This window comes from Thrips palmi, unplaced genomic scaffold, assembly GCF_012932325.1.
Source record: "Thrips palmi isolate BJ-2018 unplaced genomic scaffold, TpBJ-2018v1 HiC_scaffold_10, whole genome shotgun sequence".
In the NCBI taxonomy this organism is placed as follows: domain Eukaryota; kingdom Metazoa; phylum Arthropoda; class Insecta; order Thysanoptera; family Thripidae; genus Thrips; species Thrips palmi.
In genome coordinates this window covers 4,203,478-4,336,350 of record NW_023144621.1, presented here as the reverse complement: position 1 = coordinate 4,336,350, position 132,873 = coordinate 4,203,478, and the positions used below count along the sequence as shown (strand labels likewise).

General features: G+C 52.9%; 16 protein-coding genes across 23 annotated transcripts in view; 8 read left to right on the top strand and 8 right to left on the bottom strand.

Moving 5' to 3' along the window:
• LOC117653639 overlaps positions 1–323 on the top strand; it is a 1,250-nt gene extending 927 nt beyond the window's left edge. The window contains exon 5 of the mRNA XM_034399447.1: positions 43–323. Coding sequence (XP_034255338.1) covers positions 43–273 — 231 coding nt within the window. The 3' untranslated portion in view covers positions 274–323. The remainder of the gene's footprint in view (positions 1–42) is intronic.
• Positions 324–430: 107 nt separating this feature from the next.
• Positions 431–7,136, top strand: LOC117653631 (uncharacterized WD repeat-containing protein alr3466-like). 2 transcript variants are annotated; one of them, XM_034399434.1, is made up of 18 exons: positions 431–723; positions 999–1,122; positions 1,212–1,383; positions 1,464–1,609; positions 1,684–1,925; positions 2,018–2,430; positions 2,538–2,631; positions 2,718–2,848; positions 2,925–3,076; positions 3,158–3,335; positions 3,422–3,567; positions 3,658–3,857; positions 3,931–4,214; positions 4,296–4,386; positions 4,697–4,791; positions 4,868–5,018; positions 5,126–5,287; positions 5,368–7,136. In XM_034399434.1, exons 1-18 carry the CDS (start codon positions 708–710, stop codon positions 5,541–5,543), a joined length of 2,973 nt encoding a protein of 990 aa, XP_034255325.1. In that variant the 5' UTR covers positions 431–707; the 3' UTR covers positions 5,544–7,136. The 2 variants fall into 2 exon arrangements, 1 of the variants encoding a protein (XP_034255325.1); XR_004588243.1 differs by lacking the exons at positions 5,126–5,287; positions 5,368–7,136 and adding an exon at positions 4,481–4,547 and having other exon boundaries at positions 4,868–4,913.
• Positions 7,137–7,473: 337 nt separating this feature from the next.
• LOC117654441 lies at positions 7,474–9,389 on the top strand. The gene is made up of 3 exons (XM_034401072.1): positions 7,474–7,637; positions 7,768–8,436; positions 9,358–9,389. The coding sequence occupies exons 1-3, from the start codon at positions 7,616–7,618 to the stop codon at positions 9,387–9,389; spliced, it is 723 nt and encodes a 240-aa protein (XP_034256963.1). The 5' UTR covers positions 7,474–7,615.
• On the bottom strand, positions 9,202–13,906 carry LOC117654074 (juvenile hormone esterase-like). Its single transcript, XM_034400228.1, has 12 exons — positions 13,772–13,906; positions 13,205–13,267; positions 12,584–12,711; positions 12,420–12,503; positions 12,053–12,347; positions 11,681–11,866; positions 11,097–11,305; positions 10,855–11,026; positions 10,318–10,493; positions 10,084–10,234; positions 9,749–9,884; positions 9,202–9,668 (listed from the first exon to the last, which is right to left on the bottom strand). The coding sequence occupies exons 1-12, from the start codon at positions 13,800–13,802 to the stop codon at positions 9,506–9,508; spliced, it is 1,794 nt and encodes a 597-aa protein (XP_034256119.1). The 5' UTR covers positions 13,803–13,906; the 3' UTR covers positions 9,202–9,505.
• Positions 13,907–40,355: 26,449 nt separating this feature from the next.
• Positions 40,356–45,989, top strand: LOC117649329 (suppressor of hairless protein-like). Of its 2 annotated transcripts, XM_034391980.1 has the most exons (9): positions 40,356–40,406; positions 40,480–40,675; positions 42,027–42,327; positions 42,538–42,712; positions 42,797–42,934; positions 43,176–43,429; positions 43,733–43,888; positions 43,960–44,145; positions 44,216–45,989. In XM_034391980.1, exons 2-9 carry the CDS (start codon positions 40,518–40,520, stop codon positions 44,486–44,488), a joined length of 1,641 nt encoding a protein of 546 aa, XP_034247871.1. In that variant the 5' UTR covers positions 40,356–40,406; positions 40,480–40,517; the 3' UTR covers positions 44,489–45,989. The 2 variants fall into 2 exon arrangements, with proteins under 2 accessions (XP_034247871.1, XP_034247862.1); XM_034391971.1 differs by lacking the exons at positions 40,356–40,406; positions 40,480–40,675 and adding an exon at positions 41,741–41,840.
• Positions 45,980–52,247, bottom strand: LOC117649312 (DNA polymerase delta catalytic subunit). Of its 2 annotated transcripts, XM_034391952.1 has the most exons (19): positions 52,075–52,247; positions 51,556–51,655; positions 50,564–50,675; positions 50,306–50,478; positions 49,951–50,213; positions 49,646–49,872; positions 49,399–49,565; positions 49,166–49,315; positions 48,923–49,084; positions 48,462–48,841; positions 48,259–48,382; positions 48,019–48,189; positions 47,837–47,928; positions 47,548–47,757; positions 47,297–47,468; positions 46,995–47,210; positions 46,777–46,906; positions 46,425–46,698; positions 45,980–46,332 (listed from the first exon to the last, which is right to left on the bottom strand). In XM_034391952.1, exons 1-19 carry the CDS (start codon positions 52,128–52,130, stop codon positions 46,236–46,238), a joined length of 3,276 nt encoding a protein of 1,091 aa, XP_034247843.1. In that variant the 5' UTR covers positions 52,131–52,247; the 3' UTR covers positions 45,980–46,235. The 2 variants fall into 2 exon arrangements, with proteins under 2 accessions (XP_034247843.1, XP_034247850.1); XM_034391959.1 differs by lacking the exons at positions 51,556–51,655; positions 52,075–52,247 and adding an exon at positions 51,015–51,166.
• Positions 52,215–54,570, top strand: LOC117649338 (intraflagellar transport protein 57 homolog). The gene is made up of 9 exons (XM_034391994.1): positions 52,215–52,455; positions 52,582–52,748; positions 52,837–52,999; positions 53,079–53,197; positions 53,272–53,437; positions 53,501–53,615; positions 53,699–53,895; positions 53,992–54,136; positions 54,214–54,570. Exons 2-9 carry the CDS (start codon positions 52,582–52,584, stop codon positions 54,375–54,377), a joined length of 1,236 nt encoding a protein of 411 aa, XP_034247885.1. The 5' UTR covers positions 52,215–52,455; the 3' UTR covers positions 54,378–54,570.
• Positions 54,571–54,856: 286 nt separating this feature from the next.
• On the top strand, positions 54,857–57,825 carry LOC117648372 (pancreatic triacylglycerol lipase-like). Its single transcript, XM_034390879.1, has 9 exons — positions 54,857–55,093; positions 55,384–55,459; positions 55,543–55,681; positions 55,757–55,980; positions 56,133–56,275; positions 56,486–56,749; positions 56,848–57,036; positions 57,111–57,300; positions 57,375–57,825. The coding sequence occupies exons 1-9, from the start codon at positions 55,042–55,044 to the stop codon at positions 57,520–57,522; spliced, it is 1,425 nt and encodes a 474-aa protein (XP_034246770.1). The 5' UTR covers positions 54,857–55,041; the 3' UTR covers positions 57,523–57,825.
• On the bottom strand, positions 57,586–61,810 carry LOC117648378. Its single transcript, XM_034390889.1, has 6 exons — positions 61,671–61,810; positions 61,221–61,590; positions 60,929–61,144; positions 60,710–60,837; positions 60,311–60,617; positions 57,586–60,225 (listed from the first exon to the last, which is right to left on the bottom strand). Exons 2-6 carry the CDS (start codon positions 61,537–61,539, stop codon positions 59,999–60,001), a joined length of 1,197 nt encoding a protein of 398 aa, XP_034246780.1. The 5' UTR covers positions 61,540–61,590; positions 61,671–61,810; the 3' UTR covers positions 57,586–59,998.
• Positions 61,811–62,682: 872 nt separating this feature from the next.
• On the bottom strand, positions 62,683–63,836 carry LOC117648387 (genetic suppressor element 1-like). Of its 3 annotated transcripts, none has more exons than XM_034390911.1 (3): positions 63,737–63,836; positions 62,979–63,439; positions 62,683–62,841 (listed from the first exon to the last, which is right to left on the bottom strand). In XM_034390911.1, exons 1-3 carry the CDS (start codon positions 63,820–63,822, stop codon positions 62,828–62,830), a joined length of 561 nt encoding a protein of 186 aa, XP_034246802.1. In that variant the 5' UTR covers positions 63,823–63,836; the 3' UTR covers positions 62,683–62,827. The 3 variants fall into 3 exon arrangements, with proteins under 3 accessions (XP_034246802.1, XP_034246795.1, XP_034246789.1); XM_034390904.1 differs by having other exon boundaries at positions 62,701–62,841; positions 62,925–63,439; XM_034390898.1 differs by having other exon boundaries at positions 62,706–62,845; positions 62,925–63,439.
• A 397-nt stretch (positions 63,837–64,233) lies between these two features.
• LOC117654424 lies at positions 64,234–81,883 on the bottom strand. The gene is made up of 15 exons (XM_034401048.1): positions 81,731–81,883; positions 79,152–79,485; positions 78,706–79,028; positions 78,441–78,625; positions 78,063–78,334; positions 77,667–77,948; positions 77,312–77,578; positions 76,997–77,230; positions 76,780–76,910; positions 76,353–76,703; positions 76,134–76,266; positions 75,808–76,053; positions 75,490–75,643; positions 64,452–64,742; positions 64,234–64,247 (listed from the first exon to the last, which is right to left on the bottom strand). Exons 2-15 carry the CDS (start codon positions 79,440–79,442, stop codon positions 64,234–64,236), a joined length of 3,174 nt encoding a protein of 1,057 aa, XP_034256939.1. The 5' UTR covers positions 79,443–79,485; positions 81,731–81,883.
• A 615-nt stretch (positions 81,884–82,498) lies between these two features.
• Positions 82,499–86,229, top strand: LOC117654509 (GMP reductase 1-like). Its single transcript, XM_034401180.1, has 6 exons — positions 82,499–82,915; positions 83,109–83,228; positions 83,318–83,575; positions 83,649–83,837; positions 83,958–84,163; positions 84,235–86,229. Exons 1-6 carry the CDS (start codon positions 82,829–82,831, stop codon positions 84,422–84,424), a joined length of 1,050 nt encoding a protein of 349 aa, XP_034257071.1. The 5' UTR covers positions 82,499–82,828; the 3' UTR covers positions 84,425–86,229.
• Positions 86,230–86,371: 142 nt separating this feature from the next.
• LOC117654511 (chromobox protein homolog 1-like) lies at positions 86,372–87,407 on the bottom strand. Its single transcript, XM_034401183.1, has one exon. It carries the CDS (start codon positions 87,260–87,262, stop codon positions 86,618–86,620), a length of 645 nt encoding a protein of 214 aa, XP_034257074.1. The 5' UTR covers positions 87,263–87,407; the 3' UTR covers positions 86,372–86,617.
• Positions 87,408–88,080: 673 nt separating this feature from the next.
• Positions 88,081–97,425, bottom strand: LOC117654508 (galectin-9-like). 2 transcript variants are annotated; one of them, XM_034401177.1, is made up of 8 exons: positions 97,061–97,425; positions 92,054–92,563; positions 91,013–91,101; positions 90,509–90,716; positions 90,215–90,433; positions 90,040–90,128; positions 89,786–89,941; positions 88,081–89,705 (listed from the first exon to the last, which is right to left on the bottom strand). In XM_034401177.1, the coding sequence occupies exons 2-8, from the start codon at positions 92,546–92,548 to the stop codon at positions 89,075–89,077; spliced, it is 1,887 nt and encodes a 628-aa protein (XP_034257068.1). In that variant the 5' UTR covers positions 92,549–92,563; positions 97,061–97,425; the 3' UTR covers positions 88,081–89,074. The 2 variants fall into 2 exon arrangements, with proteins under 2 accessions (XP_034257068.1, XP_034257070.1); XM_034401179.1 differs by lacking the exons at positions 92,054–92,563; positions 97,061–97,425 and adding an exon at positions 91,176–92,037.
• A 142-nt stretch (positions 97,426–97,567) lies between these two features.
• LOC117654510 (START domain-containing protein 10-like) lies at positions 97,568–103,487 on the bottom strand. 2 transcript variants are annotated; one of them, XM_034401181.1, is made up of 7 exons: positions 103,346–103,487; positions 103,056–103,238; positions 102,828–102,975; positions 102,584–102,736; positions 102,135–102,256; positions 99,107–99,229; positions 97,568–99,022 (listed from the first exon to the last, which is right to left on the bottom strand). In XM_034401181.1, exons 1-7 carry the CDS (start codon positions 103,361–103,363, stop codon positions 98,942–98,944), a joined length of 828 nt encoding a protein of 275 aa, XP_034257072.1. In that variant the 5' UTR covers positions 103,364–103,487; the 3' UTR covers positions 97,568–98,941. The 2 variants fall into 2 exon arrangements, with proteins under 2 accessions (XP_034257072.1, XP_034257073.1); XM_034401182.1 differs by lacking the exon at positions 102,135–102,256 and adding an exon at positions 100,521–100,642.
• A 207-nt stretch (positions 103,488–103,694) lies between these two features.
• LOC117654512 (trafficking protein particle complex subunit 2-like protein) lies at positions 103,695–105,120 on the top strand. The gene is made up of 6 exons (XM_034401184.1): positions 103,695–103,828; positions 104,110–104,282; positions 104,412–104,499; positions 104,591–104,670; positions 104,828–104,896; positions 104,976–105,120. The coding sequence occupies exons 1-5, from the start codon at positions 103,769–103,771 to the stop codon at positions 104,871–104,873; spliced, it is 447 nt and encodes a 148-aa protein (XP_034257075.1). The 5' UTR covers positions 103,695–103,768; the 3' UTR covers positions 104,874–104,896; positions 104,976–105,120.
• Positions 105,121–132,873: the final 27,753 nt, after the last annotated feature.

Below are 132,873 nucleotides of genomic sequence, written 5' to 3'. Positions count from 1 at the left end.
GCAATTGCCTTCTTCTATATTGGTTTTCGTTTTCTGTTTTAGTTGGCTGATCTTCCAGCAACAAAATTGGGTCTCGTCATTGAGCTGCTACAGAGTGTCGCTCCCCCCGGTGTAACGTGCTCAGTACTGCAGCACTCTGAACAAATCGAGAAAGATAAATATATTCCAGACATGGGAATAAAGGCTTTACAGGAACAGTTGGACGAACTTGGAGGCCCCTCCAAACTGGCACTTCAAAGAGAAAGAGAAGCCAAATACAATAAATTAAAATAATGCTTGTATGTGGTGGCTTGGTAAAGTGTAATAAATGTTAATTATCTTTACCCTGTTTCCCATTTATTTCATTGAACGAACAATGCTTCGTTTTTCTTGAATAGGCACAAGCATGCCTGCAATGGGGATTTCTCCAATCCATTCTTTTTCCTCCGCAATGCAGACGACAATAGCAGACGACACGTACTGTACTCATCGCGCGATTTTTCATACGGGGTGCGCTGCCCGTCTAGCAGACGACGTCAGAACAAAACAACAGCACAGCAGAAGCCTCGCCTCGATCGCGCTCGCGCAGCACAGCAGCCATCACCCCGTGTCATCTCTGTTTTGATGCGGATAGCGTCACCAAATTATGTATTGATTCGGGCCATGGGGTAGAGCCGCACGCTATTCTCTCCTTCTCTTCATGTAACCTTCAAACCCCCATCCAGGCTATGAAGAGGTCAAAAGGTAGGCAGAGTTCCTCGCTGCGCTACTCGGTCCGGAGGGGCCTGCGCGAGATCAAAATACTGCTTCTGCTTGAACGGGTACTCGGGGCGATTCGAATGATGTGAAGGGATGACTCCTTCTTTCATGGCTTCGCAATAAGGGCTCAGTTTCGACAGTTGTTTCTCTCATGGAATTTTCGGTTTCTAATGTCATCACACTTTTCCATTGAACAAACCACTGGCCAATCGTCACTTTTTCAAAACCAACTTTTGTGTTTATTGTTGTTTTATTTTCAGATAGAGTTGCTATGCTCTCTCGCTGCGTTGGTGAAGCAGCACTCCTGCAAACTCTACCATGCAATTCAGATAGTGTCACTTGTTGTGACTTTGGTGTCAATTTCCTTTTTGCAGCTGGCTCGAGGTGAGACTTGTAATTTATAGTACGACTTGCTTCACACTGCTTAAAGTTTTAGTATCTTAGTGTAATACATGCATTTATTTGACACTCAGTGAGAAGATTGTACGAGTATGGGAATGGGTCAAAGGCTCTGGCTTTGTCGAAGCGTCTTTTTCCCATTTAGCTGGTCACCGATATGCCATTACAAGCGTGCGTTTTTCTCCTTTGGGAACTATGTTGGCAAGCTCCTCATCAGATGGAAGTACAATGTTGTGGAACACAAGGGTAAGCAGTGTTGGAAGGGAAAGAACGGTCATCTCGTCGATTTTTGGTGCACATAAATTAAATCTTTGTATTGGTTACAGACTGGCGTTCGTATTCATACATTTGTTCAAACCAATGGTTGTGCTGTACGCCTTAGTATTTTTGCTCCAAACTCATCATTCCTTGTAAGTGCTGGTGATGATGGTGGAATATGTGTTTGGGACATTTTGAGGCGTGCGTTAGTAAGGTAAGTTACATAGGTTGGAAATTTTTTTAAAAATCAAATTCAGAAAGAAAATTGTTTAAAATTCTTCTGTTTAGGTCTGTTCAAGCTCATGATGCTACTATTCAAGCTATGTCATTCAGTCCTGATTGTAAATATCTCTTAACATCTGACACTGTTGGTATCCTTAAGTTGTGGAAAGATTTGATTGAACCCACTAGTGATTTGGTTGAGGCTCCAAGTACATCAGACTCTACTGATACCCTAGTTTCTATTGTGGAGGATGCACATGATCTTGGAGTCACCGGGTCAGATTTTGCTTCAATTCAAGAAACGCCAGGTTGGCCTCTTGTTAAATTTACTTAATGCTTGTGCTGAATTTGGAACCTATCTTTTTGTCTAATATTAACTGTAAAAATTATCTTTTCTCAGCTGACAATGTCCTTGCGACCCGTTACACATTGGCAACTTGTGGGAACAATCATTTGGTAAAGGTATGGTCATTTGTCGTAGTGCATCCCTCTAAACAGTGGAACCCTCCGCACTCTCCAGCATCAGGATCTGGAAGGCAGAGTCTGGTTCCAACCCCCGAACTGGGAAGTCCAGTCAGCCCAAACAGCCTGGGTCCTCGAAGAGAGAATAGTTTTAGGATAAGGGATAAGCGAGAGAGCAACGAAAGTCTCCGGAGAAGAGGAAGCAGTATCAGGAGGCGACACAAGCATTGTCAAGTTTCTCTCAAACTGACTTTGGAGGGGCATGGATCTGATGTGACATGCGTCAGATTTAATGCAAGTGCCACTCGCCTTGCATCTTCTTCACTTGATAAAACCGTACGATTGTGGGAAGTAAGTGTCCCCTTTTCTTCGAACCATTTCGACAATTTTTCTACCCTGTACCTTCTTAGCTATGACACTGATGTTTACTGCTTTTTTACCCTCTCCTCTATCATCAGATTCCAAGTGGCACCTGTCTTCGGGTGTTGGAAGGTCATACAAGATATGTAGCTTGCTGTGCATTTTCCCGTGATGGATCTCTGCTTGCATCTGGTATAACAAAAAACATATAGAATGGATTTTTCAACTATTTTCAAATTATTGTTGTTTTTACATTTTAATGCTGTTTTTAATTACAGGCTCAAATGATAAAACTATCTTAATGTGGGATGTGAAAGGAAAACTGTCTTTGGAAACTGACCTGGCACCATCCTTGAGCGCTTTTCGTGATAAATTATCAGGATCTAGCTTTGACAGTACTTGCGGACCTGTAAGTTTTTTTTCAAGGGCACACTTTTTCTTTTACCATCTAGTTTTCCCAACATATTAATAATAAATATTTTCAGCCTGATGCGTCAGTTCTGGAGGGAGGTCCAAAATCCTCTGAGTCTCATGCCACACTCCGTGAAGTCCAACTCTTGCAACGAATTGAATGTCCACATGGAGCAGTCAACACTTGTGATTTCTTTGGCAATAACTTGTTGGCCTTCGGAGGAGGGTAAGTATACATAAAACTTTTTTCTACATACATATTAATTGTTCAATTACACTGGTTTTTGCATACTTTTGTTAAATACAGCGATAAAATGGTTCATATTTACTCCAAAATTGATGGAGGTCTGAGGTTTCAAGAAGCTGAAAATGCTTCTCCCATTGAAGCTCATGCCTTTGCTGTGAACCAGGTAGAGTTTTCTCCTTGTGGAAAATATGTAGCCTCATGCTCTGCTGATGGATGTGCAGTTCTCTGGGATACTGAGGTAAGTTTCACAAAATCAATTAGTCTGTGTTGTGACTCACATTAAAAATAGGCTGAGTTTCTAACTGTGCTTCTCAACATTTGCAGACTGGCAAACGGGTGCCTGGTAATTTTGGGACTGGTCGCAGTGCTATTAGAACTTGTCGATTTTCCCCTGATGGCAAACTTCTTATTTGTGCTGGTGATGATCAGACAACCAGTGCATGGCGAACGGACACTGGAGAACTTTTCATGTAGGTTTACATATCAAGTACAAGGTCACAAGACTAACCTAATCTGAAGTTTATTTTGATAATGTTTTTATTTATTCTTGTTATCTCCAGGTCTGTAGAAGGGCACAGTGAAGCTGTTACTGCTTTGGCCATCTCCCCAGACAGCCAGTTTTTAGCCACCGCCTGCAGTGCTGGGCATGTTCGAGGCTGGGCCATTGTGTCAATTTGGGACCAATGTTTAATGTTGCAGGAAGATGCCCATGATCTGGGCGTTCAAAGCTGTGATTTTTCTCCATCAGCTGGAATGTATGGTATGTATGGCCTGACATTTGACATTAAAGGTTTTTATCAAAGATCCCATCCAAATTGTTCTGAATTGCTCAGGTTCTGAGAGCTATTTGTTGGCAACTTGTGGCAATGATTCTATGGTAAAATTATGGAAAGTGCCCAAGGACATTTGTGCTCCACCCACACCAACTTCTCTGTTGCTGAGTGCACCGCCAGCCCCAGCCAGCCCGCTACGTTCTCCCAAACCCCCTCCAGGAGCAAAACTTGTGCGCACCTTTGTTGGTCATGGGGGAAACGTAATGTGTGTACGTTTCACTCCTGATTCTGGGGAATTTTTAGTTTCTACAGCCTCTGATTCTACAGCTCGCATATGGAGTGTTGTAAGTTTCTGAAGTAAATTCAAGACTCATATTTTTCATGATCTGTAAATGGACATTTTGTTAAAAAAAAATTTTCTTCAGCACTTGGGAGATTGTCTTTTTGTGCTGGAAGGACACAAAAAACATGTAACGTCATGCACATTTTCATCTGATTCTTCTCTTCTAGCTACAGGTATGTGAAGTCAGATATGTCCTATATATGCCCTTGCAATTTTGGTTTTTGTTTATTTAGTGAATTATGATTAATTTTAATTTATTTGCTTCAGTTGTTTTCTATTTGTTGGGCATGCTTTATCATCTTTTGCTTCAACCCTTTTTTTAAGAGACTTCTCGGTAAGTCTTTGTGATGTCATGCTATGTTAGTTTTTATTTATTTCCGTTTTCTTTTATGCACATGTAATATTATTTTCGGTTTGGCATTTCCCTTTTTACTTTGAATGCGTAACAGATAGATCCTAATCAACTTTTTTTTTAAATAACAGGATCTCTTGACAAATCTCTGATTTTGTGGCTCCTTCCTGATCATCTTGTGTACCAGAGTGTCGCTGCTTCTCGTTTACGTGGTCAACCACTTTATGTATGTAACCTAGTTTGTAGTCCATTACAACTCATTACTTCTGTTTTTTGCACTAATATTGTCTTGTCCTTCATAGGCTCTCGACTGGACTCCTGATGATGTAATATCGTGGCTAAAGCGTTCTCTCTCATTTCCTATTGATCCATCTATTTCTGTGGCAGAAAATTTAGATGGTTGTCAGATACTCACGCTACCAGAAACTGAAGTTGCTTCCATTTTGTCCATAGGTATAGCTTAATTTTGATTGTTCTTCCTGCTAGACATGTATTTTGGCAATGATCAGATAAGTCGTTTCTACAAAGAAATTTCATAAGGCATTTTTCCCCTTCTTTAGACAACCCAGACCAAATTCATGAATTGACATTGCAGCTGAAGTGGTTACGCCATGAAGAACTTAATATATGTCGACCAGAAATAGCGAGCAACTTTGATGTCCCACACGAGTTTCTATGCCCCATAACAAGGGAAGTTATGAGAGATCCTGTTGTGTGTGCAGGTACGTCGCTTGTAGGGAATTTTGTAACTTGTATTTATGTCACATTGCCACACTACACATTGTTTTGTTTATTTTCTTAGATGGTTTTACCTATGAACGAGCTGCTATTGAAGAATGGTTCCTGAGTGGAAAGTTGACGAGTCCCATGACCAACTCAACATTGGCAAGTCTTGCGTATCGGCGTCATTCCCAGCTGAAGCGTGCCATCTCTGAATTTTTATATGATGATTCCTCAGATCCTAATGACACTGAGTAGATTTTTTGGTGTTTGCCAACCAGAAAGAGGTGGTCAAAAATAGATCTATTCAATTGCAAGTCAATAATTTTAAATGGATTTTACATCAAATCTTTGTTGAAGTTACACCAAACCACCCTTTTGTGACTAGGTTTACCTAATGTTTTGGTTTCATGACATGTTGAAGTAAATTTGTAATCTTCTATCTAAACTGCTTAATATCAATGCAATGCAGTTTCATGTTTACTTTTTCATGTCTCAGCCAATGGGCTTAGAAAATAATCTATTTTTTGTTGAGCCTTCTTTATATTTGTGCCTGTGATAATGTGTGCCCTTTTTGTGTTTGAAAAATCCTATAATGTAAGCAAGTTTTCCGTAACTTGTTGGAAAATTTTAAAACCGTTTGCACCACCCCTCCAGTATTAGCCTACACTTACCCTTTCACATGTATTTGGTAACAGTACTAAGTATTTATATATGTACATTCGATGTGTTTCTTTGTTGCTCTTTTTTTCAATTGTTAATTGTGAGCATGGCCATTCGCTCAATTGTTTATGTGATATCCTAATTTAATGTTGATTCAGTCCTTGGATGGACACTATGTTGTAATAATGGTGCTCCCTAATTTTTTGTTAGTTGTTAAGTGCCTTTTTTTTTTTTTTTTTTGTTCATACCAATATCTCAAATTAGTGAATATTTAAAAATATTGACTGCCAATTGATGCTGCAGAGGGTGACCCGCTCGCGCCGGTAGATCGGAAAGTAGTCAACACTTGATGCACTTGCCAGCAGCGCGCCAGGGGCCGATGGGTGAAGCGGTGAGTGGTTCACTTTCAATCTACCGGCGGAGGCGGGCCACCGCACGGGCCTCCCTGTGCCGTTGCATTGCACTTACCAGCAAAATGACTATTATTTAAGTGTTCTCTACTTCTCATTGTCTATGTCATGTTACAAGTTTGATCAATTATATCTTCCTCACAAGTTTATGAGCGAGGGAGTTCTCCCTCCAAATATTAAAATTAACAATTCTAAATATCTTGCATATTAGTTGAAGTTTAATTCCCGCCTCTTTAAATTTTCATTCTATCTTCATCCATTGTGAATTTTGAAAACATTATTTAGAACCATAATTTATTCAACTAAATTGTCTTTTGAATTAATGCGCACCTTTTAATTACATAGTCTTTCACCTTTAAAAACAACCCTTGTCTATAAAAGGGCTTAAATAGCAAGTTGTGGATTATTACTACTGGTAAGTTAAGCTGCGGATGTCCAGTGCTGTTATACTTATTCTATTGATTTTATCTTTGTAATTTATCCCATATCTTGCAAATCCTAAATATTAAAAATATGACCATGTACAAGATTATCTTAAAAATGATAAATTACCGATTTTGTGCAGACTTTAGCGTTTTCTTCAGAGATTGTCGCGATTCTGTATTTCCGCAGGCAATCGGCGCATTGTGCAATCTATGCAACTAAAAAAATATAAACTGTGCACGCAAAAAAAAATCAAGGATGTAAACTTTTTGTGTTGTTGTTATAATTACTGACCGACCAAGGGACCATTGTTTTCTGAAAGTTAATTATTTGAAATACAGCTTAACGGAAAGGATGAGTCTTAATTGTTGCTCAGCGCGGGTTGCCTACCCCGTCCACTCAACTCTTGACCGTTGCCACTGGCAATGCCAGGACCCTCGACGACCACGACTCGAGTCCTCAAGCGGACGGTAATCCCGATCGTGAAGACTGATTCCGAGAGTCTTTTTCGTCGCTGTCTCTGTCGTGAGGCGCCCTTTATAGGTGCGAGAGAGACAGCGACGAAGATCACTCGGAATGAGTCTGCTGGTTCCGAAAAAAAGAATGGCCAGGTGCAGTGGCAGGCAGCGCGGCGTGAGCGACCTCACGTATACCCGTTTCTCCGCCTGCTTCACGGGATTCTCAAAGAGAGATAGCGGTAATTAAACATCGATAGCGGGGGCGGGGCACTCGTTGGATGTCCAACGGCGCTACTTGTCTTTGGCACGTAGCCCTCCCTCTTAACCGTCCTTGTGTTAACGCTCCAACGGTCTGTCGGGCTCCGTCTGCCGCACCATGAGGACGTCCCTAGTTGTTGGTGAGTGTCCGCACCCGAGTATAGCAGGAGCCACTCACTCAGGGACTTCCCCCAACAACTTCCACAAACCTTTGACTGGAGTTTGAGCCGCAAAAAGCCACCGACTGACCTAGGCTAGTGCGTGTTTCAGCCGTTTCAGCGGCCCTGGTGGCTTTGTGCGCGCTGGCGCTGCCCGTCCGGGCGAAGGCTGCCCTGGACGCCAAGGGCGCCGCCGAGCAGTGTGTCTGCCAGCTCTCCGACCCGCGCCGACCGCTCCAGCTGGTCCGAGGCGCGGACCAGGTGTCACGCTGCGAGAAGGGGGAGTACTGCAACTGCGCGGCCAAAACCGTCGCGATCTGCGACTTCAGTTTCATGGAGGAAACGTTCCGGTTCAACGAGGAAGAGCAGATGTGTGACTTCCGCGTGGACTGCCAGGCTTTCTTCGACCGGACGACCGTAAGCCCGGCGACTGCAGAGCCGACGCCGCCGACGTTGCCCCCGCTGCCCACCGAGCCAGAGGTGACCACGGCCGCGGCCCCGACCTCCCCGCCAGAGCCCTGTCGTTGCAGCGACGCCAGCCGGGCGCTGCAGCTGATCCGAGGCGCGGACCAGGAGTCACGGTGCCAGACGGGGGACTACTGCGACTGCCGCGCCAAAACCGTGCAGCACTGCGACGACTTCGAGGCCCTGGGCGAGCGGATGAGGTTCAACGAGCAGGACCAGGAGTGCGACTTGACGTTCGACTGCCAGGCGTTCTTCCGGGGCCCCACGGAGCGGCCGTCGACGGCCACACCGCGCACCGCGGCCCCCACAGCGGCGCCCGCCACCGCGCCGACGTCGCCGCCGCAGCAGTGCACCTGCGCCGACCCGGGGGACGCCAGCCGGGCGCTCCAGCTGGTCCGCGGGGCGCTGGGCGGCGCCAGCGAGCTCGCGCTGTGCCAGAGGGGCGACTACTGCCACTGCGCGTCCAGGACCCTCCAGCACTGCGACTTCACCTTCCTCGGCGAGACGGCCAAGTTCGACGAGGAGCAGCAGATGTGCGACTTCGACTTCGACTGCGAGGCGTTCCTCCGCGCCACCCCAGGACCGGCCGCCCCCACCCCCAGGACCTCCACGACGGGGACGTCGGGGACGTCGGGGACGTCGGGGACGTCGGGGGGCTGGGTGCCCTCGTCCGGCTCCACCAGGGTGGCCCTGTCCGCCACGCTCTTCTCCCTCACCGCCGTGCTCACCGTCGTCAACCTCCTGCTGCTGTACCGGCGGGCGTGCTGGCCGCGGTTGTGGGTCCCCCACCAGCGCCGCCCTGCTACCCGTCCCGGCCGGCGGGCGCGCCTGCAGTGCCTACAGTGTACTCCCCCGAATTCGAAAACTGCACTCGCAAGGTGCCGCTGCAGAGTGTAGCGTGAGTAGTGGACAATTACGTGCCACACGGGGATAACGTCAGGAAAAAAAGATTCCTTTCCTATTTGTCAGTGTTACGGTGGTTACGGTACTCCTGGCTTGACTGGACTGTTTGTATACCAAAGAAAACGAGTGGCGGTTTGCGTTTACTTCTGAATGGATGGAAGGGTTCAAGGCTTGTAAATATATTTTGCTTTTTTATATTTTAATACTATGTCATATAGAAACAAATACTTGCCCTGTCTCCTAAAAACCACTGGGCATTCCCTCTACACGCAACATTTATTTTACGTGAATGGGAGGCAAGTTTTTAAAGAGATTTAGTAATCTGAAATTGCAGCCCTGAGCTTATCATTGTGGAGCTACTTCTGATTGACTAGCTCTACTCTGCAACTACCCCCCACTACAAAAAGCAAGGCACCGGCAGAACAAAATGCGTCCTGAATTTAGTTTCGACTCACACCGCCGCTATTTCAAGTGGCAGTAAATCACATCTTGCCGGACGCTTCATCCCAGAACTGCATTCGCTCCGGAAACACGTTGCCGTCCTTCATGACCAGGTTGTCGCCGATCTCCAGGTAGCCGGGCTTGTCCAGCGTCGACGGCGCCCATTCTACGTTCAGCAGGTCGGTCTTAGCCGGAGTCGGGTTCCTGGAACGAAAACAGAAGCGGGTGAACGAAATCCTCGCGACAGGTACCAAAAAAAGGCGATGTTTGAAGGACTGGCCTACATTTGGCTCACGAAGTTGGCGATGAGGGTGGACATCCTGTTGACGGTCATGTCGTAGCGCTCCTTCTCCGTGGTGCCGGCGTCGCTCACCAGGTGGTTCTTGAACACGTAGCCCCAGTCGTCGCCGTGGCCAGCGCCTGCCAAACGTAACATGTCACACCGGCTGGCGAAACAGGAGCTCGAACCGAGCGTGCGACCCCACCAATGGATTCCTCGCTCGGAGAGCAATCCATTGGTGGGGTCACACGTTCGGTTCGAGTCCCATTCAGCGACTCTGGAGCTCAAAACGCGTCCGGAATTTTAGCCGCCCGCGGCCCACTAGCCCACTGTGCGCACCTTTGATGGTCTTGCTGGTGCCCATCATGAAGGAGATGACCCCGAACGCGTCCTGCGTGAACAGGTACTGGTACACGGGGGCCTTGGCGTGCTTCATGTGCCAGTGGGCGGCCATGTGGTTGCCGTGGATGATGGCCTCGTCACCGAATACCTGCAGCCAACAAGTTTGAAAACTCCAGTATTTTTCAAATTTAATTTAAAATGAGAGGGAAATGAAAACGGTAGATGTGGTACATCGGCGGCCAGGGTGAGCGTGTCCTTGCCGATGGGCTTCCCCTTGAAGTACAGGTCCTTGATCTTGGCCGTCAGCTCCTCGCGCCCGTTGGCGTCGAGCTTCTCGTAGAGGTTGGGCGTCAAGAGCAGCGTCGGGTTGGCCTGCAGCCGCGTCACGTCGTCGTCGTGGACCCTCCCTGCGGACAGACAAGGATGGCGCTCGCTTTCTCGCTCGGCCCCGCAATGCCGCACAGTGGGCCAGAAGACCGACATCATCATCATCATCAGCGCTGTTAGGCCTCAGCAGGGAGGCGGTCAAAATTCTGGACGCGTTTCGAGCCCCAGAGTAGCTAAGCAGGACTCGAACCCGACGTGTGACCCCACCAATGGATTGCTCTCCGAACGAGCAATCCATTGGTGGGGCTCTCCGAACGAGCAATCCATTGGTGGGGGTTGAGCCCTATTTAGCGACTGTGGGGCTTAAAACGCGTTCGGGATTTTGACCACCTCCACCGGTCTTCTGGCCCACTGTCACCGCCGCCCTTGACCGATGCTCACCGGCGATCCACGTGCCCTCCTTGTCGTTGACGCCGAGCACGACGGGCACCTCGGTGTTGAACTCGCCCGCCTTCAGGATGTCGACGGGGTGCTGCTCGAAGAACGGCTCCTCGCCGCCCGGCACCTCCACCACCGGCGCCCACACGTTGATGTGGACCAGCGAGCGGTCGCTCTGCGGAGCACAGGGGCAAAGTTGGAACCCCTAGTTGGAGGTCACGGCGCGCAGCAGCGGTCTTGCCTACCTTCTCGGCCATCATGGCGCCCACGCCCTTGAGGACGTCCTTGACGGGCGCGTCGCGGAGGAACTGCGTGCGGCGCACCGCGTCCGCCACCGTGTCCGCGCCGGCGCCCATGGCCTCGGCCAGGCGGCGCGCGTTGCCGTCCACGTCCGACTGCATCGCCCAGAAGCTCTGCGCCGTGCCGCCCGACATGATGGCGCCGTGGAACAGGCCTGCGCACCGAGACCACGCCGTCGACACATGAGAAGCGCCTGGCGGGTAGGCAACCCAGCGCATGGCTGCGCACTGGGTTGCCTACCCAGCTCCGCGCGGGCGCTCCTCCCGGCCTGCACACTCCGCACCAAAAGTCCCGCGACAAACGCCAACGCCGCCGCTGTCGGCTGGCCGATGGCCGATGGCCGCGGACTTGGCGGTTCGGACCGTTTCGTGCGACGAGCCTGATGCTATCTCCGCGCACGGCGCGCAGTGCTGCAGGCCTTTACCGGGCGGCCTGCGCGCACGCGACCAGCGTCACGGCTACTCCATGAAAACCACCGAGACTTTGTTTCCCTCAACGCGCCCGTTGTGGTGACGGGGTCGACGCGTACCTTTGGAGCCCGGCGACAGCACCTGCATGTGCGCGGACACGGACCCCGCGCAGCCGCCGTAAATGGTGACCTTGGCCGGGTCGCCGCCGAAGTGCTGAATGTTGTCCCTGACCCACTTAAGGGCCAGCCGCTGGTCCTTCAGGCCCGCGTTGCCCGGCGCGTCCGACGAGTTGGTGGCCAGGAAGCCTGCGGGGCCGGGCCATCTCGTTATCGAGAGCAGGAAGTGGACGGGCCATATTCATCCGGACACTAAAATAGCCCCGAATCAAACACTTGAGGGTACTTTTGGAATCCTCGACGGGAGCGGAATCCAACGATACCCTCACATGTTCAATTCGAGTTATTTTCGAGTTTTATTCGAGTTGTGCTCACCGAACGGCCCCACGCGGTAGTTGAGGGTGACGAGCACCACGCCGCGGTCCATGAGCGTCTCCGGGCCGTACATCATGTAGTCGCCGCTGCCCATGAGGAAGCCGCCGCCGTGGAACCAGACGAGGACGGGGAGCGCGGCGTCGGCGGGCAGCTTGTCCACCGGCGTGTACACGTTGAGGTACAGGCAGTCCTCGGACACGTGCATCATGTGCCTCGCCACCGCCTTGGCCGCGCCCGGCAGCGACGCCACCACCTTCAGGGCGTCGGCCGCCGTCGTCACGCTGGCTTGCGGTTTCTAAACAACAAGAACAAAAAAATTAAACAAAAAATTTTAATTGCTTTTAGCTATTTGTTTTGACGATCTTACCGCCGGTGGAGTTGGCTGCGGACACATGTCGCCCTCGCTGTGGGCGGCGCGCACCCCTTCCCAGGCCGCGGCGGGCTGGGGGGCCTGCAATGCCATGGTGGTCGGTCAGTCGCTGTCGAATGCGCCAACAACGGCCAACGACGACAACAACAACAACGGCGTACCTTGAACCGCAGGTCCCCGACGGGCGGCATTCCGTAGGGCACCCCGTAGAACGCCATGAACTTCTTGCCACCCGTGCTCGTCTGGAACAAGCCAGTCAGCTGGCCCTGGTTTATCTTGATCGCTGGCGCTGGAAGAAGAGGCGGGAAGCGGCTTCGAGTTAAGTGAGGTTAGTGTTTTCTTTTGATTTGAATGTATGAAGAGGCGGGAAACGGCTTCGAGTTAAGTGAGGTCAGTGTTTGACTGAGTCACGCCCCTGCGTCCCTGTTAGCATTGTATCACATTTGTTTAAATGTGAATCAGTAAAAAAAAAAAAAAGCCTTGCCAAACGAATGCAACAATGTTCAGAGGAGCGTGACATTAAGTCACATTCGTTTCGACCTGATATCTTGTTCCTGGATCGTCCGGTCGGCTTCGGTCGGCACCCAGTAATTTTGCCCAAAAGTTCGCGTGCAATGATGAATCAGTGACTCGAACGGCTAGGTTCGACTAATCACAAGGTCTAGGAAGGCCAATAGGCCAGCGGGTGCACATCATGCTGTGGTTGGGCGGGTCCAGGAACTCACGAAAAAAAAAAAAACTTCAACTTTCGACGGTCGTGACTAGCTCGCGTTGGTACTTACTGACTTCATTTCGGTCGAATATCCCCGCCGAAGAAAACGACACCAGCAGCGCCAGCAGGCATCCTGAAAATGAATGAGAAGATAATGAAACGCCCCCAAAATTCCTGGAATACATACCCTGTGTCAGGTTCATGATTAGTATTAAAAAGCTCCACTTGCAACTCGTCATGGCCCCAGACGAAGGCCGTGCTTGACCTATCTGTCATCAAAGATCGCCGATGATAGCCGCCAGCATTTTGAATTGCGCAACAATTCGACCTCTCGTTGCAACCATGCTAGAGCGCAGTGATTAAAAAACGAGTGTCCATTTTCCTCTCCAAATCGTGCGTTATGTTGGCTTCACCGAGTTTCTTGTCATAAAAATTGAGTGTCGTAAGCACTATAGAGAGTCTGAAATTTTCACTGCGGGTCTATTAGTGCAAAAAATAAACCGGGTTCGAATGAGTACAATTTGTTTTCAGTCAGCTAAATCGGCACCCAAATGGATCTGGACGGAAACTAAATCAAGTCCTCTTTCAAAAAGCAAGAGTGCTAGATTGACTCGTCGAGGCGAGGTGCGAGTCTTACCTGCACTGCCCAATGAACGTGCTGTCCCCATGGTGGTCGCCGCTGTTCTGAACTCTGGACGAATGGCAATGGCTCTCGGTCACATCCAGTACGTCCCGGCCGGCCGCTCTGTGGCCGCGCCGTGCCGTGCCGGCTATAACCCGCAATTTCGGCCTCATCGCTGTCTCTCTCTCACTCCCACTCACTCTGTCACTGAGGGGAGGGTTGCCGGGTCTTGCTCTACGCGAAGCCTAGGTCCTTCGGGTACTGACCAGATTTTCCGACGTTGCGTCACTGCCACTGCACGCAACTTGAACGTGTGTGTGTGTTGTTTGTTTTTTGCCGGTCGCTTTGCGGCCCTCCCACGAGACACGCGACCAGCGGGGAGTAGCGTCGTTCGGCGGGCGCGGAGTAGCGCTGCGTCCTGCTGCCGATACTCCCTGCTGGGCCTCCCCCCTCCCCTCCCCTCTCGCCCGGAGCTCCGCGTTGTGGTCTAGCCTCTAATGGTAATGGCAATGCTCCGCCAGGCCGACCCCCAGGCACGGCGGTGCGGCGGGTGGCCGATGCTGGCCGCAGCAGGCGCTCGCCGCACCCGTGTGGCCCGAGACCTGGTAAAGATGGTGTTATTTTGGCGTTCTTCGGACTCCAAATGTACTTCAAATTAACACCAAAAGGACACCATAGAAGCACGCTAAAATAACTCCATAATTACATCGAATGCATTTGGTGTCAACGCGGCGTTATTATGGAGTTTTTTTAGTGTAAAAAGGCTCGTTTTTTCACCAAAAGAACGCCATAATAATACCAAAGCAGAGGACAGCCATAGAGAAAAATGACAAAAGAGAGACGGCAGGTGTTGATCCCCAGATCTGCGACTCGGAAGTTTCGTGCGGAACCGCTTGGCCAGAGCGAGTCCGGGAGGACGAGCCGCACGGCAGCTATATGTCGTGCGTTGTGCCGCGCTCGGACTTAGCCCGAATCCCCGCGGCTGGAGCCCAATCTTGTTTCTATAAACATGAACTCGTACAGTGTAGCAGACCATTACAGGTCCTGTCATGTTATAGAACATAGAACTGGAGCCCAATCTTGTTTCTATAACATGACGGAACCTGTAATGGTCTGCTACACTGTACGAGTTCTGTTTATAGAAAAAAGATTGGGCTCCAGCCGCGGGGATTCGGCTAAGTCCAGCGCGGCACAACGCACGACATATAGCTGCCGTGCGGCTCATCTTCTGGGGTCGCTCTGGCCAAGCGGTTCCGCACGAAACTGCCGTGTCGCAGATCTGGGGATCACCCTGCCGTCTCTCTTTTGTCATTTTTCTCTATGGCTGTCCTCTGCTTTGGTATTATTATGGCGTTCTTTTGGTGAAAAACGAGCCTTTACACTAAAAAAACTCCATAATAACGCCGCGTTGACACCAAATGCATTTGATGTAATTATGGAGTTATTTTAGCGTGCTTCTATGGTGTCCTTTTGGTGTAATTTAAAGTACATTTGGAGTCCGAGAACGCCAAATAACACCATCTTTACCAGGTCTCGGGCCACACGGGCAGCCTGCGGGTTTGATCACGCGGTCTCTGCTGGAGAAACGAAAAGAGAGGAGCGGGGTTTCGAACCCGGCTCCTCCGACCTGGTGACCGGCATGGGCGTCGCTGACTTCCTCAAGATGCCCGTTTTGCGAAGGGAAAACACCTGATGAAAACTTGGCGAAAATTTGCGGACTCGAACCCAGGGATCTAAATTGGTGAATGAGTGAAGATACCCACTCGGCCACGCCGTTTGCAATCCTCAAGAAGGAAGGGGAGAGCGAGTGAGGCAGCGTCGTCGCCGCGTTGCCGTGCTGTCTTGATGCAGCCGCCCACTGTTTTGCCATAGTGGACGAAAAAAAGGAATAAGCGACAGAAAAAAGGAGCAGGAAAACAAGATGGCGTCCGAGACAATGTGCCGGCCGTGGGAACGGAGCATCACCCGGACAGAGTTCCATCATTGGTGCCAACAACCGGACGCTGAATTACTTGAACCATTAAAATAGCACTAGACGCTTCTTCGTTTACCGACGAAAAAAAAGAAGAATAATGTAAAAAGGAGGGAAAATTTTGATTTTTAAACAAAGCGTGGGGAAATCCTCGGCAATCGTAGTCCAGACTAGAATGCCATCCGGGATACTGGTCCCACTCTGCAATAAAAAAAAGTTTACGTGTCATACTCAAGTGGGGGAAGCCGAACAGGGAACGCGCTTGTTGACTTCGCGGTAATCCACTGAATCACCGAGTAGTTCTAAAAAAGTTCAACACCGCGTTTCTGTTTTCTCAAAATTTGGCAACTCTTGGATTTCTTTTTCCATCAATATGTTCGATTTTTCGCAATCTTGCGAGCAATGTTCAAAAAATCTCGCTCGTCTGAAACAGAAGCAAAAAATTATTTGACGTCCTGAAATTTTTTGAGTCGACAATTCGTTACTTTTTTTCTTACAAAAGGTTGAGGTAACCCGGCCTAGAGGGGCAGGTCCGCTGGGCCGCTCGCGGGGCGTGCGGCGCCATGGCGGCACGGGCGCTATGCCCGCGCACGCCGCCTGTGAGAACCGCGGGGTGACCGGCTTCCCGCCCCGGGGCCCTCCCCACCATTCATAGCTCTTTCACCTGTGTGTGTGTGTGAGTGCGTGTGTGTGGTCGAGGAGGGGGTCTGCAGCCCCCGTCCGAATGGAGGACGCCACCACCACTGCGAGAGGAACAGAGAGGCACAGAGGGATTGAGAGAGACAGCCCCCCCCCCCCCCAGCCCTGTTGCGAGAGAGGCACCTCACCGTTGTGCGTGTCTACCTCCTTGTGTGTGTGTGTGTGTGTGTGTGTGTGTCATTACGGTCCGTGTTTTGTTTTTTTTTATTATTATTTTCCCTCCCTTTTCACGCGCTAATTAGTTGGGCAACCTTATGCCGGTTAATCGTGGAGGCCTGATTACCAGATTTATGATAATTGATATTTTTGGAGAAGGGCCGAAAACAAGTTCATCCGAGAGAGTACGACCCCCCTCCCCCACCCAACCCCACCCCCCGCACTTAACAAGGTCTGATCAGTCAGTACGTCGTGGACTTAATTTCTTCATACGCTTAGACGCCCAAAAAGTAACCCACTCATACTGAGATATGTCACTGCACCCATAGCAACACACCCGAATGACAACACGATTTTCAATGTTGTTTTTGTTTTTTTTTACAGTGCGCAGACGTGCTGATGAAATGCTCGCCCTGGACATGCGCCCCGTGCTAATGGATCACGCACTTCTCGGCCTTCAAAGCACACATCGACAGCAGGAATGCGTTGCAGCAGAGCGAGTGCGGCAAGTACACTGTCTTCCCGCAGACATTCAGAGTTCAACTTTTCCAAATAATATGCCACGAAAGCAAACTTGCCAAAGGCAACAAATAGAAATTTTTAAGTTTTAAAAATTTAAATTTTTAATAAGAAAAATAGGATTTTTTTTTAACTTAACGCGAGGATGTTTATTATTTCTTTTCTACGAAAGGCGAACGGAATAAGGAGACGGAGAAGGAGGAAAGGGAAGGAAAGGGAAGGAAAGGGGAGGAAAGCTGAAAAGAGAGGAGACGATAAGGCGAGGTGTGGCGGAGTCATCACTTATCGGCACAGGCATCACCCCAGCATTCCGTGTCAGCGCCGCCCATTGTGGCTGCGTTCCCACACTCCCTCTCTCTCTCCCTCCCTCCCCTCCCTCTTTCTCCGTCGCTCCCGTTGCCGCGAATGGGCAGAGCAGAGCCGGGCAGAGCAGAGCAGGGCAGCGGGATTATATTCTGAGATCTCGAAATTCGAGGGGAGTCTCTCTCATCAGCGACAGCAGCAGCAGCAGCGCTGCCATCGGCTTCGCGATGAGACACAAACTGGGGAAAAGCCTAAAAAGTTTAAATCAAACCGAGTAAAACATTTTTTAAGGGGAGGTTCTACTGAAAATATTGCATTTTTCAAATTGAGACCCAGTGTAAAAATTTGTTGCAGATGTATATTAATACATAGTTAATGGTCAAACATAAAATTTAGAGCCCAATACCTCCCTCCAAATCCAGTCGAAGAGGTTTTTTCAGCCTATTGTAGCAATATCTTAAAAAATTCTCCTACGCAAAGCATTTCAACGTAAACTGATGTTCTGGACATTTTTCACTTCTTTGGCTCATATGCAATAAAGCGTGGCATCACCAAGACATGGGACCCAACAAATTTATTTTGTCGTTGCTTTTCAGAAAAAAAGTCACTAAAATATCAGAAATTTTAACATTTTCTTGAAATTTTATTGACATGCTGTCTTAAAAACACAGCTTATGGTTTTGTAATGGTCCCAGTATCTTACTAATGCCACGGTTTATCAATTATGAACCAAAGAAGTGAAAAATGCCCAGAACATCAGTTTACGTTGAAATACTTTGCGTAGGAGAATTTTTCAAGTTACGACTGGAAATAGCAGAAAATTCCTCTTCGACTGGGTTGGGGGCTAGGTATTGCTCTCCAAACTTCAAATTTAACTATTTACTATGAAATACTTAAAATTTACAATGAATATTGATAATGGGACTCAATTTGAAGAAAGTAAGATTTTCAGTAGAACCTCCCCTTAAATTCTTTTGACTGAACCTCAGCGAAGAACTTATAGGACACTCTCTTACAAGATGATATGGACCACATCGATTTGACGTGACTACAGTCAAGTCCCCTGGCCCACGCAGCGTCATGCTTGTAACGTCTATTTTTAAACTTCGTTCTGAATCTAAGCCTAGTCCGGCCTTCTGGCGAGTGAGTTAGAATTAATCCCCTCTAATGCGCTGGTCGCGCTCCCAAGATAGATGAAACAAACACGGTGCGTGTCTGGGACCGTCCGGGGTTGCGAGTATGCACCGAGGTGTGCACCACCGTAATCTTGCATGTTTAGTGTAATTGCATCTCGACTGGAAAAGCCTGGCACAGCCTGGCAAAGCGTGGGACTGGTGAGTGTGTGTGTGCGTGTGTGTGTGTGTGTGTACTTGTGTGAAAGGTCAAACCAAATGAAATTAAACTAGGTGCACTTTTTTCAGAAATACTGTATCCTTGTCGTCGCTGCCGACACCTCTCGCGGGATCTCTCGCACGTCTGTGCGAATGTCTCTCGGACGCGCAACGGTGGGTCACCGTCTTGGAGGCAAACAAAACTCGCAAAGGACGACAACAACAACTTGTTCTTCTGTTCTTTTTAAAAAAAAATTGAAAATTTCAATTTAAATTCAAAATTAAATTAATTATTAACTATTTTTCTTAAATTAAGAAAATGTTTAGAGGAGAAAGCAGCCCGGTATCCGGCCGTAGTCGTGCCCCAGGCTACCCCAGGCGAGCCTCCTTGTCTCATTAAAGGCTTCGGGTGCATGGGAAACACCACCGACCGCTCATTCAAACGCGCAGACAGACACTCGCGGGTCCACGGTCCACACTCCGCCGGCTCTTAAAATGTTTGAGACTCCGCTCCCTTTTCTCCTTCTCGAGCGCCACTTCGCCGTGGTTTCTACTTTTCGTATTATTGAGAAAACTCGGTTTCGACTTCAAATACACGGGGTCAAACTTCAGGTTCAACGCGGAGCCACAGCTTTGGTTCGCCATAACACTGTCGAAAGGGTGATTCCGTCAAATTGGATGAAGGGAATAGGACGACTAGGGTCCCCTAAACCATCTTCCTGAATGCAAAAATTGCCAGTGAGGTGTCCCGACGCTCCCTCTCGCCCTGTGGCCCGACTGAACAGAATCACAACGATATGGAAAAAAATCCATGACTTGGGACACCGCCTGCTAAATAATAATAGTTGTTTTATACGAAGGCCGAATCCACAATCCGGCCACAATGCTGTGATTTTTCCCCGTTTTTTCCTTTTTCGCAGCAACAGTCTTATCACGATAATCCCATTGCCAACGCAATAAAGTTTTGCTTCCGTCGGCCTAGGCGTGCGTACGCCCGTACGGCCCACGCCTCCATGCAGCGTACGCAGTACGCACGGCCCGGCGTGCCCGGCGTGGCCGCAACCCGCGTCGTGGGGGCTCTCCGTGCGTCGCCGCGCTGCCGCTTTCCCAGGTCGAACAGGCCGAAGGATCCGAAGCAGAGAAGCAGAGCACTGTGTCAGGGCTGCCGACCAGCACCTCGCACAGTGGGCCAGAAGGCCGGTGGAGGCGGCCAAAACTCCAGACGCGTTTTGAACCCCAGAGTCGCTGAATGGAACTCGAACCGAACGTGGATTGCCCTCCGGACGAGCAATCCATTGGTGGCGTCACACGCTCCGTTCGAGTCCTGTTTAGCGACTCTGGAGCTCAAAGCGCGAGCCGGGGGCTGAGGGCTGAGGGCGCCTGTGAATGGCAGGGTAGACAACCACGTGGGACGGCCTCGCTCGGCGGGCTTGCCTACCCTCAAGTGGGCAGGCGCTCGCGGCACGTCGCCTTCGTTGTCGCCGTTGTTGTTGTTATTGTTGTTGTTTTGTGTTGTTGTTGTTGTTGTTGTTGTTGTTGGCGACGGTGTCCCCGCATCGGCGATTGGCGGGCCAGGAAGTCCCCCGGCCGCGGCGGCACGGCACGGCAGCGCGGCACTTTAAACTTTAAAAAGCATCTGGGCGGCGCTGCGGCCTGCGGGTCTGGTCCGGTCCGGTCCGTTCCCACACACGGAGCAGCTCATTACAAAGACTAAATCAAAGTGCAGTGGCGGGGGAGGGGGCTGCCTCGGTTTGCTCGGCGTAGCGAAACAGCCCCCCTCGCCTCCGCGGCTCCGCGGCTCCGCGCCCGCACCGGAGCTCGCCCAGCGGCCTGCCCCCACCCCGCCGCCGCGCCGCCGTGCTCTCGGTGACGGCCTGGCCTGCCGGTGACTTTACACAAGACGGTACTCGCGTGGAGGGGGCACCTCGAGGGGCACCCACCTGCGGGACGGCCGCGGGGACGGCGCCGAGGGGGAGCCCCGCCCCGCCCCGCCCCGCCCCGCCCCGCCCCGTGCCACCGGTAGCAGCGCGGCCAAGGCGGCCAAGGCGGCGAGGGCGGCGGAGACCCGCGGCCAGTCCTCGGCCACCTGTTGCGTGATTCTGTGCCTGACGACGGCCTCCTTGCGGTGCGCGCGAAGCCCCGCGAAGCCGTCCCCGTGCGACGGCGTCCTCGGGAACACCCTGCTGGGGGTGACTGCCACGCTGCCGGGGCAGCAGCAGCAGCTGCAGCCACTCCACGGGGTGCACCAGCACGGAGACCTGGACCACCTCGACGTCGCTGCCGCCGCTGCCGCCCAGACCATGCCCGTCGTCATGGAGAACGGCAGGGCCTCTCACTCGTGGGTCAGTACCTCCACGGCGTGCCACACACCCCTGCGTCGTCCTGGACACCATCCTGGCCCTCGACCTGGACATCGTCCTGGCCCTCGTCCTGGACCCCCGGACGGGCGGAGGCTGCGTCCACCCTCCGGACTAGCGACATTGGCCCCGTTCTTCCATGCCCTGCGATTGTATAGCTTCCAGTGCCGTACGATAAGGACCGTCACTGTGAAAAACTTCGCACTTTCTCATGATTCGCGACGCTGTAAGTTCGCACCTGAAAGTGCGACATGCGACATCGCGAGGGGACGAGCAACTGCCCAGATTCGCTGTGCAAGACATGGACGTTCAGGCAGCAGAATCGCCTTGTGGGCGAATTGTGTTGCGAATCTGGCTTATACAGCACATCCCCATAATCATTGTTCACGAAATTGTACAGTGGGTCATTCCTCGCGAAATCGACAGTGTATCGGACTGGCGCGCGGTCGTGTTGACAGTTCGTCGCGAACTCAGACGAATGCCGCCTCTTGTCCAATCGGCCCAGCAGTGACTCCGTTGCCGCGTAGGCGGCGCGCTGGCTTCAGATATTGCACCGAGCGCGCTGCAGTTGCTGAAGTCTTTGATTTCCTCGTTTTGAGGTCGAGCGGCCCTCTGCCCCGGCCAGGCAAAGCCAGGCAAAGCCAGGCCGGTCAGGTGTCCCCGGGCGAATGTCCTGCGGTCATCTACAAGTACAATGAGCCGACCAATGTAGCCCCACCGCGCTGCCAGCCAACACACACACCTTTCCTTTCCCGCCCATAAATTAATTTCCCGCCGTAAGGTTGTATTCGCGGTCACCGAAAAAACAACAACAAAATTTGACTGTTGAGTTAATAGTTAGAACAGCGTGTGGCAGTGTGTTCGCGTTCCGGATAACGTTCTGTTGGCAAGATGAACTAAACGGTGTGAGTGTCCCTTTCATTTTGTAGAACTCGTACTGTAGAAACTTATTCAAATCGTATCCCGTGTAAAGCAGCACTCTTACAATTTATCTGTATATTTGTCTTGTTATTTTAGGATAAGTCTTGTGTCTGTAGTTTCTGGCTGTCATAAGGAAGTCTCCATCTGCCTCGGATCGCTTCGCTTGCGAACATTGCGAACGAACAGTTTCCTTGTGTGTGTATAATGCAGTGGGAAGCCAGCAGGAAAACGGCTCACAAATTGGATTCGTGTTCACCTTCGACACGGTTCGAGTTCCAGTCGCCTCCGCAACAACAGCGAAGATTGCACAGTGGGCCAGATGACCGGCGGAGACGGTCAAAATAGAGGACGCGTTTTGAGCTCCAGAGTCGCTGAATGGGACTCGAACCGAACGAGGAATTCGTTGGTGGGGTGACACGTTCGGTTCGAGTCCTGTTTAGCGACACTAGAGTTCAAAACGCGTCTAGAATTTTGGTCGCCTCCGCCGTTTATTGAAAGAAAAACACGTCGCGGAAAAACCTTATTGTTGTTGTTGTTTTTTGTTTGTTTTTTTTTACTGGGGCCGCTGTGTACGGTTCGCGTTAACCTTTGCGGGACGCGTGCGACTCGGCCTTGCTTTCATTCATTGGCCGGATCGATGGCATCGCCAGGGCATCGTCATCCCATGGGAACTTGGAGGGAATCCCCTGGGAACGCCCCGCCCCGCCCCGCCCCGCCCCGCCCCACTCCCACTGTCACAGTGAAAGGCTGTCTCTTTTTTTCCGCGTTGCCGCTCGTCTGGACGGTCTAGGTCCGTTCCACAGTGGATTTGCCAGAAGACCGGCGTAGGCGGTCAAAACTGTAGACGCGTGTTGAGCTCCAGAGTTGCTGAATGGGACTCGAACCGAACGTGTGACCCCACCAATGGGTACCTCGTTCGGAGAGCAATCCATTGGTGGGGTCACACGTTCGGTTCGAGTCCCATTTAGCGACTCTGGAGCTCAAAACACGCCTCGAGTTTTGCCCGCCTCCGCGTTCGGGCCAGACGACGCCTGTGGCGCAGGCCAACCCGCCACGCAGGCGTGCGTTGCGGCGCTGCCTATCGCTCCGTTGGCGGGCGCTCACATTAAAAACTTAGTTCTTTTCTTTGAAACGAATAGTGGATGTTGGTGTGTGACGAATGTGTGTGTTGCAGGCGCAGTATGGCTACATGGTGTCTCCGGGCGAGCTGGACCCGGCGGGGCCCCAGGACGCGTGGGGCGTGGGCCCCCCAGGGCCGGACCCCGGGGGGCCCTACGCCGCCACGCCCCCGCCGCCCCCGCACCACCTCGCCCCGCTGCCTGCGTTCTACGTCCAGGTAAGACCCAAATTTTACAAAAATCTTCTGAAAAAAAGGAAAATCTATGTCCAGGAAATAAAATGTCAAAACGTTCAAAGTATTTGGCTCTGGGTAAATAAAGTGCCCAATGGAGACATGGACCATGGTACCATGGACCGTATGGACCACGGCGGCCACAGCGCGCGGGGCGGGGCGGCCCCAGGGCGGCCCCAGCGCTGGGAGGAGGAGCGTAGCCTGGTGGGGGGCGTGGCACGAGCGGGGCACGGGGCATGGGGGCGCGGGGGGCACGGGGGGCGCGGGGGCCTCGCTGAGGAAAATGGACGGCGTACGCTTGGCGCGCCACTCTGCAAAAGTAAATAAGGAACAGGTCTTTTTCCATGTTTTCGACGTTTTTCGGTTAATACCACTGCGCCGTAACCATGCGGGCTGTCGTGCATTGTTGATCCAGTTTTTTTTATCGACTTGGAATTAAATCTTTGAAAGCTTTAAATTCGTCGAAAACATTACTTTATCTGACTGACTGTACTTTTTAATTATGTCATGTGGAGGTCATTCAGTCATCCAACTATGAATAACGCATTGCATGCATTTCACCACATGTATCCACCAAATCCTCGGTTTTTCTTTTCTTTTTTTTTTGTGATTTTCCTGTTGTCCAATTCACTGGGACGTTTTAAGGACTCGCTACTTCTGCGACTGCGGCGGGTCCGATTGCTGCGGCCCAACAGACTCCCGAAGCAAAGTGCCCCTGCGTGCGGCGCCGGCGCCATTCATGGTCCTAAACTGCCAAAGTGGCGCAGTTATGCCTGCGCGTTAGTGTGCAGTTGCGTGCGCGTTAGTGTGTGTGTGGTGTGTGTGTGTGTGTGTGTGTGTGTGTGTGTGTGTGTGTGCGCGCGCGCGCGCGCTGCGGGTGTGTGCGTGTGGTTCCCAGACATGGCTCTGAGAGCTGGCATATGACCCGGCGCGTGTTCCAGCGTGTTACAGTGTTGCAAACTCCCCGATGGCGGCAATAGGGCCGTGCAGCAGGCTCTGGCATTGGGCCGTTCGTCTACACTGGAAACTGGGATCTCTAAAGTCGCTTTGGAAATGCTTCAATTTTTTCAATTTCCCAGTGTCGTTATCTATCGGGGCGGGAAAGTAGTGGCTAGACGGCAGTTTGTTTCCTGTTTGCGTCAATCTCCGCGTGCTCCAGAGCGGGCGGCTTGTGCAGCTCCACTGTGACAAAAATTTCGGCCAAAACGACCAAAACTAATGTTTTGAGTCATGCTGACCATTACCATTACCAACCAGTACCATTCCAACATCAACTAAATTTGACTCGATGATTTTTTTGACAGTACACCGCTACGGGCCCATTATTTTACTTCAGGGCGCAATGGAAGAGAGGGGGAGGGGGGTCGCGGATGTCGACCGGGCAAGGAAAGCGGATGGGCAGTGGCGTGGCAGTGGCGTGGCAGTGGCGTGGCAGTGCCCCGTAATGCGGGGTTGCGACGGGGGTCGTCCCGGAGCGGTGTGGCCCCGGACTGCCCCGGATGACAGCGGGACGGTCGAACCCCCGCGAACCAGAGGGGCTTGGCTTCGACTTGGCCGCGCGTCGCTACGCGTGCACCAGAATGCCGTGTCCACGTCGCTGAGATTCGTTCGGAATGCGGCTATGCCGGCCGTGCGTCGTTCTTTGGTCGTGCTATCCGAGTCGCTCGAAACGCTGCTACGGCGGTCCCCCGGCCGCACCGGCCGCCCCGACGCTCGTGCCGTGGTGACCTCCCCGGCCAGGTCGCCGCTGATCACAGGCTTGGCCGCCGTGGCCGCCGTCGTGCGGAGGTGGGTGTGGCCGTAGGGGCCGGGCAGCACGCCGACGAGGAGGGCCTGGGGGGCACGCCGGTCAGCAGGCTTCAAAAACCTCGCAACGCCGCCGTCGTAGACTTTGCAGGACGAAGTCCTTGGCGGATGCTGGTGTTTACTTAAGGTGCATCGCCATCTGGTCCAGTGGCCTGCGGCCGAGCCCGTGTCCGAGCCTGTGGCCGTCGCGCGTCGCACACCGAGTCCAAGGGTCAACACCTTCCTTCCCTCTCCTCTTCTTCTCCTTCTCTCTCACTCACGCATATTGGCGGCGGGCGTCGCCAGACGCACAAGTGGCTGCGGTGCGTCTTGACGTCGCGTCGCCGTCTTGGACTCCCCCCCCCCCCTCGCTGCGCTCCGCTGCGCAGGACCTGGTCGTCGGAGGCGCGGTGCGGCGCGGTGCGGCGCGGCTTGCGGTGTGGGAACGCTCCCCTCGCGGTTTCTCAGGCCGGACGTTCGCCGGCGAGGGGGAGGGGGGGGGCGTCTAGGGCCTGGCCGGGGCTCCGAGGCCCGCAGCAGGACGAGAGGGCCGTGCTGGCCGTGCTGGCCGTGCTGCTGCCGTTTCGGACCCAGCACGCTTCCGGCCCGGTACAAGTTCCGGCCGCGGTGCAGCAGGCTGCCAGCACCGCCAGCAGCAGGCAGGGCCTCCACTTAGGCCCCCGCGGCGGCACTGCCGGCGCTGGCGGCGCTTCTTAATTGAAGTCGCTGCAAGCTCAGATTACGCCAAGGCGCGCCAAGGCGTGTGCGTGCGTGGCGGTAGTGGCGGCCTAGCGGTGGGTGACAGCAGATAAATTGGCGGGCCGGGGGTATTCGAACCCGAGACCGACTTTCGTCCCGAAAAGGTCACGAAGAAACGTCCGGAAACATGGAAAAATCGGAAGGAAAGCTGGAAAGCATGTGGGAGTTTGAACCCGCGACGCATCGCACAGTGGGCCAGAAGACCGGCGGAGGCGGTCAAAATTCTAAACGCGTTACCAAACAGGACTCGAACCGAACGTGTGACCCCACCAGTGGATTCCTCGTTCGGAGAGCTATCCATTGGTGGGGTCACACGGTCGGTTCGAATCCCATTTAGCGACTCTGGAGCTCAAAACGCGTCCAGAGTTTCGGCCGCCCCCAGCTGCCTTCTGGCCCACTGTGCGTCGTTGAGGCGTTGTTGCTGGAACTGCCGCATCGGAGACTTGGACGCACGCACTCTCCACGCAGCAAGAAGTCGTCCCCCCAACACTTCCCTTTTTTTTTCCTCCGCTCGCCCATTTTCCGGCGGGCGGCTCCCGTTAAAACGCGCGCCCGGAATCTGGCCTGGCCGGGTCGGCCGGGTTAGGTCGGCGCGGGGACGCTGCGGCGCGGGGACTTGCTTCCTTCCTTCTTGCTCCTGATTTAGACCTCCGCTAATAACATGCAAGAGAGGCGCCCTTATCGCGCCCCGCTGCGTTTCCCACACCTCCCCCTCCACCGCCTGCAGGGCCTGCAGGGCCGCAGGGCCGCAGGGCCTTAGGGCCGCAGGGCCTTAGGGACGGGCCCCAGCCGCGGCCAAGCCTCGCGGCCCCAGCGCCCCAGCGCGCCGCAAACATCAAGTCTGATTTTAATTGCCGGGGCCCTGCTAAATGGTACACACCAAAAAAAAATGAAAAATGAAAAAAGTTAGTCAATGTGGGTGCGAAAACCTTAAAGTGTAAGATAAGTGTGCTAAGTTTTTGTTGTTGTTGTTGTTGTTGTTGTTGTTGTTGTTGTTTTTAAGGGGGTCAAAGCCGTGTCCATTTGACGTGTACTCGACAACATCAAATTAGGAAACTCCCCTTTTGCCAACTTTTTTTTTCACTGGCGTCAAGGCAGTGTGTTGTTGTTTTGCCACTCGTTATTTTCGCGTTTTCCTCACCGGGGCAGACGCTGAAATTAGTTAAGCAGGGGTCACCCTTTTCAAAATCGGAGTATAAGCCTTTTCCCCTCCCCACCTCTCTGTGCGTTGCTGTTGCGGAATGCCCGGCGCTTGTTATGGTTTTCATTGTAGAGTCACGCACACACACACTGACGATCGCACATGGGCACACACGCAGGTTTGTCGTCTCTTCCGCCTCCTCTCCATTCATCGTTTTCTCTCATTATTTTCTCCTTTGTGACTCGTAATTCTATTCAGCGCATCGCCGTTGAGAAAACATTCTGCTGAATGAAGGGCGAAACTGTGAATGGCTGACCTGACCCGGATGGGCTAGGCCAGGCTGGGCGGGCGTAAGTGCGAGTCGTGCTTTCCGGACAGTGAAAGAGACAAGCTCGCGAAGGATGGATGGGTTACAGAATGATAGATGCTTCGCGAACTTCAAAATCAATAATCGTAAATGCAGAGTAGCTAAATGGCACTCGAACCGAACGTGTGACCCCACCGATAGATAGCTCTCCGAACGAGGAATCCATTGGTGGGGTCATACGTTCGGTTCGAGTCCCGCTTAGCGACTCTGGAGCTTCAAAACGCGTCTCGAATTTTGGCCGCCTCCACCGGTCCTCTGCTCTAGAAACTGAAGAGAGTGCATGGCATGCTCCTCCTAGGAGTCAACCACAAAGCACACTCTTCCCAAGAGCATGCTTGCAAGCACACTCTTCCCAAGAGCATGCTTGCAAGCACACTCTTCCCAAGAGCATGCTTGCAAGCACACTCTTCCCAGGAGCATGCTTTCAAGCACTCTCCTTGCTTGCAAGCGTGCTCCCAGGAAGAGCGTGCTTGTCAAGCATGCTCCTGGGAAGAGTGTGCTTGCCAAGCATGCTCCTGGGAAGAGTGTGCTTGCAAGCATGCTCTTGGTAAGAGTGTGCTTTGTGGTTGACTCCTAGGAGGAGCATGCCATGCACTCTCTTCAGTTTCTAGAGTGGCCCGCTGTGCAGTCGAATTGGGCCGGGATCCTTTTCCCTTTCGACAGACCAAGGAGTGCCTTCGGAACCGCAAAGGATCGACGCGACAGTAGTGGACACGGGCATCAACGGGAACAGGGGCGGGGTGGGGGCCGGGGCGCCACAGGCCCTGCCCTGATGCGATGAAGACGCGCATATGAAAGCACACGCGATGCCTTGCAGACCGAGCCCTGCCGCTGTCTCTCTCGCACTCCGAAGGGACTCTCCGCGAGCGCGAGCGAGACAGAGCTATTGTTCGGACGCAGCCCGCTGCCATGCGTGGGTCCCACGGCGGTGCCATGCCGAACAGGTCCTCCGGGGCAGGGGCGGGGGAGGGGGAGGGATAGGGAGGGGAGGGGAAGGGGGGAGAGGGGGCGGCGCGTGCGCGCGGTGAGGTGAGAGCACCGTGAGAACCGGCCGAGCTAGGGCAGTGCATCGGTATGAATGAACTCCCGTCGGGCGGCGTCGTCTGCTTGCGTCGTCTGCTCGCGTCGTCTGCGAGTGTCATATGTACGCGGTCAAATAGGGCCATCGACAGTACACATCAATGTGGCCTCACAATGAAATTTGTCGTCATTTATTACAAGGTTTTTTTTAGTCTTTGCGTGTTTAATTTACTGTGTTTCGACACCCGCTGGACATCCGTGCTTTTTTGGGAGAAATTAATCGATCTCCTTGCGTAACGCCACTGGGTAAACGTGCTAGGCAAACAGCGTAAGGTGTAGCCTCGCAGGGACGGTCCGGCACTCGGCACTGGCTCGGTTTCAGACCCGACCCGCGGTGTCTCCTTTCCAGAGAGAGAGAGAGAGAAGAGAGAGAGAGAGAGAGAGAGAGAGAGAGAGAGAGAGAGAGAGACGAGCCTGCGCGGAAATAGTTTCTGCTTGCTTTTCTGGACCCTCCCGCGGATCACGTGACACCGTGTTCGATGCGTCCACGATACGGGTCGAGCTGTTGTTGTTTTTGTTGTTTTTGTTGGTGTCGTTGATGTTTTTGTTGCCCCTCATCTTCATTACTCCCGCATGTTGAGAAGGAGGAAGTAGTTTCCAGCTTCTTTTTCCTTCCCTCCTCCGTGAATGCATTGTGATGCGATGCGAGCTTACGGTGTCGTCGTAACGCCGCCAGACTTGCCCCACTTTCGAGCAAGGCCCGCCCTTTCGCCTCGCAGCTCGTGGCTCGGCCAAAAAAAATTAAAATGGCAAAAAGTTTTTTTTTTGCTAAACACATATTTTTGTTTTTTCATGAGCCTGTTGTTTGATCGCCGTAATAATGGGCTTCCCTTCCCGGGGGATGGTATGGGCTTAATAATGACAGCACTTCGATAAGCGGAGAGATAGTCGCACGATAGCCGGCCGAGGCCTTATCCTTTTGTCAACCGGACGTGATCGACTACCGGGTGCCCGGCACATCCTAACCTAACCTAATCTACGCAGATAAGACTCACTCTCAATCTTCTATAGACTTTTTATTCTATATTATGAAAAATTTCTGTGGCTTAGTGATTTTAGAGCGTAACTATAATATAGTAAAAAATCACGGTATTTTGCTGAAAAAATCTCTGTGAGCTGCAGATAATTTCATGAAGGAAAATACAGTATTACAGACAAATATTTACTGCAGCAATAGTAATTTAATATCATCAGTGGACAGATACGAGAAAAAATGTCAATGACAACAGAATATATTGTCTGTGCATACAGTAAAACTATTCTACCACAACAGTGAAAATTCTTTGTGATGCACAGAAAAGTTAGTCTGTAAGTCTACAGAAAAATATTTTGGAATTGTTTGGGAACTTCGATAGTGCTAAAATGGGTTCAATAACTTCTTTATTTCCCATCCAAACCTATGTCATGCCTTGACATTTTTTGTTCGCCTTGTCAATACAAATCAATTGCTGCAAATAAATGCCCATTTAGGCCACTTAAATTAACTCATTAATCTTTTACCGTGGTACACGCAGTATAATTTCACTATAAGTACCACATTACTTTTCCCATAATCTACAGTAAAAAATACTATATTCATGAAAAATGTTTACTGCATTCACACAGTTATTTTTCTCTGTAGGTTTTTACTGTGCTTTACAGAAGATAAAGTCAATAAAAGGTTTTCAGTTAGTTTGCTGTATATTTTTACTACGGCTGATCGTAAATTTCACTGTGACTACAGTAAATTTCTTTTTACTATAGATATATTGGAAAAAAAGTCCATAGAGATGCTGAGAGTGCTCCAGAGCGCCCGTCGAGTCCAGCGTGCGTTAGGTTACCAGCGCTAGGGCCGAATTTGGCCGCAGGGCCCCAGCCTGTGAGTAATGAATTCGTCAAAAGTCGGGCGAGGAGTGAGAAAGGCATCGGAGTGACACGCTACACCGGGCCGGGCGGGCCGGGCGCGGGCCGGGCAAGGCCGTTCCCGAGTTCCCGCGCTGCGTCGCGCTGCATGTGGTCAGACCTGGTCACTGCTCCGGCAGCCGATTCGGGCGCCTTCCTTCTCGCACGCTCCGCTGCACCGAGGCTGCGTCCGAGAGAGAGAGAGAGAGAGAGAGAGAGAGAGAGAGAGAGAGAGAGAGAGAGAGAGAGAGAGAGAGAGAGAGCCATCACTCATTAACACAATATCGTCAACTTTAGGGCCGTAGTTCCGCGCCGCTGCCGACAGGTGGCGCTGCGGCGGTCGGCCGGGTCGGCAAGCTCGCGGCAACAGAGATATGTTGGCCAGATTGCGGCACCTGGGCTCGCCATGCCGTGCCGTGCCGTGCCGCGCCGTGCCTCGGGTTCCCACGCGGGAGGCGAGGCTTCCCCTTCTCCATCGCCACTCCCGTTGTCGTGGAGCTGCGAAAAATGATCTCCGCCAAAAGTTGTGCCCCGCTGTCGTTCGGGACGGTCATTCAACAAACTTTCACTTTGATCTTTTTTTCATTTTTGAAAAAAAAAATTGCGTTTTGGTGGGCGTAAGGGCAACATTCAGCAATTTCTTCCTAACTACTACAACACTGTCAGAAATCCGCGTGTTTCCATTTCCAGCGGGCATTGACCTTCCCATTGCCTTCCCATCCCGCGTCATTTATTTTATATATATATATATTTTTTTTTAATTTGTTTTATTTTAAAGAAAGAAACAGTGGGGTGGTCGTCCTCGCCGCGCGCGCCGCGACCTTGCTCTCGGAAATCAGTGCGGCGGCGTTTTAATGTTTTTGATGCAGCACTAATCAGCGACCGCCGTCGGCCGTCCCGCGGTGCGAGGGTGTTCAACAAGCCGTGAAAGGTGCAACAGGTGTGCGGCAGCGAGCCAGGCCGGGCAGCGCAGGCAAAGCGCGGCATAGCGCGGGGGCGGCGGACCGCAGACGGACCAAGTCCCCCCCCCCTTTTCCCACTCACCTTTCCCCGTGGAATGGATCATTGGCGCCGGTAGATTGGCAGCACGTGCCCACATCCGATAGCGCACCTAAATCGACCTAAACTGCCCGAACCTAACCTCACCCAACATAACCTCACCTAACCTCCTCATTCGTCCGAGACTGACACAAAAAAACACGCGTTGCAGTGATTTTTAGCAGATGATACCTTTACTTAAAAACATACCTAAAACTACAACTTCAAGACACATAAAGGTGTCAGCTAGCTTTTACTCGAGAGTCCAAAAACCAAGTGCGAATCCTAACAATATAATAGGGGCTGGCTGCCGGGGCGGGCTGGTGAGTCTGTCGCTGCGGCGCAGCCTGCGCGGAATTCGACAATGGCACCCCCTCCTCGCGCGCGACGGCCTGCACATTGACAATCCCTCCCCGCTACAGCCCAAAGGGGCCAACCGGCACGGCGCGGCCAAGCCCTAGTCTCATGGCGCGGCGGTGCAGGCTACGGCACAAAGGACTCAGTTTTTAAATACTATCTTTCGAATGAGCCCATACTACCCCGTAGGAGAAAACCAAACGAGTATCATCTGCTTTCATAACGTTCGTTGAATGAGATTTTTCGAGTGTACGCGTGGCGCGGTGCAGGGTTCGCGGCGCTTTGGCGGTCCGGGGCCTCCGAGGGCCTCCGAGGGCCTCAGAGGGCCTTAGTGGGCTCCTGGGAACGGCTGCAGGCCCCGCGGGCCCTCCAGACGTCGCCTCGCGTCGCGACGCGCCTCCGTTCGGCATCGGGCTTTTAGCCGGCCATTACATTAATTATGATGGAACGCCAGCAGCAGGTCGCCGCCGGGGCGGGGCGGGGCGGGGCGGTAAGGTGTCCGAGGTTCCATTTTGGAGTGATGCACAGTACTGGCAGACAAACGATTCGTTTTCTTTTTCTTTTCAAAAACTTGAAAATGGCGGCGAGTGAGCCCTGTGTGTCCCCTGTTCCAGGACGGCCCGTTGCCGCCGCTGTTCGGCGAGCCGATGCCGCTGACGGCCACCGACGTGGACGGCGACCCGGTGGACTTGTCGGCGCCCGCGAGGCTGCACGGCCTGGCCAGGCTGGACCCGGAGCACGACCCAGGTATGCTCATCATCGTGGCCGCGTGGTTAACGACGTCGGCTGCTCGCCCCTATTACCTGCGTTCGACTCCCCGTGGGTGCCACTTTTTTATTGTCTGTTTTTTTTTGGTATGCGAGAGCACGTGAGAGACGAGTTTCAGTGATACACGAAAAAGCACACCTTCACGTGAAACAGTGGGTTCAAATCCCGGTCCGTTTTTTTATTTGGCACACTGCAAGTTGGGTCGCGTGCGCAGCCGGCATCGCCTCGGCTCCACGCGCGGGCTAAGCGTGCCGAGTCGGGCCAGGTCGGGCCATACTGTTGGCGAAAACGCGGAGAAACCGGCGATAACTGTGTCGGATTGTGTTTATACTTCCCAGCGGAACCGCCCGGCCAGGCCAGCCAGCCCAGCCAGGCCCACTCCCATGTCACTTGCGGTACGCCCCCACTGTCTGGATAAGAAAATGGGAGCAAAGTTAATTAGCGGGGGCAACAGTGTAAAAAAGAAGAGGAGGAAAAATTAGTGTTGACCGTTGACTTTGCGTTTAGGGCAGAACAAATAAACACACGGTGTGCGGCGCGGGGCCGGGCGGGGCTAGGCGCGAGGCTAGGCGCGAGGCGAGGCCCCAGGCATTGGAAGCCGCGGTGCCCCGGTCGTGGGAGCCCCCAGATGAGCGCTTTTAATTAACAGCCAAAGAATGAAAGAATCCGGGAACAACTGGTTCTCTGATCTACGCACTCCAGGAGCAGGCAGGCAGGCAGAGGGCGCAGCAGACATTCAGTCAGACGCAAAACGCGCGTGTGCAAGTGTAGACGTGTTTCCATACACGTGTACGTTTGGTGTGCGTCCGACGTGCACACACACATTGGCTCTACCCTCTACCGCGCCGTACTGTACAAACGCGCCCACACACGCACACACGCGCGCGCGCGCGCATACACACACACACACACACACACACACACACACACACACACACACACACACACACACACACACACACTGGCTCCCCCTCCCCCACTTGCTATGCCTCCCTTACTTGGCCGCTGCACCTCCCCTCCCCCTCTTTGCAGATGTGTGTGGATCGTGTGAAAACGTCACCTGCGCTTCAACCCTCCGACTATTCCCCCTCCCCCCTCTCTCTCCCTCTCCCCTTGGCACAGTCCATCCACAAGCACCCCCGGGCACCCTCGCTCGCGCTGCCTGTCTCTCTCTCCCTCTCTGTCTCTGTCTGCCTTTTAGCCGGCTCCAGAGAGGTGCTGGCTTTTAATCCCCGAATGCAACTCGAATGTGTGAATTGAAGTTCGCGGCGAGGCAGACGACTCAAAGAGCAAGGGCGGCTTTCCGGAGAGCGAAGGAAAACATGCGCTTCCCGTCTCCGCCTCACAAGGAGGGAAAAAAATGTTACTGTTTCTGTCCGGCGAACTTTCAGTTGTCGCGGTGGAGTTCCAACCCGGCCACATAAATTTGGTTAGTTATCTTCCTTGGCTACCGATCCTTATTGTTATTTTTAACTTTTTTTTTGGTGGGCGCATAGGACCACCCACGAAATACGTAATACTTGGACGAAAAAGAAAAACAAAAACAAAAGGGGAGCGATGCGCGTGCACGTGGCTCCCCTCCCTTGATTGCTCCGAGCGCGCCGTCTCTCTCGCACTCGCGGCCCGCCGTTGGGGCTGCTGGGGGTGCGAGAGAGATGGAGCCACTCGAGCGTGGCGACCCAATCATGGCGCGCATTGAGCTTCTCTGACCCGCCCCAATGGCTCCCCGAGCCAGCCACCCCCTCAAAGTCTGTTTCATTCTTTTCCCATTTTCGGTCGGTGCACGGTGGTGTGTGTGTATGTGAGCGTTTATGGCTGAGCGGGATGGCACGGCGTGACATCGCCATGGCAACCATGTGTTCTTTGTTCAGCCAAATTTCATTTAGTTTTAAGAACTTTTTTTTAAATTATTTAATCTGTACTCTGTGTGCACTCCGTTTTTCGCATTATTTTAAATCCACAGCCGTGTTTTGCCCTCTGCCCACCCTCCCCCTGCTGCCCCTCCCCCTGCTGCCCCTCCCCCTCGCTCTGGCGACAAGCTGTCTGAGTGCATTGTGCCCGGGCCCCGAACCGTCCGAGTGTTTACCATTTACTATTAAAGGCCAACACGCGCTTCCCTTTAAGCGCGATGAATCGGTCTCTCTCGCACCCCTCCGCGACGCCCCGCGAGTGCGAGCGAGACAGAGCGACACCGCACAGTGGACCGAAAGACCGGTGCGGAGGCGGCTAAAATTCTACACGCGTTTTGAGTCACTAAATGAGACCGAACCGAACGTGTGACCCCGCCAATGGATTGCTCTGCGAAAGAGGAATTCATTGGTCGCGTCACACGCTCGGTTCGAGTCCCATTCAGCGACTCTGGAGCTCAAAACGCGTCCAGAATTTTGGCTGCCTCCACCGGTCTTCTAGCAAATCCACTGTGCACGGGTCGGAATCATCGAGCTGCCGGGCAGGTCGGGGCAGGCAAGAGACAGAGACAGAGCGAACGCACTTCCAGTGGTGCGAGCTTGAAGGCCCCGGCGGATCCAGAGTCGAACGATGGGCTGAGGAGCAAAGGACGGACTTGCAAGCGCCGCGTGCCGGAAAATCGCTTTAAAATTCAAATTGCGGCGAAGGAGGTAGGCATGATACTGTGCGACGCATGGTGACCCCTCACCCCGCCACCCCACCCCACTCCTCAGCGCTCCCCTCGCTCCCCTCCCCGCGTCGGCGGGCTGCCACCCTCGTGTGCTTCGGAACCACCCCCATGGGAACGTTTTCTGCCCCAACAGGTGTTTTGGGTAATTAAGCCTGCAGGGGCGGGTCGGGGTGGGGCGGGGCGGTGGCGAAAGGATGGCGCGCCAAGCCGCGCCACGTCCTCATGTTTTCGCGCCGTAGTAATGTCAAGTCCCTGCAGCAGCGCCACTAAATTCGTCATGATTTAGAAAAAGAAAAAGAACAATAACAAAATCCTCGGCCCTGCTCGGGGTTTTGCGCGCGCACGGGCGCGCTTATCTTTGCGAAATTTACAGTGTCGTGATAAAAAATTTAATTGTTGTTTTTCTTTTTGCAGTGTGCACATTTGCACATTGAGTTTTCGAAACGAATTTTAAAAGTCATGATGTCGTAGCTCGCGGTCTGAAACCGCCGTGATGACGCATGTCTGGGGCAATAGCAGTGTGATGGAGCCGGCCAGCCCGGCGATTGCTATTCATGGCTCGGAATAGTGTTGTTATTACTACCCTGACACTGAACGGGGAAGCGGCCGGGGTGGCCGGGGTGGCCGGGGTGGCCGGGGTGGCCGGGGTGGCCGGGTGGCCGGGCCGGGCTGCCGGGGGTGGGGGTGGAGGGTGGGCCGCGCTCGGTCGAACCCCCTCGCGCCGCCGGCGACTCAGTCGCGTCCAGGACAGCCGCCGCGAAGGACCGCCAGCACGACGGGCACGTCGAGCACCGCGAGCACCGCGTCGTCCGTCCGTCCGAACGACATCGCGAACCACCGCGTGTGTGTCATGTGCGACACGCGTGGCAGAGCGCGCGCGGCGTCCCGTCCAGTGCGCTGTTAACCCGCCGCGCGGTCGCCGCCGTCGTCCAGGTCGCCGTCGACGACGGGGCCAGCTCCGCGGCTCCGCGTCCGGGACCATGCGTCGCCCTTCCCCTCTGCGCGCGGGCCCCAGGGCTCGCCGCACGCCGCGCCGCGGGCCGCCCACCGGGACCACGACCTGGACGCCCTGGACATGAAGCCCGCCGAGCTGTCGCTCAGGGACCTCGCCATGCCCCACCTCGACCCTACGCTGCACTTCCCGGGTAGGTGCGGCACAGTGGATTCGCCAGAAGACCGGCGCCGGCGGCCAAAGTCCGAAACGCGTTTTGAGCTCCAGAGGCGCTAAACATGACTCGAACCGAACGCGTGTGACCCCACCACTGGATTCCTCGTTCGGAGATCAATCCATTAGTGGGGTCACACGTTCGGTTCGAGTCCCATTTAGCGACTCTGCAGCTCAAAACGCGTCTGGAGTTTTGGCCGCCTCCACACTCCAGTGCAGGTGCACCTGGCTTGCTGGCTTCGAGCGTCGCGCCCTGCGTCAAGGTCGCCCTTGCACCCTTAGGCTTGCCCAGGTGTGGCCCTGCACCGTTAGGGCGCGCAAGGCAGGCTGGGGCGCAGCCCAGCCTCCAGTGATGCTCACTGTTAGTCCAGAACTTCCCCCGCGCTCCCTGGAAATCCTGGAAAGTGTCCACCTCCTCTCTCAGTACACAAGGCAGGGCAATGGAGCTACCGGCGACGTTACGATACGTCGCTCGCAGCACAAGACCCTCTCGGGCTGCTCGGTGCCACCCGGCTGCACCCGGCCGGCGCACGACAGCGGCCTTGAGAAGGTGCGGGGAGATGTGCCCCCCCTCCCCGGCGCTTTTCCCCGCTCTGTGTGAAGTTCCGCCACGTGGTTCTCTGGGCTGGGAAGCCGCCTCGGATAAGTCACGCCGCGTACTGTCACTTTTCGCGAGCGAGAGCGGGCACCGTTATCCTCGAGGGTGTTATTGATCTTCGCTTTCAATTTCTTTTATAAAAATAATAATTTTTTTTGTAATACGCTCTGGATACGGACACCCATGCCCATGCTGGCGTGGTAATAAAAATCAGTTCCAGTAGACATGATTTTTCTTTAGTTAAAAATTTAGGATTGCTTTTGATTGAAACGGGTTGCACCCTAGCGTAAAAATCACGTGCTTCGTTGGCGACTTTTGAAAATTTGACGCATATGCAATGTAAACATTTCCTTTTCCGTTTCGACCTTCAACCTTTGTGCTCCAGAGAGAGAAAGAGAGGGAGGCAAGGCATCGCCGAACGGCGTATAGCGCGTAGCGCCGCGGAAATACTTTGAAAGTCGTCCGCTTTTGTGGGAAGTGGGAAGCCGTGGCCGGCGGTCGCCCATATACCTTCCTGAGGTGCGCTGCCGCCACGCCCCGCCCCGCCCCGCCCCGCGCCCGCCCCGCGCCAAACCCACCCCGCCCCGCCCCGCGAGCCACCCCGCCCCGAATTGATCGCAGCTGTCAGCTGCTGCGGCTCCCACGCCGAGAAGGGCGGGCTGCCGAGCGATTCCGAGCAGAGCTTCGTCTCCCTCGCACCCGTGCGGGCCGGCCTGCGAGTACGAGAGAGACGGGGCGACGGTCCGGACCCAGCCTGCTGGCTGCTTGCTGGCCGCCTCTGCCCCTGGCCGCCATGGCTGTGGGGCCCTACACTGTAGCGTGGGCCCGTGGGGCCGGCCGGGCGTCGGGGCCGGCGAGCTCTGCGCCCTGCTAGCGCCCGGATGAGCGGGAAGACAAGGCGCGTTGGATAGAGCCCCCTGATTGGCTGCCAAGGCCGCCGCGGAGCACGCTGGACCAATCAGAGGGCGGCTTGCTCTCGGCGAACACCGCTAGCCAACTCCGTCGCCTACCCCGGAGTTAGTAGAAGACGTCTCTCTCTCGCTCCCTCCGACAGTGAGAGTGAGAGAGACAGCCTGCAGGCCCGCGACGCATATTGAACACGGCGGAGGCACGGCCGTGACTCGATGACGTCACGCTCGGCCGCGCGCCCCGCAGGCTGCAGTGCTCTGCCTCTCTCGCACTCGTGGGCCGTCCTGTGGGGTACTGTGGGGGTGCGAGAGGGACAGCGGTGGGCCTCTGGGCACCAATGGCCGTCCGCCTGCAGTGTGCCCGCCGTCTGGCCGTCGCTACCGAGTAGGTGCGCCGTCAGGCCGTCAGGTCATAACGTCAGCCATCGACCTCTCCTTGCCGTCGCACCGCGCGTCGCACAGTGGATTTGCCAGAAGACCGGTGGAGGCGGCCAAAACTCCAGACACGTTCGGTTCGATTCCTGTTTAGTGACTTTGGAGCTGAAAACGCTTCTGGAGTTTAAGCCGCCTCCACCGGTCTTCTGGCAAATCCACTGTGCGTCGTAGGGTCTCGTCATCCAGGCTTCGGATGCCTTCAGGATGCCGTCAACCGGCGACGCGGTTTTCGGCCGGTTCCGGGCCGGCGCTGCCTGCCTCGAAGCAGACCGTCCGCGTGGACACTGCCGGAGCGGTGGCCCGGCACTGTAGGCCCGCGAGGCCCGGCCAGGCAGGAAGAGGTCGTTTTGGCGATGTCTTGTTCGTGACTAGGCCTTTCAGGCGAGCGACCTTCGGCCCTGCGGCCAGCCCGGGCCGGCCCGGCCTGGGCAGCAGCACCGCCCACAAAGCTCGCTATGAGAAATTCACACATTTATCGCGCTGAGGGCGCATTGTGGGCATTGAGGGCTGCCAGACTTGCTCCCTCCGTCTCTCTCGCACTCAAGGGGCGTCCCGCAGGCTGCCTTGGGGGTGCGACGGAGACAGAACCAGGCTGCCGCCAGCGCGTGTAGCGTCACTGTAAATTCGTGCCAGAGTAGGCTCCGCCTCGCGGTCGCGGTGCAGACACCGTTAAAAAAGTGCCCCTTTTCTGTCGTTGCACTACGAAAACTTTTTAGACCAGGAGTTAGTATGCACTGAACGATTTAGCTAGTGGATCGGGACGGATTGCTGAAAAATCTTTCGGGAGCTCGTCGGAGAGGCTTCGGAGAGACACTGCGGAGGGGCCCTCGCGGTAATTGAGTCCAAAGTGGCTCCGATTTCTAGCGACGTCCTCTCCGTCTCGCATAACGACGACGCCGATTGTACAGCAATCGGTCCCTCTCTCTCGCACTCGCGGGGCGGCCCGTAGGGGTGCGAGAGAGAGAGGGAGCGACGCTGAGCGTCAGCCTTGCTTCCCCGAAAACCGCGCCGTCCGGTTGTCCGCTTCGCGATGTTTTTGTCTTTTCCATCCGTTTCCCCTGTGCACTGTAAGAGGCTCCGGTTCAAAGCGACACATCTGTCTGTCTGTCTTCCGTCTGTCCGTCTGTCCGTCTGTCTGTCTGTCTGTCTGTCTGTCTGTCTGTCTGTCTGTCTGTCTGTCTGTCTGTCTGTCTGTCTGTCTGTCTGTCTGTCTGTCTGTCTGTCTGTCATCCTGTTAGCCCGTCTGTCCGTCGACGTGGCAACACGCAGCACACGCAAGCCCCCGTTGGAGTGTGCGTTCCAAACCACCTTTTTTTTTGCTGTTTTGGAACGCGCCCCGCGAGGCGCCAGGCGGCCGCCTTGAGCGTTCCCACGGTCGGCGCGGGCTGCGCGGTCGGCACGGTCGGCACGGTCCCGGAATGATGTTGTGGTGTGTATCCTCTTAATTGAACGGATGATCCCAGCGTGTCAGGCGGACAGCGGAAACTCTTGGAACCGGGAACCGGGAAGCGCACCCTTGGGAAAGCAAGGGAGAGAGAGGGAGAGAGAAACGGCCCTGGACAGCGGCCCCACTTTACGAGTCTGAATTTAAAGCGAATGATAGGTTTCCCTGCATGCCGGCGCAAGTTTTGGGGAATGTTAGAAACACGTGCCGGGCCTCAGGAAAAAGCAAAGGAGAGATGAAATGTGATGACGTGTCACGGTCATGCCGCGTGCGGACGGACGGACGGACGGACGGAAATAGCATCATGGAAGCCTGTCTGGCCACACTCCTGCCGAGCTTCCTACACATTTATGCCACCTGTAACTCACTCCGCAACACTCTCACAAAAAAAATTCTGTGGAATCTTTGGATTTGAGCGCTGGTCCTCGGGGTTGCGGAGCGACGGACCGTCAACGCGTCGCTGCGTTTTTTCACGAATTGCGGCATTTTGTTTTTTCCAGGAGGCGGTGCGAGTCTGTGGCCGCTGTCGCGGTACTCCCCGCGCGTCACCTGGCCCGCCGAGCCCGCCCCCGCCACCCCCGCCGCGCCCCCGCACACCGCCCCCAGCCACCCCGCCGGCCACCCGGCCGGCCTGCCGCCTGACTCCCCCGCGTCGGCCGCCGAGCTGGCGTCGTACGGTGAGTCCAGCCGCCAAAAAACAAAAATTTAAAATTTATTGCGATCTGTACTTAAATTTGTCGTTATTTACAGAGAGAGAGGCGCACCTCCTCCATGGCGGCGAGTCCAAGATGAACGGCGTGGTGGACCACCACCAGCAGCAGCACCACCAACACCACCACCAGCAGCACTTGCAGCAGCAGCAGCAGCTGCACCAGCAGTTCGGCATCAGCATGCAGACACCGCCCACGCCGCTGGCCGCGCCTCGACTGATCGTCGTCTGTCTGCCGTCTGTCTGTCCGTCTGACTGTCCGTCTGACTGTCCGTCTGTCTGTCCGTCTGTCTGTCCGTCTGACTGTCCGTCTGACTGTCCGTCTGACTGTCCGTCTGTCTGTCCGTCTGACTGTCCGTCTGTCTGTCCGTCTGACTGTCCGTCTGTCTGTCCGTCTGTCTGTCCGTCTGTCTGTCCGTCTGTCTGTCCGTCTGACTGTCCGTCTGACTGTCCGTCTGACTGTCCGGAGCAGCCAATGGGCGACAGGCTGTCCGGCGGCTCAGCAGCGCTCCCAGCGCCCCGCCCCACAGTGGGCCGGAAGACCGTGGAGGCGGTCAAAATCCCGGACGCGTTTTGAGCTCCAGAGTCGCTAAATGGGACTCGAACCGAACGTGTGATCCCACCAATGGATTGCCGGATTGCCCTGCGAACGAGGAATCCATTGGTGGGGTCACAAGTTCGGTTCGAGTCCTGTTTAGCGACTCTGGAGCTCAAAACGCGTCTAGAGTTTTGGAGTTCTGGCCACGTGCGTCCGCTGTGCGCCCTGGCTCGGCCAGCTCCGCCGCCGTGACGGCAGGCAAACACGCCGCGCCGCGCTGCTCGGCGGGCTGGCCTACCCTGGGTACCCTCGCTCCGGCGGGCGCTTCGCCCCGCGCTTCGCCCCGCCATGCCGATGTCGTTTTCACTCCACCCCGTCGACTGTCGCGTTTGCCCGCTCATTACGGGGCTGGCTTTTCCTGCGGGTCTCTGTGTGATGCAGTGAAGGTGGAGAGCACCCAGAGTGAGTGAGAGAGACAGAGAGTGAGGCAGGAGTGCGAGGGAGAGGCACAGGCTGCGCGCTGGTTGGCACGCCCCACTCCCATAAGTCCCGCCTCGCCTCCCGGCCCAGGCCCCACCAGGCTCCACCAGGCCCCACGCCAACAGCACTCGCCGGGCATGGCGCGGGGCGGGGCTTGATGCTTCCCCCTCCCCCTCCCCCTCCCCCTGGAGGGGCCCCGCTAGGCCCCGCTAGGCCCCGCGCCCCTCCAGCCCCGCCAGCCGACGTATGGAGGCACCACACCGGTCGTAGCGGCTCGGCCCGGCTCGGCTCGCCACGGCAGGGTGACTTTGGCTTTGGCGCCGAGGTGACTTTGGCCGCTCTGAAGGCAGAAGCCGTCTCGTCAAGGAATAAAAACTGTTGTTGGTCTGACTCTTTGTTGTTATTGCTGAGTGTGGGCCTCCCGGCGCCGACACTCTGTTGTTGCTAAGAGTTGGGCTCGCGCGCTGGCACTCTTGTTGTTGCTGAGAGTTGGGCTCGCGCGCTGACACTTGTTTGTTGTTGCTGAGAGTGGGCCTCGCGACGCTGACACTGTTGTTGTTGTTGCTGCAGCGCGTTCCTGGCGCGGCCCAAGGAGCAGCGGCTGACGCGCGACGCCATGCAGCGCTACCTCCGCGAGCGCATGGACCTGACGCTGGTGGTGCTGCACGCCAAGGTGGCCCAGAAGTCGTACGGCAACGAGAAGCGGTTCTTCTGCCCGCCGCCGTGCCTGTACCTGGTGGGCCAGGGCTGGCGGCGGCGGCAGGAGGCCCTGCTACGACAGGGCGAGTCCGAGCAGGGCGCGCAGCTGTGTGCCTTCATGGGCATCGGCGGCGCGGACCAGGACATGCAGCAGCTCGACCTGGCCGGCAAGGTGAGTACACCGGTACACCGCACGGTGGGCGGCGGCCAAAATTCTAGACGCGTTTTGAGCTCCGGAGTCGCTCAACAGGACTCGAACCGAACGTGTGACCCTATCAATGGATTGCTCTCCGAACGAGGAATCCATTGGTGGGGTCACACGTTCGGTTCAAATGATTAATCTGAATTCGAAAAAAAAAATCCCCTCCTTTCCTTCTTGCAGCAATACTGCGCGGCGAAGACGCTGTTCATCTCCGACTCGGACAAGCGGAAGCACTTCATGCTGACCGTCAAGATGTTCTTCGGCAACGGCCACGACATCGGCGTCTTCCACTCCAAGCGGATAAAAGTCATCAGCAAGCCTTCCAAAAAGAAGCAGTCGCTCAAAAACGCAGACCGTAAGCGTCGATCCAACTGAACATTACATTATTTTTTTGAAGTATGTGTAAATGTTTTATTTATTGATTTTCATTTCTTTTCAGTGTGTATTGCCAGCGGCACCAAGGTGGCGCTGTTCAACAGGCTGCGGTCGCAGACGGTCAGCACGCGGTACCTCCACGTCGACGGCGGCAACTTCCACGCCAGCTCCACGCAGTGGGGCGCCTTCACCATCCACCTCCGTGAGTGCCACAAGACCGGTGGAGGCGGCCAAAGTTCCGGACGCGTTTCGAGCTCGCAGAGTCGCTATAGGACTCGAATCGAACGTGCGACCCCACCAGTGGATTCCTCGTTCGGAGAGCAATCCAATGGTGGCGTCACACGCTCGGTTCGAGTCCCGTTAAGCGACTCTGGAGCTCAAAACGCGTCACACGTTCTGTTCAAGTATTCTAACAGGGTTTCGTTTTTAAAAATAAATTACAGTGGACGACAACGAGTCCGAGTCCGAGGAGTTCTCGGTGCGGGACGGCTACATCCACTACGGGTCCACGGTGAAGCTGGTGTGCTCGGTGACGGGCATGGCGCTGCCCAGGCTCGTGATCCGGAAGGTGGACAAGCAGATGGCGCTGCTGGACGCCGACGACCCCGTCAGCCAGCTGCACAAGTGCGCCTTCTACATGAAGGACACCGAGCGGATGTACCTGTGCCTGTCGCAGGAGCGGATCATCCAGTTCCAGGTAAAATGAAAGTCATTTATTTTAATTTATTTTATTGTCCTTAATTTGCGCGTTAAACCTTTGGACCGTCCGGCCCTTATTCGGCCACACCTCCCCACGCTACGAGCCACGCTAGCACTGGCGGATGATAGAGAAAGAGGCATGACGTCCAATGGGAATCGAACCCAAACGACCAGCCTGTGCTAGTGACGGGCGGTCGGAACGCAACGGACGTTTACGAGTCACAGAGAGAGGAAGAGAGACTGGTGCTTGAGCCGGGAGGTGGGCAACAAAACTTATAGACTTGGTGTGTTCACTGTGCAGGCGACGCCGTGCCCCAAGGAGCCCAACAAGGAGATGGTGAACGACGGCGCGTCCTGGACCATCATCAGCACGGACAAGGCCGAGTACCAGTTCTTCGAGGGCATGGGCCCCGTGCGCGCGCCGGTCACGCCCGTGCCCGTCGTCCACAGCCTGCACGTAAGCGCCGTCCCGAAACTGAAAACAAAAACGGACTTTTTTCCGGTATTTGAACCTTCGATCTCTCGCAGCTGAACGGTGGCGGCGACGTGGCCATGCTGGAGCTGACGGGGGAGAACCTGTCGCCGTCACTGCGGGTGTGGTTCGGCGACGTGGAGGCCGACACCATGTACCGGTGCCAGGAGAGCTTGCTGTGCGTCGTGCCCGAGATCTCCGCCTTCAGGGGCGAGTGGGGGTGGGGGCGGCAGCCGTCGCAGGTCAGTACCGGTGGGACGGGGTTTTGGATCGCCCTGGATTCGGTTCGTGACTTTGGATTTTTCGTTGCAGCCAGTGCAGGTGCCCGTGTCGCTGGTGCGCAGCGACGGCATCATCTACGCCACGGGGCTCACCTTCACGTACACGCCCGAGCCCAACCCGGGGACGCGGACGGGGCAGCCCGGCCAGCCCGGCTACCCGCAGGGCGACCCGCAGGCGCAGGGCCCCCAGGGGGGCATGCTGGGGGCGCCCCAGGAGCCGCACCCCCACGCCATGGCCCCCCACACGCCGCACGCGCCGCACACCCCCCACCCCAACCCTTTCCACGCTCAAGGGGGCCTGTGAGGGGCTGGGTGTCGCCGGCAGCACCGGCAGGCCGACATCAAGACGTCTCCCTCGCTGCGGGGGACTGCCGCACCGGCCGCACCCAGGCCGCCCGGCCTCCGCCCGGCCTCCCGGAACCCCGCTTCAGCTGGAAGTCTTCTTGGGCCCGGAACTCCAGTGCCCGATGACGTTCCAGAGGGAAAATAGAACTTTGCCGACGCCTGAGAGGCAGGCTCAGAACTGGATCACCGTCACTCTGATGCGTAAGCCTCGAATGGAACATGACTGGAAGGGACTTCTCACAGAGTCGTGGTTTCGACCTATGATGCCATCAGAAAAGGGCGGGTAGCCGCTCATGCCAGGCCATAGAGTGATGGGAGTTCCCTGCGAAATGAATTCAAGAAGACTTCCAGCAAAACACAACAAACTCTGTGATCTTGTTAATTGCTGTGGTTGACTATATGAGTATGTGTTCATGATCATGTGCTGGGAGCGAAAGCCAGAGATCTCTGTAAATCATCATGTCCATTTACACAAATATTTAAGACTTGACTATCAGATGAGGGGGTGTACATAAGTAAAGTTTTATAAGCGCTCTTTCAAGTGCTTGGTGGTTGAAAAGTAGTCTGCAGTTTTCTCTAGGTCCGAATTGCAAAAGGTGATTATTTTTATCAGCCATCATGGCTAGCTCAATTTAGATGTGAATGGCTTTTTTTCTGTAATTTTCCATTGTTAAAAAAATACGTCACCTACTGTCATCGGTTGTTCTCTGCAGGCTGCTATTTAAACTTAGTTTATTACTTAACTCCCAATGTAGGAAGATACAATAAAGCAGTCAATTCTGATGTATGTGCTCACGCTGTATTGTTAAGTTTCTTCCTTCTTTAACTGATCAACCTCCAAGTTTCAACCTCCAAGTTGTGGAATTAATGAAAGCAATATGGGAGTGTACATTTCAAACTTTTCAATGCAAACTGCTTTTTATCACAAGATGTTTGAGGGGTCTTTGAATCTAAGAAAAAAAGTTAAATTATATTATAAAATCAAATGTAAATAGTGAAGCAAATTTTGTACGAGTGGTAAAGAAAATGACAATTTATGAAACGTCTGCACTGTAAAGTCCCATGGGCAGCAATCAAAAGGTTTGTGATATTGATATAAAATTGTTTATTTGTTTTAGTGCTGTAAAATTGTAAGCATTTACTTTGATAAATTTTTTGTTGCCTGTATCAATAGATTTTTATGAGCAAATAGTACTGGAGGTAAGCCCACTCAGGGGTTCCTTAGCCATGGCTTTAGATATTTTAAATAATTTGATATTGAGGTGACATGGTAAAATTGACTCGCCCTCACTTCCAGCATGTTACAGTATAGCTCTTATTTATAGCCTAAAAAGGTTTAACAAACACTCCATATTTTCAAGGCTTACTTTGTATAAATCTGGTATGTTTTTATAGTATTATTTTATCTGTGATTTTTGAGTGCAGAACTTGCACTTAAAATAAATAAAACTTCTGCTGAAGTCGGCTTTATTTCATTTAACTTAGTTTAAAACATACATGAAAAACAAAATTTCACTAAAACAATTGTCTACAAACACTGCATGCAAATCTGAAGCAGCATAAGTACATGCACAGGTAAAAAAAGTTGATAAAAATTGAAATTTTTACTGATGATCATAATTTAGTAAAATATCCATGATGGCAGAGCAGAACACATTTTCAAGCACTATAATAATTGATCCCAAAGACATCCAGAATCACAGCTATCACCAAGTTGGGTCACCAAAACGCTGGAGAGATTTGTCTTGAGTATCAAGTTCAATTTGGATTTTCTTACGCATGTAGAAGATGGGACAGTCTCGGCTACAATCAGATGAAAATTGCAAGTTAGAACTTTGCAGACACTTGGCAGTGACAATGATTTTAGTTTAAAGTCTGGCATGTGGTACACTCACCTGGTGCACAGGACCTCTTCATGTAATGACCCTTGACACCTCTGACATTCGGTCCACAATCTGCTGAACCTGTCTTCCAAAGTGCGATATTTTGTCAATTCTGAGAGGAACAACTTGGCTTCATTTGGGGAGCAATGTGAACACAGTGCATTGCTCTCTTGGTCTTTGGGCAAAACCGCCTTGCACCCCAGACAGGTCTGGCGCTTGACAGTGAAGGCAGATAGAGCACCGACCCGCGACGTGACCACGGCTCGAGTGCGAGTGTGGTCACCACCTGGAGTCAAACACATACACATTGAGGAGGTCCAAGAAAAGGGCAAATTATGGCATGGGCCACACATTGACTACTCACGGAGTAATATGGAATCTGCCTTGTCTCCCAAAATTGGAGAAAATATTCTCAGCAATGGCTTTGACAGTTGGTTTTCTAAGTAATAGGTAAAATCAAGTGGAATACTATTTTCAAGGACATAGATGGGATCCTAGAACAAGAGGAGAACGTTTCAGTACAGATGCAAGGAAGGGAGCTTCTTTTAACTTTGTCACCATACAGTGACTCAAAGTATGTACCTCTGCTTTCATGTAGGCTGGGGTTCCTTTAGAGGCAGAGATCAGCACATAGGGCACTCGATCTCCAAGCTTTGGCGCAGTTCCAGGATCTCGCTTTTTCATTTTTGCAGCTAGTTCAACATGGGCTTGTTTAGCTGCATAATCAGACTTGGTCAATTCTTTGGTAATAACTAAATTAGATATATCGATGCGATTGCACAGTAGATCAGAAATAATCTGGAAGGGTTGAACATTTTTAGTGTGAATATGAAACTCAAGTTCAGCACATTTCTATTTGATTGAAACTTCACATTGGTTCTCACCTGTTTGGCATATGCAACAGCACCATCAGGATTACGGTCAATAAGAATCTTCTGCAGACATGTGTTCATCATGTTGGCAACTAAAGGACAATTATCACGACGAACTGTTTCTAATCCTTTGCAGTCCATTTTGTCATACTTATCAGCTCGAGTGAAGTATAATCCAGCATACCTAAGGAGAAGCAACATTAAGATGTAAATGAACTTCTTTCACTGAAACATTTATGAGTGAATGAGACAGGAATACCAACCTTTTCTTGTTAATTAAAAGGTAGGGAAAATACACTTTTTCAAATTCTAGTTTGATAGGTTTAATGAATTTAGATGTAACATATTCAGCAGCTTCTTGACCTAATCTCATGGCTTCCTCCAAAGTTTTGACACCAAATTTAACCATCACAGAATCCGTGTCTCCATAAATTACAACAGCATCATATTCATATCCATTTTCAATGCGATATCTGTAAGTCGAATCCCAGATGAGTACGTCATAAAATTAAGACCACTCTAGGTGAAGAAACTTAAGAGCATAAAACTTACTTCGATTCAACCTCAGTCTTGGTTTGTTCAATCATGGTACGACCATAAGCTGTGACACTTCCAGATATTTCAAGGCATGGCAGTTTTCCTACCTATGTAGTCAAAAAAATAAAAGATTGACATTCGCAACAATTGGACACAAACTTCAGACATTTTGAAATCAAAAGGAAAATTTTTATTACTTGGGCGCCTGTGAAACCATAGACTGAATTGGCAGAAATCTTTAAAGCTAACTGACGACCATCAAGCACTTTCTGCTTAAAGGGATCCGTTTCTTTCTTTAGGTCTGCTTTGGCTTTTTTACGAGCATTCAACAGACTCTCCAGAATGTCCGGCAGAAGCCCTTTGCGTACCTGGAATGCAAGATAAGTTATCAAGATCAAAGGCCATAACTAGACAGGTATAGTACTGATTGTACTCACCGATGCTTTCACAAAGTAATTGTTGGCAGGGGTTCGTGAGTACTGATCAGCCGTCAGTCCAAGTTTTTCCTTCGAGTTACCCTGGAGAAGTGTTGTGTAACACAAGTTATGGGCCATCATGATGCTGAAACAAAGTAATAGGTGTTAGAGAAACCATATTTGCAGGAGGCACAAAATTACAAAGATACACAAACAAAACCAACCTGGGGTATAGAGAACTGAAATCCAGAGTTGAGATCGGGTCACCATAATACCCTCTCTTAGGTTCAATAACAGTGGCACCTTCATATTGGTCCTCCCCTCCACTGCTTTGGTAGGTGGGCATGATGTAGTCATGCTCCTTGGCTTTACGCAAAAGTTGAGAAACAACTTTTATTTGCTGGCCTCTAGTAAGCAGACTACCCAGAGTCACTCCAGTTACACGAGCCATTTCCATGTAGTTGATGATGCACATCAGCTTTTCTAACAATCTCAGTGGAAGATAGGCGTCTTTGAGGCAGTAAACAGCCAGACGGCGGCGAGTCTGAGCAGTGCCGTTTTGAAGGTCTGAGATGACTGAGTGATGCACATCTTCTTTTTGTTCCTAAAATTATAAAATGGAGATGAAATAACTAAATGAAGGAAGGAGTAAAAATGAACTTACTTTGATTACAGAAACACACACCTGAAGGAAATGGTAACTGACAGCGTTCAAAGTGTAAGATCTCAACTTATAATCTCGGACAAGCACAAGAAGCAAGTCAAAAGGTACTCGGCCCTCAAAGTTGACACTCTTATTTTCTCGACGGCCCATTTGTTTACTATACAACTGTGTATCTTTGATGACCTACAACAACAACAAAATATTTATTTAAAAAAATTAACAATGTGGTAAAACAAATAAATAGTCAAAGCAGTAAGTACTTACAGATTGGATGTTTTTAATTCTTCCCAAGAATGAAAAGTTGCGCACAGTCAAATGTTTGGCTCTATTAATCAAGTATGGAAAATCAAAGTTTGTGATGTTGTAGCCAGTGAAAATATCAGGATCAACTTCCCTTACAAAATCTGCCCATTTCTGGAAAACAAGTCACTATATAATGGACAACAGACATGACAAGACTATGGAATATGGGGACACAATTTTCCAAAAATAATTACCTCTAGCATTTCAGTTTCTTTATCACAGCTGATGACTTGGCACCCCACAATGGGAGCACATGTGTTTAAGGTGAAAACATTCCGTATGAAAGGTTCTGCTTCCCCTTGTTTGATAACCATGTTGGCAATTTGAATGACTGGATCATGGTCTGGTTCTGGGAAAATACCTGAAACAAAAACAAAAAATACGTCACTTAGAGCACAGAACACAAAATCCTTTCAAACCCTCATGAAAGTTAGGGCATACCTTTCCGTCCAGCACATTCAATATCAAAACTGAGAATACGGAAGGGAGCCACCTTTGCCCATTCTCCCTCAGGTTGATGAGAGATTAACTTTTCCCATGAGACATCCACTTCAAGTTGACATCTTGATACAAATGGAAGGGTTGAGCTATTTTTTTGCCTCATCTTCCAGTGTCCAGTTGGCAGCTCAATCCAATTGCAACCGACCATATTTGCATCCACCATGTACCTGAGAAATTAAAAAGAAATTTCATTTATCAAAAGAAAATGATTGAATGAAAAATTCAAGTGACATTTAAGCACTTACCTGATGTCATAATCAATGTTTGACTCATAGCTAGTGAAGGCGTGAGTACCTAAGGCAGTAAACACATCACCTTTTTCAAGCAATCTCTTGGAAGGTGCAATGAGGCGAGGCAGTGCCACTGTCACACGAAGAAACTGCTGCATATCATCACCACGATACCCATACAAACTTTGCTTCTTGACAATTTCAACAGCTAGCACAGCTTCTTGAACATTGTCACGATTTCCTTTCATATCAGCTAAAACAGCTTTATTTAAAGAATCCTGAAAGAGTGTTAACAAAATGTAAAATCAAGTGTCAAGAAATTAGAAAACAATAACCAGGAACACAAAATTAATTTTATAATCAATTATACCTTAAATGGCTTGCAGTGACTATCATTGAATCCATTTGGGGTTGATACAAAAAAATATGGAGTGAAACCATGAACATGACAACACACTGAATTACCCTCCATTGTAACACCATAGAGCCGCATCACAGGAACTGGTCCACTCTGAGCACCAGGCATTCCAGCCATGGGACTCCCTAAATTAAAAACAAAAAAGTTCATTCATAAGTTGCAGGAAAAATAAATTATAAAAAGGGGTGGATTCAATGAATGAAACCTCACCAGTGTAATGGTCCACATCGATCTGTTGAAAAGTTAAATTGTCCTTTTGTGGATCCAAGGGAGGAGGGGCAGGACGGCTCCATTTCACTGAGGTCTGATTAGTGTCTGGTCCCTAAAAAGAAAGTTACAAAAAAATTGTATCAAAACATGTAATGGTTGAAACTTGAGAGGAAGTAAGAAACCTAGAAAACATGAGATTCAATGTGCACAAAAAGGCTGCGTAAAGAGTGGTTAGTCAGTTATGCAACGAGTATATTCTAAGTAATAGGACGGGGAAGTGTCAGAGGGAATGCATCAACCGTCTAAGACTGATAACTTATGATGGCAATACTGTACTGATTTATGATACACCTATCCATTGAATGACTTAAACAAATCTGAGCAACAGTTTACACTGATTTGCCATTTGCTAAGCCAGTTGCATTGCATTTGGTTAAAATAAGTGTCTAACCTTACTAAAGCGAATGTGATGATCTGCCATTGTTGTCAAAACATTGCAGTCCAGGATGCACCTAATAGTGCAAAATATAACGGGTTGAGTAGTTTTGTAAACAAATTATTTGACAATGTTAAAATTGGTAGCAAAACCAAACACATCTTCCAAAAACTTTTAATTTAAGAAAAAAAACTCTTAATTTGAAACATTGTGTACACAAAAAAGTGCACTAGTGCAAAAACGCAGTTGGCAATGCAATGGCTAGAACAAATGAAGACTCCCTAAGAACATCTGAAAAGCTGAAACACTTGGCATCTAGACTTCAAAACGTTAGAATATGATAAGAGAAAAAAATCTTATTGAAGATGAATAGGATAGACTAACATCGTAGTTATTTTCATACAAGGAACAAACTGAAATACATCCATAGGTTATAAGGTCTGATAGAAGCATACACAATTTGCAGACTATGATTTGATAATCTAAGTATGCAAATCATAATTTTTTTTAGAGCAGCTCAAAAATTAAGAACACAAAAATTATAACACTTTTATACCTCTCCTGTAGCCTCGACCATTTCTGCCTCATTGGCATCCATGAATGCCAACTCCTCTTCAAAGGTACCGGGAAATTCATCATCTTCATCGTCGTCAGCCCTGCAATAGAAGACAAAGTTGAGTATGCAAAATAGTAACCAAATATTATTTAAATAAGGACTTTTCCGTTAATCTAAAACACACTGCAGGAAAAAAGTTTGAAATAGAAGAAAAGATGTGCCTTGAAAAAATTGCCTTAATATTCATTTACAGAGGTACAATCAAAAAGGCAGCAGGAATGGGTATTATTGAAATTAATCAAGTAACCATTGACCCGCATTGAACCTGGGTAATAGTTTCAGACATGAAATGAACAGGGTAAGAGTACCAAATTTGAAAAGCGTGTAAATTATGAAACAGCAAGCGCAGGCTCCGTCATTCTGAACCAACAAGGAAACTCTAACATTAAATGTTTATCAAAACTGAAATGTAATGAGGTTGGACGGACACTTGTTGAAACTTGACAAATTTAGCAGTACCGTGGACGTTTCGGCGGCGCAGGGCTTTTGCCGAAAGGTTGCTTCCGTTTATCCATTGCAGATTCCAAAGCGAGACGAGCGTATCAAGATAAAGACAATCAACACTCGCTGGCAGTCTTTCTTTCCAGTTTCTGCCTTTTGTTTTGGTTCGGCCGGGATGAGGATTTTCGCGGGAAAAGACACAAGGAGTCTTAAGCAGACACAACAACCGGAAGCTCAAAGAGGCTCTATTTCCGGCCGGCTGAATCTTCCCTGCCGGACGGTTTGTTATTTCGGTTAGTTGTTTATGCTCAGAGGGAAGAACACAATTTCTAGTGGCTTAACTGCATTAGAGAACCGTCACCTTAAAATTTACGTCTTTTGTGAAGAACTGGGTTGAAGGTTAGCTCGCAGAACTTCTTGTGAACATTATTCATCGCCCAATCTCTTAAAAAATGGCTGCTTTGTGAGAGCTGTGATCAGGTTTGGTTAGGATGCTTATGTTGTTTTTGACATCTTGGCATCCAGATGAGTGGAGACGATGGCACCATCCCTACTCCTTCGGACGAAAATGACGTGGGGCCGGGGCAACTTTACGCTCCGTTCCTTGTGATGGAGAGCCTTTTGGACAAATTAAAATTGCTGAACCATGACCGGGAATTCATTCGTGATTTAAAAATGAAGCCGTTGAATAGGTACCATTTCGTTACAACTCCGGATTGGGGGTCTTCAGGACTCATTTGTGTGTTTTTCAATACTTTTTAAAAAATTCTCTGCTTGTAGGCACTATTTTGTTATTCCTACCAACCCAGGAGAGCAGTTCTTCATGTTTACGTCTCTAGCGGCTTGGCTTATACGCAAAGCAGGTGGAAAATTTGAACAACCACAAGAGTTTGATGACCCGAATGCTGCTATTGCCTCTATTCTGGACTTTGTTCGGAAGATTGTAAGTACCTCAAATGAAGGTGTATAATCATGTTGAGAATAGTGAACTAATTTATATGCTCTGATTTCCTCTCATCAAGGGTATGACAGTTGATTTTCCTCCAAACCGACTCAAACCCGGATGCGGACAGCATGTCGTAATGGTTTTAGATAAATTGGCAGACGAGGCTCTAAAGGCATCAAACTTTAAGTGGCGCAAGTTCGTACATCATCACTAGTGCATTAGTGTATGTAGAGGACAGGCACATAATTTTCCTTCCCTTTGCTCTCTAGACCTGAACCAAGAGCTGAGGTAACAGAGGATGACACAGTGGAAGAAGATGACTCTGAACTTCTTTTAGAAAGAGTGGAAGAAGAAATGGCTGCAGTTTATTCAGATGATGAGGATGACAACCTTTTAAATATTGACGACCTCCGCACTTTACCAGGGAGTGATTTGGTATGTATTATGGTTTATTTCCCTTAAATTTGTTAAGAAAGAAAACTGAACAAATTTTTTTAGGCCAATTTGGAATCACAAAAACCTGAGGAAATTCTGGAGTCTACAACAACTAGTGAGGATTGGCAGTTGGAATTGGAAAGAGTTTTACCTCAGTTAAAAGTAACCATCAAAACAGGTAATTTTGTTTTTCTCTTGTGTTTCTATTCTAGTATATATATTTATAATTTGGTTCCCAATTTTACTTGCTATTCATCTTAGATTCTAGAGATTGGCGTAGTCACTTACAACAAATGCACAGCCAACACGAAGGAATTCAGGAATCTCTATCATCTGCAAAAACCAGGCTTGATAAGCTATACAGTGATATCACTCAAACCATGGACAAAATAAAGAGTCGTGAGAAATTTTTGAACAATCAGCTGGATCCTACCCTAGTGGAATATAGAACAGTTCAGGTAGGTAATAACTTCATTTCCAAAATTGAGAAAAGTCAAAGCAGCTTTTAAATTTATTAAAAAAAGGCCCCAATTTTAAAATATTTTTTTTTGTAGGAAGAGCTAGCCCGTGTGTCAGAGCAATATCGAGAAGTAAGTGGGGGAGTATCCGAGCGACAGAGAGCTCTTGCTCTTGTGTCGGAAGAGTTGGATGCTGTCAAACAGGAGATGGAAGAGCGTGGTTCCAGTATGACAGATGGAAGTAGGTTCCTAAAATTCGTTCATGCTTAAAAATATTTTGATACAAGATCTAATAATTAAGATCATATTTATTTCTAGCACCACTTGTCAATATCAAGAGGGCTGTTGGGCGCATGAAAAGTGAAATAACTGCCATGGATGTGCAAATTGGGGTCCTTGAGCACAGCCTCCTTCAGGCAAGACTACGGGACAAATCTCTTCTGCAACAAGACATGAATACCAACTCATATTTGACTGTGTAACCCTGTCTCAATCTGTGCTCACAATGTGTTTCACCAGTAAAATTGCACTGCCTTGTTTTGATTTGAAATTTTCACCAAACCACATGTGTTAAAAGGACTTAGCATAGATCTTTTACATTCCGTCCTGTACATCTAGTCAAAGTCTATGACTAAGAGTCATAAGCTAATGTATTAAATAATAAATCAACATGAAAAAGAGTTTATAATTTTCCCATCCTTTTACATAGAACACTGAGCAGTTGCTGATAAATTATGTTAGATTTTTCTTTTTTTGCCATCAAATTTTAAGGGGGAAAAATAGTTTGGTTTTGGTATTTTGGAAAAGGTTTTTGACAGAGTCCGCGCGGAGTAACCGAGGCTTCCCGGCCGCCGGATCGGTTTCGGGTTGAGTCGTGACGTCACACGTCGGGTAACGGTAGCGGGTAGTGCGAAGCCACCGCGCCGTCGCCGCCCCGCCCCGCGAGGGGACCCGGGGCCATGGCGGGGCCTGGGGCTCGAACACTCGAACCCCAATCCCCAGGCCAGTCAGCCACAGACATCGCCAGGCCGGGTAGAACAGAGGCCACGCATCCACGCGCTCCTACCGCGGCATCACAGAGGACGCTGGGCAACAGCGAATATTCGCCAGTGTGTGCGTGTGTGTGTTTGAGTGGAAGTCGCTGTCATGATCGCAGCCAACTTGGTGGCACTGCCGCTGCTGCTGCTGACACTGGCCTGTAAGTACTCGGGTGGGGGCGGCGTACAGAGATCACCGGTGAAACAAGGCTAGTTTTTGATTACTGTCACTTCTTGTTAAGACGGTTGAAAGTGCAAACAAAAACGCTCCCCTCGCAAGAAAGTAAATTATTATGGGCCGTCAGCTGCCCTTTTCACCTTGGTCCCTAGTCAGAAAAGTGCGGCTTGCAAGGATGCAGCTTTGTTAGCACCGACTCGCCTAGACTCGAAAAAGACAAACACACAAGGTTCTAAAAAGTTGTGAAAACTCACTGCCTTTTTTCCGGTACAGTCCCGGTCGAGGGAAGGGAGGACGCCGCCAAGAGGCAGCGGGACGCCAAGATGCGACTCTTGGACGCCACGAACCGGTGAGATTGTCTAGGAATCAGCGTCCCTCTGTCTCGCCGCTGCCCGTCCGTCCGCCTGACACCGCCTGGCCTTCCCTTGACAGACTGATCTTGCAGCGTCCGTCGGGCTGGTCGCCGCCGCCGTGGCCCGGGCAGTGGGAGTGGCCGCACTGGACGCCCGACCAGCACCACCAGGCCGACCACTGGGACGCCTCACAGTTCGCGGACCTCGAGCACTTGCAGGTGAGCCCAAGGTCCCTGGTTCGAATCCGGAAGCCGGCGGGGCAGAATCCTCACTTTTCAGCCCTGCTTGTTTAGCACTCTTACCAGCCGGACCCCGAGCTGCTGCTCGAAGTGCAGCCCGAGGAGCCCCCGAGCGCGTTTCCGGGCGCCCACGCCACTTCCGGTGTGGTGGGAGCCCTTCCGAGGCCCCTCGGCCACTCGACCGGGGACCAGAAGCTGGAGCTGAGCCTGGGGCCGTGCGTGCTGCAGCTGTACGAGCCGTGCACGGACAGCGGCAGCATCATCTTCTACCTGTTCAGGTGGGAAGGGAACCGGCCGGCCGGCCGCGGCAACCGGGCCGAATAAATTAGCAATTCGTTAGATTCGCGGCAGAGCCAAGGGCAGAGCCATGGGCAGAGCCATGGGCAGAGCCATGGGCAGAGCGACGTCTGACGACTCCACACTGCTCCAGCTCGGTGGACGGCAGGCCGGCCGTGCTCTCCGTCACCGACCCCAGGCTGCCGGCCGACTTCGACGAGGACCTGCCGACCAAGGTGCTGATCCACGGCTTCGCCGGTAGCGTCGACTTCAACTTCACGTCGTCGGTGCGACAAGGTAGGCGTAGCGGCGTAGCGGGGCTTCTTTAAAAGGGTGCTGCCTCCGTCCGAGCGCCTGGCGAGCTGAGATAGGCAACCAGCGTCCACCAGTGTTTAACGGGACGGCCTGCCCTCCGGGCGGCGTGTCCTGGTGGTGCCTACCCTCCCGGCGCTAGCTGCGCTGGCTGTCTGACTGCGCGCGTGGCGTTGGTCCGTTCCTCTGCCGCAGCCTACCTGCTCCGCGGCGGCTACAACGTGCTGGTGGTGGACTGGGGCCGCCTCACGCACCTGCCGTGCTACGCCAGCTCCGTCGTCAACACGTGGCAGGTGGCTCGGTGCACGGGGCAGCTGCTGGCGCGGCTCGGCCAGGCGTCGCCGTCGCTGCGGCCGCCGCATCTGCACGTCGTCGGCTTCTCGCTGGGCGCCCACATCGCGGCCTTCGTCAGCGACGAGCTCGTGGCCCGCACCGGCCAGCGCGTGGGCCGCATCACAGGTCAGGATGCCGACGACGCCCCGCCCTGACCTGCCCTCTGCCTGGCGGCCGGCAGGGCTCCAGTCCCTTACTACTCGCTGCCGTCCGCATGTCCGCAGGTTTGGACCCCGCGCTGCCGGCGTTCGCGTCGCTGGCGCCGTCCTGGAAGCTGGACCCGGGCGACGCCGACTTCGTGGACGTGGTGCACACCAACGCCGGCATCCTGGGCAAGGTGGAGCCCACGGGCCACGCCGACTTCTACGTCAACGGCGGCTCCGTGCAGCCCTTCTGCACGGGCGGGGACAGGAGTGAGTGTACAGGAGACAGTGTACAGGGAAGTGCGGGGCCCGTCCTTAAACTGACGCGACACTTCGCTCCACAGACATCCCGCTGTGCAGCCACCTGCTGGCGCCGGTGTACTTCTCCGAGACCATCCTGGACGAATCCTCCCACTGGGGGCGCTACTGCTCGTCCTACGGCCACTACGCGTGGGGCTACTGTGCGGCCGCGGAGCGGGACGCGGCGACGGACACCCTCGCGGGGGCCTTCATGGGGGAGGGCGTGCACAGCTCGTAAGACAATCACCCACTGTTTCCCTTACTCTACTTCGGACTATCTGATGCTAGCTGCTCTGGCCCGTTTGCAGGCTTCGAGGAACATTTATAGTGGAGACCGCAGCCAGCTATCCTTTCGCACTCGGACCCCCTCAACCAATTTCACCGCCCCCTCGACCCCAGCCACCCTCAGTTCCGCAGGAAACTTTTTTTGTCCTTTTGACTCGTCAGAAAAAATAAATTTCATCAAAGCCACGTCCATTAAAAGTGTTTAGTAGGGTGTTTGAAAGAAAAACGCAAGGGTACTTGATTTATCGACAATTTATCATATTCATCCATACAAATAAAATATTCATTCTTCATATCACTCACACATTTGCTCATCACATGCAAAAAAAGGGGGGGAATGGAAATCATGTATAAAGTTGACATAGAGGCACTATTGAAACGAAAAGTTTAAAAATTGATCACAAATGAATAGCATTCAACTGTCGAGTTTTCACAAATTTTACCGGATCTTGATTTTGCTTTTTCAATCTTTAGTCTCACAAAGATATGTAAAAAAATAAGAAGATCTCAAATTGCTCCGAGAAAACATTTAAGAATGAAATAAAAGTTAAAGGGAACAAGTGGCCAGAGTTGTCCCTTATTGCTGCCAGTCTCTTAGTGTTAAATTGGTAAAAAGGCTAACTTTATTTGGTATGAACATGGGCAAAGAAGAGGATGTTCTGTTACCATACATGAAGATGAGAGCCAAAGTCTCACTATAGTAGTTACAAAATTAAGAAGGGAAAATGCCAACTTGATGTCAGGAATTTATGGTGAATTAGAATTAAGTAATATTGCGTTGTCTTGATTTCATAATCTACACACAAGTGGCATGTTACACCAATTCACTTCCTCTAAAATTAAAATGTTAACTAAACAAAATGTTTATCACCATTAGTTTTTATAGCTAAAAGCAGGTAAACAACCACAAAATGGTCAAAATTTCTTTCACATGACCCTCCTAACGGAAACTACTGCCGTTTCTGATATTAATTGGCACAAGTTTAGTGACCACTACATTCAATACATGAGAACTGAGCATGTCAAAGAGGTTAACAAATGCACACTGACATTTCACCTAATTTTAATTGGAGTAGTTTCATCAGGATGGTGAAACAATACACCAGGACACAATGTGCTGAATTAATTTCTTTCTGCATAAAATACTTTAAACAACAAAACAGGTTGCACAATATTATCCCTAATTAGACGAAATTGCAAATTTAACAGTAACAGCACATAGTAACTAATAAAAAGATTCATTATTCCTTTTTAATTAAAAAAAAAAAGAGTGAAACTTTAAAACATTCAGACACGTTTCACAAAATTCATGCACATTGAATGGTCACTTTTAAAATAGATGGAAAATGAGATAAATGGAAAACATGAGAACAAAACCAAATAAGGCCACCTCACAGTCATGAAACAAATGAACTACAACATGAAATAACCTCTAGTACACAAATACATCCTCCAAAAGAAAAGGTAAAAACACAAAGAAGAAAACAACAGTAAGTCATGTTAGGACCCAAACACTAGTATTTAAAAAAATTTCTAAAAAAAATTTATTAGGACATTATAGAAACTTCCTGTGATTGGAATTTTTCCTTGGGTCATCACACTGTGCTTTGGAGCAGCACAAAACAAAAAGGAACAGGGAGGACAGGGACACAGGGAGCTCCGACCGCGGCATGGAATAAATACAAGACTAGGCTTGGTCGGCACTAAAAAGCCTGCCAGAGCACAAAACTAAAAGATGGTACTCAAAACAAAGGAAAGTTGCACATAAACTCTCTTGACTATCCACCATATTCTCACCAAAAGCTTACTTAAAAAATAATAAAACAGAAGGAACATATCCATGGCCTTCTATTAAAAAAAAATGGTAAAAATATGAATGGTGAACTCCCCTCAAGTAAAAATTAGTGTAAAGGAAACGAGAGATATCACAGCATTTGATGCCGACAGTTTGGAGTCGACATATTATCAATAAATAATTGTTTTGAAAATGCATCAGCAATTACACACTGAACTTGTCAGCTTTCCCCATTATAATAAAGTATGATTTCATTCGATTCATCAATGATCTGTAATGATCCCAAATCCAGGTTCAACCAATAAATTTGAAGAGCGCGATTTATTGTACAGGGAAACGGCTGCAGAGAGCAGACCAGTACTCAATATTGAACATTCATAATTATAAAAAGAACATAAAATCTACCAATGCCAGCATGATTCTAGTTTTTAGTTAAAGGGGAAATTTGGCCAGCTATTTCACATACATTATATGTGTAGTAGGTGGGCACAGCATTTACTTGACAAAATGGTAAATAGAGACCACACATCTCTAAAAGTGTCTAATAAAGCAATCACATTTTATGGAAAAAAACACTCAAGCATTTTAAGGGACCTTAGAACCATGCTAGAATTGAAAGATAAATGGTTTCATCATATTACTTCTCAGGTACATGGTTTATATTAACTCATCGAACAGTATCACATCCCTCACCCTATGGCTGTAAGCAATTAATATAAGGACCAAATCAACCATTTGGCTTGGAAACCAACATCTGTTGATCCCTGAATCAGTCACATGCAAATCTGTTTTGCAAGACTTATCATCATACACATAAAAGATTTCCAGAAACGGCTACCCGCAATAAATCCTTCAACAAGGTTTCTTATACCGTAAGTTAGTCTTCAGTCCATTCAAGTAGCTTGATAAGCTATCTAAACAATTTTGCAACCTCATTCGCTCTACATCTTGTGATGTCTTGATCAATGTTAAATCTTTCAATCTCTGCTCTAGAGCATTAAATTCATTGTTTTTTTGTGAAACCTGCTCTTTTAACATGGACATGTGAGAGCGGAGTACTGAGAGTTCAATATTCGTCCCTGTAAAGATGGAGGAATTTGCATATTATCAATCACCTTATCAGAAAAATAAATTTCGATTTAAGAAAACAGGATTAGAACTCACGTTTATGGTAGTTAACATATGAACTAAATATTGCCTCAATGCCAGGCCATTGTTCATCTTCTTTATTGTCAGCGTCTTCTGCAGAACTCTCTGAATCAGACTCAGGAGGCTCGCCGTTGGGCTGGCTCAGCATGGCAGGAAGGACAACGTCAAGTACACAGGGCAGTGCAGACCTGACAAGCGGTAAGTACGATTGCGGAGATGAAGCAGATACACCCATTCCAGAGAATGACAACCCAAGCAGCTTATCACAGATGGACGGAACATGTCGAGATGCAACTGGCTTGCAGAAGTCTCGTTGAGAAGCCTTGAGAACAGAGCATCAAAATAAATTAGAACTGAGGAACATTAAGCTGCACGCAATAACTGCATTGCATCCAGGTACAGCGAAAGACTTACAAGGACGGAATTTTGTTTGGATCTCTTCTTTTGAGATTCTCGGTATGTCAAAAGGTACTTGGCAATTTTACAATTACTTCCTCGTCTTGATTTTTCACCCTCACAGGCAATCCAATATGTTTCAGAATCTGCGTTTAAAAATAAAGTATGGTACAGATTTAGCCAATGTATTTGGACAGGAACTATGGTTTTATAGAGCAGATTTTTAAGAGTCAGTACCTTCTCTTTCCCGTCGGGTGGTGGTTTTCAGCTCCAATTCCCTTAAGAACTGTACTTTGCTTGGATAGTCTGTGCCTCCGCAAACCACTTCTGGAGGATGGGTTGGAAGAGGAAGCAGCAAGCCATTCGCCGACTGCTCCAGATGGTCGTCCGAGTCTTCCAGAAGGGCAGAAGCCATTCTGTCAGAGCCGTTGAGGAGCCTTTGAAGTTCTAAATCTGAAATTAGGAAAACAGACACAAATTAGAAACGGTCGGTTCCATGGTTCCAACACTCCTCGAGTCAAGAACCTACACTGGCGTCTGTCGATGGTGGTCAGGCCAAAGTAGCCGAGGAAGTCCAGCTTCTCCAGAGGAGCGTGGAGCGGTGTGGGCGGTCCCGACGTCACCAGGACGTCGAACTTGGGGTCGTCCCACCACTCCTCCGAGTCGGAGTCCGACTCGTCCGTCAGGGCGGCTCCCTCCAGAGGCAGGCCGTTGCTGCCCTGGGCCGACGCCACCGGCAGGGCCACCGCCAGGGCGGGGTGGCGGTGTACCAAGTCCTGCCTGGCGCGCTGCTTGACAAACCGGGGCTGCTTCTGCCTGGACCGGGTCTCCAGCCGCTTCTGCTGCATCTCTCTCCGCCGACGTTCCACTTGGTCCAATCTGCTGACGACGTTCTCCTTCTAGGGGGATGAGAAAGACAGGTTAGGCAATGTGTCCAGGGCGAGGGCCACCACCACGGCGCTGACGGGCTGGGCCTCACCTTCTGGTAGTTGTAGGTCCTGCCGACGCACGGGCTGGGGTGCGTCACGGGCTGCGAGTTCTGCAGCAGGCTCAGCGCCGTCAGCTGGTGCAGCTGCTTCACGATGGCGGGGGGCGGCTGCGGCGCGTCCGCGGTGGCCGCCCGCTCGCCCTCGGTGGGGGCCGGGGGCTGCGCTGGCTGTGCTGGTGGGGCGGGTGAACGGGCTGGGGGCGGTGTGGGTGGCGGCGGGGGCGGCGCGGGGGCGTGTGCGGCCGCGCTCGTGCTCACGATGGCGGACACGCGCGGCGGGCAGGGCAGCGCGAAGGCCGGGGGGCAGTCCCCCGACCCCGCGGGCGAGGTGGACAACAGGCTGCCGATTGTGAGGGCCGCCGCCATGCTGCTGGTGCTGGAGGTGGTGGTGCTGGCGGGGAACAGTTTGTTGGTGGACATGATGACCGACGTGGTGGTGGTCGAGCTTGAGGTAGACGTTGTTGAGGACTGGTTGGCGCTGCCGCCGTCTTGCGGGTGAGGGCGCAGCGACAGGGTGGAGGGGCGTGGGGGCTGACTAGATGGCGGGGGTGGGGGAGGCGGCGGCGTCGCCTCGATCACAGAGGGCGTCGTTGCGCCGGCCGTGGACGCCGTGGCCGTCGGCACGCTGATGACGGTGGTCTGTGCCGTCTGCGCCGCGCCGCCCGCAGGCCCGCTGGCCGAGGTGGTGGAGGGCGGCGAGTAGGCCACCGGGCTGCCCAGCATGGTCAGGGGGATGGACACGGGCACCGAGGGCACGTGTGGCGGCGCCGCCGCGCTGGCTGCCGGCGTGATGACGGGCGTGCTGACGGCGGCAGTGGTCGGCGGCGGGCTTGGCGCGGGGGGCGCGGTGTGCGGGGCGGCGGGCGGTGAGGCCCCCGCAGACGGCATGGGCGTCGTCAGCGTCGACGTCAACGAAGTGGCGAACGACGACAGCGACGAGAGCGGGGTGGGGTAGGCGGCGTAGGGGCCGTAGGCATAAGGGAAGGATGAGGTAGTGGCAGCGGCGGTAGTAGTAGTAGTAGTGGATGAGGTGGAAGCAATAGTAGTAGAAGCGGTACTGGCTACAGGGAGGCCACTCGCAGTGCTCATCGTCGTCGTTGTACTGATGGCGGTCGAGGCGGTGGCCGGGGGGTCGCCGCCAAAACCCACTACGGGTGGCCTCCTAGCTGGAACAGAGAGAGGGACACGTCTCTGAGTCTGTCTCCACGGGACTGGTAGCGACATGGCGTCAAGGTGTAACATTACCAGGCTATTCTTTAAGAGTGAGGTGGCCAGCAGTGCTGCGGCTGACACTCTCACCTGTACTGTCATGGTGTGAGAGAGAGGTGTGCGAGGGAGACGCTCGCTTGGCCTTCTCTCGCCGCGCACTATCGCGCTCTCTCTCTTCCTCTTGCTTTCTCTCCCTGTCTCTCTCGCGCTGCTCGCGCTGCTCCCTGTCCCTCTCCCGCTCCCTCTCCCTCTCCTTCTCCTTCTCCTCCTCTCGCAGCCTCAGTCGGTGCTCCTCCTCCAGTTTGAGGCGCTCGGCCGCCATGGCGGGCGACAGCATGCCGAGGTGCGAGGGCAGCACGTCGGGGAGCGCGGGCGGGTAGCGCAGCCCCTGCAGGCCCTGGAGGCCACCTTGCAGGCCGCCCTGCAGGCCGTAGAGGGAGGACAGGCCAGCCCCCACGCCGCCGCCCAGCCCGCCCACGGGGTAGGACGGGTACAGCGAGTGCGGGGACCGCAGCATGCCGCAGCGCTCCAGGTACAGCTGCTCCTCCAGCCTGCCAGGGGGAAACCGGACAAAACTGGTTAGAAAAACACGCGGAAAAATTTCCACCAGGTGGACGCTCAGTATGGATTTGAAAGAAGGCCGGTGGAGGCGGCCGAAACTCCGGACGCGTTCTGAGCTCCAGAGTCGCTAAATGGTACTCAAACCGAACGTGTGACCCCACTAATGGATTGCCCTCCGAACGAGGAATCCATTGGTGGGGTCACACGTTCGTTTCGAGTCCTTATCAGCGCCTCTAGAGCTCAAAACGCGTCTAGAGTTGAGCCTAGTTGCCGGCGCGGCGACTCACCGGTACGCCTGGTGCAGCTGCGCGGGGTACAGCGCGTAGGGGTTGTAGGCGAGCGCGCTGTGCGCGGCGTGCGCCGCGGGGTCCATGCCGAAGGGGGGCGGGGCGTGCGCGGGGGCGTGGGTGCTGTGCGGGGCGTGCGGCGAGGCCAGGGGCGAGGCGTGGGGCGGCAGGGCGCGCGACTCGTCCGACGCCGACGGCCGGTAGGGCTGGAAGCCGCTGCGTGTGGGCTCGCGGTCAGCCAGCGGCGACGCGGCCAGGTGGTGGTGGCTGTCCAGCCGGTCCTGCAACAAGCAGCCCTTCAGCCTGCCGTCCTGCGCGGACTGATACAGGGACGAACAGACAGACAGACAGACAGACGGACACGCACCTTGCGCCCGTCCACGCCTGCCAGCGGTGAGGCCAGCGGCGAGGCGAGGGGCTGCGGCCCGCGGGTCTTGGGCGACATTTGGCGGGGCTCCTCTTCCCGCTCTCTCTCTGCAAAGCAACAAAATGTTATTTTATTTTTCAAACACTTAGAGTTGATTCGATTTTTAAATCATATCAATTCAAATGTATTTTAAAAACATATCAATTCAAATGTATTTTCAAAACATTTTTTTGTATCAAATTTAGTTAAACTTATTTTTTGTGCAATTTTGAAAAGGCACCACTTTAGAACAACATTTTATTATTTTTAAATTTTTCTCCACTGATTGGGATTTTGGGCGCGCCTCACCTGCCGGAGACACGGCCTGCTTGGCCAGGTTCCTCAGTGCCGCAGCGAAAGAGCGGCTGCCGCCGTTGGAGGGCTGCGACGTGGGCGGCTGCGTGCCCTGGCCGTGGCCCTGGCCCGCGTGCCCCGAGTGGCCTGTGGACGCGGCGCCGGCGTTGGCTGCCCCGGCACCGGGGCCGGGCCCTGGGACGGTGTGGCCGCCGGACATGGCCAGCGAGGAGGCGGTGCGGGGCTGCTTGGCGGGCGGCAGCACCGAGGCGGGCACGGGACTGCCGGGGTGCTTGGACGAGAGGCCTGCAACACATGGAGAGGACCGTCAGCGCGTCAGCGCGTCAGAAGGGTGAAGCGTGGGCCGGAAAACCAGTGGAAGCGGCCAAAATTCAAGACGCGTTTCGTGCTGCAAAGTCGCTAATTGGGACTCGAACCGAACGTGTGGCCCCACCAATGAATTGCTCTCCGAAAGAGGAACCCATTGGTGGGGTCACACGTTCGGTTCGAGCCCCATTTAGCGACTCTGGAGCTCAAAACGCGTCACGAGTCTTGTCTGCCTCCGCCCTCTGTGAAGCGCCTGCCACGTAGGCCACCCGACTCGGCACTGCAGGGAAGCACGCCGTGGTGCCTACACCGCAGGCGGACAGGCCGGCCAGCCGTCAGCCGGGCCGCCAGCGGGCTGCTCTTGATATGACACTGCGAGGGACGCCCGCCGAGGGTCGCTGTCTCTGTCCCTCTCGCACCCTCGCGGCCATGCGGCGAGCCCCGTCCCTGCGGCGACTCCTCGCAGTGGCGCGGCATGCCCGGCAGGCTCCCTGCCGTCCCTGCGGCGCGCGGCGCGCTTCCCCTCCGGATATTGACAAGTCGCTTTCAATGGCGGGGCGGTGACTCCCTCCCTCTCTCTGTCTCTCTCGCGCGACGCCCCAGCCACGAGAGCGAGAGAGAGACAGAGAAACAGGCTGCTGGAGGCAGAGGAGGAGGGAGATAGAGATCGCCTTGATAGTGGCAATGGCTCCCCGACCGCCGCTGCAGTCCCTCTCGCACTCGTGGGGCTTCCTGTGGAGGTGCGAGAGAGAGGCAGAGCGAGGAAAACGGAATCAGTCCGCGGGCAGCGTCCCGGATGAGTGGCTGCTCTGTGGCCGGCGGGCCGGAGTCAGCTTATCAGTCTGTCTCTCTCGCACTGATGCGGGACGCCCCACAAGTGCGACAGAGAGACTGCCTACTTGGGGGTGAATGGCGAAGGGAGAGACTGGAGTGCTGGACAGAAGGAAGTCTGGAGGGAGTTCGAAGTCAAGTCGGTTGACTTGACACCCGAATCGCGCAGTCAACGCGACTCCCGGTCCGGCACAAGCACGCCCTCCGGCCTGGCGGTGGCGTGTGGGGCCCGGCAGGGGAGGGACGAGGACCACGGCAAGGCAAAGGTAAGGGTGTGGAGGGGCGGGGTTGCGGGGTGGCCGAGGCCAGGGCGGCCGCGCCGTGTCCGAGCCAAGGTCCGACCGAACGGGGCAGAGGCCGCCAGAGGCCGGCGGACTGCGGGCGGCGCAGGGCGGCGAGGCCAGAGGTTAACGGCGCGGCACCACCCCGGCCATCCCTCAGAGCCGGGGCCCGGCCTCGGCCCGGGCAAACCGGTTCGACGGGACCCTCGGGGACGCGGAGGCGGCGGTGGAGAGAGAGAAAGAGGAGGAGAGGGAAAATGTGCTAAAAAGGAAAACGACGCGAGGGAGAACACGCACACACACACAAGCTAAATGGGCGGCCCACCCCACGCCCCTGCAGGTACAGTGTATAGCACGGCGTGCCGGCGTGCCAGAGAAACGCCAAGCCTCTCAGACAGCTCCCCGTCAAGGAGGGTGCGGCGGGGACCAACTGTCCCGCCCCGGGGTCCCTGCCCCGCCCCGCCGCCCCCGCGCCCCGGCGATCGATACAACCACCTCCGCGCTGCTCCGCCACCGCAACAGCGCTGCGTCTCTCTCTCTCTCTCTCTCTCTCTCTCTCTCCCGCCACGCCTCTCACAGTCGGCCAGAGCACTTCACGGCGCTACCCTGCGCGGGGTTGGCTCACCGCAGCCCGCCCCGCCCCGCCCGGGATTGGAGGGGGTGCTCAAATTTATGCCCGCAGCCTTATGCCGCGCCGGGGCGGGGCGGGCGGCGCGCGGCTCGTCACTTCACACCCCCGCCGCGGCACGCCACGCGGCGCCACGCCGGCAGATCCTGGAGCCGCACTGTGCTGGCACAGCCCCGCCGCACCGCCCGCCACTTGGAGGTGGCCAGAGATAAGGCTGGGGTGTTTCGGCGCACCGCGCGACACGACAAGCAGACAGACAGACGGCCGCCGTCAACGGGAAGAGATTGGCGAGCCCCTCCCCCTCCTCACGCTGGTGGTGAAGGGTGACTGGTGGGGAGCAATCCCGCTGCGACCAGAATGGCAATGAGGTGTTGGCGTGGCGGCCGAACAGCGTGCCCCGTCTCTCTCTCTCTCTTGCGCCCCAGGGGTGCGAGAGAGAGAGAGCGACCCCCCTCAGACGCGGCAGCCCGCCCCAGACGGCGCGAGGACGGGGCCGTCAACAAGCCACCAGGGGCTTTGGCTTTGGTCGCGATCAGCAGGCCGATTCGTTGTCTCGCTCACGCCCTGGCCCTGGCCCCGGCCCGTGAGTGTGAGCGGGACGTTGCCAACGCCCGAACCGCGGCCCGTTCACAAACCCAGGCCACGTACGCCGCTTGTTTTTTCGGGGCGAAATGCTCCCGGCGGGAAAATGCTCTTCAGCCGACGAAACGCATCTGCCTTCACGTTAGCGTTTTCCACCACACTGTGTGACCAATCGGTGGGCACGACTAACGGCGGCCATCCCGAAACAAGGCCGGCCACAGCGATCGACGCCGCCGACACGCGCCAGACTGATGCCTCCGTCTCTCTCGCACTCGTGGGGCGTCGCGTTTGGGTGCGAGAGAGACGGAGCGATGATAACGACTCTCAGTCTGCGGGGCGGCGTCACGCACGGCAACACGTAATGCACCAGGAGAACAACAAGAAAATCGGTCAGTGTAGCATTTGACAGTGGCGCTGCTCCACCTCCGCCAGTGCACCAGCACGGGCCAAAACGACCGAATTATTGACAGCCGCCTTCGAGGCACGATACACGACGTGATTCACGGGGCGGGCAAGTTCGGGCGCACTTGACATTGTCTGGGATTGAGCGAGACCATCATGCGGCCGTCTATTTGGGTCGCTCAGCCCTGCAGAGAGAGTGCGAGGGAGAGCGGGCGTCGGACATGCACGCATGGGGCGATCCATAAGGGTGCGAGAGAGACAGAGCGACGAAAGCACCACTGGCGCGCGGCGGAGGCAATGGGCGTGGCACCGCGGCATGCGAGCTGAATTTGTCATAGCCCGGCGTGGCGGTCTTGGCAGTCAGAGACGTCGGCCCGTCGGCACGGAGACGTCCTGCCCGTCTTGCATCGATCCGGGAGACATCCCAGCGGGCCGCGCCGCCGCGCCCGCCGCCAGACAGTCTCCGGCATCTCCAGAGATCCTCCGGGAATCCGGACCCCTTCCGGTAACGGGCGAGCAGACGGACAGGCAGAAAGGCACGCACACAGGCGATACGACCAGGGGTGGACTCCTCCTGCCGAAGGGGCGGCCGAGATAGCGGACCCCGGTCGTGAAGGTAGGAGAGAGAGAGAGGGAGAGAGAGAGAGGGAGAGAGAGAGAGGGAGAGAGAGAGAGAGAGGGAGAGAGAGAGAGAGAGAGAGAGAGAGAGAGAGAGAGCCGAAAGGGCAGCGCATCCCGGCCGAAGGGCGCAGGCCGCGGTCGAAAAAAAGAGCGAGTCAAGGAAACGGGCTCAGCGCGGCTCGCCGGGTCTGACCCGCTGAACTCGCAGTTTCCCCTCCGTCTTCCTGTTTCGGGGGTTTATTTTGGTAAAACTGCCCCGCAGCAGGCGTCGCGCTCTCTCTCTCGCACTCACGGGGCGTGGGGGAGCGAGAGAGACAGCGGCCGAGTCGGGCTGCAGCCGCGGCAGATGTCGCCCCGCACCGCCGTAATCCCTGGGGCCGCGCCGCCGCACCGCCCTTGGCTTGTTGTTGCTCGTGTCGAAAAAAAACGGTGGAAAAACCGCCGCCACTTACGGGGCGTGGGTTCGATTCCCCACGGGGGCGGTTCACTTTCCTGCTTCCCAGCGAGGCCTGTGGCCGCCTCTAGCCGCCTCTGGCACCGCCATCACCCCGGGGGGTCGAGGTGCGAGCACTGCGCTAACGGTGTAGCGGAGCCAGAGCCGCCTTCCGTAACCAGCCCCCTCCCCACGGCCACCGCCACCTGGCCTCAAGCCTGGCCTCCCTCACGGACATGACCCTCTCGCACGCACCCCTCCGAAGCGACCCGCGAGTGCGAGAGAGACAGAGCGACGCGTTCGGCCTTCCAGTGTGCCGGGCGACACCTCACGCGATTAACGGACTCGACGCGGACGAGATCACGGACACCGCCGACCGATTCCCACGACTTCCAAAATTACAATCTAGAAGAAAAAAAAGTACATCAAAATATTTTGAAATCATCGATATCATCTTGCTAAAACGTCCGCAACGAAAAATGACAACGACAAAAAATAATGGAAAATTTGTTCCACAGGCACCAGAGGCGGAGCGAAGGCCCTTTCGCAGTGCATCGTGCAGCCAGGAAGGGCAGGCAGAGCAGGCAGGGCAGGAAGGGCACACCTCCCTCCCTTCCGATGCTCCCAAATCGATTTTCGGGTGTAGGGCCTGGTCGGGCCGCGGCGACGGGGCGTGTCTTCGCGTGTCAGCGGTTTTCTCCGCCAAATCCGCCAAATCCCGCAGCCCGCCGAGCACGGCACCGCCTCGGCGTGCCATCGGAGGGGGACGTTGGGACGTTACAGCGTCGACGGGACAGCGCGCCACAAATTGCCACATTTCCGGAGGGGGAGGGGGCAGGGGGACTCCAGCCGCGACCCCCGCGTGTTGCTCGCCGCGACGCCGCGACGACGAGGGGCAGTCTCCCTCGCACCCCTGCGCGCCGGCCAATCAGCGCGACAGAGACAGAGCGATTCCTCGGAATCGGGCGGCTGGCTAGACAGTTCGTTGCTCCTACTATTGTGTAACGGGCCGGTGGCGACAAGCAGTGGCACGGCCTGGCTCGGCCTGGCACGGCGACGACGCGGACCTAGGGCAACGTGGGGGGAGACGGCGCGGCCGGCACGGCCAGGGCACGGCCAAGGGACGGGGGTCACGGTGGGGATGAAACGCGACCCGCCGGGGCTGGCGGTGCTGGCAGCGCTAGCGAGGGTCACCAAGAGGTCCCCGACGACCTTAACAGTGTGGCAGGAAGAGGCTCGGGGTGGACACGGCCGACCTGCGCGACAACCCCGTCGGCGACATCCACATACTCACCCATGGTGGCGTTGAAGTACAGTCCCCCGTACGCCGGGTGTCCGAGCGGCGACCCGAGCGGCGGGGGCGGCAGCGGGGGCGGGCCCAGGCCGCGGAACGCGTCCGAGCCCCCCGCCGCCCCCGAGTAGGCCCCGGCCAGGGCGGCGTGCGCGGGCGGCAGAGGCGACGGGGGCAGGCTGGCGTGCGCGCCGGGGGCGGGCGGGGGCGCCGCCACGCCGCGGAACTCCATGGGGGCGAAGGCGGGAGCCCCGGGGGGGCGGGCTGCGGCCGCTGGGGGGCGGGGCGTCCACGGGACTGTGCGGGCCGTCTTCACGCGTCGGACATGACACTCTGCAACCGCCAAGGCAGCGTCGCGCCGTCGTCAAGGGGTGCCTCGTGCCTCTCGAGCACCGCGACGGCACCCCGACGGCACCGCGACGACGGCACGCTGCCCGGGCTGCCCCTCCGCCAAGCCAGCCGGTGTTGCCGCCGGGCTCCTTCGGTCCGGCGTCGCGGCGCGTCGCCACCAGAAGGAAGCCCCGCGGCGCACACCGCCAGACGGCAAGGGGCGCGGCGCGTGGGTAGTGGGCGGACGGACGCAAGACGGACGGACGGACAGTGCGCATTCACTCTGTTCGATGTTCGCGCAGCCCAAAAACCTATAGAACCCCGCGACGCCTGCCGCACGGCACAGTGTGCGTGGCCCTGGGCCCTGTGCCCTTTCCGCGTCTGGCGGGGCGACGCGACGACGCATGCCGGGCACGCGCGGGCACGCCGGCGAGGGTGGCGGCCAGGACGGCGGTCATGGCGGCGCTCTAGCTATCTATCTATCGGGCTGGCCCGGCGGCCTGGCGGACTCAATGGCCGCTCGGCGCAGCTCAATGGCTGGGGCGGCCGGGCGAACACTCAACCCCGGCATCGAAGCGCGGATTCCCCTCCAAAATTTTAACAGGCATTCAATTTAACCCCCCGGGGGAGCCAAACGGTTGTCGTGACAGTGCCGTGACAGTCACGGCGCGGCGTGGGCGATCGGACTGCCTGCCTGGCGCTGCCTGGGCCAAGCGGCCGTGTCCGCGCAGGGCGTGCCGCTGTCGTCGCGAGGGGACCAACGCATCGGGCGGCACGCGAGCCGGGTCACGCTCTCTCTCTCTCTCGCGCACACCAGCGGGACGCCACAGGGGAGCGAGAGAGACAGACTGCTTGTAGTCGGAGGCTTTGCAGGCCGCGAGCCGAATCACGCGGTGCGTGACAATTGGACACGACCGACGACGCCCTTTCTCTCTCGCACACCATCGGGGCACCCCGCGAGGGCGAGAGAGAGACAGAGGAACGCCGCCGTCCAAAGGGTTGGAGGTTGCGTGCGTGCGTCTCTATGGCGTAGGCCTCGGCCGCCCCGCTAGCTGGCTATACATAGAGCGTATAGTAATTGCCACGACCTCCCCCCTACTCCTTCCTCTCTCCCTCCCTCCCTCCTCTCTCTCTCTCTCTCTCTCTCTCGCACGGAAGCGGTCGGGCGAGGGTGCAGCGTGCTTACGGCCCCCGTACACGGAGCACGCCGCCGCGCCGTACGTGAGCCACAAGAAAAACCCCGGCACTCATCGTGTGCTTCGCCTCCCCCCGCGCGCCGACGGAGACCTCCCGTCGCCCCTGCCTACACGGCAAAAGAGAGCCGCGCAGCCGAACGGAGCACCCAAAATCCGATTCGGAGCACCCCACACGTTTCAAAGGCGGGGTCCGATTTGAAGAAACGTACAACCCACACCATCAGCAATCAAAACATTAAATTTTTTTAGAAAATAGCAGAAGAAGTTGCTTTGACGCGATGCCTCGCCGGCAGTGCACTGTCCGGCGCGTTCCTCGCGCGCGTGCGCCCCACGCCCGTGACTGGCACGCCCGGTACGCCCGGAACGCCGGGAACGCCCGGCACGCGCCGCGAGCAAAAGGCCAGCCCCTGATGCGGCGCGACCCGGAACGCCTTCAGGGTCGGTATTTGAACCCCCGACCGGCGCAGCGGCAGCGAGGGAGCATCTCTCGCCGCGTTCCGCGACACCAGCGGGCCGGTGAGAGCGAGAGAGAGAGAGAGAGACGGGCGGAGAGGGGGAGGGGTGATTGACTTGTGTCGAGGGTGGCAGTGATCGATCAGTGACCGAGAGCAGAGAGAGAGAGAGAAAGGGGAGGGGGAGGCAGCACCGGGTGCAGTTCGCGCGCGGGTGTCGACAGGACGCCGTGCTGCCGCTCGTGGAGCCTCGAGACGCGAGGGACAAGACGGCAGTCGAAAACGGGAGCAAATCACACGGAAAACGCGGCCACGAGAGGTCGCTCTGTCTCTCTCGCACCCATGGGGCGCACCGCAGGGATGCGAGAGAGACAGCGCGGCAGCCCCCACCCCTCCGTCGGGCAGAGTAAACGCAAGGGTTGCAGCGCTGCATGCTGCGGGTGGCTTGCCAGGCTTGCCAGGCTTGCCGCCGCTTGACATGAGTGCCGGGGCGGGCCGGCGGCGGCGTCGCGGCGGTGGCCGCTGCGCGGTGGGGGAGCAGAGCGCAGAGCGCGCCTCCGTGTGGGCTGGCCGGAACCGCGGGTGACAAGTGACAGACCGCCACGCCGCCGGGCCGCCGCTTCCGCCACCACCGGACCGGCCCGCCGACGACGCCTACCCCAACGCCGGGGCGGCAAACGCGCGCTCCGCGAAGACCGTCCGTCCAAACAACGATCCGTCCGCATCCGTCCTTCCCTCAGTCCGTCCGCACACACTATCCAGGGGGCGTAGACGCGTACCAGTCGGCACACCACACTCACAGCTTCACTTCAACGGCCGGGCACGGCGCACACGGTTCGGCGCGGTGAGGCGCGGCGAGGCGCGGCAGGGACTCGGCGTCGCAGTCACCCCCACGGCGGACGCGCTCAAACTGGCGTGCAGCGCGCCGCCGAGCCGAGCCGAGCCGAGCCGCGCAGCCAGCCCCGCCAACCCCCAGCGCTGCCGCGTCCCGCCGCGTCCCGACGTCCCACCCCGCCGGCGCAGCGGCAGGCCGGCAAGGGGAGGGGAGGACATGCCGGCACTGCCAGGGGTGGGAGCGAGAGAGAGCGAGCGACGCACAGCGACGCCGGCCGGGTTAAGTCCGTTCGCGCCAAACGCGGCAAGCCGGAGCGACGCCGCGCCGCCCCGCCCTGCGGTCTGGTCCGCGGCCGGACCAGGTGCGACCCCGGGCGACCCCGCAAAGACCCCCAAGCGGCAGCCGGGCCCAGCCGACCTAGTGGCCAGACCACACCGCTTAGGCAAAAAGCCAATCAGAGCGATCGGGGCGTGGAGGGGCGAAGGGGGCGGGCCCACTTAGGGGCCGTGCATGTGCTGCGTCGACACCTTCCGCCCCACGGCCCCGCGTCAGAGCAGCGGTAGAGGAGAGACAACGCGGAGCCGGCGGAGCGAGGAGGCAGTGAAGTGGGAAAGAATGGAGAGGCAATGGAGTGACTCAGGGGAGGGGAGGCAAACAAATTAGCGCCTGCCTGCCTGCCTGCCTGCCTGGCCGCCCGGCCGGCCTGCAGGCAGCCTGCGGTCGGGTGGTCGGGTCGTGGGGTCGCCGTGTTCTGCCGCAGTCCAGCGGCCGGCCGCTCCACCCCGCCGCGCCCCGCCTGCCCTTTTGTCGCCCTTTGCCCCCAACCCCGCCCCGCGGCCGTGCGGCCACGGCGACGAGGACGCCGTCGGGATGCTCCCCTTTTCCGCGCCCCCGGACGAGGACGCGGCGGGACGCGGCCGAGGCCCCGGCCCTGGCGAGCAGCGCGCTCGTTCAGAACAGCGTCGCTCCTTCTCCCTCTCACGTGGGGGCGCGAGAGAGACAGCGACAGCCATTTCCCCCTCATTAGCATACATGAGGCGCTGTAGAGTCAGCAGGCACACTGTACCGCACGGCCACCAGTCCGTCCGTACCGCGCACACGCGCCTCTCGTCTCCCTCCCTCTCACTCGCACCCCTCCCTCCGCCCTCGGCGCCCTCCACTCGACGACGTCCACCCGGCCGTCTGTTGACTCAGTCCGTGCAGCGCGCGGCGCCGCCCATTTCATCACCCGGCATGCTCAGCATGCGCAGCATCGGACGCACCCAGCTTTACCGCCAGCTTTTACCCCAGCCAGAGCTTTCAAGGCGGCTTTCAAGCCCGCGGCCGACAGCGGTCTGCCTTCGAGTCCACTTTCGCGGTGTGCTTTCACTCCAGCTTTCGTGTGAAATTTCGCGCGGGCTTGCGCGTCAAGCTTCACACCCTGCCGGCCCCTGCTGCGGCGCAGCGGGCGGGGTGCGGCGGCGGGCCATTCTCCTTCCGACCGCTCCAGCAGCTCCCGCAGCCTCGCTCCAGCAGCGCCGCTCCAGCCATCCAGCGCCGACTCCAGCCAGACGGGCGGGCGGGGCGGACGGGGCGCGGCGGGGGAGAGGAAAATCAATGAGAGAGGGGTTGGCGGGAGGGGCGGGGCGGAGAGGGCGCTCTCATGCACAGATTAGGAGAGACAGCGAGAGATGCAGAGGGGGAGTGAGAAGGGATACGCCCCGAGTGGCACATGACGCCCACCCCTCGCGGCACGCAGCGGCACGGCACGGCGGAGGGATTTCAGCGCCAAACAAACAGACCAGGATCACGACGGCGACAGCGCCACGCCCAGGCGCCACCTAGGCACGAGAGGCATGCAGGCCCCCGGCGTGGCCAGAAGCAGGGCCCACCTTCACGGGGGCGGGGCGGGGCGGGGCGGGGCGGGGCGTCGTCGTCTCGTCTAAACTCGGCACGCCCGGCACCGAGTCCCTCTTCCTGCCTTATCGCGGCGGACCCTTCACTCACTCACTGGCGCTGGCTCTGCTCGCTTTGAGCGGCGAATCTCGATCTGAATGTGCGCCAACCGCCAACACGGCACCGCGACGCACCCTGCAAAACGCCCGCTAGGCAGAGCTTCCCGGCGGCCGAGGAAAAAAGTCAGCGGCGGAAAAATCCAGTCGGCAAACCGCGCAAAGTCACAGGCGAGGAGAAAGGGGAGGGAGGCGTCCACGTCCAAGTGGCTGGGCCGCAGGCCGCGGGGCGGAATGGAGAGATTATGGAGGCCACGGGGTGCGGCGGGGCCGGCAGGGCTGGCACGCCTGGCACGCCAGGCACGGAGGGCGAGATGCGTGCCTATCTCCCGGTTTGGGAGCCACGAACCAGAGCGCAGCGCTAGCGCCACAATGAGCTGAAGGGTGGCGGACCCGGCGGCAGAGGGGAGGTCGACGAGGACCGGCAGCGCAGGGCAGGCCAGGGCAGGCCAGGGCAGGCAGGCCACGCAGGCCGGGCTGGGGGCGGGAAGGGCGGGCCGCGACCCGCGGTCAACACTTAAGGCCCTCCCCGGCGGCGTGGCCGGCCCGGCCGCCAGCCCTCGCTGCAGGGACGCGCCGCCACGCCGCCCACGCCGCGCTCCGGGCGGCCCGGCCCCCGGCCCGCCTGTGTCCTGCCCAGTCGGTGTAAAATCGGCGCACAGGCCGCCGCACACGCTGCGTCGCCGAGTGGGGGAAGTCCCAAAGTACATAAATTGCGCCAGCCGCCATGTCGAGCGGTCGAGCGCCTTTCCAGATTTTCTGGGTAGACCGGAGGAGTCGCACCCCCTGTAGAGTCGCAGTAACCCAACCTCGTCACGTGGACGTCTTGAGGAAAAACTAGGATGAGACTCACCCTGGTGGTCTCCGAGAGCGAGTCCGGACTTCGGCTGCTTCCTGTCGGGCCCCGTGGGCGCGGTGGGCGCGGTGGGCGCGGAGGGCCCGGTGCCGGCGGCTTTGGGCGAGGGAAGGGGTTTCTTGACGGTGCGGCTGGTGGTTATGGATGGACACTGTTCAACAGAGGAGACAGACTATACAGTGCTGTGGCGCGCTGGAGCGCTGGCGCTGCGGAGACCGGAGGCGAGCGCATCGTCGCTACCCCGCGAGCGCCGCGCTCGCCAGCACCAGCCAGCACGGGGTAGCGACGTCCCAAGAGGCGCTGCTGTAGCCTTACCGATGACTTTTCGGTTCGTTCTCCGGACGGCAGTCTGGCGATGGAGGCGTCGGGCGAGTCTTCGGGCGGCGGCGGCTGCGTGATCCAGTTGTACTCCCGCTTCTCCACCGGCAGCCCCATCCGCTCGTACTGCAGGGACTGCGCGCGCAGAGACTCGTAGCAGTCCAGGCACACCACGGCGAAGTCCCCGTTCTCCAGCAGAAGGCGCTTGTCGGACCGCCGGTGGTCTTTCAAAAACGGAAAATCCTGCGAGAAAGCCAAGAGTGGGGTCCGTTAGCACCATTTGCATTTCTACAAAGCATAAAACGAGTCTTCTGAGGTCTTACTTTTACGGGTAGTGCTCGAACCCTCCGCCGGTAAGTGGCCACTCCACACACGTAGCAATAGTAGTCGTGCGTATTGTACTCCCGCTTGTCCACTGTTATCACCGCGCCCGAACTGCTGGCGGCAGCCTCATACCTGGAAACACACTTGAACGTTAGAATACTTTCCTCGCGCGGAAACGTGGTGTATGTCATGCATGCCACAGCACGGCGCCCCCTCACCTTTTCCACTGTGCCAGCAGGGAGTGGTAGCAGAAGGTGCAGACGAGCGCCGAGCCGTCGTCGCGCAGCTGCTCCGCGTTGGGCGGCGAGTGGTGGCTCAGCAGCAGCGGGAAGAACGGCGCGCTGGGGCCCTGTGACCGGCCGTACAGCACCCGGGCCAGCGTCAGCTCCGAGTGCAGGCCGCACAGGAAGCAGTAGATGGAGCTGCCCCCCGTGCCCGCCGTGGCCGGGGGCGTGGGGGTGGGGGTGCTGGAGGGCGGGGTAGGGGGCGCGGACCGGGGGTGCGGCGACGGGGACGAGGACCCGTTCCAGCAGCCTGCATTGCCGGGGACAGGGCTTGGCAAGTCGTACCTGGAACCCAAATCCAGCCACATGCTGTTACGAGAGAAACTTGGCTTGACGCCTGTCAGGATGAGACAACACAAACCTCCGCCTTTCCAGAGGGACTCTCTCTTGCTCCATGTTGTCCCACTGCCGAGCCAGGTGCCGATAGCAGCGCGTGCAGGCGAGCACTCGCCCGTGGGAATCCACTGATGTGTTGTCACTGCTTCGAACCACCTGAAAAGAGAAGCGTTCAAATATAGGAAAAAAAAGTCTCCACCAATATCTTGCAACAACAGGAGTGCACAAAAAAGTTGACTTACATTTCTTAAACATGGGAAATGCATTGCATGAGAATTCATGCCTTCGGCGCTTGTACACAACCATTCCAGGTGATTCCAGGGAAACAGGCCGGTGCACACGTAGCAGCGATAACTTTGCTGAGTACTTGTAGTCCCAATGGCTGGAGGTGGAGTTTCCTGTGGTCTTGACGATGGTCGAGGCTCAGGCCAGGAGGGAGGTTTCGGACTACCAGCTCCAGGAGAAGCTGTCAATCCCTGTTGATAAAAGAAATGGGAGTTTGATTCAATACAGCACATCAATTAAACAAAATCTGTGAAGAGAAGAAAACAACAAACCATTTGGTCAGAAGTTGGAGTTCTTCGCCTACTGCCACTTGCACTTGGAGGTCGACTTAATTCATAAGGCTTGAAACGTATGTCACTCCCAACCTGACTTCCACCAGCCAACCTGGCAGCCCCCGTATCACCGCCTAAACCACTTCCATGCATACTGCCCACGACACTGCCTTGTAGACCGCCTGCTAACCCACTGACCATGCTCGACGCATCACCTCCAAACACTTGTTGTTTTTGAGGAATTGACTTATAGCATATAGAACAGACCTGCAAACCCAAAGCATGAGATAATGAGAGAATGTTTTGGGATGAGTTCACAGTGAACAATGATCTAGTATATTAAAAGCCACTGTACCTGCACCATTCCTTGCGGTGATATGGGACTGGCTCCAGGAGGGGGTTTGAGGCTACATATGAAAGGGAAGTAGGGCTCCTTCTCTGCATTCGCGCAACAGTACAGCAGTCTTAGTGAAGAAGATGGGTACTCAAGAGCGCAAGTGTAACAAACAAACGTGGTGTTATCAAGGGCAGGGGCAGGCCTTTTGCGAAGAATGTAGTTCCGCTCATTGTGTGGTATTCTTTGAGCTGTTAGTGCATGCCATTGCTGAAGGAGATGCCGTTGACATTCTGCACATGCCTGAAAAAGCAAAAATAGTATGGTTTAGTAACTCAAATACACACCAAAATTCAAGATAATTGCACATAATGCAAATAATAAATACACATGAAACAACAACTCCGATGGGCATACCTGTACATGGCCAGCACTGTCCATTGGTCGAGATCTGCTGGGTCTTGGATGCATTATCAGACTTGGAAAGAAGGGCTTCTGTTCAACAGTTGAAGGGTGAGGTGGTACTTCTCCAGGTTTTGGAGTCTGTGGCTTTGCAGCAATGTGACTTAGAACCCCCTTCTTAAATTCATCACCACAGACATAACATACTTCTGTCATGGCGTTTTTGTCAGGCATACTCAGGTCCAAAATGTCCAAACCAAAAGAACTGGGGAGGCGAGCGAAGGGGCCTAAAAAGTTCAACAACAATTTCAATATTTAAGAGATGAAAAAAACCCACAATTCATAGATTTCTTGGCAGGGTCAAAATACAGTAGGGACAAAACCAATACTCACTTGAAACCGGTTGAGGTGTAGGCAATAAAGTTGGGGAATTTCGAGAAGTGTGTCTTAAATCTAAAGCCATATCTGCAGATAATGGACTTGCATTGTCCAATGATTGAGATGGCAAACCCGTAATAATTGGTAAACTAGCAGCTTTAGTGGTAGAAATGGAGGAAGTACGGCCTGGAATTTCTTCCCTGAACAACACAAATACAGTCAATGAGATGATTGAATAAGCAATGCTTCAGTTCAGAACAATGACCAGCTAATAACTTACCTAAATGTTGAAGGAGGTTGTGGATGATTTCCAGAAGGTGGTAACTCAGGATTAGAATTAGCAGCAGGTGTTGTTGCTTCTGTTGCAGGAATAGTGCTTGGAGTCATGGTTAAAGCAACAGACACCGGAGCAGAGTTGGGCTCATGGGTAAGCCCAAGCACTTGCGCGGCATATTCACCTTGCATGCCCATTTCCGCACCAGTATAAGGTCCATTATCACAGCGTTTCAACCAGTACAGTCGTCTTGCATGTGGCGTTTTATCACGTTCATGATTGTTCCACTGCTGCATTAACACTGAATAACAAAGGAAGCAGGACCGAACCTGTAACAAGAAAATAAAATAATTAATACTTGGCATTGGTCACTATGAGTTCATCATTTATTCCAGTTCGGTCCTGACATATTAAAGTAGAAATTGAAGTGAATCCAAAAGTGAAATACATACCACAGTGTCTGGCCGTGAATTGGAAAGATGTCTATAACCTGAAGGTGGCTCATGGCTCTCTAGAAATGGAAAGTATGGTTCGCTTGGGTTGCTTGGATTGGGTTTGACATTGAGCCAAAATTGCTCCTTATGCCCTACACTCCCGCATACAAAACAAATGCGAGATTGAGCTGCATCCGTAGCTACCCCACTCCCAACAGCACTTCCCACCACACTTGCCATGCCACTTGCATCCAAGCCCGCCTCATGTTTAATAAACATTCTATCCATTGGTGGTCCTCCGCTGCTCATGCAGGGGTCAGCAAACTTTCTCTCTCATTCTTGCCCAATTCATCTGTAACATAAAAATTAAGAGTAAAGTATCAGTACATTACAGTCATTTGCATTAAAATTGGTTTAAGGGTCACAAATATTGACAAGAAAATCAGATTTGAAACCAATCAAAATCTTTTAAAAGCCAAGGAAAAAGCAGCTTCCTTCATTCAAAATTGCCTAAGAAAACAGCAAGACGTTCACATTCTTAAGGGCAAATCACATAGAGTGTACTACAAAGATTGTAACAGGTTCATTTTGATGGTCTGACAAGGTGCTTTTACAGGAAACACAATTAGATACTGCATGTATCACATAAGAAGAAACAAGTGCATAACTACAATGGTATTTCTTGGAATTTCTGCCAGCCCCATTGCCAATTTTCTTTATATTGGGAGTCCTTTTAAACCAGTCCGAGAAAAATCCAATGTATATTAGTGTCACTTTTAAGAAATATTAGCCATGGAGATGGACCTGGTGTGGTTTAAATTCATAAAAATACTGCAAGACTGACTAATACAGTGCACAAAACTTAGACATAATTTTTTTTTTAAATTAAAAATTCTCATAAATAAATAAGGGCAGCCACAAGATAGAAGACACAAGATAAAAATAGAGCAACAATTTACATGCATCATTCAGTGTACAGGAACAAAGCCCAACGGAACAGTAGGGGAAGCAAATTTATAAGAGAGAAGTTATAACATCCTAGAAAAGTCATAGAAGCTCAAAACCCTGCCATGCAACGCAAATACTCCTACCACAAACAAATTTAGTTTCTTTCTTGAAAATCATGCTGTTGTACCACAAGACAGTTCCAGCAAATGTCATGGAGCAACAAAATAAAAAAATGCTTGTAAAAACAAAATACACCAGCTTTATCATCCCAAACAAAGATTGGCACACAGAAGCAGACAGCAGAAATGAATTAGATTGGACCAATTCATAAAATTCGTACCCACCTCCACTATTTAACCCTGAGCATGCCAATGCCAACAAGCCCACCCAAAGCACGTCCCCCATCGCTATCTCTCTCTTGACATTCTCTTCGGGGCCAAAGAAAAACTGCCACTTGCGCAGACAGCTTCATTCTTGATGCCATCATGCTTAGGAGGCGCATGAGCAGATCCCATTAACTTAAGGCTCTAGAAACTATTTTCTGTCCAGTTAGATTTAATATCAAATTGAATATAGAAGGATGGAATGCATCATGACAAATGCGTTAAGAATTGATAGCTCTTAGTATTGAATGAAATGCTTCCTCAAATGTTTAAAAATATATGATTATATTGACAGTTGATTAAGTCATTTTCATTTGAAATCTCTTGATTGAAGGAACAGATGACTCCTCTTCTGATGTTGTTTCCATCTGATGGAGTGCAAGGTAAAGCACTTGTTGAGGATATTAATGATCAGTCTTGATAGCAGTCATTAGGAAGTACATTGAACAAGTTCATGCCTCTGAGAATGTGGATCACAAGGACTTGGGCTCAAGATCCAAGTTAAAAAGATAATGCAGAGTGAACAGATGGTTTGATTATAGCATTTCAACTATACTAAAGTGAGTCAACATCAATCCAATTCAAAATGAATGAACCAGCCAGAGCCAAAGAACTAACCAGATGCTGTCACTCTAGAAAATTTAAATGTAGAATAATGTTAACTATAATCTTGTGAAATAATGAATTTAAGAGGTCGATGTGAAAGGGGACTGCTTGAAGATCTCGCTTAATTGAGCTAAAAACTGTGGAAAACATGACCACAAACACCAATGTTTACAGACCAGAGTCTCTTGTTGTCAAGACTCATAACCTAGCATTCGGGCTGCTATGACTTCAGAATATCAAAAGGACTGGTGCCATCAACGCATTTGCTGAGAGGTTCAGGGAATAATTGGTAAAGTAAGCCACAACGCACCGACGTAAGTCCAATTTAATCAATCGAGTTCCCTTAAATTAAATTGGTTGGCAAAGGAGAGCTTAATTAGGACACCATTCAGCAACTTGCCACAGGCCCAAACCAAGCACGGCAGCACGGCAGCCAAACCGCTATGTTCTCATGATGATAAACTAATTTCTGTGCCAGATAGCAAGTATTATAATAACGATCATGAAGGCCAGCCAAACTTTCTAAAGTTTCAGCCTATCCAAATTGCTCCACCTTCCATGCGACCCGCTGTCCGTTCAACATGCATTTCCGCTGAGTCTTCCGTTCGTACCCAAACTATGTGTTCACAAATTACCAGAGAAATGTGTAGCATTGCTTACTTTGAACTAAAAATACACATTGAGAGGTAACTTTCGTTTAGAAGCATGAAAACATATTGGTTGAGAACACAATAGGGCTATTAGCAACGCTGCGTGGCCATGATGAAACTCTGTTTTTTCCCACAATGCTCCACTTCTTCTTGCGATTGTTTGCTTTGAATGTTGTCAGCATCAGCCAGAGAAACAGTGTATTGTAACTTGTTTTTCTGAATTACTGTGCAAACATGGAGCTAGCAACTGTCGTTAGAAATTGAGGAAGATGCTTCTGAACTCAAATGTGTGAAAATTGTTGTCACTTTCGCCGTTTTGCCTATTCACAACACAAAAATCATAAATTCCCGCTAATTTTAAAAGTCTGTTGTACTGATTTTCTTGAAGGCAGCGCTGACGCGCCATATTCAAATTTGTTTCGCTCGGAATGGACAAAAGCGGTCCAGTTCACCCAATTGTCTTACTTATCAACCGGTAGATTAAAACGAATTGTTCGATAAATCAAACTTAAGTTATTCAAATTTCTTTCGATGTTAGGTTCCAGTTGCTTTCGATAAATCCACAGTAACCCAGTGACTGCTATTTACCCCGTTCACAAGACAACTAAAATGAAATAATAAGTCTAGCCTAATTTCATAAATACCAACCACTCAAACGACAAAGTCTGCGACGGACTTTATTCAAGGTCACAGATAAAAATAAACAAGGCCGGGGATATGGGTCGGGAAAGTCAAATCTCAAATCTCCCCCTGAAATCGTTAGCAGCAGCCACAGGGGTCAAGAAGATAACTCAAGTCGTTGCTGTCGTTGACCGTGGAAGAATCTCATTAGGCGCGTCCATTTAATCAGTACAATTTTTTGTGTCTGTTGGAAAAAAGAGTTTCTTTGTACGTCTTCCGAAGCACATAAACGCTCCTGTCGAGAGCAAGGGAGCAGTCTGAGTAGCCCAGTTGTTTCTGGTGGTAGTATCAACTGACCGTCGTCTGCTTGTGTAAGCTGAGGGGAATATAGACTGCAGCGTTTGCAGTCTACTTTTGTGATAAAAGGAAACTAGTGTGTCGTGTCTGCGCTTGTTCTCCGTGTTTCGTGACTCCCTATCCCCCGAAAATGCCTAATATTATTAACGAGATAAAGCTCGATTTCAAAGATGTTCTTTTGCGGCCCAAAAGGAGTACCCTCCAGAGCAGATCTGAGGTTCGTATGTGTCAATTAGCTACAGATTTAGCTGTCCTTATGTTGTTAAGATTATTGAATGTACTATTAGTTTGGTGCATTATTTTTATATGCACACGCTCATTTTCTTACTATGTCCTTTTCCTGTGAATGGCAGCACCCATAATTAACCTTGACTAATTGCATTCCCTTGTACCCTTCAAATTTGTTTTAGGTTGACCTGTTCCGCAATATTACTTTTAGAAACTCTAAACAAACTTACAAAGGAATCCCTGTGATTGCTTCCAATATGGATACGATTGGAACCTTTGAAATGGCTGTTGTCCTTGCCAAGGTACTGTTACTTTGTTGTCTCTTCAATTGTTGTTGTTTACCTCAAAGTTTATGTTAATTTAACGTGTTCTATTCTCTCTATGTTATCAGCATGGACTTTTCACAACCATCCACAAGTATTACTCTCCTGAAGAATGGCAAAAATTTGCCGAAAATCATCCCAGCAGTCTTCCCCATGTTGCTGCATCTTCGGGTGTAGGCCAAGCTGACTTTGAGCGGTTGTCTGCTATCCTCAATACAAACCCTGGAGTCAGATTTATCTGTTTAGATGTTGCAAACGGTTACACCCAACACTTTGTTGAGTTTGTACGGAAAGTTCGTAACAGCTTCCCTCACCACACCATCATTGTAAGTCATTTATAACTCATGATTGTCACCTGTCAATTTTCACTCTTTTATCTGTAGCTTCCTTTATTCCTAGGCTGGCAATGTAGTTACTGGTGAAATGGTAGAAGAACTCATACTCTCTGGAGCTGATATCGTCAAAGTTGGAATTGGCCCAGGCTCTGTCTGTACCACCCGTCTCAAAACTGGTGTTGGGTACCCTCAACTCAGCGCCGTTTTGGAATGTGCTGATGCTGCCCATGGCCTTGGTGGCCATATTATATCTGTAAGTCTGTGACCCCATGATTTGACCGGTGACTTGATGAGGAAGGTTGTTTTGTGCGTTATGCCTTCCTTGCACATTGCTGGGGTCATTTGCTAAAGTCTGATTGAATGGATTTTGTAGGATGGAGGCTGCACTTGTCCGGGAGATGTTGCCAAAGCATTTGGTGCTGGAGCTGATTTTGTTATGCTTGGAGGAATGCTTGCTGGCCATGATCAATGTGGTGGTGAGGTCATAACAAAACCAGACGGGAAGCAGTACAAGTGCTTCTATGGCATGTCATCTGATACAGCCATGAAAAAACATGCTGGTGGTGTGGCTGACTACAGGTACAGTATATTTTGTCTCTGCTTTCATTTTTTATATTCTTGGAGTTTTAATTTAAGTTTCATGTTCTTAGGTCTGCTGAGGGCAAGACTGTTCAGGTCCCCTACAGAGGAGATGTTGAATGTACTGTCCTAGATGTTCTGGGGGGACTGCGATCTGCATGCACTTACACTGGTGCAGCAGAGCTCAGGGAATTGTCAAAGCGCGCTACATTCATTCGTTGTACTCAGCAAGTCAACAATGTATACTCCAATTTAGGTTGATTTTAAATTGGCTTATTCTTCCTTATTCTTTTGGGTGAGCGTGTTTTCAGTTTATCATGAAAGCACCTGCCTCCCTAAGTGTCACCATGGCGCACAATTATTTTTTTGGTCGGTATCTTAAGCTTTTTATTTAGTGTGACAAGTTGAAAGTTAATGAGAAATTTTATTTTTATGTTAGCTTGGGTTTGTGGATGTCATCATATATTACCAAATCTAGTCTTGTTGGAGCTTATGGCTTTGTCCTAAACAGAGAAAATATTTATAAAAAGATAAATGCAATGTTTTCAGCATACCAAAGAGATTTATTTACTGGGATGACATAAGCAAAGCTTGTTTTGAAAATATTACCAAGTACTTAACATTTTTCAAACTATTTGGTTAGTGCTGTGAATGTTTTATTTTATGATAAAAGACATAGTGTTTCTACACATTCTTTTTCTGTTTTGTCTGTGAATCTCAAATTGGTCCACTGCTTGTAGGCGTTCCTGTTCGTGTTCAAGTATATTTCATGTACTAGTATGTAATACTTGTACTTTTAACAAACATTAATGTATTTGTACAACACCAAGATATTGAGTTAGTCTGTTTAGATTTTGAAGTTTTCTAATGACTTCTTGATGTTATTGTTTTTCCTTGTTTTGAATTTGTGTTGAGCTTACTTAAAGTATTACTAGGAGTTAAGAAACTTTATTTTAGTTAAAATTTGTAGGGACAGCCCAGCATTTGTGCCAATAAGTCATTTGGATGTAATGGATGAAATCTCTTTACTTGGACCTATGGCTAAGTTGAGTTGGTGTCAGCTTACTTACTACTATTTTACATTACTTTGGTTTCTTTACAAAATTTCACTAAGTCCCTCATGGTTTTAAATCTAGTCTCATGTCAACGAACAAAACTAATAAAGGGACTTCGGGAAGAAAGAGTGCCTTTTAAGCCACTCGGCATTTAAACATTCAGGGGTTTCTGTTATCCACTCATACATAGAATTTGTACTCTTTGCTAAATTGATTCTTTTTGTTACTGTTGTTCATTTATCACATTCTGATGTCATCTTATAGAAGATTGTGCAAGTGTTAGCTTGAATTGTTGTGAACTTCTGTAATATAAACTATCAACAGCAGGAAGGGTCAGTAGCTAGTTATTGGTAATGTCAACTAGCAGGACCAAGCTGGACTGAAACATTCACAATATTATTAATTATTGTATTGTAAGGTGGTTTTAGGCCTAAGGACCAGCCTGGTTGCCCATTTCTGTGATAAGTTGTTCGTGGCTAGTCTGGCAGGGTACACTTCATATTTCTGTGATCTTATATGTTTAAAGTGTAGTTTTTTCTTGTCTGAAGATGATCTTGAGGTTTTGTGCATTAGTCCCATCCAAATGCAAGGTTACCACTCAATTTGTTTACTAACGACCAGTCGCGTAGCTTCCAGGTTTACTTGGATTTAGAGCAGAAGTTCAACTTTTGTTATTGAAAAAGAATAGAAAATTTCCCAACAGTCCCACGGGGTGGTCGTTTTGATCTGCACGTAGCTCAAATTTAATGTGACCTGTAGTACAGTAGATTTGGGGGCTTTCATAACGGTCCCCACTCCAATGCTCATGTCAGTAGCAGCTATGAGCCAGACTTATAGTCTACAGTATTCAGCCGTCCACTTCTGTACTATTCCACAGCCGTTCTTTGAGAGCCTCGATTTCATCCCTATTTGAAGCTCTGAAGAAGATTGACAAGACATTCAACTTGTCAGGTAACCAGGGTTGCTACATCAAATTGTGTACTTTCTAAAATAAAAGATACTGTGAACTAATTAAATTTTACTTCTTAATTTCATGAAGTTATAAAGAGTAAGCGGGTACTGCCACATACACCTCAGAATTTGACAAAGTATGAACACTTTATAAATTTGACTTGTGTCGATGATTGACCAGGACTAATGAACACTTACATACTGAAAATTTTAGTCAAGTATTTATTATTCTATGTACAAAATAAAATAGAAGGACCAGACTAAGGTCTTAAGAGAAACCTAAAGTAATTATTATAAAAAATAAGGATTAAACACTAAAAAATGACATGGAAGAAAACCAATTAACACCAACATTTAGAAGTCTTTAAGATATAAATCAAGTAAACTCGAACATGCGCAATCTATGGCAACTATAGATGATGTCACAATAGTCTCGATTAACAACGTCTTAAATACTAGCAGTAACACCCTTCTCATCATCAGCAGCAGGTGAGTGCCAGGTGAGCCTCTCTTCGTAGAACCTAATCACAATCTGGGGGCAGGTTTCATTGGCCTGTTTGGCTGGCACGAGGTCCGCTTCATCGGTCCCCTTCCACTTCATGAGGAACATGAGCTGCCCACTGGAGTCGGTGGCGCCGATGATCTTCTCCGGTTCCAGGCCCCTGCCGAATCCTTGGGGCTTGTTGTCGTCGCCCAGAGTCTTCCGCTTCGCCTTCTTGTCATCGTCTTTGGTTTTCCGATCTTCCTTCTCGGGCTTATCCACCTTTTTCTTCTTGGCTAAAGGCGTGTCGAGGCTGTCTTCAACCGGCTTCTTCTTCTCCTCGTCTTTGGTGCGACTTTTGCGGTTTGCTTTCTTGTCCTCTTCCTTCTTGTTGCGCCGCTTAAGCTCAAATGCCTCGATTAAATCCGGGCAGTCTAAATTTTCTTCAGGTTCCCAGGTATTGTCATCATGGGAATAACCTTTCCACTTAAGGTAATACTCAACTTTGCCATTCTTGTCGCGTCGGTCCAGGACCTCTTCCACGGAGTATTCTTCCTCCTCGGGATCCGAATCCTGGTCGTTGCGGGCGTCCTTTTCTGATTTCTTTGACATTTTGTTGGATTTGGCACAGCGAACTCAGCGAATTCGTCGAAAGATGCAGGATCCGGCGCGCACAACCACAAGACTTCTCCAGCAATGGCGATGGCGACGGACGCGAGGCGACGGCGCGAACGGTGTTGCTTTTTTAATCGACCGTCAACTGTTCGCTCTTCGACGCCAACACCATTTCGACAGGGCGGTGGCTCCGGGAGAGCCACCCTTCCGACGAGACCGCCAGGTTTTAATTTGAAATAGTTTGAAATGCCCTGCGATTCTAAAGAGCAAAGAAACGAACTAAATCTCGTTTGAAACTTTTTTTGCGATGGAATCTCTGGTTTAATCTCCAACAGGGCGTAGTTTTACCAAGCTTCTTTATTGTTGGTTGTGTGGCTCCCTGGAGTCCAAAATTTAATAACATTTGGGTATTCTTACTTTTCTTTTTCTTGATCCCCGACCACTTTTTGTTGTTTGTTTGTGTTTGCTGCGACCTGTCAAAGCAAATTCACAAGAAAATAAACAACAAAGGGGAGGCAAAATATTTTTGGCCACTCATTCCCCGAAATACAGTAGTAAGACCCCTTATTTGAGTGCAATGTCAATACCTACATTTAACATTCCCTCTGCCATCGTTTATTTTGGCATTCCCTCTGCCCTCGTTTAATTTGGCATTCCCTCTCTGCCCTCGTTTAATTTGGCATTCCCTCTCTGCCCTCGTTTATATTGGCATTCCCTGTGTCCTCCGTTTATTTTGGCATTACTGCTTCCTTTGTAACGTTGGGCCACTCAAAGATTAGAGTAAATTGAGAAAAGGAATAAGAAATAAACACTAGTAAAGAGCTCATTGAAACTTATATTTCATAAACAGATCACAAGAACACAGGGTCCTTTATAAAAAGGGGGGCATCATTACAACCAGGTTTGTTCCAAAACTGAGTGATAGGGTGATATGATTGGATATGATATGATGCAAAAACAATAACATTGTAAAAAATTTACAGACATGTGTTGTACAAAAGTTTCTTTAAAAAATTTCACAAACATTAAAAATGAACAAACACAGACTAAATACTCCGATATGTGCTGCTCCAAACTTTCTGTGCAACTTAATAACAATCTTGGACAGGACAAAATTGCAAAAGCAGATGATGAGGATAATATTGTAAAATAATAATAATAAAACTAAACATAAAAAGTTAAGCAAATAGCTGATGTAATACTGCATAATCCACTCACATAAAGACACAAGCATATAAGAAAGCAGCAGCTGTTGAATGTCAATTCATCTTTTGTAAATTTCAGTCATCTTGGCACCAAACAAAAACACAATAGCTGAGAGGTTGGAGAAAGTTCTTAGTAGAAAAAAAATCATATTGGTCATATTTCAGAACAATCATCAAAAAATAGGAACTTAAGGTTCTACAAATCTATTGCAGATCATCTTTTAGCAAAATGGAAAAAAGTTCTTTGTTTTTGCTTGATAAAATTGCATTAAATTGATATTCTGGAAAGCAGTTTATACATTAATATCACTCACGAGCCTACAAGCCAAGTTTATCACATTTGAGTCATGATTACAGATGTCCACTGTTCCACTTTCCAAAAGCATGCTTTGTCATGTTAGGTGCAAAATAGAAAACAAATCATTAAAATCACACAGACACACAGGTGTCATTATTTTTTTAATCACCGTCTTAAAATGTACCCACCATAAAGAACAGCCATTACAAAAATAGAGAAAGCTGCTTTTGGAAGTGGATTAGTTGTTTCTGTAACAGAACAATATAAAATTGTTTGCATAAAATCCTCAGACCCCTACCTCTGTCATTACTTCCTGGAATCACCACTTTTACTGCCATCCGATTTTAAAGATTCACCACTACCTGATCCAATTGCAGGTTCAAAGTTCACAGTTTTCTCAGCTGTAGTTGTTGGTGTTGCTAGAGTGCTATCTTCTGGTGATGAGTCACTTTCACTACTGTTAATAGTTTTGCTTTCAAAGGTGGAGACAGAAGTCAAAATTTCACTGCTGACTGGAGCACTAGGGACAGAAGTTGAGGGTTTCTCTTCCACAGACACGGTTGGTGACTTAACAGATACTGGCTGTTGGCAGTCCACCTTAGGACTCACTTCACTTGATGACAACATTTTTGTGAATGTGGAAAAATTTTCTTGACTAGGCATGGTTTCAATACTAATTTCGTCAGGAATGTGGGTGAAGCTTTCACAGCTTCCTGTTGGACTTGCAGGAGTTAGCAACCGTTCAGGCGCAGGTCCTGATTTTGCTATGCTCACATGGTTTATAAAGAGGTCGCCCCGCACAACAAGTGTGTCCACAAGGGATGGTGGAGCTCGGTGGGGCATAGCAGCTTGTTGCAACCCATTAACCATGACACGATATCTTTGTTCCTCCACGTAGATCACAATGGTGAATGGTTCCCCAGGTCTAAAGCGACACCTGAAAAGGTAATCATGAGTGGTTAAAATTTTTTTAAATCCGTACTAAGATTACTTTTTTTTTAAAAAAATATCTCATACTTATTGTATCTTTGCTCTGTTCCCCATGAACCATGCATCCAACCATTCACAACAACAACATGTTCGGAATCCTCAGCAGCAAATCTGGGATTGAGGTGAAAGTGTACATTTGGATGTGGCCACAGTTGGCTCCCTTGTTGCAAATTTATATAAAACCTGTCATGTAAAATTTTGTGAAGTTTTACCAAGAATTCAAACTTTTAAAGGGAAATTAAAATAGATTTATAGGATTATGGGTAAAGTAAATATCTTACGATTGAGGGAGCAGCTTCATCCTTCCTTTGATAGTTATTTCCAATCCTGAAGATAGATTGGGTTTGAAGCGTCCAAAATAAAGATTCTCCTAAAATAAGCAGAATTTTTTTGGCAAATCTTCTTTACATGGTAAAATGAACAACAAAGACACTGACAAAAACAAGTTTGGCTTACCTTCTCTGGTATGTCCAAACTCCATGGGACTGCATGATCTGTGGGTATTGTACTAAAAGAGTGCTCAGGCAGAGCATCTAGAGCCCGGTCAGGATACACTTGCAGCCTTGTATGGTGAATGGCAGACACAACAATATCCCCATGGATTTCCAAGCGACACACTTTAGAAAGAGGCATCCGAAATGGGAAATTGCAAAAATGCATCCTATCAACTGAAACCTGAAACAGATCAATTAAGGACTCGTTAGTAGAGTTCACTTTTAAGAAGGAAAGGAAATATAGTATAGCATTTACCTTAAATCCAGTTGCAGTAACAAGTATATGAATAATAAATGATTGACCTCGTTTGAATGGACTGCCACCAAGGGCTGCCCCTTCTTCTTCTCCCCAGTATCCTCTCGTACGACTGTTTCTGGCTACGTAACATCTGTCCAGTCTAGGATTTAGATGGAAGGCGATATCAGGGGTCTCCCCAGCTCCACAGCTCAGATTAATAGCAAATCTGAAAGTATAAAGTGAAAAATAATTGTAACTTTTTAGTCTTTTTTAAAAATTGAAGTAATTGTAAGTAAGTTTTTAGCATAAGACTCGAGGGGTGACCCACTGTGAAAATTAGTGTACGAGTGTGGGAATGTTAGAATGTGCAAGATTTCTGCTGTATTTGTCACGCGTGTTGCCTACTTACAGGCGGTTTTTCCTCCAGAATGTGGGAATGTGTTCTTAATTTTGTACAATGAATGTGGGTAGTTGTTCCCCCCTCGATAAGACTAGTCTCATGTTTCTAGGTAATTGACTCACCCCAATGCATCAGGCAGCACCGTCAGGTCCACCACGATGGCCCGCCCAGCGTCCAACTGATGAGGCAGATTTTCAATGTAAGGTAAATCCTGTAACACAAAAGCAATCTAGATAACGAAGAACACTGTCGAGAGTATGCTGCTTCTGGGGAAGGACGTCTCACGTAATGGTTCGGACGGCGCCTGAAGAGTGGCATGAAGGCATCGGGTGAAGGTGGTGGGGCGGGGGACCAAAGGCAGGACTAATGCAGTGTAGGGCCGTGCAGTGCGTGCAGTGCAGGCCCCTGACTCGGCGCGCAAGTCCAGCAGACCGGTTGCCAGGCAACACGTTCCCGCCAAACGGACTCAGCTGAGCGATGGGATGGCTGGGATCGTGTCGAGCGAGAAAACAAGACGCATCGGATCTGACACGGGACGCGGATTGTCAAATGTGAAAGCAACAGACTGAAGCTGCAGTTCATCCCGTACATCCGGCGGGTAATGTCTTCCCTCCCGAACGGACCCCCTCCCAACGATTTCCGACCCGAGGCGGCGCCCACACCATCACAACATTCCATTCATTCATTTTCGGCATTGGCGCCAAGGGAAGGCCTAGGGAAGGCATCTGCCTTGCGCAGTCCTATCGGACCGCCATGACTCATTCCGAGATACGACCGGGTGCCGCGGCGTGCGCGGCGTAGTACGGCAACAAAGGCGGCAGTGACGTCACGGTGCATGAGGTGTGCAACCCGAGACACCGCGACCGCCGGCCCTCACCCGCCCTGTCCCCTCCCCCTTAAAATCGACAGGGGCGTCACCAGCTGCGCTTATATAAGCAGCGTTTCATCTCTTTTTGAGGTTAGGCCGCCAAAACTAGCCAAAAGGGACTTCCACGGGGGGCCGGTGGCGCCGAAGTGCGCACTGTGGGGAGGGGAAGGAGCCCTGGAGGCTGAGGCGATGATTGGTGGACCGTTCCGGGGCGCGAACCGGAAGTAGTGAGTGGGCATCCGGTTCGGTCCTGAGCCGGACTGGAAGCAGGCTAGAAGCAGGGACTGCGACGTACCGGCTCCAGCACGCGCCACCGCTCGTCCGCGTCGCCTTGGTGCGACCTGTCGAACACCTCCCGGAACGTGTCGTCGGGCAGCGCCTCCTCGGCCACCTCCAGGTCGTCGTCGTCGTCGTAGTCCACCAGGACGGCGTCGCCGAAGGGGTCGTCGTCCATCGTGGCGGGTCGGTTGGCCTTCGAGTCGTTGTTGTTGGTGTGCTCCCGGGCCATGGCGGCCACCAAGTCAGCACGGCAGCAGTAGAACCTCGCCGGCGCGGGCCAGAGTCCTCCTTCTTCTTCGGGGCCTGCACCACCACCGCCACCGCACGGCGCGCACGGCCTGCGGAGGGCTGTCAGTGGGCAGGGGCAGCAGTACCAACCGCCGCGCGCTCTGTCCCTGCGGCTGGGCGCCCTGGACGAACGCGAGGTCCGCGACTTGGTGCTGGTCCTGGACTTGTTCATGCTCGCGTCCAGAGGCCGCGCTTTCGAGTCCGCCGTCGTCGCGAGCACCATGGCCAGGCGTGGGGTCTGCAAAACAAGAAGCATGCCGGGAATGTGAGTGCGGTGCGTTGGCACTGCCGGGGCGGGGCGGCGCGCGGGGAGGGGTTTACGTCATGTTTTCGTCCGAGTTGCGGCAAGTGGCCGCGGGAGTGCGCTGCGAGTTCCGCGCGCTTCGGCCCCGCTGCGGGTCATTCCCGAAGCGGGGCGCGAAACGAAGCGAGCTCGACGACGTCGAAGTGAACAAGTACACGTGCACGTACGTCGAGTCGACGGCCTGGCCTAGGGCTGGCGGACGAGACGAGTACCCATCGGGCCGGCAGACCGCACTAGGCGCGGCCAGGCGCGGCTCGCCGGTCTTGACCTTGGCACGTTTCTCTGTCTCAAACCCGCAACTGTTTGCTCATTGCCCGCCGGCTTAGCCTGAAGTATGCCGATGAACAACAAACGTCCCAATCGATCCCATGCGGGAAAGCGCGCGAAAGCGATAAGCAGACAGACGCCTTTCGTTCAAGAATCGGTGGGACTCCGGTTCGCGAAGAAGCCGCCGGATTTGTTCCGTTCTGCAACTGACAGTGGAGGCACGCGGCGAGCTCCAGGCGAGGTCGTTGACACCACGGGGCCTAGGACGGGCCTAGGGTACCGACGGCGTAATTGAGGTCGTCTGCCCGGCGAGGTGGAGAGAGAGGGAGAGAGAGGGGCTTGGCGTTGGCGGAGAGTGAGAGGCAAGCCTGCAGCGTCGGTCAAGCAAAGGCAACGCCAGGTTGTCTTAGACGCGGTGAAGCTCCAGCCTCGACATTTCCTTTCGGCCAAACGAGAACCTCTCGGTGGTAAATGCGAGGAAATGGTTGACGTTTCCAAATGTACACCCAGCGGGGCGGAAGGCACCTGGGCAAACACAGTGAACGCCGCTATTTCAGGGAGGGCCTAGCGTGTAGCCTCCGCACTTCGACCCACCGCCAAAACCCGGCCCGGCTTGTCACCTTCCACCTCCATTCGGTATCGACGTTCCGCCCGACGTTCCGGCACCAAGGCATCAAGCACCATGATCGAGCGGGAAAAAACGGGACGACATTCACCACACAGTCTCATAGACCTTCCATCCAACATGGCTGAACAGTCCAACGACCAGCACCAGTGTAGGAAGGTTCGCTAACGTCAAACTGTCCTAGGCAATGAGCTTCCCAGCAGGCTGTGGCTGAAGTTGCCAACCCTTTCGCGTTGCCTGGGTTGCCCACCATGCGCGGCACCGTGTCAGCCTATCACCGCAATCGCAAACGGTGGGTGGTGTGAGTTTCCGCAGGACACGGCGTGGCGATCCCAACTTGAGCATTTCGTAGTAACGATACCGATAACAGCGTGCTGCCGCATCATGGCCGCCTGCTGCAGCCGGATGGGCCGGCGGATACTACAAGCTGTCTGTGTGCCCTTGCCTTCAGTGCTCCACACGCCGGCCTTCTTCGACTTCGCGGAGACGTCCACACAGGAGCCAGCGGGTAAGGGAAACATGGGTCGAGAACCGGATCCAATTGGATCCGGACTGACGACCAGCCAAGGAGAAGCACGGCGAAGAGCGAACTCGAAGTCCACTGCCTCGGCAGACCATCCTTGGCCCACTTGTCCGGCGACGTAGCGCGTCAGCCAGTGTCAAACCAGCCAGCGTCCCTCACTTCACAAACTAAGGCGCCTTACACACAGTTTGTTAGGAACAAAGTACTTTGGGCATACTACATAAGCTTTGTAATTTCCGCGAGAAAAAGAGCTGAGACTTTGACGAATGGAAAATGACAGTGCGATGACAGGCGTTTATCCTTGACAGCGCGTGCGGCGCGTGCCAGCGTATTGTGTGAGGCGCGTGGCGAAGACTTGCATGCGGACCCTCGAGAGGAGGCCCCAGCGGCCTGGCTCGCCGGCCTGGCCGCTCGCCACACCACGCCCCGCCTCGCCAATTGACGGGTGTCGCTACCGTCTCAAGCGCCTCAAGGCAGTCTGGAAGCGATCGCGTGACCTGACTGGTCCTGCAGGAGTCACGCGGGAGCGGTCCGGGGTTCAAATACCACACCGAATCGTTTATTTATGGATCGGCGCGAGGAAGACCAGGGTGTACACAACATGTACTGGGAAGTGGCAACGAACGCATCGCACCAGCCCAAACAGTACTCCCTGCACACTGTTTTCGTCGCTCTGCCTCGCTCGCACTCATGGACGTCCCGTAGACGAGTCTGCTGTTTACGGGCCTCGGCCATTACTGACCTCGGCGAGCCGCCCGCCGTCCACCTCGTTGGCGGCCTCTAAATGCGGCTTTTATTTCCCGCCAGTGCGCCCTGCTCGAGCCCAAGCAGTGCGACAGAGATAGACTCGGCCCTCCACGCCGGCAAACCTCGTAAACCTGGCTCTACGAGCACGTGCTCAAAGCACTCACTGTCCCTCCGCGCCCCGCCTGGCCAGGGCCTGGCCTCAGCCTGGCAGTGCACCAACTCTACACACAACACCCTGGGCAAAGCCCGGCGAAGCCGCACTCTGTGGCGTGGACGGTCTGGCCGACGGGTGCCTGGCGAGATACCCCTGCGGCCGGTAGGGTTTCGCCGGGGGAACGTACTACTTGGGCGCGCGCGCGGCCTAACAGGGGCTGCTTGGCGGGTTGCCTAATTCCCGCGCTATCCGTGTCGAAAGCCTCTGCTTATCACAACCCGCAGACGGCTCATTATTTCAGCCGAGAATTCGTCTAGCGGGGCAAAACTTTCAACCCTCAGCATCTGTTTGTCTATGTCAATGCTTACTCCGCAGCGCTGGGTATCAAGTTCGAGTTGGAAATCCTCCACGACCGGCGGACCTGGGTTCGACACCCGCTCCAGGAATGCGCGTTCGGTCTGCTTTGGTCCTCACGCGGGGCAGCGGGGCTGCGCGCCACTAGAAAATAAGAGTATTGCGTCACGCGCAAAGCGCGGCCAAGCCTGAGCCAAGCGCTCGCCGCAGAGAGCAGGCTGCCGGCCGGCTGCCAAAAGGCTTAGCACCGCCAAAAACGAGAGCGAGAGGCTGAGGGTTGTGCAGACGGACGGGACGGGCGGGTGCAAACTACCGTACGATGCCGCTCCGAGGCGGGCAGGGTGGCCGCGCAAAAAAAGGGCCCTCGCCGGGATTTGAACCCAGGCCTGGTCGCGAGGTCGGCGCACGTGCGTTTTTCGGTATTTCGGGTCGACCTTGCCGCTCGACACGCGTGCGTCAAATTCGCGCGGCGTGCGACACGGCGACGCTAGGCGCCGCGCGCGGCGTGAGCTCTCGGCCGTGTTTGTTTTCGAACGCGGAAGGCGCCACGTCAAACAAACACGGCGTCCGCGTCGGGTTGCTGTCTCTCTCGCACTCGTGGGGCGCGGCGCACGGTGCGAGAGAGACAGAGACAGTGCAGGGGCGCGCTTGGCTTATGGTGTGCCCACCCGGCCGCGCTGGCCGCGCCCCAAGCGCAAGCAGTCCTACCAACAACGTCATGCGATACTTCCAGTGCGTTGCCCGGAAGGGCCCTGCTTTCCAGGAACCGAATAACACCGCTCGTGAGGAGAATGCGTTTCGGCCTTCGGGCACCTTCGGGACAGGGGCCAGAAATTACAGCAGCAAAACAACCGCATAAAAAAGGGGGGAAGGCGGTCAGGAAGTCCTGCCCGGGCAGTCAGCGACCCCTGGCTGCATATTTACACGGTGGGGGAAGGCCTTTATTAGAGGGAGGAGTGGCAAGGGAGTGGCAATCTCGGAAATCAATACTTACAACTTTATTGTCTAGCACACGCAAAGGTCAAGAAGAAAGTGGCATGGTGGCCGGCTCGTCTTCCCTCGCCTGGCGTCAATCCACGGCCACGCGAGAAAACAACACCATTGCAGTTTCGGGAAAGAGTTGGAGCGGTCTGATGATTCGTTGGGGCTTCTCCTTATGGGTGCGTCCCGTGGGTGCGCCCTTACACAGCACTATCAGCTCCGGCCCATTGCACGGTGCCCCCCCCCCCCGGCACAACCATCCACGCCCCAAGGACGGCGCTATCATCGAATCGAATCGAAACGGCTCCGGCCAGCCTGGACAAATTTATCGGACAGGGTAGGCAACCCTGCCGGTGGACTTGCAGGCGCGCTGGGCGGGTAGCCTACCTTCGCGCCGTGTGCGTAGGCAACCCAGCCGGTGGACTTGCAGGCGCGCTGGGCGGGTAGCCTACCTTCGCGCCGTGAGTGTAGGCAACCCAGCCGGTAGGTGCGCGTGCGAGCCCGGCGGGTTGCCTATCTTTACGCCGTGAGTGTAGGCAATCCAGCCGGTAGCTTGGCACGCGAGCTCGGCGGGTTGCCACGGGGAAACAGGAGTGGTCAGACTTCTCCTTCTCGCAGAACCTTTGCTGCTGCCCCTGCGTTGAGTACACATTCGACCTGACAAAAGGCGAGCCCTGCGCGGAAGGGACTAGACAAAGGATGCTGCCACCCTCCATCTGGATCGTCTCGAGCACCCACCCAGACCCCCTCCCCCTTTTCCCTCCCCTCACTCACACACACCTGTTTGCTCCGCGCAGCCTCTGTGCTTCTTCTCCTGCTAGTTGTTGTTGTTTGTTTCCGTTTTGTTGGTGCAGACGACGCGCTGCCTTAGCCGATCTGTCGGCCACTGGCTGAACAGACCGCTGCTGCCGCTACGGCCCGTTCATCCCCGCGAGTGTCTTGGCCTCGACGACGTAGACGACGTGGCGACGCTGTGGTGGTTAGACCGATACACTACGATAACTTCTGGATCAGTGGACTCCGCGAAGCGCGCACGTTCACACAGGTGGTGCCCAGCTGGTGGCTAACGATACACTACACTGCTGGCCGGGCCGGGCTGGGATGGCCCGTTCGCCGCGCCGCGCCGCGCCGGGCTCCCACCCAACCTCAGACCGAGACCTGCCAGGCTAGCCTTCCCCGTCCCTCTCCCCCTCCCACCTGTCCCTCTGCCCCCACCAACAAGCGGAGGCCGGTACTCTAGGGTGACCAGGATTCGGGCGCTGAAGGAAGTATATTTAAAACGTTTGGTTGGTACCAAATTTTCTTTATTTTTCAATAACCTGGTTATAACATGGCATCTGTAACACTTCCATAAGGAGAAAAGAAATTGGGCTTTGACCCCAAAGCAAAACATGTACATTGAAAATAATACTGGGTAAATAGAGATGCACTTTAGCACAGACTAGGTAATAACAGTTTATGGAATATTGCCTTTCGAGCAGAAAATAGCACAACCATTTAATACTCTAAGTTTGAATAAGTATAAGTTGGCCTTTTAAGGCGGTTATTTTTAAGTATTGTACTTCCTTTATAACACAGAGCATAATCACTAATCATATCCCTTCATCATTTTCCCGCACACAATCATCAAAAAATGTCCACAGAAATTTGACAAACATACAAGAGAGATTGTCCTTTCCTCACATTAGAAACAAAAATCAATTTGTAACTGTAATTTATTTGCTGTCATATTATTACTGCCGATTGAGGATTCATTGCATTTTTTCAAAAAGCTGAAATAGGCCGATGGCCAGCTAACATCTAAAATAGAAAAATTACCACCCGAAACCAAACATATCGAACACAGCGGCATACAGTTATGACATAAAGGAAGATACGACAAGAATTGATTTTTAAATGTTAAATTAGTTTTTTAATTGAAAGGGTCAGAGTGAACTATTGCTCCACAGTACTGCCTGAGTTTTTGGAAGAGATAGCCCCACGAAAGGGAGGCTTAACCAATTTATTCAATCAAGAATAGAAAGAAAAATTGGAAAAAAAAGGGGGGGGGGAAGCAGCAACAGTCTTAAGCTTTACAGGGGGAAGAAGGAGCAGGAGAACAGACTTGATAGTAATTCAGACGAGAAATTCTAGGTCCAAAGATGATATGTAGAGCAGTTCACCTAATGAAAGAAAAAGTTGGTTGATGAAGTGAATCTGTGAGCCACGCCACCACAAAAACTGCCGGCCCTTTCTTTGAGATCAAGCAGGCTCACTTATCATAGACCAACGACTCATAAATTCACATTCTATTTTGAAATATGAAAACCAGAATAAAACTGATCAAGAGATCTAGAAGGTTTACACCAAATGATAACAGATTATATTATCACAGATAACATTTGTAGTAAATCATTTAATTTTAAGCCCCAAAATCACTCAACGATGTAGATGAAGTACAGTACGTCTTGCTGGGTTGATGGTTAATTGTTTGCAAAGAAATTTGCTATCAACAAAGCATGCAAGGGACAGGCAAAAAAAAAAAAATGCATTCATGGACCCTGTGATTTGCATGTAGGCCCCCTACACATATAAACCTCAAGATTTAAGTAACATCATAATATTGGGATTTAAATGATGCCAAGAGATAGCAGGTATCTTATAAATCGGAAGACATTACTTTCATTTTTTCCGACTACTGCTTGACTTTCCTCCAACAATTTCTTCTGCAGCAAACTGTAAATCAGCAGGTGTTGGATTGCACTGTGAAATAGAAATAAGTTTAAATACTATAACCTTTAAACAGATAGTTTGAAGTGCTTGAGTTCACTAATCATCAGATCTTACATCTTCCAACTTCACACGAGGCTTGGTCATTTGTTCTGGATTGTGCCATGGTTTCCAGTTTGGGTTGTTTTTCATTTTCCATTCAGGGTACCCCTGGCATGCCTCTTGCAGCGTTGCAACCATCTGGAAGGCGAATGGCACCAAATCCATTAGTTCAGGTGGTTGATACATGATGGCAGGTTGAAGCAGCAGACCAACAATTTAACCAACGCATTAAGTTCCATCTTTTTAAAGAGAACACCTTCATGTTGATAATTGATAGTAGAATTATTTAAAACATCTTAAGTTTAAATAAAGGTGTAGATCGTAATGCTATGGTTGTAGACAAACTGCATTATTAATTAACCTCCCTTGAAACAGCGTGCCAGACGGAGCAGCCTGCTACTTTTTGTGAAACAAAGCATCCATGCCCCGAAAATAGGACATGTCTGGCACACTTGATATCAAGTTAGGTTGCTAAAATGACATGCACAGACTACACAGCCTCTGCTAAGAACAGAAGAAACTAACTGAATGCATTACTAAGGAGAAGACAGCAATAATAGTTTATAATGGAAGGTATAGTTTTTCTTCAAATAATAAGAGAAGATCAATTTTGAATCATCTATATTGTCATGTTTCCTATCATTGCAATGTTCTCAGCACTCCTCTCTCTCTCTCTCTCCCACAAAAATAAACATTGAAAAAAAATAAATATTCAAACAGTAGACAAGTGCTGAATATAGAAAGCCATCTGAAAGCGGTTGAAGCAGATTGCATAAATACAAGCATTGATAATTTGAAACATAAGATTAAAATCACATGTAATTACCAACATCTGACTATAATAGTTAGCTCTGCGGTCACAGACAGAAGCCACACACCTAAATATTGCAACTTGCTGGTTAAATTTATGAAGCACTGTACTGCCCTTTTCACACCACAATAGTTCAAACCCTTTAAGAGAAAAGTAACTCAAAGAACGTAGACAATATTGACGTCAAAACAGGTACCACTTAAGATTAGATTAAAATCGGGAAGGGGTGCTCCATGGAGGCACTGAGGCTGTAGAAGACAGCCTAAGTCACTTTGGTAACTAAGGCTGTCTGACAAAAAAATCACAGCCAAGCCAAGGCAATACAATTTGCCCTATGTCAAAAACGTAAGAGAAAACTTTAGAAACCTGAAATGCATGAGATAAAAATTTCTCTAGGTGAGAAAATACTAAACTTAAATGAAAACAAATTAAAAAGAAAAGAGTAAAAGCTATAGTCCATCTTATCTGTGCACATATCAAGCCACATTTTTTAGAATTTGAAAACGTCGAAGAAAATGAGAACTATGGTCATAACGAACACACAGTGAAGAGCGAGCAAAAGAACAAAAAAACAACGGAAACAACAAAAATAATGAAAGAGGAAAACGCCTGAGGCACCTTAGGTCCGACCATGTGAGTCGCTCGGTTGACAAGCCAGGGGGGCAGCTTGCCGCGCGGGTCCGTTTGGGACACAAAGTCAACGCGGCACCCGCGCGGACCAAACGGACGCACTATGTATCCTGCAACCACACACACTGTCACCTTTGTTCGTACAAGCTCAACCAGAATGAAGTCCACTTTACGCCTAAAAAATTTATACACATTAATCAAAACAGAAACAGCACAATTCAATCAAAATAATCTACCACTAACACTTAAAATTTTAGTCTTTGACAGGTAGCAGAAGAAAGTTGGATAAGAAAGAGACAAAAAATGTGGTTGATCTTTTGCTTGGTTGTCAAAACTTTGGAGTGTAATGTTGAGTGAATGGTCAAATGTTGCAATCTTTTTCATAATATATGTACATGTTTAAGTATTAGTTAAAAGCTTGACAGGGACAGGGGTGACAGTGCACTGACTGACAGCCACGAGTTTGCATTTTTCAGTTTCCAAGAACATAAAGAAAAAAAAATCAGTAAAAGAAGAAAATTTTCCCAATGAAAACAAACTTGTTTTTAAATGAAACAACTGTAAAACAGTACAGCAATAGCACAAAAGTAAAACTGAGGCAAACAAGGCTAAATAAATCAAAGGAAATTAAAATAACCATAACCGTGGTTTGTGCAGTTCTTGGCTGGAATAATGAGCGACAGCTGTGACTTGAATTTGTAGTGATGTAACAGTAACTTGCACAGAGGTGTGTGGTTTTCTTTATGAAAAAGTTAAGTTGCTGTGGTACATGCTCGCAACATTCAAAAGCTTGTGGTTGTTTTTTACAGAAGTTCTTGGGGTGCTATCAATGATTTATGAAAAGGAGAAGTTTCTCCATTTCTTCTGTACCTTCCTGTTAAAATAGGCAATAGGCCCCTCTATTGCCCCTCAAAAGGCCTTGACGGTAATATTAGCACATAGGCAGCCAACACACACATATAACACACATCTACAGTAGCAAAGATATCATTCTAGAGTAGAGACACTCTACACAGTACAGGCCAAACTGTACCACGACAAGGGGCAACTGATATTTAACTTGAACACGTTGGCAAGTTTTAGCCTGCACATTGATCTAATTTAGAAGCTTTCTACAGTCAATGAGAGTAAGTCAGTTAGAACACTGAAAGGAAACAACCCAAGTAAAAGCATAATCAAAGTACCGATACACAATGTATATATACAGCAGCAGGGTTGTTACATAATAAAACCGATTCGTACTACAAAATAAGAAACACCCAAATTACCGGTATAATACAGTTACCAAGCTTTTTGGAAAGACTGAAATATTATAACATATCTAGATTTGAAAAAAAATGGGCAAGAATACTTGCAAGGCTAATTTTTTTTTTTTCAAATGTCATAACAGAAAAGACATGAATAATAAATAGACAAACCCTGGACTGAATAAGACATAATTTGTTCAGCGATCTTGCCTTGCACAAAATAAGAAAAATAAGGGCACAAGATTTCAAATTTTTTATAGCAGATTGCAGTTGGCACACAGTTAAGAGAAGGCAAAACACAAAAGGCAGCCACATCTAGAGCAGGGATGCACAGCTACAAAAATATTATCAGCACCTTTCGTGCAACTTTCTGCGTAAGCTTGTTGACGAGGACAGAGGGCAGCTTTCCACAGGGGTCAGACTGTGACACATAGTCCAAGTAGCATCCTTGATTCTTGGAGGGGCGAACTAAGAACCCTGTAAGACACATGCTCTCAAATAAATGACAGAAGTCCTTGGACAAAAACAACTTCCCATTTTTTCCATGAGGTGGGTGAATAAAATGGGCGAAAGAATATTACACTGTGTTGCTGAAACACTAAAAAAGAGATTTTAACAAGCTAAAAAAAAATGTTGTGTAGCAGGTGTGTGTTTCTAGGTGATATGCTTGAGGTGAATCCAGTGTAGTACTTTGTTGAAAACAAATAACATGAATTTTCTCCCAAATCAGGCTTGAAGCTCCGACAGTTTTCACTGAATTTTGCATCAATGGTATTAATGTTTTAACAAATAATTAGTTATTACCTGTAATGTAGGACTTAGCTCGAATGAAATCCTTCCGCGGTGGGAAACCTTTGTGAAACACAGAATGGTTGATGATGTATTTTTCTTGCCCTGTGTCTAGCCAAGACCGTTGCAGTACGAAGTCTCTTTTAGAAACAGGTGATGGACAAGTCACTGCAAGAAAGAAAATAACATGAATCAGTAGCTATTTAGGAGCATGAGCGACAGGCAACAGGCAACATTGTGATTAAATAATTGAACATACTTGCATAATAGCCAAGGTCATTGTTAGGGTTGAGGGAGCCAATGTCCTGCTGTTCAATCATATGGGAGTCCCAGACCTTGCGATATTCTGGATCATGGAGCACATCATACAGAACGTCTGGGTCGACATTGGAGAATATAGCATTTACCTGAGACAAGATGTAACAGTTTCGCTCATTTGATCCGTGCTATATGAGGACTTCAAGTATAGATTACATTGTGGTATTACCTTCACCATTTTGAAGCTTGTGGTTGGAGCTGGTTTGGTCCACACTTTTGTGTTTTCCTTGTTAAATTCAAGTGTCCACCCTGGTTCATCCTCCACCAAATGCTTGAGGTTCAGGAAATCTTGATCATCTGCTACCTTCACTTCTCCAATGTCCATTTGAGAGTAGCAATTGCATTCTGCTTTCTGTGTGACGAAAGAAAACGAAACTTGGCAAATGGAAAGAAAACAAAAAAGAAACACAATCATCCCATGAATAACAAATCACATAGTGTGAAACTATCTTAACCTACTTTGATGGACTTCCTCATGTCTGCAGTTCCTGTTCTTAGATATACACTACACAGACATGAAGCGTAAGTTGGATCCTGACATGGTGTTGCACAAGTTTTGTTGCAAAGGTACTGGCTTATAGCTCATCTGCCGATTTAGCAACGTTTTACACATCATGTCTGTTCAGTTCCATTATCAGCTGATGGTCAGCCAAAAGATCAATATTGTCATGCTTTCCCCCTAGCTTCTTCAGCCATATGTGGCTGCCAGTTCATTGGATTAGAAACCCCACTGCATTTCACAGGAAGATCTGGAGACAGCCTTTTAAAACGAAACTATTTACTTTCTTGCACTTTAAGTTGCTTGACAATTTGCTTTCTGCTTCAAAATTCTGTCTTGTTTGGGGATAGTTTCTGTGTCTGCGAATAGCTGAGGAAACGCTTATGTACAGAATCTGGTCATCAACAAATATGGCGGTCTGCATAGCTGTCATCGGGAAGGAGGTAATTTTGTTTCTGACGTTCCCAAACTGTATTCAATCAGATTGAATATAGGGAAAGTGTCAGTGGCTTCAGTCCTACGTGTGAGCTCAATTGTCACATTGTTTTTCTTGTTCAACGATGATAAGTGCCGCACTATAACCTAACCATCAGTGACAGCCAGGTGCATTTAAAAGCACCAGATTTTTAACTGATTCGATTTCCATCCTGTTTTGGGACGGTTTTTCTCCTTTCATCGATTAAGTTGTTTTCTTCTTGATGATAAGTTTTTATTTTTTCTACAGAACTCTCCCAAGTATGTATCGTGCCTAAACTCCGACAATGAACTGCAGTTTCACTACAAGGTTCATACAGCGTTAGATGTTGTGGAAGAAAAGCTATCACTCGCTGGGAAATCAAACAATGATGTCCGAGAACTTTATTTAGGACTCCTGCACTCCACCGAAGAGCATAAAATGTATCCTTTCAGACACAATAAAATTGTTTCATTCATTCATTCATTCATTCGTTCGTTGAGTGTTAGCCATTTCTGTTTTGCCACCTTGTGTTATTAAGATTTAGAGTTCATTCCTTGACACTTCTGAAGATTTGGATATGTCACAAATACTAAAATCAAGTTCATTGTTATAGTTGAAGCTACTAACACTACGTTAAGAGACAACGAAGTAAGACAGGTGAGTTGACGCAAATTTGGTTTGTCATTGCATAGGTCTGTATTTGAAATTTGTTTTAATGGTTCCTGTCTTTTTCTGTTTCTGTATTTAGATGTTTAGAAGACTACATGCAGCATATACTGATGTTGTATGCAATCCGTTTTACATTCCTGGAGACCACATTGTTTCCAAGTAAGTTGAAATAGCTCACCATTTGATCATAACATAACTTCTAAAATGTAATTCCTATTTTTATCTTACTTAGAAATGATGTGCTTGTATTTTTTCATTCTTTGAGTCATGTTACTGTGAACTTCCACTGTTCATTAATTCTTCCTCTTTCCTCCAGAAAATTCGAGAGTGTCGTGAAAAGTATAATGAGTGGCAATCCGTGATGTGCTCTGGTGATAATTTACAGGCAAGCTAAAGAATATTTTTTTTTTAAGTACTAGCTAGTAATTAGCCAACATGCTTATAGTTGACTTGTTTCATTTCAGGATTGCACTTTGGGGCTGCAACAGTCTTTCACCAAAGAGTTGCTGTTCACTCAACTACCCAGATGTAAACCGCCGCATGTTCAATTTCTTTATGTAAATAATTTAAAAATTTGTTGGTAAATAGATCTTTTTGTACAAACTGAAAGGAGCCGAGATCCTGTTATTCCATCCTTACTCCCAGCTTGACCCCAGCTGCCCTCAAGACGAGGCAGCGCGTGGCTGTTCCTGGGCCGTCCCTACTAAAACACGACACCGACTGCCTGTCGGTCCTGCCGGGTGGTGCTCGCTGCGCAGCGCTGCGCAGGCGCTTCAAGTTGCCGACCTTTCAAGCTTGAGCTGGAAATCAAAGAGTTGGAGGCTTGCGCTGCGCGCTGCCCCCAGCGGCCCCGGCGGCCGGCGACCTCGTTGAGCTCCAACCATTTGGGGGAGGGGGGGGGGGGGGGGAACAAGCACGTAACAGGCAGAGCGGGCCGAGCCAGGCGGGGGCGTGTTCAGTTACGGGGGTTTCCGTTTCGAGGCACTGCCAGGACTGCCAGGCACCGCCTTATTGGGCTGGCTTTGATGTCTCGCTCCCCCGACGCGGTGCCGGCCGTGCGGCGGTGCCTCGCCTCGATCACCGCCCTGCCGCTGCCCGCCGTTCCGCCGAGACTCAGGCTGGGGCCCTCCGGCTAGAGACTCCCCCTGCCACCAATCTTACGATCCCCGGCTGCCACTTCTCACCCGCCACCCCCATCGCCCCATCGCGGTACCGTTAACCCTCCCCTCCCCTATCAAGCACACCTAGCTGTTCGTACACGCCCTGCCCCGCCCTGGGGGTGGTCTCTGGTGGGATGAACGCCACTGGCATCAATACCATTCCGCATTCCGCCTGCTTGAGTGAGACAAACGACCGTCGGCCCCCCTCAGCTCCCCGACCCCCCACCCCTTGCCCTGGCCTGAATAATACAGTGCATTTTGGGGCTGTTTGGGGCCGCAGCGTCCACGCGGTGGCACCAAGGGTGGCACCCCTGGCCCTCGCGCGGGGCGGCCGGTCCGGCTGCCCGACCGGAAGCGGCGGCTCTCCAATTTTTACACTTAGTTCCGATAAGCGACTATAGAGCATTACAGAGGTCGCTGCGGGCGGCTAGGTTACGCCGGGTTAGCATGTCCTAGGACTCCTGTCGAAGCGCCGCTTCGCACTGCTTGCGACTGATCGATGACGACGAGGAGAAACTGCGCGGTCGCCGGCCAATCGGCTGCCGAGCGATGGGTCCGGAGGATCGTATCATCACTCTGTCGCACTCATGCGGCGTCCCGTTGGGGTGCGAGGGAGACAGAGCGACGACCCTTCGGAGTCATCGCTGGGCGTCGCAGGGCGGCAGTAATAATAGCGGTCGGGACAGCAGCGTGCGGCCTCTCCGATGTCGCGTGCGAAAGCTATCCCCGTCTCCGTCACTCCCAGCGGCCAGTCACTGCGGAGGGAGAGAGAGAGCGGCGGCTGGCGGTTTTTAGGCACGAAGTAGCCTTATAGTATACCCAGGATTCAGCCGGCCCGAGATTCAATTTGTGTGGCCCTTTATGCATTTCGGAAATTTTCTATACGATTTTAATGAGACTTTGCAGACTTGTAGAACTTTGAACGCTGATTCTCATGCTGAAATCTGGTTAAAAAGCTGGTGGCCAATTTTGAGAAATTTGCTGTCAAAATCGCCGTTTCCATGGCAAAACTCGACTCGTCAAAGGAAAAAAAAGGGAGTGGGGGGAGCCGAGCCGGGGCGGACCAATAGCCGAGCTTCTTTTTGGGTCTGTACAGCTTACTCCAAAAGCTGAAATCAGCACGTTCGAAATGAAAAATTTCTTTGACTGCAGGTAGACAAGATGCAACAATAGAATTGGTGTCGGTTTGAACGCAGTTTTTCGGGTAGAACTAGCCAATAATACTTCTTGATTGGAGTGTTTTTGGACATGCACAGTAGGTTTGCAACCTGTTAACAGTTAAACCAACTGTAGCATTTGAAATCTGTATTAATTTTGCTCTCTTTCATGTTTTTTCTTTGTTTCCTGCTTATGAAAATTCATAAAACAAATTTTCAATTTTTGTGTGATGACTTTCTAAAAAAATATTCACAGAAAATTAGCAAAACAAAAGTTCTTTTTTTCTGACATACAGTTTCTCAAATATTCCTTTTTTTTCTGTCAATAAAACAATTTTGTTGTTGTTGTGATTCAGTTAGCACTAGGACCATTTCGCTCCACCTCGCGACTTGCAGTGCTCATGTTCCTCGAACAAGACTCACCCGCGTTTCGGAACCATCCCTCCCGAGTTTATGAAGTTTGTCAAACCAACCGTCGTGGTGTTGATACGTTGTAAGGGAGAACTATTACACAGAATTGAAGAAAACATGACTAGAGAACCATAGCCTTTTGAAACAAGCCAAACAATTCAACGTCAGCAACAATGGATGGGCAGTTTTAATGCGCGACTGCTGGTGCTTTCAGCTTCGCGATTTTCGCAAGGGCGCAGACGCCGAGAAACTAGTTGCCAACCCGTGAAAATTAATTTACTGCCTGCTTTCTGCCAAGAACATTTTAATAATAATGGACTTTAAAGATGTTCCATTGTTAGAACACTGCGGAATACATTAGCATTGGAATTTTTTGAATTTACCAGCATTTTGATTTCTATTTATTGTCAAGTTTAAATTTCGACGGGTGGCACATCTACCACATTGGTACCACTGCCATTGGTCGTCCCCTGAGCCACAACTTCACAACTTCTTTTCTTTCTCCACACTCTTACACAATAATCAAATTGACTTCGTGACTCCTAGGATTTCTTGAAATCGTATTTTTTTTTTTGGGACGCGGCAGCGGAACCGGCGGACGGACGAGCCGGCGGAGCCCCAAGAGGAATTTGAACCCTTCATGATGCGTTTGCGTAATAACGTTAACAACCACTTACTGTCCCAGCGGTGGCACGGCGTGGCACGGCACGGTGCGTCATCCTGGTCGTCCTCGTCCTCCCGCCCGGACTTTTCGTTTGCGCTGAGTCCCTCCCGGGCCACGGCCAGGCACGGCACACGGCTCACGAAGCTGCCGGGCCAGAGCTACCCGAGGCGTCTGAAAATGAGCACTCTCCGCTGTCGTTCGCCGCGGCTGCGAGTGAGAGCGAGAGAGAGGGGGACTGAGTGACGCGCGGGTTCTGCGGTGCGTCCCGGCGGGGCTTGAGGGTCGCCGCCGTGCCGTGCCATGCCGTCGTCTGCCGGGGGGAAATGAGATAAAAACAGAGGAGCGGAGCGAGATGGGAACCCTATTAACCGACTAGTGTGTGCGTGCGGTCGTGTGACGTCCTCTCTCTCAGCAAGGCAGCAAGGCCCATGGCGGATAGGCCGGGACGGGGCGGCCGGGGCGGCCGGGGCGCAGTAGCAAGATTTCACCCCCTCTACTACCGGACTCGCACCGGAGAGCTTGGCGGCGCGAAACGACGCATTTTAGACAGCCACCATAGCTCCTTTGAATTTTTGATAAAATTTCCGAGTGAAAATGTAGCCGGGTTTCTCACGTCCTGGTCTAGCCTGCCCATTTCCGCGACTGTACGCACGTTCGCATCGGAAACGGGAAGCAGCTCCATCGACGAGAGAGGAGCCCGCGCTCCGCTGCAGCAGACTCATTCCGAAAGAGTCCCGTGGTCTCTCTTTGGACTCGCGGGGTGGCAAGTGGAGGTGCGAGGGAGGCAGATTGAAGGCCTGCACGTGCTTTAATCACCCAGTGGCGTCCGCTGCTGTGCCTGACTGGCTGCCCGGCCTTCAGGGAGGCGGCGGCCCCGCCCGGAGCGCCTGCAGCGGCCAGCAGCGGCACCCGGGCAATAACGCGGTAACGATGTCCACTGGCGCCGGTGCGCAGTGCGCCCAGGAGCCCCGCCGAAGATGGACAGAAACCAGGGTTGGATTTCTCCGAAAATAGGCATCTCGCCAGAGAAACCCGGGTGGGGGGGTTCGTCCAAAAAAAGGCAGCCAGCCAGAGAACCCGAGCTGGGCGGGAGCGTCGCCCCGGGGCAGGGCCGGGCCGGTCGGAGAGGAAGGACACGGTGGGACGGCCCATCCAAGCCCTTCCCCGCTGCCCCGCTGCCCCGCTGCCCCGCTGCCTCACAGCCTCCAGCCTCACACATACATCCGGCCGGCTGCCACCTGCCCCGCCTGCCCCTTTTGGTCTGTTGTCCGCGAAAGGAAATTAATTTTCCAGGACCGACGCGCGCGCCTGTGTGTGAGTGTGTGTGGTGGGGGGGGGGCTGGGGGCTGCCCCTGCCTTCCAGGCAATACCCCGTCCGCGCCTCGACGGGGACACAATTTCAATTATAGGGGTACCCCCTCTTGACGCGGTGGTGAATTGACGGGATTGAAATTAATGGAACTCACCGCAATGTAGTTTTCAGCCCAATCATTTGTCGGTGCAAAATTAATTTTTGTGGGCGGCACTTTTAGATTGCACGACGTCGCGCTGCACCCCGATGGCTCTCATCTCATCACACCTGCCCGGTGGAATCGTTTTCAAACCGGCTGTGCCCCCCGCCTCGCCCCGTGGCGTTACTGGCCGTTACTAATTCGCGGTCAAATGGAACGCCAGCGGCAAGAGCCGAGAGGGGGTGGGGGAAGCCGACGGCAAAACAACCAGAACGGCCACAGACACGGCGAGTGCGTGGTCGTGGTTGCGAGCGCCTGAAGCAGGCGAAGCAGGCAACAAAATGGAAGCCGACGCCGCCGTGCGGTTGGTTGCCTACCCGCTCGAACGTAGGCTGACGCCGCAGCCCTGCAGTCCTCTCCCTCTCCCTCCCTCTGCCCGAAACAAGCCAGCCCGCCTGTTTACCAGGCTGACAACGCGGTCATAAGCGAAGAAATATGCGGCCTTGCGAACAAACAGGGAAAAAAGAAAAGAAGCGGGCGGCAGACGTGAAAAGGAAACACTTGGGGGGCGGGTTGCCCATGGGCTGCCCGCAGGCCTCCCTTTCCCGCCTTTTTCGCGGAACTGCTCGACACGGCCCGGCAGCGCCGCAGCGCCGCTCTGTGAAATCGCGGATACATTTCGACGGCCGTGTTGTTATCAAATGACCCAAAGACTGCGGCGCTGGAGCGCTGGCCGGCGCGGCGGCCCGCAACTTTTAATGTTGTTTTCATACCGTCCCCTCGGGCTTATTCTGACCTCCTCCCCCCTCCCTTCCCGCCTCCGAGGAGCAGGCGTGCCAAACTTTGGGCGCGCGTTGCATTGTGTTGATAAACAACTGCGAACAACTCGAGGAATCACCAGAAAAAGGGCGAGGGTCCCGGCCGTCCCGGCATTAGCTGGATGTCGCCACCGAGTCGGCCGGGGCTGCTCGCCGTTCCGAGGATGCGTATTATGTCACAGGTGGAAAAGGGGGAACGACTCTGTCAACGAGCATGAGAGTTTCGCGGCGGAACGGCGACGCAGACGGTGTGGGGGTTCCGTTGCGCCGCCATTCCGTCGCCCCGTGTCCGCTTTCGGGCTGCTTTCGGGTTTCTTGATGTCTACCCAAGTTCCGCGCCGGCTTCTCAGAACTAGCCTTATTCAGGGTGCAGGCGGGCGAGGCGGCCCCGGCGCAGCGTGGCGGCAGCGGGTGTGGCCACACGACCTTCACCGAGCGCCCCGCGCGGCAACGCCAGGCAACGCCAGGCAACGCGGCACCACCTGCAGCCTGTTTTTGGCTTCCTTTCAGGAGTAATTGCTCTGCGAGTTCAAGAGGAGGACAAACATAGTCTGGAGTCTAGAACGCTCCGCCATGCCGTGCGCTCACTGCGCGGCAACCGTGTGACGCTGAGGCGCTGTGGCGCTGCACGTTGTTACACTGTCGTAACACTCTCTTGCTCGAGTTTGCCGCGGCGCGGGGCGGCGCGGGGCGACGCGGGCCGACGCGGTGTCACTGGGGCGAGACACGCCCTCCCTCCGCCCACACGTCTCGGCAGGTGACCCGACCTTCAAGTTGAATTCTCTTCACGCCCTGCCTGGCTGCCTGGCGGCCGTTTCCACCGCCTTCCTGCTCCCAGCCCTATTCGCAGTCGGCGACCGTTTAACTGCGAATAAGAAAAGTTGGCGCACGCACCGCACGCGCGCTCTGTCGACTTGCGCACGCGTGTCAAATGTAAATACGAGGGACAGAGAGAGAGAGGCGCACGCGCGATTCGATAAACGATTACTCGAAGGAGAAGAAGAGAAGGCCGTTACTTTTGCGGTGGTCCAGAAAGGATTTTGCGGGACTGTAGTGCGAGTTTTGGGCCGCGGCTGTGGTGTGTGTGAGTCTGTGGGCCTGAATCAATGCCATGCTGGCTGTTTCTCTTGCCCCACATTTGCCCCCTCGCCACGCGGCCTTTCGACGCCCTCGCTGCGAGCACGTCGGTCCGTGCGACCTCCATGTCAGCCTCCGCCCCCTGAGTGTGACACACTCACTCTCTTATTCGTGGCGGTACCCGTTTTTTGTGTGTTTTTTTTGTCCCTTTTCGTTCCCCCCGATTCGACGAGGCACGTCGAACGGATATTCGGTTTCCTCCTCGCTTTCCGCGCGGGGATGCGAGTTACGTGGGCGGCGCTGCTCCGTCCCTGGAGGCACAAGCGTTTCGTTACTGTTTTTAAAAAAGACACAAAAACAACACTAACCCTTAAATAAATATGGGAGTCGGAAGATGAGGCCGAATTAGGGTCTGCTCACGAACTCTCAACCTTTTCCGAGAGGTACCCACGCCCTCGCTCGGATACTGCTTCCCTCCCACGCTGGGCACGCTGGGCTACGCTGGGCTACGCTGGGCGGGGCAGGCTGCAGACCATGCTTCCGGAAAGAGCCTGGTCGCTATGTCTCTCTCGCGTCCGTACGGGACGCCCCGTGAGTGCGAGAGAGACTGCTCGGACGCAGCCTGCAGCGCGGGTGATGGAAGTCTGTTTAAAGGGCTCACGTGCAGCGTGAGCGATGCCCGCTCCAGTCCCCGGAGGAGCTGCCGCCCCCCACCCACCCCTTCAGGTACGGGCAGGGTCCTGGGGGATGCTACCCCCTCCCCCCGCGAGGCGCGGCGCCGTGGCGCCGCACACCACGGTCAAAATGTCCTTTATCAGCCAGAGGTTCTCCATCTTTGCCGCACACAGACAGGTCCCTGCAATAAGAGAGGGTAAACTTTGCGGTAATTGCTTTGGTGAAATCGCCGAGGAAGGGCCTGGCGGGAAGGTACCGCCAAGTGGTTAGGCGGGGACCCCGAGGGGAGGGGGAGGGGGATGCGAGTTGGGAAGGAGGAAAGTTGGGCGGGAAAGGGTTGGGCGGGACGCTGCTGACAAAAAAGGAGAGCTCAGTGGCGCGTCTCGGCTAGGCAATTTACTTTGCAGGGTTGTCGTCAAGTGACACGTTGTGCTTGCCTGGTTTCCACGAAGGCCTGGGCTGCATGTGGGCCACGTCCCCCTGGCACCTATTATCGCAGTAACCTTTTGCTGAGGAGGCGTGGGCCGCGACGTGTGGCGGTACAGGAACCGGCAATCTTACCCTACCCGCAACTTTCACCTAATTTAGAGCCCAACCTAATTATGAATATGACCTACCGAAGGACTAAGAATCCACCCTAGCTTTACAATCTAAACATGTACTAGAATCACAGAGAATCCAACCAAGCACCCCACCCTCACCTGCAATCTGACCTAACCATCGCCCTCGTTGGTTGGCGGGGGAGCTGACGCAAAAACGACGTAATTGGGCTACACTACTAATAGGAGGCCCCACGGAAGGGTCGGGCTTGAATCTTGCATCGGATTGATCTGCGATTACGCGGTGACTCGCTAGGGCCCGGCCGAGGGGCAGCCGTGGGGCTGGGGCTGCCTAGGGGTGTGCTATAGAGATCCTGACGCGGGGTATACCGCACGCCCATCGTGCCTATCTGGCAGAAAACACAGAGAGAACGAGGTAATTACCACAAAACGGAAAAGTAATTCAAAAACCCTGCACTCTCGAAAGGGTTTTCACCGAGTGTCCCACGCGTCGCGCGGGTGCAGAAAAAATAAATAAAAATGAAATAATAAGATGAAACAACAACAAGAGAACAAACAAAAAGTAGCGGCAGGCAATGCCACAGCCCTATGCAGCAGCGGCGAGCAGCGGCTGCGCGGCGAATGCCGACAGGGCAAACATCCCCTTCCCTTCCCCCCTCGCGCGCTTGGTTTGGTGTGTTTGCACAGGCCGCGGCCGCGCGCGGCGTCACTGCGTGCGTTGCAAAAGAGGCGAGACAGCAGCTGGAGGAAAGGGGGCCCGTTGGGGGGCAGGCCGGGCAGGGTGCTGGCGAAAGGCGCACCATCGCATCGGCATTTGCACCGAGTTCTTGCCCCACTTTGCGGCTAGAAAGGGCCAGTCGGGTAGTCCAAACAAACAACATTATAAATGTATAAATAAGGCCTGCCTCAAAATTTAAAAAAAAGGAGCAAAACACTTTGCTATGGAAACGGTGATTTTGACGGCAATTTTATCAAAATTCTTCGTACAGATTTCAACCATATTACAACATTGAAATCACCTCTCAGAGTTCTACCACTTTGCAAAATCTCATCAAAATCCTATAGAGAGGTTCCGATTTGCATAAGGGGCCACGCAATCAAATCTCGGTGAGGCTGAATCCTGCGGGATACGCTACGTATAGGATAATTACTTCGTGCCTAAAAACAGGACAAAATAAAATAAAATGCGTATGGCCAATTTACGTAGATGAAAACAGTGGAACTTGGATCCGCATGGATATCGAGTCAATGCTGCAGATAAATTCCAAGCTAAATTCGCTAAATCACGAAAGGAAGCCAGGCCCGGCCAGCCAGGTGGCGTGCTCGGGGCTCGAAGGTGCCACTCTACTCGGAGGGCGCTAGCGCGTGGCTAAGCCGGAATAAATACTGTGCCGTTTCTCGTTCGCTTCCGGACTAAACTTTACCGGAGGCTGCCGGGGCGGTACCGCTACTGGTGGCGCCAGCCCGGACGGCCAGGACCAACTTGGAGGCACTCGTGTGTGTGTGTGTGTGTGCGTGTGTGTGTGTGTGTGTGTGTGTGTGTGTTTGTGTGAACTCCTGCGGCCGCACTATCGAAACTAGTGGCAGGATGGCGCGAGGAGTTAGTATTTTAGCCCAAAAGTCAGTATTTTATGCGGCGAAGACGTGAAGCTCTATTTTAACCGAGGGGTGAATCACTCAGCGTTCTGGTGTACACATGAGTACATGAGTACGGGTGAGTACACCTTGGTTTACTCATAAATTTCACAATTTAAAACGTTTTAAGGCTTTATTTAGCGTTTTTAACGGCACTCAACGTTAAGTCGGTTGAAAAACTAGAGAATTTCGCCCTTTTTAAACTTGTGAGTACACTGAGTACGGGCAATTTTGTACACATGAGTACACTAGTGATTCACCCCTCGATTTTAACGGGCTTCTGGAGGACCGTGTTGTCTAATCCGTGCGCAGCAGACTATAGTACACGCCGTGGATTTGATTCATCGCCTCTCGAGGGATCCCAAGATGCCCTCAACAAGACACGAGCCGAAGTGCAAACACACACACACAGACACACACACACACACATATGCTTACACTCACTCACACACAGACGCGGCCGCCGTCGGGCTGCCAAGGCTGAGCCCTGCCCTGCCTATTGAGCCACGCGGCCCTGTTGCTTCGCGCTGCGTGCTTTGGCTGCTGCCTGGCTGGCTGCCTGCCTGCCTGCTTGGCTGCTTGTGGCACTCAGTCCATTTTATGCGTCGTGACCCTGGTCGAGGATGCTGGGGCTGACGGCGAGCCCGCGAGGGGAGGACGCCGAGTGGGGGAACAAGCGACGTCGCCTACCCGGCCGCCACCGCCGTCTGGGGGACTCTTGAGATGGAGGAGGAGTTCAGGGGACAGTTAAGAGAGCTTCAAGAGGTTGTTACACGGCGTTAAACGATGTGCTCGCGGCGAGGGCGGAGGCGGGGGGGCGGGGACCTCAAATCGGCGGCAAGATTTAAACCCGTCGCGCCAGACAGAAAGCAGACGCGCCAAACCACAAGATCTCTGTCTACCTTACTAAAAACAACATTTTTTTTCAAGAAAATCATAAATTGGTGTTTTCTTTTCAGTGTCAGTACGGGGACCGTACTCCATGCCAGGTTGGCGAGCGAGGTGGCGGGTGTTCGCTTAAGATGATCCCCATAGATATTTTGCCGCCATCACGCCGGCGATAAGGCTTCTGCTCGGCGTCCCCCCCTCCACCTGCGGGCCGTGGCGCCGCGTGGCGCCGTGGCCGTGGTCGTGGCATGACGCGGAATGATAAGGGGCAGGAAAGAGGTCCTGCCCGGCCGCGCCGCCACGCCGCCACGCCCGGGGAGACAAGCCTGCCGGGGTGAAGTATAACGGGGAGGGGGAAGGGGAAATAGCCACACGGGTGGCCTGCATTGTGGAAGAGCTCGGGCATGGAAAGTGAAAGCTCTGCGGGCCGGGTCCGGACCGCCGCCACCGCCGACGCCACCGCGCGCTCCACCTGACCGTGACTGCGGTGGGCTCTGTAGCGTTGCGGCGAGGGGTGGGACCCAGGGGTGGGACCCACCAGGGGCAAAAAGGGAGGAAGGGTAGGCAACCATGCACACTGCCGTGTTATTGTGGCACAGCGGCCAGCGGACTTGTGTAAGTAGGGTTTGGGTAAAACTTGCGCATAGCGCCACCCGCTTAGAACAGATCGATTCGGCTGATGACGGTGGTAGTCGCGGGAAGAGGAAGAAGAAGAAGAAGGAGCCGGGGCGCAGGGCGGCGTGCGACCGCCACAGGAGCAGAGCTCATCTTGGTATTATTGCAGAGCCCCGGCCTGGCGGCGCCGCCCCACCCCGCACCGCGCCGCCCCGCCCCGCAGCCCGGGGGCTCTCGACGCTCTCCAGGGCCGTGGCTGCCGTGGCTGCCGTGGCTGCCGTGGCTGCCGTGCCTGCCGTGGCTGCCGTGGCTGCCGTGCCTGCCGTGCCTGCCGTGGCTGCCGTGGCTGCCGTGCCTGCCGTGCCTGCCGTGGCTGCCGTGGCTGCCGTGGCTGCCGTGCCTGCCGTGCCTGCCGTGCCTGCCGTGGCTGCCGTGGCTGCCGTGCCTGCCGTGGCTGCCGTGGCTGCCGTGCTGCCGTGCCTGCCGTGCCTGCCGTGCCTGCCGTGCCTGCCGTGCCTGCCGTGCCTGCCGTGCCTGCCGTGCCTGCCGTGCCTGCCGTGCCTGCCGTGCCTGCCGTGCCTGCCGTGCCTGCCGTGCCTGCCGTGCCTGCCGTGCCTGCCGTGCCTGCCGTGCCTGCGCGTGCCTGCCGTGCCTGCCGTGCCTGCCGTGCCTGCCGTGCCTGCCGTGCCTGCCGTGGCTGCCGTGCCTGCCGTGCCTGCCGTGCCTGCCGTGCCTGCCGTGCCTGCCGTGGCTGCCGTGCCTGCCGTGCCTGCCGTGCCTGCCGTGCCTGCCGTGCCTGCCGTGCCTGCCGTGCCTGCCGTGCCTGCCGTGCCTGCCGTGGCTGCCGTGCCTGCCGTGCCTGGAGGGAGCTCGCCGGAGCCCCCGAAGCCCGTGGACGTTCCGGGACAATATGCGATACGCCAGCGCCAGGAGCTCGGGGATTCCGCTGGACGCCGCCGTCCTGGTGTCCTTGGTGCTCGCCCTTGCGAGGTGCTGCGCCTTCCCGGCCCTCAAGGTGCCCTCCGAGGAGTCGAAGCCAGGGACTCGCGGCCAAGTTGGCAGAAATTAGCGTGGGAAAAGCGAGAAAAGTCAGGCCGGGTCAAGTTATGTGAGATAAGTGAGGTCGGTGAGGTAACTGCGGCGAGTAAGGTGAGGCTACCAAGGGTAGGTTTGGTGAGGTTAGGAGAGGGCCAAAGCACCGCACAATGGACCAAGACAGGCGGAGGCGGCCAAAACTCCAGACAAGTTTTGAGCTCCAGAGTTGCTACATGGGACTCGAACCGAACGTGTGGCCCCACAAATGGATTCCTCGTTCGGTAGGGTCACACGTTCGGTTCGAGTCCCATTTAGCGACGCTTGGAGCCGAGGGGGAAACGACTTCGGTTATCCGATGTACAGCAAATTGGTTATCCGCTATCCGGATAACCAGAAATTTCGAAGTAATCCGGGGAAATTCTGAGGTAATCCGGGGTAATCCGGGGAAATTCTGAGGTAATCCGGGGTAATTCGGCGCAATCCAACGGTAATCCTGGAAATTTTTCGATGTAATCCGGAGGTAATCCGCGGGTTATCCGGGGTTATCCCTATCCGATGTACACAAAATTTCTCAGTCGTTTCCCCCTCGCTTGGAGCTCTTTGGCCGCCTCCACCGGTCTCCTGGCCCACTGTGCACCGCAGCTGCATGTGCTATGCGACCGGACAGGGTGAGGGCTGGCTAGCAGCAGCCGTGGCTGCTGGCTGGCGATAAGCCCTTCCCTGTAGTGCGTGCGTAATCCTCGCAAAGCCCCGCCGCGTGCGCCGGCTGCACAGGCAGACCGACCCGTGCACGAGTTCCAATTGCAAGCCGTCCAACGACCCGCGCGCTAAGCCGCGGCGGAGAGCCTGGGCGCACCGAGCCGCGCCGAGCCGAGCCGCGCGACAATGAGTGGATGGCTGACAACCTCTCACAAGTTGGATAGTTAACGATCTCTGCGCGCCGCACTCATCCAGCGGCCCAGCCGAGTGAACTCCAGAGGGCTTCCAGGTGGTTCCAGGAGGCGCGGGGAATTTTTGTCGACTCTGGCTGGGGCTTTTGGCGGTCTCTTTCTCCCAGCGAGTGCGAGAGAGACAGAAAGCGCCCTTCGGAATCGGCCTGCAGGAGGCGGCCAAAATAAAAATGGGCGGCGGTCGCAGCGTTCTGTGCTGTGCTGGCTGGCTGTGCCTCTGTTGACTGAGCTCGGGGTTCTGGCACGGGGCGCGGGGCGGCGCGGGGCGGCGCGGGCCTGGGCACCAGGGAAACCATTTTTCAACGGCGTGGACCGGCGTGCTGTGCTTCGCCAGCTTCGCTGCTGCCGCGCCCCGCGCCTCGCTGCGTGTCCCCGCCGTGTCCCCACCCCAGCCAGTTCCATGCGGCACCACGGCTTGCGCCACGGCGCGCCGACCCTGTCCCTAGCACTACCCTTGGCAGATCGATGGCTACATGATAAGCTTCAAACCTGCCGCCTGATTCCAGTCGCTCTGTCTCTGTCGCGCTCATGAGGCGTCCCGTGGGGGTGCGAGAGAGACGGAGCGGCCCTCCGCCCCACAGGGCCGCCACTAACGCCCCGCTTATGACGTCAGACCCTTTCGGACCGAATTTCGCAGACCGAACAACTCGCTGTCGCCTGCAGCATCCGCACGGGTTTGCAAATGGCCGGGGTGCCACCTCCGATCTCGGAAGCACAACCCCACCGATAGCAATAACGAAAAATGAGAACCGAGCAAATGTTTGGAGGTGCCTCGGGCGAACATCTGGGTCGCTGTCACCGGGAATCGAACCCGGGTGCGAGGGCGGAAAGAAATGTCCGGGGGCGACCTCGTAACCAACTGTGCCATCGACATCCCACGCGGGGGTGGGACGAGCGAGGCGAGATCCTTTCGACCCCGAGTTTGGGGCACCCTTGTATTTAATGCGGCAGGGTCCTGGGACCTCTGACCACTACTTTCTCTTTTTTTTGCCCTTGGGTGGAGCACCCCTGACGTGTTCCAGTGGCTCGACCTCTTGGTGTGGCTGTTCCGGGGACAGACTTTTTTTCGACTTTTTATTTCTTTGTTTTGCAGGGTTGCCCGGCTTGGCCTGTCTACAATTAGGCGTCACTGGTCAAGCTTGGTCAAGTCCTGCGCGCTCACTCCACCTTGAACCGGAAGGCACAGCGAAGAGAGAGGGACATAAAATCAGAAAAGATCTAGTCATTGTGCTCTTTGTTAAACTCTCGATCTTATTTTTGTGAGGAGAGGCTAGCGATCATCCCTCCTCCCTCACCGACGCTTCCACCCTCCTCACGCCGCACGCTCCCTCGCCGAGACTTCCAAGGATGGGCCAGATGGGCGCTGGGCTAATGTCTGCCGTGGAAAAACAGAGAAAAGCGCGCCAAGCGGCCAAGCGTCGTCCGCCGTTTAAAAAGAGGTTGTAATTTGGCGGGCGTGTGTTGCCAGCCCTGCCAGCCCCGCCAGCCCCGCGCGCAGCGCGCGGTAATTCCGGACGCTAAACGACTTTGGAATTCAGCGTCCAAGTACAGCGCTGAAACTTCAGGACGTCGCGGAAGGGAAAACATTCCCAAACTGTGACGGAAAATTGAAAAGCACGGGCCTGAAACATCTAAAAAAGAGAACCGAAAGAAAAGTGGGGTTAGGGAGGGGGCGGTTTTGGCGGGAACCAGCGGGAACCAGCGGGAACTGTCCCGTGTCCAGTGGCCATCAAGGTCGCTAGGTGGGCAAGCCCAGGCAAGCCCGGGCAGGCGTGGTCGGGACGGAGGCCTTTGCTGATTAGGTCCGCCAGCAGCGCCAGGGTGGCGGCAGTGCTGCCAGCTCGGCCAGACCGGCAGCGGCGGCAGCGAGGTGGCTGTAATTGCCACTCTTAGTAAGGACCGTCACGCCAACACTGTTTGCAGGGAGTGCCAAAACCAAAATCGCATCTCCGAGTGTCTACATCTCTAGAAAGGCGAGGTCCAGGCCCATTAGGCATGGTTTACAAATTGGGAAAATTGGATCGTGGCGCGCATGATTTTACCACACTCCTCTACATTTTGTGGAAAGTACACCACGTTGCACCGAGGGAGTAGTCACTCTGTATGCATTAAAGGAAAATTAACGTTTTTTTTGAGTGAGACTACTATCCCGAAATGACAGCCGCTGGTGCATTTTGAGGTGCAACACGTCTTACGGGTCCCTCGAGGCAGTAGGGAAAAGCATCTGGCGAGGCCACCGGGTCACTGCCTGTCGGTCTGCCCGTCCATCCGTCCGTCCGTCTGTCCGTCTGCCCGTCCAGCCTGTCTGTCTGTCTGTCTGTCTGTCTGTCCGTCCCGTCCGTCCAAGGGCGGGCAAGAAAAGACCCTTGGCTGTTTGAGACGCCCCCATGACGAAACTCTTCCGGCAGGAATTCTCCGCCGCCCTGCTGTTCCCACTTTTAATATCCACCGCCTTCGATGAAAGTTTTCGTCGGCGGTGATGTTGATTGTGAGAGGGCGCTGGCTGGCGTGGCTGGAGCCAATCGGGGGGCCCGGGGCGGGCGGGGCGGGCGGGGCGGGCGGCCCCGGAATCCACGAAGCGCAGCGGGGCGTCCCGGGTCCCACGGATGTAGTGCCACCAGGGCGCCAGGGGCGGAGGAAGAACCCCCGCTGCATCTGCGCATGCTGCGCATACCCCGCGCTGCGGGGGCCTGTGTCATCCCCACGACGACGCATACTCTCGAACTCGGAGTAGCGACGGCCGCTCCAAAAAGACGCTCCCAGAGATGGGGCCACGCCCCAGCCCGCACCCCCGCCCAGGCGCGCCGCGCCACCGCCCGCGGTCCAATATGCATGTGCGGCCAAGTTCCACACAACTCCATGCAAAATTATTCCCGGATATAATAACAAAATACTCGCAAAGTTGCAGCCGCTGGCCGTGGCGGGCCGGCTTGCTCGGCTGGCTTGCTCGCCTTGCTCCCCGTCCTTTTGTGCCAGTTTCATCCGCGGCCCCGCGGCCCCCGCAACCCCCGCCCCGCGCAGCCACCGCGCAGCCAGCCCGCCCCAGGCGCCGACAGGGGGCTTGGGGGACATGTGCACGGCAGCAGCCTGGCGGTCCTACGGACATGGAAAGCCAAGATAGCCCCTTCGTGAAGGCTGGGCTAGGCACCGTCCCCATGACTGCGTCCACACTGTTGGACGCGGTGCTGGCATTCTGAACAGTGTCCACGAGACGAAGAAGGCACCGATGCATGAATGCAGTAACGTTCAATCGCAGGTGGAGGGAGGCGCCCGTGGAGTTTTGCCAGGCCGGCTGCATTGCGGATGACATGGCGGATGGCATGGCGGATGGCATGGCGCGCTGACAGCACGTCACTGCGGCTGCAGCGGGTTGTGGCCGACAAGTCCCGGATGACTTCCAACAGCGCGCTCTGTCTCTCTCGCACCCACACGGGACTCCCCAGCAGCGCGAGAGAGACACAGCGACGACAGCCGTCATCGGCATGCAGAGTGTCGGCTGGCGGTGCGGCATGACAGTGCAGTGCGCGATGCAGCGGACGCCACACTGTCAAGCCAAAGACGCGTTTTGAGCTCCAGAGTCGCTAGACAAGACTCGAACCGAGCGTGTGACCCCACCAATGGATTCCGCGTTCGGAGAGCAATCCACTGGTGGGGTCTCACGTTCGGTTCGAGTCCCATTTAGCGACTCTGGAGCTCAGAACGCGTCCAGGATTTTGACCGCCTGCACCGGCCCACTGTGAAACGCCAAACTGCAGCGCGCGAGTCCGGCGTGTGCGTGGCCCGGAATAACGACGCGACGGTGAACCGTGCATCGAGGGACGTGGAAAGTGAGTGCGGGGCCGGTGGGGCGGGCCGGGCCGGGCCAGGGCCCTGCAGGGCCTCCACGGCGGCGGAAGGGGCGAGAGATACGGCGCGGGGCCCCGGAAGGGGTACAGATGGGGTACAGATGGGGTCCAGCCCTGCATCCTGCAGGCCCAGCCTGGCCCGGGCCTGGCCCGGGCCTTGGGCGGGTCGATTTTGTCCAGCCAGCGGAACGCAGCGGAACGGTACAGCGCCGTGCCTCTGGGCCGCGTCCCGCGTCGGCCCGCGCCCTGCTCGCTTGGCTGCATTGGGGACCTGGATGAACAGTGTACGACGGCGCTACCCCACGGCGTGCCACGTTCATCGAGGCCCTTCTGAGGCGTCCCTGGAGCGTGGAGTAGCGCCGGCAGACAGGGAACAGGCCTTGGCCCGCGCCGGTCAACGGCGCCTCGTGGAATGAGACGCGCAGAGCGCGGGGTATCGCCGCAGTGGGGAAAGAACAACCTACCGCCAGTACCCCGCGCTCGCGAGACGCGTCGCCAGGATCGCGTTGAAAGTCCTCGTCGCGCGGGGTATCGCCGGTTCGCTTTCGCTTCCCCGATGCTGTCCGCTGCTTTCATCCCGCTCTGCCTTTGTCCACGCAGGCTGGGCGATTACTCCAGCGCCCGCTCCTTTTCCCGATGTAGTGTATCGGCAATGGGGTTCATCCCCCGTTGTATTTTTTACTTCGGACCGACGGACAGGGAGCGCCCCAACGGCGGGGCTCTTGGTGCAACATTAAATCATTTATCACGGCCTGTGGCGCTACAGCCTCGCTACAGCCTCGCTACAGCCTCGCTACAGCCTCGCTACAGCCTCGCTACAGCCGGCACGGCGGGGGCGGCAAGGCCTTGTAGGAGGCTAGCTCCGTGGCTAATCCCCGCCAGCTTTAGTGGCCTTGGGTCCCCCCGGCCGCCCCCGGGCACCCCGGCCCGTCGCGCACGTCCAGGGCATTGTCTGTGCGGCTAAGCAGCACACTTTGACCGAGACCCCTCGTCCCGTCAGCCCCGGCAGAGCGGCAGGACAACCAACCAGCCAATGGCGAAATACTCACTTTTTCATGTCATTGTATCCGTCTGGGGTCGGAATTTGACATACTTTGACCCTCGTCTGGACACGATTGGTGGTGTTTTCCGACCAGTTCTTTGTGTGTTCTTTGTGTGAAGCGCAAGTCCCTCACTACAACTACAAAGCCGTTGAAAAAAATATAAACAAAGGAGAAGAGACACCTGTTGTTGATGTTGGTGATGTTGGCGTTGAGGTGGTTGTTGTTGTTGTTTGGCGGCAGCGATCGCCCCGATTGAAGCACGCCCCGCACGTGCCGCCAACTTGGACTATCGAGGGCCTGCAAACTGCGGTCCCCGTCGTCCTTCCCGTCGGCGGCTGCAGGTAACGGCGGTAACGGCGGTAACGACACCGTGACGACGCCGCCGACCTTCAGCAAAGGGCAATGTGTCAACGCGGACGCCGGAGCCCGGAGCATCGCGGCAGCACACTGGTTGCAGTGGCCCGCCCTTACGTCGCGGAGGTCTCACGAGCCCAAGATAGACACCGGCATGTCGAGCGAGCAGCCAATCAGAGGCAGTCATTGGGAATGCCCATCTTGATTCGCCCTGTTCGCTGGGCCGCCGGCCCCACCGCGTGTTCGCTGCCGAAGGGAAAGAAAAAAGTTTGGGCCGAAAAAAGTAGAGGCACATGATTTCAAAGCAAGTGCCTGGTCGGTGTGTGTGCTTCCGCTGCAGGAAAAATGGCACAGCGGAGCGGCGGCTGTGAAAAGAAGGGAGAGGGAGGGGGAGGTGGCGCCTGGTGGTGAAGATATAGGTGTAGAGCAGTCTGGCCGCCCGGAGCCTCAATTTGTGCTGAGTGGAGTGAAACGGGATGGAAGGACGGGCTCCCGATCCTGCCCCCGGTTGCCCAGTCCCTGATCTTTGATCCGCGCGCCGCGCGCCATCCCCACGGCTCGTCACGCGAAGCGGCCGTTCTTTCGACTAATTATTTTAAGTCATCCCGGAACGAACGTCTCCCGGCCAAACTGTTCCCGAGGGAGCCAGTCGCGGACCATTACCAGTCCCACGGGACCCGGGGGACTCTATTCGGGAGGGGAATTTATTTTGCTTATTGGCAGGAAAGGTGATATCGCCTGGAAAAGACAGTCGTGTTATCTTATCCTCCGGCAGACCCACCCGGACCCACCAGCGCCGGCAGCAGCGGCAGCGGCGGCTCCGAAGACTTCCTTCCGCTTGCTATCCGGCCCCGAGTTTCACCTGTCTTTCCGAGCCATTGGAAAATTCGGGGCGCCCGCTCCCGCGACCTGCTTTGCCTGCTTCACCCCTTGGAATGCTTGGCCTGCTGGCTATGCATGAATTTCTTCTGCCCAATGGCATCAAGAGCATCGCCCCTGTCATCTGGTGACCTGCTGCGTCTTAGGCAACCCCTTGGTCGTTGGGCCCAAGGGCTGAGTCCCGAGCAGCTGCAAGATATTCGCGCCGTGCCGTAGTTTGCCGAACGACGACCTTGCCACGCACCTTGCAGGGGAGGGTCTTGGAACGCCAAGTTGCAAACACAAGAGGCCCGCGAGAGAGAGAAAGAGAGAGAGAGAGATATGGTGATAGAGAGAGATGGCCGGACTCGGGCGTGGAAGGCGGTGGGAGAGAGAAAGGATATGCCTTCCCTACATAGAGATGTCAAAGCCGGCAGAAAGGGGAATGAGGTGGAAAAACAGAAACAAGTCCGAGTTGTTAGGCGCGGTAAGGGGACTCTCTCCTTCATTCTCCCTGCTCGCCCTGCTCGCCCTGCTCGTCAACCTGTCGCTGGCCGAGCTAACTTTTGCCTCCGCCTCAATTATCCGAGACGTCCAACGCACTCGCCTGATGACTGTCTCCGACCATTTCACGTCTTTTTTTGAGAAGCAAAACAACAAAAACAACAAAACGGGACGAGAAGGGCACCCTGAACCCAGGCAGGCGACAGAGCGCACCTAGTGCCTTGTGTAGAGAGGTTAAGCACACTCGAGTGTGCTCTCTTTCAAGATCTCTTTCAATAAATAAACAAATTTTGCGTCCAAATTTTAAAAGACTTTCAGGCTTACTTTTTTGTTTTTGAAATGTTTGTTTACTGTAGGGTGATTGTTTCTCGCGAACTCTCAGTCCCATTGCCCTTCCCCTAAACTCATAGACGGCTCTGTTGATTCGGAACAGGCGCAGAGTACCGTGCGGCCCCGCACCATCATCCCTTTAGGGCTGCCGTTCACGGGCCGTGCAGTTCCGGGCGGCCCTTGGCCGGGGGCGGCGGGGGCGGCGGGACGCGTCATGACCACTTGGGTCGGAAACCGTGCCCCCAGAGCCCGCAGTGCCCCCAGTGCGTGGCAGGTGGGGCTGGGCCTGGCTGGGCCGCGTCCGGCGCCCAGACCGAAGGCCAGACCGAAGGACCGAAGTGGTTTCGGCCGTCTTCCCTGGAAGTCAGGCCCGCCAACTTGCTGCTCAATCAATCCAGTGGGAGGGGGGGGGGGGGGAATTCAGACCAGCCAAGTACTAGAGGAGCGGGGAAAGGGGAAAGAACTGACCCCCACTGATGCACCCACCCCGCGCCCGGCCGGACTTCGGCCCATCTCTTATGCATGGCGTATTGACGAGGTCAGTTCGTTCCCGACTGACCGTGCGCGCCGCGGACGCCGCGCGCTGGCATGTTACACTTCCCTAAACACGCAAAGTCGAGTTTCCCTTGGCGTGTCACGAGGACAGAGGGGCCTTCCGGTTCGTTTTTCCGATTGCAGTGCCTAAACCCTTTTTCTGCGTGGCTAACGTGCGCCGGAAGTACTTATCACCCATCTCCCTGGGGTTCAGGGCCACAACACGTCGCTGTGGCCGCACCGCACCACCCCGTCTGGCTCGGCCTGCCCCGGCCCGTCACCGGGATCGGAAAGTAGTTGCAACCGCTGCAGCAACCCGCTGCAAACTTGTTAAGTGGGATCATGTTGGGGGAAGTTAGGCTGATCGTGCTCTATCTCGCCGCGGCTGACGGCCGTCTGCCTGTCACGAGGCTAACACGCCATCGTTTTAGCCTCTAGCCTCGCACCGGGACGCATCCCTCTGCCGAGAGCAAAGAGCCTCACTCTCGAAGCGCTTCGATACCTCGCGGAATCGATTCTTCATTTCCATAATGCCGATGTATCGTTGCATAATGTTGGTCAAACAGGGTAACAGCCCGGTAAACAGTGCCGACTCGTCGAGGCTTCTAAAACCCTGGACCAGCCACAACCCGCACTCCGTAGGCCAGCCCTTCGGGAACAAGCAAAACAACAACAACAGTCGGACCCTGTATGTACAGTCACCAAGCCCTGCTCTTATCTCTGGAGCGGCAAACTTTTTCCATCCCCCTTTTTCTTCTCAGTTTATCTTGGTTCGATCAGAGAGCGCTGGCGAGAGCGAAAGAGGAGGGGGGAGGAGCTCAAGTGGGCATCATCAGGCGGCCCGACCCCACCCCGGACCCCACCCCGCAGCGGCTGTGTCGTTCGAACCCTCTAAAGGAGTTGTTACAATGTTATCACGGACTCATTCAGGCCGACATTGGCGCCCACCCGATTGGACCGTCCTGCAAAACGCTCTATTAGGCGTGCGCGGCGTGCGGTTTACGGCGAGCAAACACAGACAGGGCTTCGCCTGGCTTCCCCAAGTTGGCGACGGGGCCACAGGTTAGCTAAGCGCGCTCTCGCTGCCGTGGCTGGCGCGGCTTGGGGCTGCAGCAGTGGAACCGGTGGCAGTAGTAGTATGGTACCCCCAGGGTGGCTCCAGTGGAACCGGTGGCAGTAGTATGGTAGCCCCATGGCAGCTCCAGTAGAACCAGTGGCAGTAGTATGGTAGCCCCATGGTGGCTCCAGTGGAACCGGTGGCAGTAGTATGGTAGCCCCATGGTGGCTCCAGTGGAACCGGTGGCAGTAGTATGGTAGCCCCATGGTGGCTCCAGTGGAACCGGTGGCAGTAGTATGGTAGCCCCATGGTGGCTCCAGTGGAACCGGTGGCAGTAGTATGGTAGCCCCATGGTGGCTCCAGTGGAACCGGTGGCAGTAGTATGGTAGCCCCATGGTGGCTCCAGTGGAACCGGTGGCAGTAGTATTGTAGCCCCATGGTGGCTCCAGTGGAACCGGTGGCAGTAGTATGGTAGCCCCATGGTGGCTTCAGTGGAACCGGTGGCAGTAGTATGGTAGCCCCATGGTGGCTCCAGTGGAACCGGTGGCAGTAGTATGGTAGCCCCATGGTATGGTAGCTCCAGTGGAACCGGTGGCAGTAGTATGGTAGCCCCATGGCAGCTCCAGTTGAACCAGTGGCAGTAGTATGGTAGCCCCATGGTGGCTCCAGTGGAACCGGTGGCAGTAGTATTGTAGCCCCATGGTGGCTCCAGTGGAACCGGTGGCAGTAGTATGGTAGCCCCATGGTGGCTCCAGTGGAACCGGTGGCAGTAGTATGGTAGCCCCATGGCAGCTCCAGTAGAACCAGTGGCAGTAGTATGGTAGCCCCATGGTGGCTCCAGTGGAACCGGTGGCAGTAGTATGGTAGCCCCATGGTAGCTCCTGGCGTTGGTGCGCCCCAAGTCACGGCAGTGGTGACGATGGTAGTTTGACCACGCCGACCCCGCCCTGCCCACTTGCTCCAACCTTCGTGTCCGCTCCGAGTTATCTCTGCCCACCCCGCCCCACTCCGCCCCGCCCGCCCCGCCCCGCCCCTGCTTCCATTTACTCATCGTGATTGGCGCGGTGCCCGACCAGCAGGCCGATTGGGCCTCCCTCGCACCCACGCGGGACGGCCCGGGAGTGCGAGGGACACACCGCCCGCCCAGTCTGCAGCGCGGGGCGCTGCGTCGGCCCCTGGACTCCAGAAGTCAACGAGTCAGCAACACGACTGGACAACATAAGCACGCCGCGCCGCTTTCCAAGGACACCTGGTGGTTTCGTTCGGCAGTGTAGTCATCATTGACCAGCCGACGCTGTAAACCCGGGCCGCGTTTCGGCGAAGAACAAAACTTGGGTCGTGGCGGCGAACTGGCGGCGAACTGGCGGCGAACTGGCAGTCACTCCCTGACCGGTGTGGTAGACTTGTGTCTGGTCTGCCTGCTCAACAAGTCTGGCCTGGTGGGTAGGGGTGACGACGAGTTGCCATCGGGTCGCCAGGACGGAAAGAAGGCACACACTCTCTCCCTCTCGTCAAAGACGCGTCGCCATGTTGTTGTTCCTGGCCCTCCTTTCCCTGCCGCCGCGCCGCCGCGTCGCCGCCTGCTGCTTGCAGAGAAAGCAATCCGGGATGGGAGTTTACACGGATCGAAGGAGGTGAAGCGGGCGAGCGGAGGCTGGCGGGCAAGCTGGCGGGGCCATGATCGCTCAGCCCGGCCGGCTCGGCGCGCTCGGCGCGCTCGGCGTGATGGCCCTGCCCGATAGCCCCCCTCCCCCCCTCGCCGATCCCGCTGACCTTCCTCCAGACTTAACCTCGCTCTCGGCCCCGGGAATTTATTTTTCCATCCGGCCGCGTCGCATAGGCAAACAATGACCAGAGCCCGGCCGCCTGGACGGGGAGAGATTGCGACGAGATTTAAATACCGCCTTGGCCCTCTGCTGTCAATTTAGTTTCCGAAAAGAACTTGAAAAAAAAATGGCCTCCAATTTTTGGAATTTTTTTTAAAAATTTGAGCGTTTTTTTGTACGAGTTTCAATAAATACTATTCAAAATAATAATCTAAAAAAACAACAAAGAAATAAAAATAAAAGGTTTAGGAAATTTTTGACGGAGCTTCAAAACGCACTTTCCAGGATTTTCCATTTCCATTTCGTGACCTTCCTCTTCGTCCCTTCGTCTTCCAAAGCGCTCTCCCACCACTTTTGCCGCGCTTTTGGGCCGATCCGAGGCATCCACGCGGCATTGGCGCGGCATTGGCGCCCACGGAAGCGTGCCCACTATTCTCCGCATCCGCTTTGGCGTTGCCCCGTTGCCGCTCTTGCCGCTTTGCCGCTCTGCCGCTCATATGTCGCGAACCGGGGACGGCGCGCCGCGGCGGTCGGAGGGCCTCTTTGTGAGACGCTGATGCAACCGCCGCGCAAAAGAAAGGGCACTGGAAAAAAATGCAAAAAAAAATAAAATAATTAATTTTTTAACAAAAATAAAAACATGACCACATTGAAGCAATTTTTGAAGACTAAAAAAAGCAGCAGCAACAACAAAAAACACGTTCTTAGTTTTGACGTGATTGAAAAAAAAAATATGATAAATTTCTAGAGACAAAGTTTCTTTCCCTGACCGCACTTAGCGAACGCCTCCGCTCACAAATCGGCCTACACCCACACGCTCAGCGGCCCCTCAACATTGCTGAGTAGTCTCTGCTTTCTCCTACCCCCACCCAACCCCTCCCAATTCACAGTGAGATCCTCCACCCCTCTCCCTCCCTCCCCCGCCCCCTCTTCCCGCCGACCTGGTGTGACTGATCACACAGGACGGTTAATGGATTGTGCGTGTAGTGTGGGCTGCCTGAGCCTTTCAACTCGAAATCGGCCCTGCGGTCGGAGGGAGGAAGGGAAGGGGGGAAGGGAAGGGGGAAGGGGCGGTAGGACGGCGCGGCCAGGATGCGGTATTACGTATCGAGTCTCAGCTCGGAAGGGTGCAACTACGCGACGAGCAGAGGACCCTAACCGCCGTTACACTCAAGACAGCTGCCTAGATCACAAATGAAAGCCGGTGTGAGGTTATAGATCCACCCACCCTGGAAAAAGCACCGGGGGTGACTTTACCACGGGATAAAACCACCCCCCTAGGCTGATTCCTGAGGGGGGTGGTTTCAACCCGTGGTGAAGTCACCCCCCTGATCCGTGTAGGGAGTGGTTTTATCCCGTGGTAGAACCACCCCCCTAGCTGGCTCAGAGGGGTGCATTTATCACGGGATAGAACCACCGGGGGGTGGTTTCATCCCGTGATAAAAGCACCCCCCTGAAAATGGTGGGTCATTTCATCTCGTGATGAAACAACCCCCCATATTTCGCATATTTTACGGGAGAGCGTCCCGGTCATCTTTACGCTTTTTTCGTCTCCACAAGACTGTACACCCAAAATCGGGGCGCATACTTGAAAGCTTGCAAACGAAAGTGCTTTGGAAACGTAATATTCACCAGCTTTGTATTGCAAACACCTTCGCGATTTTTTGTTTGCATTCCACACACTAAATTACTATGAAGATTTTTCTGCGCGCCGATGCACGAAATTAAACATGCACTTCGTAACGCACGAATTTGTGCGCGACAATGCACGATTTTCTGCATACTCACGCACGAAATCGTTTCTTGTCGCGCACAAATTCGTGCGTTACGAAGTGCATGTTTAATTTAGTGCATTGGCGCGCAGAAAAAACTACATAGTAATTAAGTGTGAGGCTTTCGTTTTACCGTGTGGTGAGAAGTGCTGTCAAAACCCGTCAATATGCAAATTTGGGGGTGGTTTCATCCCGTGATAAAGTAACTCCCCGTCTTTGGGGGGTGGTTTTATCCCGTGATAAAGTAACTCCCCGTCTTTGGGGGGTGGTTTTATCCCGTGATAGATGCACCCCCCTGAGCCAGCTAGGGGGGTGGTTCTACCACGGGATAGAACCACTCCCCAGGACCAGCAGGGGGGTGACTTTACCTCGGTATAAAACCACCCCTTCTCAGCAGTCAGCCAAGGGCGGTGGTTTTATCCCGCGGTAAAGTCACCCCCGGTTCTTTTGCCGGGGGGGTGGATCTATTGCCGTACACCTGTGACGAGCAATAGTCTAAATCAACCACTTGGATTCAAGAATCAGGCCCGAGTCTGCCGACTATCACTGAAAAATGAAACCGTTTCGGCTGTGCCGATCGGGCATAATAGGACCTCCGCACTTGCATCCCTCCAAATAAATTTCTTCCGTGCAGTAATTCTACCTGCCTAAAGCGCGCGCGAGGCCGGCCTAATTAAACTAGGGGTACGCGCCGTTTAGTCTGGGCGCGTAGTGTGGCTGAGCGATGCGAATTGACATGGTTTGTGCACTTTGGACTTTGCTTGAGAAGACGAAATGTGCATCTTAAGGACTCATATTGAGTGAACTTTAGACCAGGGGTACAAATGGAAGTGATTTTCGTTATCAGAACACCAAAAACTGCTGGGATCAATGCCAAACTCGATTTAAAAATTTTGGTCCAAAATTGGTTAAAATTCGTTAAATGTGAGTCTGGGAAAAGTTTGAAGGTCATTTTTGAGTTCAGCACACCAAAAACTGCAGGAAACAATATAAAACTCGACTTGAAAATTTTGGTCCAAAATGACCTAATTTGGGATGAAAATATAAATCTGGAGTCGAAATGAGAGTGATTTTCGTTATCACCACACCAAAAACTGCTGGGATCAATGTCAAACTCGATTTAAAAATTTTGGTCCAAAATTGGTCAAAATTCGGGTAAGTGTGAGTCTGGGAAAATTTTGGAAGTCATTTTTGAGTTCAGCACACCAAAAACTGCAGGAAACAATGTAAGACTCGACTTGAAAATTTTGGTCCAAAATGACCTCGTTTCGGATGAAAATATAAGTCTGATGTCAAAATGGAAGTGATTTTTGCTATCAGCACTCAAAAAACTGCAAGAATCATGTGCAATTCAATTTAAAAAAATTTGACCCAAAATCGGTTAAATTTTGGGTCTGGGGAAAATTTAGAAGTCAATATTGAAGTCAGCGCACTGAAAACTGCAGGGAAACGCATGACTCTCAAATTAGAAAGTTTGCCCCAAATTGCGTAGCTCTAGGTGAAAGTGTAGGTTTGGCATTGAAATAAATGTAGCTTGTGTGACTAGTACACTGAAATGTACAAACAACTATCTAGACTCAATTTCTGTACATTCCTACACTGTCTTCATGAAGCACCCTCTGTCATCACCAATTCCCTGATGCCACACCAATGTGAATCCCTCAGTCGAGTAACATTCAATTGCCAGCATTGAATCGCTTAATTGGTTACTCGTATGATTGGGTCACTATTCGATATCTCTTTTTTCTTAACTAATGAATTCTCAATTTTATCAGTAATATCTATGAAACATTTTGTCATTCTTTCATTGTGAACCAGTGAATAAAACAATATTGATTGGCATACGTTATCACAGTTAATATTAAGAGAGTCAGTTTAGGGTAGGCTGATCTGAACCAGTTAACGGGGACCAATTATTGTCAAATCCAGTGATTCGTCATATAGAGTCCAATGCCAAGGCTACCCAGGCTTAATGAACCGACACAATTTATCTTACTCAGGTATGCAATACTGAGTAGTACCAGTTATATTAACTTCAGTGAAGTGAAAGGAATCGTCTCATTAAATCCATTCACTAATTCACTCACCGCTCAAAACCTGAGTCGTCTCTTTGAACCCAATATCAATTCAAACTCTATTAGGATTAAATATACACAACCATACATTGATTCTATTAATAAACACATGTTAGTACTTTTGCACTCTTGTCAGCTTGCAGCATTGCAATAGAATGTATTTCTCGAGTCCAAACTAAGTATGCCTGCTAATTTCAACACAAGTTATTTATGCATTTCCCTGATTTCCTCTACTATGAAAATTTAAAAAAGAGGATGACACTATAGAAAATGAAACAAGTACATGCCCACAATACAAAAGGTCAAAATAAAAACATTCTTTTTACACTGCTCTGTCAAAGTGCACTGACCTGAAGAAGATTCCCCTCGAAAGGGGGAGGGGGGAGAGGGGAACGAAACACGTAAATCATTTTCACTGCCATTCTCCATATTTCGCTGTGTTGATACTCTAAAAGGGTTTTGATCATTCTAGAATGTGGAAAAACTATGGCCGATCTCATTTCCAAACCCTTCTGCTCGTTATTTTGGTTTATTTGCTTATTTGCTTCTGTCCCGTATTTGAGAGCCGCGGCCGCAGGTATGAGAAATTCGTGAGTGCTGAGTGCTGCCAACCTAACCATGCTAATAACCTGATTCAAAAGTATGTTTTGAATATTTCAAACGATACTAAACAACGATTTGAAACAAACTCGTGTTGGGGGGTACTAAGGCGACGTTAAATACGAAATCTTGAAACTATAGCCACTGTAGTTGCTGAGAATCGTTGGTGAGTACAAAGTCACAGACAGACGACAGACAGCCCACGACCAGTCATTTTTCAGCGCCCCCAAACACGGCAAGGGCTTCGCTATCGCTCAGCCAAAAAGAAAAATGCGCTCGCCGAGCGGAATTCTCCCCCCCTCTCTCTCAGAAAAATATACAAAAAAGAAAAAAAAAAAAGGTTTAGTAATCGATTGAAAATAAGTCAATATCGACAGCGATGCAGCATTCAGGTTAAGTGGACCATAAGTAATGTGGCGGTCATTGGCGGCGCTGCGAAAAGAGTCGGTGCGTGCTGCCGGCGCCCCA

Coding starts and splice junctions, on each gene's coding strand:
- LOC117653631 (XM_034399434.1), top strand. Junction 1,123..1,211: donor CTTTTTGCAGCTGGCTCGAG/GTGAGACTTGTA, acceptor TTTGACACTCAG/TGAGAAGATTGTACGAGTAT. Junction 3,568..3,657: donor GACACTGGAGAACTTTTCAT/GTAGGTTTACAT, acceptor TGTTATCTCCAG/GTCTGTAGAAGGGCACAGTG.
- LOC117649312 (XM_034391952.1), bottom strand. CDS start 52,130: ATGGATAAACGGAAGCAACCTTTCGGCAAAAGCCCTGCGCCGCCGAAA. Junction 51,656..52,074: donor GCGCCGCCGAAACGTCCACG/GTACTGCTAAAT, acceptor CTTCTATTGCAG/GGCTGACGACGATGAAGATG. Junction 50,479..50,563: donor CGATGTGGACCATTACACTG/GTGAGGTTTCAT, acceptor TTTTTAATTTAG/GGAGTCCCATGGCTGGAATG.
- LOC117654512 (XM_034401184.1), top strand. CDS start 103,769: ATGTACAGAATCTGGTCATCAACAAATATGGCGGTCTGCATAGCTGTC. Junction 103,829..104,109: donor TAGCTGTCATCGGGAAGGAG/GTAATTTTGTTT, acceptor TTTTTTCTACAG/AACTCTCCCAAGTATGTATC. Junction 104,283..104,411: donor TCCACCGAAGAGCATAAAAT/GTATCCTTTCAG, acceptor ACACTTCTGAAG/ATTTGGATATGTCACAAATA.
- LOC117654508 (XM_034401177.1), bottom strand. CDS start 92,548: ATGGTGCTCGCGACGACGGCGGACTCGAAAGCGCGGCCTCTGGACGCG. Junction 91,102..92,053: donor GGTGGCGCGTGCTGGAGCCG/GTACGTCGCAGT, acceptor TTTGTGTTACAG/GATTTACCTTACATTGAAAA. Junction 89,706..89,785: donor ACAGAGCAAAGATACAATAA/GTATGAGATATT, acceptor TTACCTTTTCAG/GTGTCGCTTTAGACCTGGGG.
- LOC117648378 (XM_034390889.1), bottom strand. CDS start 61,539: ATGCAGCAGAAGCGGCTGGAGACCCGGTCCAGGCAGAAGCAGCCCCGG. Junction 61,145..61,220: donor CACCATCGACAGACGCCAGT/GTAGGTTCTTGA, acceptor TCCTAATTTCAG/ATTTAGAACTTCAAAGGCTC. Junction 60,226..60,310: donor ATATGTTAACTACCATAAAC/GTGAGTTCTAAT, acceptor CCATCTTTACAG/GGACGAATATTGAACTCTCA.
- LOC117654441 (XM_034401072.1), top strand. CDS start 7,616: ATGAGGACGTCCCTAGTTGTTG. Junction 7,638..7,767: donor GAGGACGTCCCTAGTTGTTG/GTGAGTGTCCGC, acceptor TGCGTGTTTCAG/CCGTTTCAGCGGCCCTGGTG. Junction 8,437..9,357: donor CGCGGCCCCCACAGCGGCGC/CCGCCACCGCGC, acceptor CTGAAATTGCAG/CCCTGAGCTTATCATTGTGG.
- LOC117648372 (XM_034390879.1), top strand. CDS start 55,042: ATGATCGCAGCCAACTTGGTGGCACTGCCGCTGCTGCTGCTGACACTG. Junction 55,981..56,132: donor ATCATCTTCTACCTGTTCAG/GTGGGAAGGGAA, acceptor ACACTGCTCCAG/CTCGGTGGACGGCAGGCCGG. Junction 56,750..56,847: donor GCGCGTGGGCCGCATCACAG/GTCAGGATGCCG, acceptor GCATGTCCGCAG/GTTTGGACCCCGCGCTGCCG.
- LOC117654509 (XM_034401180.1), top strand. CDS start 82,829: ATGCCTAATATTATTAACGAGATAAAGCTCGATTTCAAAGATGTTCTT. Junction 82,916..83,108: donor CCCTCCAGAGCAGATCTGAG/GTTCGTATGTGT, acceptor AATTTGTTTTAG/GTTGACCTGTTCCGCAATAT. Junction 83,576..83,648: donor TCCCTCACCACACCATCATT/GTAAGTCATTTA, acceptor CTTTATTCCTAG/GCTGGCAATGTAGTTACTGG.
- LOC117654510 (XM_034401181.1), bottom strand. Junction 102,737..102,827: donor TGACCTTGGCTATTATGCAA/GTATGTTCAATT, acceptor TCTTTCTTGCAG/TGACTTGTCCATCACCTGTT. Junction 99,230..102,134: donor CGCAGAAAGTTGCACGAAAG/GTGCTGATAATA, acceptor TTCGCCTTCCAG/ATGGTTGCAACGCTGCAAGA.
- LOC117654511 (XM_034401183.1), bottom strand. CDS start 87,262: ATGTCAAAGAAATCAGAAAAGGACGCCCGCAACGACCAGGATTCGGAT.
- LOC117654074 (XM_034400228.1), bottom strand. CDS start 13,802: ATGGGGACAGCACGTTCATTGGGCAGTGCAG. Junction 12,504..12,583: donor TCGGGGACCTGCGGTTCAAG/GTACGCCGTTGT, acceptor ATGGCATTGCAG/GCCCCCCAGCCCGCCGCGGC. Junction 11,867..12,052: donor CTACCGCGTGGGGCCGTTCG/GTGAGCACAACT, acceptor CCGGCCCCGCAG/GCTTCCTGGCCACCAACTCG.
- LOC117649338 (XM_034391994.1), top strand. CDS start 52,582: ATGAGTGGAGACGATGGCACCATCCCTACTCCTTCGGACGAAAATGAC. Junction 52,749..52,836: donor AAAATGAAGCCGTTGAATAG/GTACCATTTCGT, acceptor CTCTGCTTGTAG/GCACTATTTTGTTATTCCTA. Junction 53,438..53,500: donor CTTTACCAGGGAGTGATTTG/GTATGTATTATG, acceptor AAATTTTTTTAG/GCCAATTTGGAATCACAAAA.
- LOC117654424 (XM_034401048.1), bottom strand. CDS start 79,442: ATGAGCAGCGGAGGACCACCAATGGATAGAATGTTTATTAAACATGAG. Junction 79,029..79,151: donor ATTCACGGCCAGACACTGTG/GTATGTATTTCA, acceptor TTCTTGTTACAG/GTTCGGTCCTGCTTCCTTTG. Junction 76,267..76,352: donor CTGCTGGCACAGTGGAAAAG/GTGAGGGGGCGC, acceptor GTGTGTTTCCAG/GTATGAGGCTGCCGCCAGCA.
- LOC117649329 (XM_034391980.1), top strand. CDS start 40,518: ATGAACGGCGTGGTGGACCACCACCAGCAGCAGCACCACCAACACCAC. Junction 42,328..42,537: donor AGCTCGACCTGGCCGGCAAG/GTGAGTACACCG, acceptor TCCTTCTTGCAG/CAATACTGCGCGGCGAAGAC. Junction 43,889..43,959: donor CCGTCGTCCACAGCCTGCAC/GTAAGCGCCGTC, acceptor GATCTCTCGCAG/CTGAACGGTGGCGGCGACGT.
- LOC117648387 (XM_034390904.1), bottom strand. CDS start 63,822: ATGGACCCCGCGGCGCACGCCGCGCACAGCGCGCTCGCCTACAACCCC. Junction 63,440..63,736: donor CAGCTGCACCAGGCGTACCG/GTGAGTCGCCGC, acceptor TCCCCCTGGCAG/GCTGGAGGAGCAGCTGTACC.